Below are 144,179 nucleotides of genomic sequence, written 5' to 3'. Positions count from 1 at the left end.
TTTTGGTAAAAAATTAACATAAAATTGTAAAATAATAAGTTAAAAAGTTGTAAAAATATCTTTGCGAGTCCAAAATTTAATAAAACGTGTTGCCTGAATAGTATAAATAGTGTTATTTTTGTAAAAATAAGGATAAGCTGTGAAAATGTTTGACATAAAGTCAAAGTTTGGTAAAAAATAAACTCAAAATTAAGTTAAATAGCACACAGTAACATAAATTTACTACCTAAATCAATAATCAAAGGGTCCTAGGTTCGTTACCCCGTGATAAAAGCAAATGGTGAAAACTGTAGGCCCCGTCCCTAATAGCTCTCCCTTCTTCATAGTACAGATAAAAAAACCTGCGCTAAAGCGTCCTGTGCCTTGAAGGCAAACCTGAGCGGAATATTAATTGGCGGCGGAAACCGGTTCTACAAGCGACGCATAGCTTCAGAGATTTGACCCTTGCTGCGCATTTCCAGACATCCTTTGTTGTCTGGTTGAATCCCTCCCCTGCCCTACAGTATTGCATAGCTTTCCCCTGTTCTTGCGTACTGGTTAACCTTGAAAAAACCGGTTCTGATTGGTCAATGGGGTTCTTTGTTTGTTCTGACGTTGTGACGTCATTTGACCTTGAACGCACTTCCCCCAAATTCCTTTCTCCTCTACCTTCACAGCGGAGTCGAGATTCGGAGACAGTATTCTGTCTAGCGTGTCGTACCATCGTCTTTCATACAATAATAACATACATTATTATATACATTGTACACTAAAACCATTTATTACCGTTACATATCGCGGGTTCGAGTACCGGGACCGTCTTCTTTCGTACCATTACCACCATTCAAAGCGGTTCATAAACCATAGAAAACTTATTTTCAATATTATAAACATTAATATTATCGAATCATACATTACATACTTTGCAGTAATGAATATAAAAACATATGCATAGCGTTTAGTACCTCTAATTACCTTTTATATACATATTTTTCATAAAATAAATAAATATATATTCATAAAAAGTTATAAACATGCAAATACATAAATGTAAAGTATTCTAGGTACATGCAAATGAATTCTAAGTACGTGCAAATTAGTTCTAAGTACGTGCAAATGAATTGCGAATATTAAATAGCAACATCCACTAGCGGGGTCCTCTACTACTATCGTGAATGTCACCAATTAGCTTAGCGACTCCAAAAACTATGGATTCGGCACTAATCTAGCTCATTTGTGGCATTTTATTTTTCACCCCCTCTCACCCCTCTCATCCCCCTCCCCCCATGCCGAAAGGTGATGAACTTGTAGTTGAACCGCATTAGGAGTGTCACGAGTATGAATTCCATTCGCAACAAAGCCTGAATGTTAGACAACCCGAGAGACACTATCCTTGTGCGGATTGCATAGAGTCACGGATGTCTGTGCGGAATTTAATATCGGTGGTTCTCGATTATTTTAACATGTCACCCCTTCCCACCCCACCCATAGGGGTGCCAGGGGTGTCTTACCTCAAAATATTATTTCCAGATCGCAAGTGATACGTGTACCAAGTTTGGTTGAATTTGTTCCAGGCGTTCGAGAGTTATTGCTGAACAAACAAACACACACATTCATCCATTTTTATATATATAGAAGATTATAGTAGTTATGGGACCGCGTTTAGGCCGATAAATCAATTGATTGGAAAAGATCGATCAAAGATCAATTGATGATGTAGGTGTGTGGGCAAGCAAGGGTATTGTTTTGAGTGATGACGTCATAAAAGGGGCGTGGCTTATTTTGTGAGGTGGATTTTGATTGGTGCGTGGGCGGGGTTTTGTTTTGTGTGTAGGATTCTGATTGGTTGTTGGTGAGGAGGAAAAGTAGTGGATTCCGGTGACGGTTTCTCGGAATTGGAGTACGTGTTTCCGGTGTCTGAGGAAAGATGGCGTTGATGAGTTTGAAATTCTGGGAATCGTGATACGTGTTTCCGTTGTTTGAGGAGAGATGGCGTCTAAAACTGTACTAGGAATTGAAGTAATAAAACCGTTTGTACATACAAGTAAATGTTATTATTGTATCGAAATAAATAGATGTAATATACGTACAAAATTCTCTCCCTCCACCAATACAATACTGTACCAGTCGAGGCGTTACGGAAGAATGAAAAATCTGCAGTGATGGTCACAACACATACATATCAGTTCTGTGTAGGGTTTGGTCATTAGCGGAACAGATGCAACTTCTTTGCTGATTATGCATGCCAGAGATAACCAACCACAACTTCCGCGTTGAGTCTGCGGGCAGCGGGAAGTTTGCGGTTTGAGCCCGTTGTGTGTGGCGTCGATGATTTTGAAATTCTGAGAATTGGGAGGGGTGAATAAGATAAGAATATGCTTTTAATTAGGGAGATAGGATGGTAATTGGCGTTGATGAAATTGTGGTGGGAAGAGGGAGGAAATCCGGCGACGCTTGGTTGCTTGGTATTATCATTTTGTTGGTCGTTAATTGAAAAGGACGGGAAGGAGTGTGGCGTGTTTGTTGCGGTGGAGATATGGGGTTTCCGGTTGTTATGGAATTCGTGGAACGGTTGAGTGATATGTGTGGTGTGTTTGTCGGGCTGGAGATATGGGTTTCCGGCTGTTAATGAGTCTGGTGATTAAGGGAGAGGGTTACGAAACTTTCGGCTGAGTGCTATGTGCGGTGGTCCGGAAATGCTGAGATAAGAAATCGTGGAAGGCGTATGATAAGAATCCTTGTGGTGTTGAATAAAAGGAGATAGGAGTCTTTGTCGGATAGCATGTGATGGAGGAAGAGCAAAAGGAAAGAAAGAAGTCTGAGAATCTGGATGTAAAGAAAAACAATAGAGCAAAAAGAGTAGGTTTCTCGGGAGAGGTGACTGTGTATAGTGTGCCAGGACAGGAAGAAGATAGGAGAGGCACGTGGGCGTTGGACGCTCTGCGCGAACGAATGCGCACGGAATGTATTGATAGCGTAGGACGGAAGGAAGGTATATAAGGGGCTAGCGGATTGTGTTGTTACCAGAATCACCATCTCCATTGTAGAATCAGCAGAGTCGCTTTTCACCTGGAGCAGCAGATATTGGAACACCGTCGAAAGATCATCAGAGTTGTTGCTATCTGTCTGAAATCCGAGCAGGTATCGAAGGTGAAGTACCCTAAGGTAAGTTAAAAATGGGCGTAGTATCGTGGCTGTTAGGATTTGCGAGTGGTGTGTTCGGTATGAAGTCTTCGCAGCAGGTTGAGGCAGTACAGGGTTCCCGTCCACTACCGTCTCCTCCACTGTCACCACGACCACCGATAGTGTCTGAATCGCCTAGGGAAGGAGAAGTGAAAGAAAAACCGTATGTAAGTGCTCCGAAATACCTGACGGAACGACAATTTCGTAAGGTGTGGGAAGACAAAAATGCTGCGCAGCATCAGTATGAAGAAGTGAATTGTGGCAGCAAAGGAACTATCGGCGGCGGGGTTGAAACATCGAGGAAACGGAAACAGTTTTGACAGGAAAGCGGAGTGTAATCCTCTGTACGGCTATACAGAGCGTTTTCCCGAAAGGACAACGTGTCTCGCATACCCTGCAACGATTTCCGGATCAAAAAAGATGAAAGTCTGCAAAAGGAAAATATCTCAGAGAGCAAATTGAAAATTGTTGATATTCGACGTCCCAGTAAGATACAGGGAATCATTTTTGGTGACATATTACGATAGAAATGTGCCGGAGGAAACTTGCATGCAGATTCAGAGTCAAGGTTATCCGATCAGCATGTATTGTATTAATAATCGAAGAAGGGGTTTATGCGAGACGCATTATCAGTTCGAGAGAGCGCCTGTGTACGGTCATCTGCCGTACCGTGTCTGGAGTGGGCGTGTAGCCGGTGAGGTGGCGACACGAGGTTATCATGCAGGACCTTTTATCGTAGTGTCCGGAATTTCCCCGGTGGATTGTATGTGCATGGAATCTGAATCTGAATTAAATGCGGAACATGTAGATATAACATATCTGAATGTTCCTCCACGCTGTTCGGCAAAAAAAATACATCATGATGGTTGACGAGAGAATGATCACGGATGTGACGGGGTTGGAAATGAAAAGATATGAGAATGTGGATGAGTTGTTGAATGGGGAAATTCCATGTCTGTACCGGATCGGGTGTCACAAGAAATATATGATAGTTGAGGAGGGTGATGTTGCAACACTCATGCACGAATTCCGGAAAGCTTATACGGAATGCGTGTTGAAAATGTCCGAGGTGTTGCAATGGTTCAGATGTGGCACGAATTTGGAGGAAAAACTGAACGAGACACTAGGAATAAAAAGTCCTGAATTAGATCTGGAAGAGATGGTCGGATATTCCGACCGTCCTTCAATTCACGAGAATCTTAAACAAAAATATTTGTTTCTTTCCAGCATCGGCAAAGTGGAAGAGCAGTTCGGCAACAGAAACCCTCATCGTGAATTCCCGGATATCATAGAGGAGACCGACACGTCGGAAGCAGAAAACGATACAACTTGAAAGATGAGAAAATAAAAAATATTACCTATGGCAGTAGTGGTTTATTTTGAAATTGAGAAGATACAGCCTAGGGTGGGGGGTTGGCTCTTCCCGGTCCTCTCCTCCAGCTGGAGGTAATGGAGGCGTAACATGTCCCTCCTCCTCCTCCTCCTCCTCCTCCTCCTCGTGTTGCACTAAATGGACCTCCACCTCTTCCGGAGCAGGAGAAGGAGGACGAACATAGCCCCTGAGGACCGCAGAAGGTAGCAGTAGAAGCAGGTTGTCAGCTCAACGATTATTGCGTCGATCCATTCTGAAAAACAATATATAATAATTAAAAAAATATATTGTATTCCATGTAGATATCGGCTATAAAGAAAAAAGTGTTATTGTCGGACTATGTTAAAATATACAATGTTATGAGAAATAAATTTAAAAATAATTACCTTTGGCGATATTGATGAAAAATGTCTTGCATCCTTTGCCGATTTCGGTTACGCCGAACCGAGAATACGGCAAAGGTGTATTCGTATTGCCGATTTATTTCAGCCTGCTCCTCCAGGCACCTCCTAACCCCCTGGTGAGCTCTGCGAATTGCTCTTGTTCTTCTACTCCTATTTCATATTGAAGAAAAGCATTTCGCAGAGCCTCTCCTCGCTGCATTTTACGTTCCTGAAAATATGTGTGAATTAATATATATAACAGTGATTACAGTTTGTGTAATATATATATATATATAACTAATATATTTTCTGTCTATTTTCAGAATACTACACTTCCACTAGGGTTCAGCCTACTGTATGGTGACGTAAAAGAGGAGACGGGGACTACAACAGAAGAGAGAAGAAATTTGTGGAGCAAAGTTCACGCACGCCAAGTAGAAAAGCATGTAGTCAGCTACGTCAATTTCTGCGAAGAAAACGGGTTGGCCGAAGATTTATTGCGCCGACTAGAAGAAACGTGTAAAGATTTCGAAGTGAAGGTGGACACATTGGTGAAAATATTCAGCTTCATTATTGAAAAAAAAAGAAACGCGGCAGTGTTTGGTGATTTTGTAGAAAACATACAGAGAGTCCAATATGTACCCTCGCATTTATCGTTAAGAATCTGTTTCGAGTTAATGGAACTATTTAAAAGTGTGAGGAATGAAAGAGCAGAAAATAAGAAAACAGGAGGAACGGGGAAAGAGCTAGAGGAACGGATGGTGGAGATGTTAAAAAAGAGAAAACTGAACGAGTAAACTAACAATCACTAATACATTAACACCTGTTTGTTCAGTTTTCTGACCGGTCACGGACATTTTAGGCTTGTAACACTTGTATAACCAAGTTGTTGCAAGTCGAAAATGTCCGTGACTGTAGATATTGTGGGGTCCTGCTGGATAACCGAAACTGTTTAATTATTGTAGAAAATGAGATGTGTTCCAAAATAACCTCCCCCCCTATTTTGCCCCTCACTATGCTAAACCTTATTTACCAATGAAAAGTAAACTGTTAATATTGTAGAAAATGGAATGTATTCCAAAATAAAAATGCTATATATCGGACCCCCCCATTTCTGCCCCGCACTATGCTAAACCTTATTTACGAGGGAAAAATGAACTGCTTTTGGAACCTAATCGCCGCCACTGCGATAAACCTATACTAAAGTACCAGTATTTTAACAAAATGTAAAAAATATATATATGAAAAACATGTACTATGAGTTGAAGTAATAAAACATTTGTAAATACAAGTAAATGTTATTATTGTATCGAAATAAATAGATGTAATATACTTACAAAATTCTCGCCTTCCATTAATACACCACCGTACTTGTAAAGAGTGTATAGAAGAATGAAAACTTTCCACTGAAGGTCCCAACACATGCATATCAGACTGCAACTTCCTTGCTGATTATGTATGCCCGCGATAACCGACTTCTTTGTTCGATGGAGACTAATTAGTAGCGGCTATCGTTATCATATAACTCTTTCCGCCTGGAATGCGATAGAGAACCTATTCATAGAAACATTATTTCCTTGTTACATCCTGTCACAAATTCCCCAGCGTCAAACACTTATAACCGACTTCTTTGTTCGATGGAGACTAATTAGTAGCGGCTATCGTTATCATATAACGATTTCCGCCTGGAATGCGATAGAGGACCTATTCATAGAAACACTATTTCCTTGTTACATCCTGTCACAATTTCCCCAGCGTTAAACACTTATAACTGGAAATGGAGAACATGCCTGTGAAAGGGGATTATCTGCAGTATGTTTTACTGGGGGGGGGGGGGGTCAGACAGGACCGGAACTGGGTTTTTTTGAAACATGAGTACAGGGGCTTACAGTTTTAAAAGTGGGTATGTGTAGATTCCGAATATACAATTAGTTTTACTCTTAGGCAAACATGACCGTAACTGAGGACCCTTTGAAACATGAGGTCCGGGGCCAAACAGGGCCAGTAACTGAGGGCCTCTTGAAACTTGAGGTCTGGCGACAACAGGGCTGTAACTAAGGACCCTTTGATGCATGAGGTTTGGGACAAAGAGGATTGTGACTGAGGGTATTTTATTTCAACTTTTTTCAAACAAATTTTCAATTTTTTAAAACAACTTTTGGACTTTTGTCGATTATTTTTCGATTATTTTTCGATTATTGCGAAAATTTGAAATCGATATATCTCCGTCCCTAATTGAGCTAGAAGAATGATCGATAGCTTTTCGGACTCGGAATGAAGTTTTTTTCCGTTGAACTAGGTTTCATCGTTCTAGGTTCGGCTGTTTTCTACTTTCTTTATTTTCAATAGTAGATTCCTTCCAACGCTTTACTGATAGGTCTCGACATCCAACGCTCTACTGATATGTCTCGACATACATATTCCGAATCTACATTTTCCTTTATTTGCCTACGCTAGTTCGTATACGTAATCTCTTTGATATGAGCCAGGAAAACATGTGATGAAGACGGTTAACCATTTCCGGAAAATTACATAGGCTTCATATTATAGATAAACATCAGAAGACTGTTACAAATTTCCGGGAAGTTTACAGATTAGACGGTAGAACCGTTAGGAACGGAAATAACTGCTTCGGCATGCTTGCGTATATAAAGAAAGGAGTTTGTCTCCACAAGACAGTCTTGGTGAAATAGTCATCCTACTATCATGGACGTACAGTTATCCGCTGACGATCTGTTAGTGCTATATCGTGATGGATATTACACAACACCTAGACAGTTGCGGGAAGTGTTGGTGAACATTGCGCAGAAAATCATCGCGGGAGAAAGTATCTCCTTGGTCGAGGAGTATGACCACTTACTACGGACAGTGACAACATCCGTACCCGATCTTTCCGGAGAAGGAAGGACAGGTATTTCCGAGCAGTCCCTAGGCACGTCATCGACACCCGATCCTGCGTCACCAATCACCAAGGAGAAGCAGATAGCCGTCGCATCCGACTACGTTACATCACCAGGAACTTCTAGGAACGCTGCATCTGGATTACACCCGGAGCCTTTACCAGGACCGTCATGGAGACCGGATCCCTTACCAGCAGCAGAACAATCATCCCAGAATGTTTCTGTATCAGATGGGAAAGGTAAGAAAAGAAAACGTGCTTCAGTGTCTCGTGAACAGATAGGGAATATAACATTACATAACATTCAAGAACGTGAATATCCTAAATTCCGTTCCAAGGGACGACGTGTTGAATTCAGTTTCTCACACCCTCCAGAAAATGTCGATCCTCACACTTGGATTCGCGAAGGTGTTGAAAATCTTCTCACATACGATAAAAAAGACACCAAGGATGAAGACAAAATAGGTTTAACTTTGTCTAACATATCTGACCCAACTGTGAAAGATATTTATATCGGGTGGCATAGATGTGATCAGTTGCATAGTGATATGGTGTGGAACATTATGTACAAAATATTGCAGAGTGCGAAAACATTCACAGCTACAGATAATTTAATTTTGCGAGCAGACCATGTCAATATATCTCTTGGAGGTGGTGGGAGTAGTCGAGCATATTGTTTACCTAATTATATGTTAAGCACGCAGAAAAAAAGTATCGTCGGTGTGATAAATAGAAAAAAACCTCTGTTTAGCTGAAGCTTTGGTCATAGGGAAAGCCAATGCTGATAACGACCCGTTCTATACTCAATATAAAAAAATAGAAACCTTCTTAAACTAGTTTTCGAACTGATGCGAAAAGCAGATGTAGATCTGACAGACAATACGTGTGCCGGAAGTGGAATTCCGGAACTGAGAAAATTTCAGGAAGTTCTCCCAGAATATAAAATTATTGTATACAACAATCTTCGTGATGTTAAAGATGTTTTGTTTGAAGGACAGGTTGAAAATGCTTTAAAATTTATATACCTTCTCTATGATAATACCAGACAGCATTATGATGTGATAGTGAACCGTGTTGGAGCATTTGCGGCAAAACAAGAATGTCGTGGATGTAACAAACTCATATTTCGTAGACCTCATAACCATCTGTGTAAACAATTGTGTTCTATGTGCCGTTCAATTCCCCCGTGTGTACCTGAACAGGGGGTTCGCAGAATATGCCAGACATGTCACAGAATTTTCAAAAATGAAAACTGCTTCACGAATCATGTTTCTACACCATTCCGAAACGGTACAGTCTGTAGTGAAATACAACAGTGTCCCCGATGTTTCAGAATTATTCTAACACACAATACATATGAAAAAGTGCATAAATGTAACATGAAGTACTGTACTGTATGTAACTGTGTGAAGCCTATAAATCATTTCTGTCACATGGCTATACCGAAACCTAAACTGAATTCAAAATTTCTATATATATTTTACGATTTTGAATGTTATACAGATATTCCTTACTCTGAGAAAGAAAAAACTTTTCTGCATGTTCCGAATCTTATTGTAGTGCAGACAGCCTGTCACGCATGTTACAAAAAAGAGGATTTAACGGTTCCATGTTCCGTCTGTGGAACAAGAGAGTTTGTATTCTGGGATGATCCTGTAGACACTTTTCTATCCTATCTCGAATTGCAACATAAGTTTACCAACATAACCATCTGTGCACACAATGCACGAGGTTATGATTGCACATTTCTATTAAGGAGAATGTTGGAAAGAGAAATGAAACTTCGTGTCATCTTAGATGGAACCAAAATTATTAGTATGACATACCAAAATCTTCATTTTGTGGATAGTCTCAACTACGTTCAGACAAATCTTGCAGGATTTTCAAAACTTTTTGGTTTGCCCGTGCAGAAAGGATATTATCCGCATTTGTGGAACACCTACAAGAATAGAAATTACATAGGGCCCATGCCTCCTCCTTCTGCATACGGATATGAATATATGAAAACAGTTGAAGATCAACACCGTTTTATGTCTTGGTATGACATTGAATGCAATAAGAATATACCTTTCAACAACAAAAACCAACTTCTCCAATACTGCATCAAGGATGTTGTCTTGTTGAGACAAGGATGTTTGAAGTTAAGACAGAATTTTCTAGATATATGCAAAATAGATATTTTCAAGGATTGCATCACAATAGCATCTGCATGTTCCCTTATTTACAGAGGGAAATTTATGCCGGCTAATACTATAGGGATAATTCCTAAAGGAGGTTACCATCATGCAGATCAGATGTCCAAGTTTGCATTGAAATGGTTAACCTATGTTGAAGAACAGAATCATGTAATACTTCTTCACGGTGGACGTACTCGTGAAAAATATGTCATAGGAGGACGTTACAGAGTGGACGGTTATCACGAGGAGACGCAGACAGTGTATGAGGCGCCTGGATGCTACTGGCATGGTTGTCAACGCTGCATATCAATTAACAGGGATATGTATCCGAAAAATGACGATGAAGATGAAACCGATCAGGATAGTAGCAGTCAGAAACACAGTGACATGTTGAACACTGCAGCCTTCAGATACGAAACAACATGCCGTAAACTTGCTGCTTTACGTTCGGAAGGATACCATGTCGTCACAATGTGGGAATGCGATTTCAACAAAATATTGAAAGCAGATCCTGAACTCGATAGATATCTATCGACACATCCTATTGTTTGCTGCATTCCTTTAAATCCACGAGACGCCTTATATGGAGGAAGAGTTGAAAGTGTCAGGACTTACTACAAGATCAAAGCGAATGAGAAATTGCAGTACAATGATTTCACAAGTTTGTACCCTTATGTGAACAAATATTGTGCTTATCCTGTCGGCCATCCTACCATATTTCTAGAAAATTCTATTCCGTCCGTAAATAAGATTCTGAACATGGAGGGCCTCATCAAATGTACTATTCTGCCACCAAAAACTCTTTTACATCCTGTGTTGCCTATAAAAATGCATGGAAAACTCATGTTCGTATTGTGTAAGGAGTGTGCTATCAAATTGAAATGTGAAGGTACATGCCAGCATTCCGATGAACAACGCGCACTTTCGGGAACTTGGGTCATTGCCGAGGTACGTAAAGCATGCAGTTTAGGTTACGAAGTGTTGTCGATGTCGGAAGTGTGGAAATATGAAACATCCATGTACAACCCTGTCACACAAACTGGAGGACTTTTTGCAGGATATGTCAACACCTTCTTGAAAATAAAACAGGAAGCGAGCGGTTGGCCTTCATGGTGTCAGAACGATGAGGATAAGAAGAAGTACATAGAGGAATATTTTGATAGGGAGGGTATTCTATTGGAAGAAAACAGTATCGAAGTTAATCCTGGAAAACGTACTCTGGCTAAACTCTGCCTTAATTCTTTATGGGGCACATTCTGTCAACGGGACAATCTTTCCCAAACAACCATCATCAAGGAATCGAAAGATTTTCTCGATAAAATGACTGACCCAAATATAATGATCGGAGGAGTTGTGTTCATCAATCAGGACACTGTTTTAGTGAACTGGAAATACGTTGAAGAGGCTGTCAGTCTGAACAGGAAAGTAAATGTTCCTATTGCAGCCTTCACGACATGCCATGCTCGCCTCAAATTGTATGAACTTCTCGAAAAGTTGGGTGACAGAATATGTTATTGTGATACAGATTCCGTCATTTACATAGATAGCCCTGAAATGGAATATCACCCCCAGACAGGTGACGCATTAGGAGAACTCACCAATGAATTGACCGATTTCGGCCCCGATGAAGTTTGTGAACAGTTTGTTTCAACGGGACCGAAAAGTTACAGCATGAAAATAACTAAACCATTCTCCGAATCACGGTATATCTGTAAAGTGAAAGGGATTACATTGAATACCACCACATCGGAATTGGTTAATTTTGACACTATGTGCGACATGATAAATAATGAGAAACCTGAAGTTATAGTGGAAAATATTTTCAGAATTAGAAGAACAAAACAGTTCCAGGTTATCAGTACAAATGAAAGAAATCTGTTTCAACCAGTATTGCTGAAACGACGATTCGACCATGAACATTTATCGTTTCCTTTTGGATACTGCGCAGACTAAAATGTATGTAGTGGTCCAGAGTTCGAACCCTTCTTCGGAAGGTCAGTATATAAAATGTGTTTACAGACTGGCAGATCTTCATTTTTCTTCAGAACCTGTAAGACGTTTCTTCAGCATAAAACATGTTTCCTAAACTTTCCCATCCTTTCACCATGATGGTTTGCGGAGCATCAGGAAGTGGAAAAACTACCTTTGTGACAAACATAGTCGACTCCATTGTTCATCTCGTCGAAGGATCCGTGAAGAAAATCATATGGTGTTACGATCAGGAAAACAGTCTTCCGCAAAATCTTCGAGATGTGCAATATCATAAAGGTATCGTCGATTGGCAGTCGTGGAACGGAAAAACCCCCACTCTCATAATCCTGGACGATCTTATGATGGCTGCTCAGGGAGAAAAAGTCGCCGACCTTTTCACAAAAGGTAGCCATCACAAAAACATTTCGGTAGTGTTCATAACACAGAATCTTTTTCATCAAGGAAAAAATTGCAGGGATATTTCGTTGAACGTGAAGCATTTTGTTATTTTTAAAAATCCACGAGATATGAACCAATTTACTGTTTTTGCACGACAACTTCATCCTCACCGCATGAAGGAACTCGAAAAAGTATATATAGATGCTACGACGCAACCTTTCAGTTATTTGTATATTGATCTTTCACAGTCAACACCGGATCCTTTACGTTATCAGACAGACATTTTTAACCAGAATTACTCAACTGCATATCTTCCTCAGGAATGTTTAAAACATCGAGATGAGGAAAACGAGGAAGATACGTACCAACTCACGTTCTAACAGGAATAGGCATTCGACTTCTTTCAAGAAACATTCACCTTTCTTGCACGTGTTGAAAAATTCACCTACCAAAATCCGTAAATCATTATTGAAAAGTGCTCCGAAAAAGACAATACGTTTCATCAGCGAATGCTGCTTGAACGTTTTAAAAGGAAACGTGAAAATTAAACCAGCTGCAAAACGCCGTCTGACACCTTACAAGTCGGTCATACGCAATTTTGTGAAACCGAAAGTGAACATCGAGAAACGCAGAAAGCTTCTTGTTCAGAAAGGAGGATTTCTACCTTTACTTCTAGGCTCCTTGTTATCGGGTCTTCTCGGTACTCTCATTCCTCATTGAGAAATGACATCTTCTTACAAAAAAGTGATCGTCCTTTCACCGGAACAGTTAGCACGTATTCGTGGTTCCGAATTGTCTGTAACTCAAAAATTATCTGTTCTAGATAAGAAGACGAATGATATTCTAAAAATGAAAAATATATCAGACGATCAAAAATGGCGTCTTTACAGAAAAGAACTGGCCGAGTATTTATGGCTGAGTCGAAAATCCAAAGAACCATTACAGATTCCCATTGTTCAAGATAACGACGGTTCTTCTACTATTTCACCAGAATCGACGTATTTTCCTCAGAACCTGGCAGAGACGTTACCCCGTAATACACGTCATCAGTTACAGAATATCATCGATGAGTACCAATCTACGGCACAACATTTGATAGACGAACGTCAGGAAAAAACACTTCCGGATCCGAAAACGTTGAACTTCTCATCGTCGCCAACGGAAAGCCCTGGACCGTCTCATCGACAGAAACAGAAAAAGAAGAAGAAAGTGACCGTCCGTGTTTCCAGAAAAACTACACCTTTTCTGAGAACACCTGACGCTTACAAACTGGTTCCTCTGAGAAAAAGCCGTAGACAGAGAGATCGGTCATGGGAGTCCCTAAGTTGAAACACAATAAAATTCTCACCAAAATATATTACGATCCCCGACACCACGCTTCATTCTCATCTGTAGATCGTCTGTGGAAAGCGGTACGGGATAAAAATATATCCCGCGATACGGTGAAAAAATGGCTGATGCATCAGGAAACCTACACTCTCCACAAACCGGCGAGAAAAAGGTTCCCTCGAAATCGTTACAATGTGTGGAACATAGACATGCTTTGGGAATCTGATCTCAACAACATGGCATCGATACAAAAACATAACGACGGATACAAATATCTTCTGACAGTGATCGACGTATTTTCAAAATATGCCTTTGCATTACCGCTAAAAAATAAAACAAGCAATTCGGTAACCGAAGCTTTCAAAACTATTTTCGAACAAAACAAACGGAAACCTGTCACACTGCAGACCGACCAAGGAACGGAATTTACCAATTCTACATTTCAGAAATTTTTAAAAAATGAACATGTACAATTTTCGACAGCTACAAATTATCCTGTGAAAGCTAGTGTAGTGGAACGTTTCAACAGAACATTAAAAGAACGGATGTGGAAATATTTCACCTCAAAACAAACAAGACGTTATGTAGATATTTTACCGCAACTTCTCGAAGGTTACAATACGGCAATCCATAGTTCCATAGGAATGGCCCCTCGAGATGTCAACGAGACAAATGTTTACATTGTGTGGAAAAGACTCAACAAACCTGACAAACATGTTTCGCAACCATCTTCAGATCTGAATGTTGGTGATATCGTACGAATTTCTGTAGTCAAAGGACATTTCGAGAAAGGATACGAACAATCGTGGTCACGAGAACTTTTCAAAATCCATTCCCTTGTTCAGCGAACACCTGTACCTGTATACATATTAGACGACTTAAATGAAGAACCGGTAAAAGGTACATTTTACAAACATGAACTGCAGAAAGTTTATTCGGATCCTGAAGAAGAGTATAAAATTGATAAGATTTTGAAAAGGTAAAAATTTGGAATACCTGGTTCGTTGGCTCGGATATCCACCTAGTTTCGATTCGTGGATCAAGGCATCTTCCGTAAAACAGTTGTCGGAAAAATAATTTCCACAACATATTTATATCAAAATATAACGTTACTGCGATCCAGTGAGTCCTCTGTCTTCGGCGAGAATGGACGATAATTTCTATGTTTACCTCCTATCATCTGCATCGGAGGAATATTTTCCAAGCAACACCCTCACCCATTTCACGGTAAAACTTGCTAAACGGATCGATCTGTCTCCAGAATTGTGGGAAGTCGGATTGGCAGAACTACATTATTCAACTCTATACGACAATGTTTTGGAAACTGATTCTGGAATGTTAACTTTTCCTGTTCGGACATATGCAAGTGCTGAGGACCTGATCTCTACCATCACAGAATCTCTCACCGACGACCTGGAAATAAGGAGATCCGTTCTCGAGAAATTCTGGAATTTTTTGACGGAACCGCAATGGGGAACATTTGGATCTACAGTTTGTCCGGATAACACACTCTATATTAACGAACAACCATTTTATTTTCCTGCAACAACATATACGATAGAGGATCTGATTTATTTCCTGAAAACAGACCCTGTTAATGTAGCTGTTCCACTCATCTCAGGTTTTTCTTGAAAGAGGCCGTGTACAAACATCTATCCGTGATAGGGGTTCCGAAGCCTGAACCTGACGATGCTCCAACAAATACCGTTACACCCATAGACGAAACTGATGACTATGCTAAATTTCGATATGACATATTGAAATCTATTTATTCTACGCACGCAATGTCCAATAGCGTTGTGGATAAAAAACCCTATATATTCATTTACTCCGATCTGGTGAAACAACAATTGGTCGGGGGAGAAATGGTACGTCTGTTGCGTCTTACCCGAAAACAGTGTTCGGACACAAATACATCTTGCACACTACCCGTAGCCCATCATACATTCGACCCGATTCATTACGTTCCTCTGGATAAAGCCTCTTTCGAAACAATAGAAATTGCGTTGTACGATAGAAAAGGAAATCTCCTACCTTTGAGAACTGGGTCTGTACCCACAATCGCTGTTTTACATTTTCGTAGAAAAGCAAAGTCCTTTTAAAAAAACAGTAGACCCCTATTTCTCTCAGTCTTTGTCGAAAAGCGAATGAATCACCATGAATTCACAGACCGAATATTATAGTAACCAAATCCGTGGAGGAATTGGACCCATCTACCGTTCAACTAGAAATCAAAAAGGGAGAGGATTGGGGTCACTTTTCGCAGGACTCTTTAGAATGGTGAAACCTCTACTCTGGAGCGGTGCAAAAACGATTGGAAGAGAAGCTTTAAAAACAGGAGCTAATATTATCACCGATATTGCAACAACACAACAAACTCCGAAAACTATTGTTCGTCAACGGGTACGTGAAGCAGGTCAAAATCTTCAAAGTAAAGCACAACGGAAAATCGACTCTCTGGTAGGTTCCGGTATAACAACAAAACCTGCAACAAGAATTGATCAGTTGATGTTAAAACGTTCAGCCACCCGTATTAGAACATCTACGATCCGTAAAAAACGAGCATCTAAAAAACGAAGGAAAACATCCACGAAATCTAGGACAACACGTAAAAGAAACATCAAACAGAAAGTCGCAGGAAAAGATATTTTTGGATAATGATGGAGGATAACATGTGCATGATCTCGCAGTTCGACCTCTTCCGGAAAAAACCTATTCAGCAAAATGTGGAAAAAACGTACACAGCCACCTACAAACCTATCGCTTCCATCGATAATCAGAATATAATTCAGTTTGTCATACCGGGGGCAGGAACTGATTTTCTCGATCTTTCATCTGCCTATCTCCGTCTGCAAACGCAAATGGTTAAACAGGATGGAAGTCCCATGAGTGCTTCCGAAACAAAAAATGCCCTCACAAAAAACTGCGGGGTCGTGAATTATCTTCTCCATTCACTTTTTTCCCAATGTACAGCGACTCTCAACGGCATTGCTGTAACAACCGCCGATAACAATTACGCATATAAAGCGATCTTCGAAGCAGCTATCAATTACGGAAGCGATGCCGCAAACACTCATCTAACGAATGCCCTGTGGTATTTGGACACACCTGAACATCAAGATAAAATCACTGCCGACAACACAGGTTTCACCACCAGGAAAGAATTTTTCCAGTACGTTCCGACGACTGGAAATCCTACGGAAGTGACAGCCGTGGTCGAACTTATGGGAAAACTTCACATAGATTTCTTCCACCAGTCTAAATACCTGAACAACGGTGTTGAAGTACGTATCGATCTAGCTAGATCACGTGACGCTTTTTACATCTGGGGAGACCAGGCATCATCTACAGTCAGAATAAAAATTTTAAAGGCTGTTCTCGAAATAAATCACGTCATTCCTACTCCTACCACCAGTTTGGCCATAGACAGAGCACTCACTTACGCTCCTGCTCATTATCCGTTCACCAGAAACGTCATCAAAGCTTATTCTTACGTCGCCGGAACGCAGCAGATTTCGATCGATAATGCTTTTCAAGGTCCTTTTCCGAATGTTGTTCTTTTTGCTATGGTATCCACCGCCAGCTTTCTCGGAGACAGTAAGAAAAATCCGTTCAACTTTAGAAGTTATAACCTATCTTCTTTCCATCTTGTGAAAAATGGAGAACTCGTACCTTCCGAACCTTTACGGATCACCACAGGAGGAAACAGCGGATTGATAACACGTGCCTATCAAACTCTATTTTCCGGTACAGGCAAACACCACGCCAATTACGGACACCAGATCACACGGAAAATGTTCGAGAACGGATTCTTTTTCCTGATTTACGACATAACGCCAGACTCTTCAGGAAACGACACGCACACTAGTCTCCAGGAACAAGGTATCATCGGAGCCGAGATGCAGTTTTCTCCTCAGCTGACGGAAAATATAACATGCCTTATGTATGCTGAATTTGAATCTGCAGTAGATATACCTAAAGATAGAAGTGTTATCGTCCATCAGTGAGACAGAATTTTCTATAAATATGTGTGCCTGTGTTTCTGACTCACAGTGTTACCGAAACAGCTCCGATGTAAACATTATACTGCTTGTGATGGAAAAACCTACCAAAGTGATAACCCGTACTATTAAGCATAGTAGTGTTTCTTCGAAAGTGACAACTTCAAAACCTGTGAACATACAATCGTTTCCCGAACTACTTGACAGCAGCCCTGGAACCGTAGAAATGACCAAAGACAGACACATTATTATACATTATTGAAAACATAAGCAGCATGAACACGTCGCAGATCAGACAGATTCTATCTCGTAACTGTTCCACCAGAAACATTTTCTACGGTGTTTACCCGAGAGATCTTTTACCTCGGACGTTTTCTACCCCGGCCTTGATCATCGCAAACACTGACAAGTCCGACTCCCGGGGTACACACTGGGTGGCCTTCTATTTCGACAAAAACAATGTGGCCGAGTATTTCGATTCATACGGATTTCATTCTTTCTATCAAGAATTCGTAACTTTCCTGAATCGTCATTCCTCGGTTTGGACTTACAACAACATTCCCTTACAGGGAGTATTGGCCACAACATGCGGACATTACTGTTGCGTGTATGCTTATTACAAAGCGCGCCATGTTACAACCAAGGATTTCATTCAGGTATTTCCACCAGGCATCAGTAAAGATGGATATATCCTACACCGTTTCCGTCAGATCTTCAAATGTTTACCACATTCCACGTGGGTCAGAGGGGAACAAGGGTGTTGTTCTATCCACGCGACCCGGTGTTGTGCCATGAAAAAAGCTATATAAAATGTGTGCTGCCTTATGTTTCTCTCAGTGTCATCGAGACAGCTCCAGCTAACACATCATGGAACCCGCTGTGGATTCTACAATAGAAAAACACGACAAACTTGTGAAACGTATGACCCGTCAGGATGAGGCTTCCAAACGTAAAACTCGCAAACGTGTGCAACCTGTTAAATTCGAGACTGTCACTATCAAGAACGAGACGGGGGAATGGATGTGGCTACGGATTGTGATTTCATAAAAAGACGTAGGAAAATAGGCTTTTCCACAGATACAATTCAGTGTCCTGAACTACACGCCGTAGAGACATGTTTCGATCTCTATCTTGCGAACACATATTTTCTGAACAAAGAGAAGAGCAAATACGTAGCGATAGGATTCGAAAAGGAATCCCCTTTCAATTTAGTGTGGGAGTTTTCGCAACAGGGGAGATCACCCGTACATATCGATTATAAACAGATTAGAGAACTGTGTGCTTCGAAATCTGACTTATTAAATTACGTCGAAACAGGTCGACGATTCAATTATTTGGTTACTGGAAATATCACCGTTAGTGGTGTAAATTTTTTCGGGAAACGGTGTATTTCAATGTATCAACATCATTCACCAGATGCTTTTATTTTCACAGATTCTGAACTACATTTATTTTTGTGTAACCTTTTTAGACCGCTGCAAAAATTAATGAACGACCGTTATCATAAATTACAACCAGAAATGGAGACTTTTGTATATTGTGTCAAAAAAATATGAGTTCAGAAAAAAAAGAAGTACCCGATGTAGTGAACTATTTTTATGTATTCTGGTACAACGAATTGATGATTGAAATATATCTTCAGAACAATCTTGGACACACATTGATATTGTAAATAAGTTATGTTATGTATCTGATGCTGTAAAGTATCCATTGTAATTCTATTCCATATTGTAAATGAACCATTGTTATTTTTATGTATTGTAAATCAGTCTTTGTTATTTTATGTATTGTAATATAACCCTTCAGGTATTGTAAACCTTCTATATCATCAATGTAAATAAAACATTTGTGTTATTCTATATCCATATTATCAATTATAAATAAAACATTTGTATATTTTGAACATTTTTTATTTATTACAATAAAAAGTGTACATTTTCCAGACATTTTCAACTGCACAGGTTTTTTCACCTTTACCATGTTTTTTACATTTTAGACTTTCTGAACTGTTTTTGACACTGCTTAACTTTGGACATTCAAGTTCTTCGATATTGCATACAGTCATCTTACCCTCACCTTTTTTCCCCACTAATGTTTTCACCCATTCCATTTTCTCCGTACCTTTAACATAAACTTGCTGATTCATAAGCACTAAATACAGAAGATCTTCTAATTTCTCGTACGGTAGCCATCCATCATTCCAATCGAGACCATGTTTGTTGGTACGGAGCCAGTAATTCACTCGGCGATACTTTTCACTCAACAAGTGTAAACCATATGGAGGTTTCACTAAACAGTCAAATGCACTGTCGAAAGGAAATTTTAAAATTCCTACTTCTTTACACACAAATTCTCCTTCGACTCCTCGAAAACCTTGAATGTCCAAAAAACAGGCATCCATTTTGTTCAACAGGTGAACACTGTCAATGTATCATCAATACTGCCCCGACATACCGCACACTTGTCCAATTGAGAGGCACAGAGACCACAGGCTACAAAATGTCGACACGGAAGAATTACCACACTGCAAGAGTTTTCAAAACATATTTTACAGAGTAGCACAGAATCCACACACTGATTATCGGATGTTTTTTCAGTAGTTTCCACACTGTCGCAATATTTGCAACTTTTCGAATCACTGTGTAACGCTGCAACACTCTGTATGTAACTACAGGCTGGTATTGCCTGGTAATGTTCTAGAATCGGGCAATCTTCGGATGTCCAATCACACGCTCCGTACCCACAATGGAAACATATTACCCTATCACTGAATCCTGAATAATAAAAACCTGCAGTGACTAATTCTTCAGCAGTCTGACGTAATCCTATTGGCCACTTTCTGTAAGTCTTGTATCTCGCATTCACCGACATATAATCGGTGGTAAAAGGACCGCCTGCTAAAAGACGAGTATGGTAAGTATACACTCTCATATGTCGAACAAAGAAAACTCGTCTGATACTGTAGGTGACGGTGTTGTAGGTATCGGCGATAAATGTTCAATCTGGTTATCCTCACCATCAACAGGAAACAGTGATCTGCGAACACCGGAAGAAAACACAGGAAAACAGCAATGTCCTTCTAATTTACGTAACAAAGGACGGTCGCAGGCTGAACACCACACGGAACTTCTGTTCTCCAGCAAAACAAGCCACTCTTTCACTCTTCCCTTCAAAGCTTCATGGATCTCATCCTCATCCTTCCTGCGATGTAGTTCGCACATACACCTGTGACTTGGGAATCCTGTTTTTTCATCCACTCTTTTTTTCTCTCGTCTATCTTCTTTAGCGTCTCGCAATATTCATGGACACCATTTTCTAATTCGTCAAACAGGTAACATCCACACCAGGGAGGTTCACGTAGCCCCACATACATAAACGGAAAATAGTTCAACAGACGGTGCAGGGCTGTTCGGTCACTATCCAGCTCCCCGCAAGATCGAACAATTTCCCAGAACTCCTCGTAACTATATTCGTAAAAATTCAGCCCTCTACTAAACAATCCTGTGCCACACACGTCCATTCTAACATAACTATTTTCCAACTCTTCTATTTATACCTTCTTGTATCTACGTCACATCCTCCAACGGTCGTAAACGCTCAAAACATGTTCAAACTTGCCCCGATTAGCAAACCAGACATTTACCATCCTATCTCCCTAATTAAACGCACATCAACGCCATCACCGGAAACACGTATCACAATTCCAAGAAAAACAACCGCCATTTCCCCCCGAATTTCAAACAACGACCGGAAACACGTACTCCAATTCCGAGAAACCGTCACCGGAATCCACTACTTTTCCTCCTCACCAACAACCAATCAAAATCCTACACACAAAACAAAACCCCGCCCACGCACCAATCAAAATCAACCTCACAAAATAGGCCCCCCCTTTTTATGACGTCATCACTCAAAACAATACCCTTGCTTGCCCACACACCTACATCATCAATTGATCTTTGATCGATCTTTTCCAATCAATTGATTTATCGGTCTAAACGCGGTCCCATAACTACTATTATACTGTATTGTTTTCTGTAATTTACATGCTCTCAGTTACAGCAATCAACTACCATGTCAAGAAAAGCAACGAGAGAACGTTCGAACCAGGAACATGAGAATCATGCGGACATCCTTAAATAGGAGTGGATGGGACTGAAAATTCTTGGTCGGTGCGGGATTGGGAAGATAAATTTTTATAATCCCGACGGTCAGGACTGAAAAAAGAAATTGGGATGATACATTTTCAAAATTCCCTGACGCATGGAAAAACCTTGAATTTTACACGCTATCCCCTCCCCCTTGATCAAATTATTGTTTTTGCACTTCTTGAATAACAACTGTTAATTTCAAGAAATTTTAGACGCTTATAGTGCAGGCAATACCAAGAATTAGTCACTATTAAATATAATCCTTTGGAATTTCTCGACCGTTCGGGATTCCGAAAAGTTAAGAAACTATTTTCCGAAGATGGGATATGACCTTGACAATTTAAAACGCTGTCTTTTTTAATTACTTTTCTCTGAGCAGTGGTCTATTATGTGCATTGTGACGAAGTACAAAGAGAGAAAAGATCTATGCATCAACAAAGATGTTTATGGAAAGGAAGCGAGGCGAATCCAGTTTCTATTTAAGTAATGAACGCAAGACTAAACTTTTGAACAACACAAAAGTATTTCAAATTCAGTTGGAATTTTATGATTCGAAAATAATAATAATAAAATATAAGTTTCATTCGGACGCCCTTGGTCCTCAGGCAAACTTTTCATTTTCCCCACTCATTTTGCTGGGAGATGATGACCGCGTTTTAAGTAATGTTTTTAAATTTTTGGGAAGCACAGCCCTTTTACACAGTCTCTGAGGATATTTTTTTACTGTCTATAATGCTGTGTCTCTTTAAAACCTTGCACCCACCGACCTCCGTGGCGGAGTGTTTGGCATAGCGCTACGTCTGCAGGTGTCTCGGGTTCGAATCCCGGTATAAGTGTTCTTCGTGAGTGTCCCTACATTAATTTCAGCATTTTATCACTCATCGTCGTAATTAGCCAAAAGTGCAGAAAAGCGATGCCAAATAACAAAAATCAAGTAAAAACATTCTCGCTACTTTTAACCTTTCTCAAGGGACTACACCTCTTTCTTAAGTGTAGAGAATTTAGATAAGGGGAGTTTTCCTCATATACTGTGAAAGGTGTAATGTCACCATGTGCTGAAGCATCCAAGTATTTTTAACTCATTCATTCTGTTTCTCTCTCTCTCTTTAACTCATTTTATTTCATTATTTTGTCTTTCTCTCTCTCTTTATCTCTCTCTCTCTCTCTCTCTCTCTCTCCCTCCCTAACTCCTTTGATTTCTTTATGTTAACGTTTCTCTCGGGGTGTAAGGTGCTCCTTCCACGTAGTGCACCCAATAGACAACCTCACTTCCACGCAGTACCCCTGGACTGCAGACGAACGAGGCTCTGGCGACTTGCCCCATGGCCAGTATAATTTTGTTTGTGTTGCAGGGGCGGCACCAGAAATTTTTCATCGGGTGGGCAAAAGCTGTAAATTGATAAATTAGGGTGGGCAGGTATCAATGTAAGGCCATATATATATGTATGACATATATCGTTTGCATATGTATCCCTCCTCTCCCCTCTTACACTCCCGATTTCCCTACACTTCTTTTTCCTTTACTTTTCATCTTTTCTTTTTTACTCTTTAATGCCTTCTTATATCTCTCTGCTTGTTACCTCTTTCTCCCTTTCACTTTCTCTCGTTCCATTCTTCAACTGTTTCTCTTAAGTGGCACACACACATGTATGTGTGTTTGGTGTCTTTCCTCTTTCTTTTCTAATCTATTCTTGCATCTTGTTCCACTTCTTTGTTTCCGATGGACGCAATTATTTAAACGAAGTGTATGTGTGTGCGCACCCATACGTTCTAATCACATTCTTTCATTCATGTCAATGTACTGAAATAAATGTGAATCGGTTGCGTCACATTTTGTCCTTCAAATGCAAAAAATACAAGGCACACACTCAATTTTATATAGCTATCCGGCGACAATGATAGAAATTGTGATGATACACAATGGTGAAGAATTAAATTACCTTCTCATAATTTAAATGCATGTTCCTGATCATTTTATTTTCATCATATGAGTTTTTGACTGAAACTTTGGGGTTAATGATCACTTTTCTTGGCTTACAGGGTTATTGCAACTGACAAATGTATCTGATTGTATGTTTTCAGTAACGGCGATCGGCTGCCAAAACTTGAGGGCAAGGACAGTTTACTTTTTTGGTAAAATATGTCTTAGCATTAAGAGGCCATAGTGCGGATGCAACAAGTGGCAAAATGTGGCGTGGGGGAACTTTCACCCCTCGTTCCTCCTAATCGCCGCCACTGGATATTTGGATTAAAATTAATGTCTTATTGGGAATGTACTTGTACACACACGCGCGGGCGGAAAAAAATTCTTTCTTCATTCTGCATAAAGTATCCCAAGGCTTATGAAAGGCTATTTTGACAAAACATCGCCAAAAAGGTAATTATCAAATAACATTAAAAATCTCTTAACAATTGAAGAGATTATTTGCTATTCGTTTTCTAAAGTTAGTCTTCGTTACTCATACGGGAGAAGTAACACACGTATCGTTAGATGAACACATGCACTGAGGTAACAAATAGTTTACATTTTGTAGAACGTGATTTTGGACAAGGAATTCATCGAAATTGATCACCATACCCGGTATTTTATCTCTTTTTCACAGATGACTTGGGTTGTATGGCGCGACCTCTCCGAAAGCGCTCAAATGTCAACCTCTATCCTGCCCAGCATACCCTGGAAACTTTAATCTTGCAGGTGAGCGAATCTCTGGAGCCTGGAACCACAGTCAAAATATTAATTTGTGGGGGATTGTATTTTCAGTGTCTGCGTGTATTTGTTTTCGTCCTTCGTCACTTTCAGCTAATCACCATTGAACCTCATCGTCGCCATTAGCCAAATTAGCAGAAAAATGACTTCACATCGAACAAATCAGTCGAATCAGCAAAAACTTACTCTTTCAAAAGTGGAGTTTCATTAGTTCATACCCTTCGAAAGTTGAGGTGGTAGTTTCAATTTCACATTGTTTCATTCTTGGATCAAGGCAGATAACTCCGTGAACAATAACGTTGTTTTCCGAAAGTCTCAAATATTTGTCTCTGCCAACACACCCTCTTAATATCACACATCTTCTGTGGTGATAAAATGACACTTTTCCTGTGAGTTCTTTCTGTATATTTCTTTCTCGAATGGTATAATGTTGTCGCCTTATAATGAAGAGGTTCTGGCTTCTATTAACCCCTACCCTGTGGGAAGCACAATGCACACTGGTTCGGACTCCACTTTAAACTGTAGGTTTAGTCACGATTAGCCTATCTGAGCATAAAAGTGGATTTAAAAACAAAGAAACAAAATTTTCTAATGGATACTTCGTGACGCCTTTTTTCTTTACTTCATCTGCATGCATCTACATATTTTGTTAACCTTTTCTGCTGAACCTCTGATGCTTCTAAAGTTTAAACCATTCTCATCGTGATTGATTAGTTCTCTGACGCCCTCAAAACAAAGCTTTCCTACCAACCCCTTTCTTCTTCTAATTCTACGTAAGTTAATCACAAGAAAAATCGCATCAATACGTAACTGATAGGCTATTATTAATTCAATAATTCTGTAGCTTTTTCCAAACCCACATAACTGTTACATCAAAACTTATACACCTCGGTATTGTAGTGATTATTGTGATTACTTCTTATTAGTACAAATACGAATACAAAGATGTTGTTTGTATACGACGTAGATATTTGAAGATGACATGTATGTAAAATTGTAATGAAATAAAGAAAGAGACACTTCTGGAATTTCAATGTAGATCTTAAAAAAGTCGATATGATTTATTGTGTTGCTGGAGGAAGCAACGCTAAGATGGGGTTTTTATTTGTTTATTTAGAGATAATTTTAATCATGCGCAGGCCGGGATTTATATATGTGAAGACCCGGATCATACAACACCAAGAACCCACCCCAATCCCCTCCACAGTTTCAGTTATAACTTCTCGTTAACCTACATGAGCTGGTTAGTTATACGTATTTCTACATTTTTTCATCACATCCGAAGTACTTCCTTCTTTTCTTTATGCAGTACTTTTCCAAGCAGTTTCCCCTGGTGAAGGCCCACAGCTGCAACCCTCGAGGTCACCCTAAATCCTGATCTCATCTTGACCATAACCTGCATAATTTTGCAACTCCTAAGCCTACTAGCTGCTTCTAATCATAGAAGTATTCAATTGATGACAGTTTATTTTGTTTCAAGTTCTGTAGTAATTCTTTTTGCTTTCTAATGACGAAGTTAAGACAGCTTTTTATGGGATGATGATATGTAAACATTTCTAGTATAGATAATATTCATGAGTAAAATATACATGTAATGAATACCAGAATATGCTTATTTATTGAAAAATTCACATATCCCCAAGTGTATGTACTTGTGAATTTGATTGTCGCCGTCCCTGTTGTGTTGTCCTGTGTTTTGTCCTTATTTGTGCTGAGTGCTCGTTTACAGCCTCAGCTTTTAACGGAAGTCAGAAGATTTTTAATATTTTATGATTTTAGTTATGCAGAGTTGGGGTTGTTATGTGTAACGATAAGGGCAGGCCTCCCGCACTGGTGCAAAAATCCGAACAAGGTTAGCCAATTTCGGAATTCATTTGTTCGTGCATGAATTAACCAGCTACCAGTCGGCACCACCATCGATGCTAAATCCTAATTTTCTCATTAAAAATTTAGTTTATGTATCTATTAATCAATGATGATCACTTGTACGTGATTTTGTATTTTATTAAATGCCTTTCCCTTCTTAAACATGTATAAGAAAAATCGTATTTTTAAAGTCAATACTTCTACATGACGTAACATCGTTCCATATGATCTGTCATGGACGTACACTAACGATTTAAATAAGGATGTAAAAGAACAAAAAATAAAAACAATGGCTTATTGTGCAGCTTTTTATTGTAAAAACTGTCAGAAGAGGAATCCAGAGCTGTCTTTTTTTCGTGTTCCGTCATATCCTGAAAGGTTAGTTATTTATGAATTCTGTTCGCTCTTTATGTAAAAATAATTTCTATAAAGTTAGTTTCCGCGGAGAATAATTCCTAGCATGTCTTCGTATTCTGTATTTTCCTTCATTTAAGTAAAAGGCCATGTGTTAAAAAAAATGTCTGAAAGGGTAACGGTTCGATTTGGTAACTTAATGCTATTTATAAGTTACACAGGAGGATACGAAGCCAACGAGAATAGTAGGAATGACTTGAAGTTTGTTTGAAGTTCAGAAAAGCTAATTTGTGCATGTTATAATGCAGAAAGTTGCAAGTTATCGCGCTCCTATTCGCTTCTGCATGAAGTTTATTTCTTCTAGCATATAAAACTTTGTCAGCATGTACAGGAGATGAAAAATAGCATGTAAATATTAAAGCGATGAAACCTAAGGTTCCTATCGTTCTTTGATTTTTTTAAAATTCTCTTAGCAGGAAGACTAATTATCGTAGAATTTTAGCAATCATTGTCACACGAAATTTGAACCTTTCTTAAAGTAATTAGCACTCGTTCCATTGACAAGGGACTGTAAGAATCGTAGACTAGTGGGAATTAATGTAGAAATAAATTCGAACCTTAGTAAAATGAATTTAGGGAATTTATTTATAATGCTAAGAGAACCAAACCCGGCCTGCCTAACCTAACTACGAAAGCATACATTGAACCAAATCATAAGTAATCACTAGTTTTGGAAACGAAATGAGTGTAACTAACCTACATGTGAAATATTTTACGAACATTTACACATGTGTTACTGTAAAGAACAATCCTTTCTCACTGGTGCCACGGGAGGAAGATTTTGTGTTTCAAATCGCATTTTAATCTATGTGCTTTAATCCAACCCTACAGAATTATATTTTGTTGATGGAATCATCTAATTATACCTGTAGTTAATATTATTGCTGTAATTGCTCTTGTTGCTGGTCATGGGCTTTGATCTACTAGATGGTATGGGTGATTTTGATTTGTTGACATATTTCCTGTCCTGGTATCTTCTTCAGAAATATGTTGTGTCATAACATTTTTCTTGAAAGCACTCCCGGGAGTAGATTCCATGATCCATTCAATGACAAAAATTGCGTTGTTAGCCAGTTGTAGGTTAGGCAGTAAGCTTCAGGGACTCTTTCTAAATGATAATGTGGTAAAACTTTGCTTCATATGTTAGGAAGTTTAGTGCAATATCTATAATATTTTTTTTTTATTTGCATTGCCACACACTGTATGGTGCCATAAGAATTAGTTACGATGAGAAATAATGTGAAAATTGAGTAAAAATAAATCAATTGAATGGTGACAAGCTCATAAGATTTTCCGCACTAGTTGAAGGAGCTATCATAGAATGGACCCTTATACATTTGACACTACTTTATTCAACAGATACAGATAGTGATCTAATGCATATTCATTTTCAGTAACTTTTATTTGTGTTGACACGCTTTGGCCTTAGCTCACAAACAACTCTTGCATCATGGAATTTATCTTTTTTGAGTGACATAAAATGCAGAATGCTTTGTCTTGCATAGTTATATGTTTCTAAAATAATTTTTCATCTTTTATTTTTCTCGTAGAGCTGAGATATGGTTGGAGAAAATATGGCGAAAGGTCTTGAGGCACAAAACATACAAAAGTTACAGAGTTTGTGGAGACAATTTTTCAGAGAAAATGTTTATGAATTCTAATAGAAATAAGTTAGTGCATGATGCATACTCAGAGTAGAACCAAGTAAGTATATTGCATTTCTTATGGAATAACATTGTCATCAGTTATGTGACTCATGCATAAGAAATTGTATTTTCCCTTTTCTGCATTAAAAAAAAAATATGCTTTAGAGAAAAATTTTGCTTAAAGTACATAACACCTAACAACACAATACATTGCTTGAGGATGTTAGAAACAAATGTATTTAATGTTTCACTAAATATTCCAAGCAGGGTGGATAAAAAATATATGATTTTCAGCTAAACAGTCCTGTAAAATATTTAAACAGTTTGATTAAAGGAAATAAAATGCACACATTTTTCTGTTTGAGACTGTACATATGTGAACCTACTATGGAAATGTTTGTTGAGTGTGTTAATGATGCTTTAATAATTTCAGTAACTTTTATTCCAGTGAAAGTCTGTAGGACCTCAAAGAGATTATCATACCTTATGCAAAATATATTAATTACTAGTGATTCAATAAATATATATACCTGAATAACAATGTGTTTATTTTCCCTTACATTTGTTATTAGCAATAGAATATAATGTTTTACATTTCCACAATATGAGTACTAAATCATTAAGAGTAATGTACTTACTCTGAAACTGTTCTCTTCTTCTGGAGTATTTCAACATGTAAATTCATTCTTGGTGAAGCATAACATGTCACCATAGTGAGTGTCAGACCAAGAAACCTATCAGTATGACTATCAATGGTTTGTCTAATGGAATTTCATTAACAATATTATGATAATATTCAACACAGTGGAAATTAATTGATGTAGGGTTTTAAGGATTTCTTATAGTCTTTTACTCTATATTCCATATGTTTAATGCTAACAATATAATTTATATATGTAATTGGAAGGAAGATGCTTGAAATAGATTTTGGGACTTGTAGGCATAATGACCATATTGGGCCATTCAATGTATGTGAGGAAGAATCCTCTTATCTAATATCCTTACTTGAGTTTGAACTGTTCTTTTAGGTCTACTTTATGTACAGAAAGGCTAATTGGGTTGAGCCTACAGTTTAAAGTGGGATCCGAAACACTATTTATCTCCACCAGGTATCGAACCCATACCTGAGTTAAAAAATGAGTGTGAAGAGCCTCTTGAGAAAGGTTGAAAGTGAAATGTTATAAAGACTGCAAAGGATATACACAAAACTACGAACTTCCTCAGAGACAGTATAAGAGCCCCGCTCTTCTCAAAAAGGTAATGACATTTATTAAAGTGCTGTCATTATCTCCCAACCTGGTCAATAATTGGTAAGATCAAAAGTTTGAGGAAAGTATAATCTACACATTAGGTAGGAATAAGCCAATCACTTAACATTTAGACTTGACACATTGGATGGTCTAGCCCTTGCAGCAAATCATCATGAGTGAGACACCTATGTTCGATACGAAGCCAAGTTAAATTTACTTCTTGATGGAAGGGATGGTATGAGAAATGCACCAATGATCGACCTGATACTGTGAAGCTTGAAAGAATGATTATTTATTAATTCTTTATGTTCACTTTATTTTAGACTGACTAGAAACATGTGTGACATTATTTAGAAGCTGAAAATGAGTAGCAGGGATTTTGTCAATATGGCATCCACTATGGGTGAAACGTTGCTGTTCATTGGTTCATTTCCAAGTGACATATGTCACATGTCACTTTGGTGTGAAATCTCTCTAAATTGCAAAAAATACTGTTGGTTTCTTTGTCATCAGCTGGAAATTAGCACATTTCTTTGTTTTTTAATTAACTTTAAAATTCATGTGGAATATTTATTCTGAATGCATGGATTGTATCATCTTCAGTACTGTATTAAGTATATGAATATATAAAATACATATCTGTGCAGGATAAGATCTTTCAGTGGTGTATTTATAATTTCATTGTGTGTGTGTTTAGGAGTGGGGGGGCTGGGAGTGTGCTTATCTAGCTTGATCGTACATACTCCATGACTGCTTTGTTTTGTATTCTAAGATATTCATATTTCGAGTCCAGTTTTTTGTGTAACTATGAAATATGTAATGCCATATGATGAAATTGTAGTCAATATGTAGAGTGGTTCCAGTAAGTAACTTCGTACAAAACTCGCTTGCATGACATATTCCTACTCCCACTCTAGATTGAAAATTAGGGATGTTTGACAAATACTAAAATGAATAAGCATGCAGTGATTAGTTAATAATATATCTAACAAACAATCCACACGTTTTAAGAAATGGGTTGATATTACTCTCATGCAAACCAGAAAAGTGAAATTTCATACAACTTCGATTGATTCATTCATTTAGTGTTTTGTGTCAACTTTATTCACAGTAAGGCCAATTGGGACTGGACCTACAGTTTAAAGTGGGATCCAGAAATTATGTTGTTTGATAACTTCCCCAATGAGCTGTGTCACTCATAGCTATTATTTTATTCTATTCTCTCATGATAGATGGCACTGAACTAGTTTCTATGTTGTATTTTCCAAAATATTATTTCATCTACAGAACACTGAATATAAGTTGTGATAGAAATTAACTGTAGTGTAAAATATTTACTTTCATCTACAGCATAACATAACCCATGGTTCTACAGAATAGTTTCTCAACATATAGGGTGCGACCCACTCCTGGGTCCTGAGGGGACATTTGGTGGGTCGGGAAGTTGGGCTCGAAACTTTGTTAACTGGGTCTTAAAAACCTATTACCTTAAATTACTTAGATATATTGTTTTAACAATTTAAATTCAGGTCGTGTTGTTGTAAAAGAGCAAATATATGATTATAGACTAGGTACACAACCCTACAAAGTAATTCCGCTGGTTCCCATCTTATGGTCCCATGAAGTGTAATATCCTTCAAGGTGGGTCCCCGACTGAAAAAGGTTGAGATCCACTGCTCTACAGCCCTGGAAGGGCCTTGGCCTATCAACTGACTGCCAGTCTGCCTCCCACAACCCTACCTAGAGGTGTGGAGATCTTCAACCAGTAATGGGGTGACTTGGGGTCAGCACATCGAACCCTCAGCTGTTATAGGAGATTTCCCAGACTGGGTTACGCTACTCACTTGTAGGTCCCCAATTTTCTTAGGATGGTGGTTAAGTTTGGAAAACAAGTACTGACTATATGTATATATCTTTTATTCCAGTATTTCATACCTACAAGCCGCCAGCCGATTTGTAATGGTTTCGTTACATGAATAGCGCTAATGTTCCATCAGTAGTTTTTAATATACGTTTTATGATTTATTCTTATTTCCTGAGACAAAACCTTCGATTCCTGTCTTTTGTATCCCTGGCATTTTCAGCATCAAATCTCCCCCCTCTCAGGGTACTCCACTGATATCAATTGCAGAGAAAGTGGATGCATTTGTCTTTCGTTTTATGAGGCCATAGACAGATGAATGGAATTTTATACGTTGGTAAATCAGAAGTGTCTACATCTTGCGATTGAATATGGTAGGCCTACACAAGAGAGAAAATTACAGTGACGGCACCAGAAACAGTTGCTGATATTAAGTGTGCTGTATCCTGCAGATTGTCACCCACGTTAAACTGTGCAGCAATTGTTATGAAGAGAAAGAGACAATTTGGGAAATGTTGCAACATGGCTCGAACGCCCTTTAGAACACTTTTGGTAGCGTAATGATCCACTCGCCCCACCCTTCCATTCCTGCTTTAATTTTCTGCTAATAATTCGGACATATCTCGTAAGGTCGTAGTATTTATTTCATTTAAGTGCATATGAATGTTCTACAAGGATAAATACCATTGTTCAGTTAATGCAGGGGTCCTGAGTTCGAATCCCTGTTAGAGCTTTCTTTGTGTCATCAATTTTTCATAGCATCGTCGCGATTAGCCTAAAATTGGAAAAATGCGACGCTAAATAAACAACGACGAGGGAGGGGTAAAACGCATTGATCTACGAACAAAGTAATCGCCGTAGATAAAATCGCGATTTGGCCAAAATGTCAGAAAAGTAACGCATAATAGGGAGAATACGAAATAAAAATACTTATTACCACAGATAACGCACGGACCATTTTTCATGCACAACGGAATGATTTACGTGTTGGAATTTCAGGAACTTGAAATTATTTTCCTATGTTGTGCTTCTGGGCTACTAATTCTGTATATCTCGTAACTTAGATGTAGAAATCATTCATACATAATATGCATTAACTGAACAATGGTATTTATCCTTGTAGAACATTTTTATGCACTTAAATAAAATAATTAATTCAACCTTACGAGATATGTCCCGAATTATTAGCAGAAAACAAAAGCAGGAATGGAACTGCCAAGAGTAAGATATGATTGGCGGAGAGGTTGCTAAGACAATGCTTTACGTTTCGAAACAGCCGTAGGGTGGCTCCACATGCCCGGTTTGGTATACGCACAGATTACAAAGGAGAGATAGGAAGTAAGCGATCTTATTAATCTGTGATAAGGGGCTGGACCCCGTATAATGTGACGGGTGCAAAATAACCTTAGTGCTGACGTACCCAAAATTTTAAATTCAAATTCGAATTTCAAACGTTTCTCTCTCTCTGTCTCTCTCTCTCTCTCTCTCTCTCTCTGTCTCTGTCTCTCTCTCTCTCTAACTTCTTTATTTTGACGTTTCTCTCTCTTTCTTTCTCTCTAACTCCTTTTATTTATTTATTTTGACGTTTTCTCTCTTTCTCTCTCTCTCTCTAACTTATTTTATTTCTTTATGTTAACGTTTCTCTCCCTATCTCTCTCTAAGTTCTTTATTTTGACGTCCCTCTCTCTTTCTCTCTAACTCCTTTTATTTTTTTATTTTGACATTTCTCTCTATCTTCCTTTCTCTCTCTCTCTCTCTCTCTAACTCCTTTAATTTTTTATTTTGATATTTCTTTCTCTCTCTCTTTCTCTCTCTTTCTCTCTGTCTCAATCTCTCTCTCTCTCCTTTTATTTCTTTATTTTGTCGTTTCTCTCTCTCTTTTATTTCATTTCTTTGTCTATACCTTTCCGTGCCATTTCTTCATTTCCCTCGTTTTTCTTTCTCGCCAACCCAAGGTACAATCACCGGCAGTAAAAATGGAGCGCCTAGATCCTCAAATACTGGCTCCCCTGAAAGGCGTTACGAGTGTTGCAACAAGTTGTAATGGCAACTTCTATGACCTCCGTAGAGTTAGGCAATATACATAACGCCTTGCAGAAAAGCGAGTATCTCAGGATGTATGTGTCCCATTTGTATTGCCTGTCACTGTAGAAAACCCATAGCATCCGCCACATCTCTCTCGAAAGCAATGTTCGCCACTGCTTCTGTAAATGTTGCTCCAAATGAAATTTGCTTGGAAATTATCATAACCGCGTGGCTATTGTGCAAGACGCACACTAACCTCTCCTCATCGTGTATGGTTGTGAAAATCCTCCACTTCCTCGAGCCGCCGCCGCTGAAGAAACATTACAACCGGAGAAAAACAAAAGAAAGTCAGTTGATTTTCTCCACCTGTTGACGTAAACTCTCAGGTGAGACCGCGTCTCCTTTGCTTATATCCCGTTGCCGCATAAGCACATCCTCTTAGAGGCACCATGGTAAATTAATGACGGAAGACTTCTGTCTACCAAGAGGAGATGACTCAACATCCCGCTTCCATTTGCATCTTCCTGGTTAATGATTCACGAAGATGTGTGGTGGCATCGTTCTAGCGGCATGTTGCAAATTGCGGATTTCAAAGCCAAGCTCTTCTGACTTCCAGAACTTAAAGCATTTTCGTTCATAACTATCTCTGCTCCTGAAAGGATCGGAACCAGGACTCGGGATACGGACTTCGGAACTAGGACTCGGGATACGGAGATCGGAACCAGCACTCGGGATACGGATATCGGAACCAGGATTCGGGATACGGAGTTCGGAACCAGGACTCGGGAACGTACTAATCAAATTGAGCTACACTTTCAGAAGTGTATTGGCAATAGAGTAACAGTATAAAAGGGAGGGCAATTTTTAGGAAGCTGCAGAAAAACTTAAATTGGGCAAAATATATGTTCAACCCCTTTACTAGTTCACAAAAAGGTCTAAGCACAAGTGCTTTTCTTAAACCCAGAATTCTCGTGAGTCGTGTTAAACGATCTGTCTCCCTCCTTATGAATACCCATCGTGTTTCGAGCCAGTCCTGAAGGAATGAGTCCAATAGTGTGACGTTACAGCAGACGATGCGCTGGTACTGAGTCTAAACAAATAAACACGTGCTTTTCTTCCTATCCAATTCAATGCTATTTTCCTTCGGAAGGGGTAGATTTAATTATTGTGACAGTAGTTAACGAAACAAAATTGTGATGTGCATCGTACATCAATGTAAAGATGAGATTTCGGAGAATATGTCTATATATATCACATACCTTACAGATGAGAATGTAAGGAATAAATGGAGTAGAAAATCGAGTAAAGCGAATGCTCAAAAAGATATCTCAGCCAATGGGCACCGTCGATTCAATCGCCTGAGGCTGCTGGTTTCCCACCATTCATAGCGACAGCGTGGCCGAGTTCAGATCGGGTCGGCTTCGGTTGTTCTCGGAAGTGGAATGATTTGAAAATGCATGATATTCTTTCTTCGGTTATTCTTTACCTTATTCTCTGTAAGGTATGTGTGATATATAGTCGTATTCTCCGAAATCTCATCTCTACATTGATGTACGATACGCATCATAATTTTGTTTCATAACTGCTGTCGCAATAATTAAAGCTACTCCTTCCGAAGGAAAATAACATTGATTTGAATAGGAATAAAACACGTTTTCTCGTTGTGTAGACTCAGTTCCAGCTCGCCGTCTGCTTGTGACGTCACTACTAATGGACTCCATGGTTCCATGTGACGTCACAATGCGCACAGCTGCCATGTTTGCGGCCAATTGTATTTGTCGTTTGAAAGGAAATATCCACCGCGTAGCGTTCGTTACATCTGCACTAACTGCACGTTTGTTTTAAATCACAAATGTCTGCGATAGTATCTCCCGCCTGCCCTCTTGAATTCTGTATGCTTACAAGAACTGGTCTCAATCATGGCTGCTCGAAACCACAATGCGAAAGTTTGTGACGTAGATGAAACAAACCTATAGGAGAGATTGTCTAGTCCCTCTGGGGTTTTCCTCCAGCATTTTCTAATCAGGCAAACTTAAAGTAATATCTGTAACAGAACAAATCTCTCCCAATCTTCGTCATCGCCACGCAATCACAAAGCAAGGTATATGATTAACCAAATATATTAAATTTATCTTTTTAAATTACGAACTCAGAATTCTGAGCACATAACACTCATACGTACCATTCATTTACACACGCAAGTCTGATAATATCCTGATGTTAATACGCCAAAGTGCCTGGTAGTTCATTATTATGTGACTATTAGTAACCCATTATTTTGATTAGCCTTATTAAAATCTGTAGTATACAAAACTAAATTTGACAAAACCCCTATTATCTCATCAAGCATGAAAAGATAGCAAAATGCTATCAAACTCTTCCCATGTACCCTCCATGAGGTCCCTCAACTTCCATGCATAAGAAGAGAATACCTGTGCATGTACCCAGTGAATGAATTCACGGAGTCCTTGATCCCCCCGCCGGGGATCGAACCCGGGTCTCTTGCATGGTGGTCAGACGCCCTAGCGACTGAGCTACCGCGGCTCTATAGAGATGCCCCTATAGTTTAGGATGGTGAATATGAGACAGCTGCGGAGATGCTATCCTCCTGCATCCCACCTCACTTCGAGCACTGATACTAAATCAAACGATATTATTTATTCTAAAATTTCATGCACATACCACAGATAAAACAGCTCATATACTCGTGCCAAAAAAAAAGAATGAGGTGCTTTAAATTATCCAGGTTGTGTTATCCTAGTTTCCCTGCAAACGAGGATTTGATTCAAACTATTGTCAATTGATTGTGAAGCACTTGCGGACAATTAGAGGAGAAGGTCTAAATATGGGCGAAGGTTTAAATATGGGTTTTGGAGTTATCAGCGATACCGGGTGCTGCAGCCTGGCAGAGGCTATTGGAACTGGTTATCTGTCAAGGACAAAGGTTGCGGCGCAAATTCGCAAAAAAAAAGTGGTGGTTAGTTTCGACCTTGGACGCTGTTATAGAATTGCGACGTCCGAAAACTTCTTGCAGGTATATTTTAACTCAGCGTTTTCTGAATTCTCATCTGCTTTGTATAGGTTATGATATTAGGGGTAGATAAAACAAATGTGGACTTTTATAATGCCATGATTTTTTTGTGAAATATGTACCACAGAGAGCGAAAATAAATTGAAGAAGTAAAATAGTGTGAAGGTCTAAATATGGGCTATGACATGAGGTCTAATGTTGAGATCACATTTTCAACAAATATTTGGATGTTTTTCTTAATTTCGATTGTTCCCATTCCGCGTAATTTTCAAAACAATAGATTATTCATAAATATGAATTTTATAATGTTTTAGCAAAAAATGACTGTTTTTTATTTTAATTTCTTTTATGATATTGCCACTAGTAGCTCATATTTAGACCACAATTTTGAAATACATCATTTTACCATTTTTTTGGAAATTACTTTCTTTTTTAAAAATGAAGACCTTCTAATACTTTAGCATGCTATTACATTTAAGTATATATTTCATAGATATTCATTTTAAAGGCAGGTGCTTGATATATTAATTTTTTCTCTCCGAAAATGACAACATAAAAAGGGTGGCCCATATTTAGACCTTTTCCTCTAGTACAATGGGTAACACAAGTTCACTTATTCAGAGAAATTTTAATTGGAACATCCTTTAAAATATTTTTCTGATAGACCTACCAAATACTAATTATTTTTCGTACACCCTGGATGAACATCTGGATTTGCCAACGAACTTGTCAAATTTATAACGAGCTGTATATGTAATATGGGGGGAACAGGGAAGAAGAAGTACAGAGACAGCTTGATAGTTGGAATGAGGAAATCGGAGGAGCAGGAATGAATTTCAGTGCAGAAAAGAGCGGGGTGCTAATAACAACAAGAAACAGAGTCAGAAATGAACCAAGAATAAAGATGGACACGGAAGAGTTGAGGGTAGTGGAGAGCTTCAAATATCTAGAAAGCATAATTGAGATAAGTGGAAGAATAGATGAGGAGATAAACAGAAGAGGACAAATAAGTGGTGGATCTATCAAAGCATTCGAAGATTAACATGAACAGGGATGTACCTATGAAATGGTATATAACACATACTTGTACTATGTGCCAATAATTACGTATGGAGCAGAGACTTGGACAATGACAGAGAGAGACAAGTGAAAGATGTAAGCAGTGGAGATGAAATTTTTAAGGAGTATATTGGGGAAGACTAGAAGGGATAGAATAAGGAATGAGGAGATCCAACAAACAGTGAGGGTGGTGAAGCTTCAGGACAGGATAGATCAGGCACAGATGAGATGGTTCGGACATATGAAGAGGATGGATGCAGAAAGACTACCAGTAGAAGCTTACCATGCACAAGGAGTGGGAATAAGGTCAAAGGGGAGACCAAGATGTGGAGAGTGTTAGGAGAAGAGAACATGATTGGAATACCGTGGAAAGAGAGGAGTGGTGGAAGACCAGGAAAAAATGGAGAGGCTTGACTTCTATGCCAACCCAGCCAGAGGCAGAAAACAGCGAAGGATGATGATGATGTATCTTTCATTTAAGTAAATTTTTGTATAAGATATTTCCTTCTCTGCTATACTTTGGACCTTCCAATATTATATGTAGCATGCCTGCACTTTTCCAGTCACATTCCCATCTCTTATTATTCATTATTCCAATTCTGAGTAAATGTTGCTCAGTACATAAATATTCCAATTTCAGTCTTAATTAACACATTAACATTTCTTGTACCACCGACATGAAGATACCATGGTTCGTATAGCTTAAATTGAACAATTTATCTGTATGATTACCTAACTGGTATAAGTTCATGCCAACGCCAGTCATTCAAATCTGACTTTTTTCACTCCAGGCAGAAGAACAGTACAGTACAGTATAATGATAACTCCATAATGTATGGATGACATGCTGCTTTCTTGCATATTCATCAACATGTGAATTGCTTCTTATATTGCTCTGTGCTTTAACCCTAGTGAAATTTTTTCAAGTTGTTTGTTTTGTATTTGACTACAATTTATAACATAAAGGGATAATTTATAAAGATTTCTGTAAGAGGATTTAAGTGCCTGTGATACACTTTAGGAGTTGATCTATATTAAAAACTTTAATTTAATTTTGGATGTATATTAAAGCTTGATAAATTGCATAAGTTTCTGCACTAAATATTGAAACCATCTTGTGGAAGTTAAAATAATAATTCTACTTTCTGTTGGGGGATTGTACACTGCACATCCAACTCATGTCTTATTTTTAGATCCATCTGTGCAAATTAAATAAAAACTTTGATGTAAATTAACTTAATCATTTTGTCTGGCCACAAGAGACAACAATCATTCTAAAGTTATGTCAATAAATGTGAAGACCTAACATCTTCTACAGTTCGAAAAATTGGAAGTACAAGTTTAACACAACATTATATTGCCCTCTACATCTGTTATAAAATGTATTTCATTACATCAGAAAGTGTGTGTGAACCAAGAAATCATTTTAAAAAATCGATCCACCGTTGGTACCTCACTATTATTTATTTATTTATTTATTTATTTATTTACGACTTTGTTTACATGGCGAAGTTAAGGCATTAATGCCTTCTCTTCCACTTAACCATTAATTACAGGGATCATTTTTCTTTGCAGTAAATTGTATACAATTAAAAAATTAAAAAAGATAAATGAAAAATAAAATAATAAAAGAAAAATAAACTAGTGAAAGTAAAATGAAACTAAAAATGAAAGCAATACAGTTTGAATACGAGCAGTCAAGCCCTGGATTAACCATTAATTACGTATATTGCTCATTATTTTTACTAACACAATGAAAAAATGTAGCTTAGAAGAAATTAAAAATAAAAGCAATACAGTTTCTACATGCACACACACACACACAAACACACATTCACACACAAGTACCTACATAGAAAGCATATTTCGTGGGCTAAATGTATAACGTATTTCTTTCTGGGAATTTAATCTAGGTCCAATTGTTTAGCATGCATAATTTTAATTGTCTTTTGAATGTTACAACTGAGGAGGAGGCTTGGATTTCGGGGGGCAGTCTGTTCCAGTGTCCTGCAGAGGTAACGGTAAACGAGTTGGCGTAGAAGTTAGATCTGTGGATAGGGATGGATAACAGAGATTTTTCACGTGATCTGGTGTTGCGGGTGTGAAAGTCCGAAAGATATTGAAACCGCCCGGAAAGGTATTGTACATATGTACATATTTTCAATTTAAAAAGTAGATCTGTGGCTTGAAGTCTTTTGTGATATCTTACCTAAAGAATCAGAGAAGTGACATGAAAAATATTTGACACACCACAGTTTAAATTCATCTTTAAATTTATTTATTAATAACAGTAACTGCTTTTGGTGTTTCTGGTATCTTGAACCTTGAAGCTAGAGAAGCATATCAGGTCACACTTGACTGAAATACACTCATGATAATATAGAACCCAGAGGCGGCAGAATATTTTCCTTTTCGTTGCTCATTACTGCCTCTGAGAATAAAACAAAGTAAAGGAAAGATATTTTGAAAGATGGAAATCAATCCACTTACAAGAGAACTTGGTCTGGGTTAAATATGGCTGAATCCCCTTGGATTCTACCTGGCTAGAACCTGCCTCGATTCTTGACAACCAATTTTTATGTGAGTTTCCAACAGTAGCGTAACCTGGACCTAACTTTGAGGAAGGGACAGAATATGAACCTCTGGTTCCAGAAGGTTTTAAAAATATACCCTTAACATATACATTTTAATAATCCTGTAAATTCTGGGGGCGAGTGTTCCCCTTGTCCCTGCCAAGTTACGCCAGCCGTTTACACGTTATTCTTATCGCTCTATTTTCCTTCTTACTTCCGTGAAATCTCGCGAAACGCTTCCTGATCGCCATGTAAACACCCAAGGGCCATGCACAGAGCATTCTATCAGTGCAACTGGGCGGACGCCAAAAATAGTCTTGAGTGGCCACCAAATCAGGTGAACAGCCGCGTTCACTGCTGATTCAGAAAGCTAGCAGGTTTTGTTGTCGTTGGTCTATCACGTGTTCAAGCTGGTGAAAAAACGGGGTAAAAAGAAACCACCCAGTACTCCAATGGGGCAAGGAAATTCGACACCTGATCCGGGTAAGTACAAAAAAATGTGCATATGTTACGGGGATGGCGTGGGAATTGCTATCAGGATTTTTTCCGGAAAGCTATTTCTTGCTTGAGTTGTGCTGCTATTTCCGAACAGGAACAAAGGGAAATGTTTTGGAGCTGCACTTACAGTATCGAATTTTCTAAGGCAATGTTCAGTGGTGGATTAACTACTTTCATGATAGGCTGAGTACATTACATTTGTGTTGTTTTAGACATAATTAATGGCGAACAATTGTCATTTACCTTTACGTAGAAAGCTAATGTAGCAAAACAAATAGAAATTCGCACGCCCGAGAAACTTTTAACCTCGCAAAGCGCTTGGTGAAAAACTTGACAGCGACCAGCTTGTGTTACCAACTGTATTTGGCGGATGTGATGTCTTATTAGACCGAACGCTCTGAAACGTTTATATTCACATAGAATATGTCATACACATGTAGGGAATCACATTTTGTGTTTCTCGTGTGCTTTCAAACTTAATGGTTTATTTTAAATTATTAAAATTGTAACTTGGTTGATATGCTACAACGCTGTCGTGGACATATAATCGTGCAGTTCGCAACACTGAGGACATCAGCAAACTTCACCGATGGCACTCGACTTTCTTTCATCCCTTACCGATTGGAACACAAAGTTTCCCTCCACATAAAACAGTGTTCCATTGGCTGCTTCAAGGTCGCCTGTTCTCTTGGGACCATTGCTGGCGCTGCCAGACCGAAGCGACAAGTTTCCGAGAGACGCTTGTCGCTTCGGTCTGAAAGTTGCCTTTCGAACTAAAGCGATATGTCGCTTGAACTGGGCCGTTTTCTCAGTACCATGCATCGCGGCGCCTCGGTCTGATGTTCGGGCATGCGCGGTGAATGATTTGCATTAGACTGAAGGGGCCCATGTCAGTTGTCCCTGTAGTCTGCCTCTTTGAAGCTAACCCTCGGTGATCAATAGCTTTCGAACCGAAGCGACATACACGCTACGATTGTCGCTTACTTCGCTTCGCCTAGTACGGTGGTTGTCTCGGGGAAAAGCACTGACACGTTTGGTGGAACTGCGTGCAGAGGTAGCAACATTTTTGATGGACCATAACTCTCTATTGTCGACGGTTTTAAATGATGAAGACTGAGTGTGCAAACTGGCGTATTTAGCCGACATTTTTAGCAAAATGAACTAAATGAATCTATCATTTCAAGGAAAAACTGCCACAGTTTTTTATGCAAACGCCAAAGTGTCTTCTTTTAAGAGGAAACTTATGTATTGGTTGGAGTGCGTGGAAAAGGAAGATATCGATTGCTTCCCTCTTACAAAAGCTTCTTGAATGAAAATAACATCAAGGTTCAAGAAAAAATACAGAAAAATATTCAGGCGCATCTCGAAGCTTTCATAGACTCGTTTGAACATTAGTTTCCAACAGCTCAAGAGAAGGTGCTTGATGACTTTAAATGGGTACTGAATGTGTTCAGCGTGAACAAAAAACTACTCAGCTTAAACTCAGCGGAATACGAGGTCCTCATAGATTTGACATCTCACAGCGAACTAAAAATCGCGTTTCAAAACCAAAGTCTACCGGAGTCTTGGTTGCATTTACAAGATGAATTCAAAATCTTGCCTGAGAAAGCAAAATTAGTATTGCTGCCTTTCTCAACTACATATCCCTGTGAAGCGGAATTCTCCGCTTATACAACTACCAAAACAAAATACGGGAGCAGCTCAAAAGCTCAAAGTTTTTAAAATATAATTTCATTGCATGGACATTGCGCAATTGTTTAGATATATCTTTACTTTACATTCTGTTACTATCTAGCCCCTCTTCCTCGCTCCGTAATATTACTTCTGAACACCATTAGCTTGTAAGACATAGGGTATGGTAGGCCATAGAAATTGATTCTAATAAGGGCTCCGCAAGTCAAAAAGTTGGGGAACCACAAATCTATAGAAAACGACAAGATGTGACAGTCCAACGATTTTTTTTCCTGATGTTCTCCTTAGATCAGCCATTTCTGCAGTTCACCAAGCAAGACCTTGGCAACAGGCACAACGAAGGCACAGACTCCGAATCTAAAAATAACAAAGGTATACGCTCTTCTCTGCAGTGTTGGCAGTCCCTGTGCAGATTCTCGAAGCAGAGTATCAGCTCTTACTACGCAGTGGACAATTTCACTAGGGCTTTAAGTTGATGTGGTATAAAACCCTGCAACATAAGCATCACGATGCTTCGACTCAAGTTAATGAAAATTTTTCAATTATCACATTTCTTAGCATCAACCTTGGCAAAGGCAAATATTAAAAGCTATATTTTGCAATTATTTATTACAATTGTATTATTAAATATACAGAATTTTTTCAATTTCTTCAAATCTTTCAAACCACCGACAAATTTGGCAGAGTGCAGAGGACATCAAGAAAAACAAATTTTCTTAGTAATTTGTGGTTGTTGAGACCTTGTCTTCGAAATATATTTTTCAATGTGTGTATGCAGACATTGTCATTTTTTTGTCACATAACATACTAAAGACAGTACTCATTGGAAACGGGATGAAATCCCCGAGATCAACACTTTCGGTAAATTAATGTATTGTTGCTTATTGTATCATAATTTTGCGTTAAAGAATCGTAAAGTTTTGTTCATAGATATTCATTTCCTGATAGCGATTCTTTCCTGTCTATTTGTAGGGTATTGAATAGTTTTTGTTTATCATCAAAGAGAAAGTCTAGTGGACACCATAAATGTGGTGCAAGACTGCAACCATAGAGGATAAAAATGTTGTTTGAAGAGTTCGTAGCGTCGAAATGAGACCTCAACAAACCATTACGAAGAAAAGTCGTTAGCAGTATCCTCTACAAGCTCTGAAAGTTTATTGTTTCTTTACAGCTACATCCTGTGCATGTGTGCATATATGTTCACATAAAAATATATGTGCGTGTTACTTAGAATATTTACACATAGTTATAGTTGAAGTATGGATAATTCATACGATTTTCGTAAGTATGTTAAGAAAAACATTAGTTTGCTTACTTTTCATATAAAGTTTTTCTCGCGTCTTTTATGTACCAATGTGTCAAATTACTAGTTTGGCGCTGGTGTAATACTAGTAACAATAATAATTAGTATTACATACTTGCAGTTAGTTATTAGTGGATGTTCTTAACTGTTGATTCATATTATGTTTGAAAGTCGTGTACCTGTTAATATTCTTCTTTAAATAAAATAATTGCTGCCCAAGCTATTGGAAGCACATTCAGGATAATTACTAGGTAATGTAGCTACTACCATCAGGGGCGTTCGCAAGGAGTTTTTCTCGGGGGCATAGAGAACGATTTCACATCTTGTCCTTAAGTTATAGAAACTTATATTTCACCTTTTATTATTATTATTTTAATCATTATTAATATTATCTTACAAATCATGAAATTGAATTGAAAATGTTTTGGCATATATATATATATATATATATATATATATATATATATATATATAAATATATATATATATATATATATATATATATATATATATATATATATATATATGGGGGAGGTGGTTTAATTTTGTATCCCCAAATGAAAAACTTTATTGCGTCAGTGACAACTTATATGCATTGCTTTCATAAGTAATAAAATTTTGTAAAATATTCACATTATCCTTGTCATATCTCCTTTGAAGTACAGAAAGAGATCAAGAAGAATGTAAGTTCCGTAACACTTGATAATAAATATTGATTTATGTACAGTCAGGGACATTTATGAATTTAAACGACTCCATTAACTTTCAATGAGGTCGTCACATTCAAGAAGTGTCGATATCTATCAATGGTGTACGCAGGATATTTTTTCGGGAGGGGCTGGAATTGCAAAGGTGTACAATACATAGCTGCTTTGTAAGGGGGCGGCATAGATAATAAGATATTTCGTGCATGAACAGCTTTCCACTCTCAATAATGGCAGTCGGGAGTCATTTTAAGGGGAGCTTGTATTTATTACTATGTTTTTTCCTAATTCTTCACTGCTTTTATTTCAAATATTGATTTTTCTCAAAATTTCGGAGGGGCCTGTAGGCTCCCTCTGCGTACGCCAGTGATAACCACATAAGTACTGAGAGAGTTGATAATTAACCGAAACTTGTTCCTGCTAAACAACAATAACATTTAATATTTGTAGAGTATTCATGACTAATGTAGAAAGATCCAATAGATGGGAGTAAAATAACAGCATGTTAACAACAGTCGCTAAATGAAAATATTAGTTTAAATATTAAAAATATAGACGGGTAATATTATTCTAAAATACTGTAAGAGACAAGAGAAATATCTAAAAAATATTTTTTTGAAAAATTTCGCAAGAGAACAATAATTATGAGGAAATAATCAATGAAGAAATATTGCCAAAAGCTATTTTGTAAAATACCAATACATTGTCAACAATTTCAGTTAATTCAATATGTTTAGACAAACGTAGATACTAACAATTTCGTTTAATCTATAAAACATGTTAATATCAATAAAGATCAAAAAATGTCTCTCACAAATACTGGACATATTTTGCAAGTCTAGTTTCAATTATTTATTACAGAGATAATGTTAAATATACACACTCTTACAACAAGAGTTATTTGCTTTCTTAAACAAACTATTTTTTCTACGACACTCAAAACATTCTTTTAAGCTTCAAATTCGACATCACATTTTCCAAAACCATATCGTTGAAATTTCTAAGGACTGCTAGGACTATTTCTCTATTTGACGTAATTCTGTATTTCCTAGTTGTATCGAGAGGCGATTTAATGTCCTCCTGAACTCAATCCTCTTAGACAAACGTTTTTGTGTCTTCGTGGATTGCAATGTGTTTAGACAAGCGTTTTGTTTCCTCCTGGACTCCAATATGTTTAGACAAGCGTTTTGTGTCCTCCTGGACTCCAATATGTTTAAACAAATGTTTTGTGTCCTCCTGGACTCCAAAGTGTTTAGGCAAACGTTTTGTGTCCTCCTGGACTCCAATGTGTTTAGACAAGCGTTCTGTGTCCTCCGGGACTCCAATATGTTTAGACAAACGTTTTGTATCCTCCTGGACTCCAATATGTTTAGACAAACGTTTTGTGTCCTCCTGGACACCAATGTGTTTAGACAAGCGTTTTGTGTCCTCCTGGACACCAATATGTTTAGACAAGTGTTTTGTTTCCTCCTACACTCCAATATGTTTAGACAAGCGTTTTGTGTCCTGGACTCCAATATGTTTAGAAAAACGTTTTGTGTCCTCCTGGACTCCAATATGTTTAGACAAGAGTTTTGTGTCCTCCTGGACTCCAATATGTTTAGACAAGCGTTTTGTGTCCTCCTGGACACCAATATATTTAGACAAGCGTTTTATGTCCTCCTGGACTCCAATGCGTTTAGACAAGCGTTTTGTGTCCTCCTGGACTCCAATATGTTTAGACAAGAGTTTTGTGTCCTCCTGGACTCCAATATATTTTGACAAGCGTTTTGTGTCCTCCTGGACTCCAATGTGTTTAGACAAACGTTTTGTGTCCTCCTGGACTCCAATGTGTTTAGGCAAACGTTTGTTCCTGTCCTTCTAGACTCCAATATGCTTAGACAAGCGTTTTGTGTCCTCTTGGACTCCAATATGCTTAAGCAAACGTTTTGTGTCCTCCTGGACTCCAATGTGTTTAGACAAACGTTTTAGCGTGCTCCTGGACTCCAATATGCTTAGACAAACGTTTTGTATCCTCCTGGACTTCAATATGTTTAGACAAACGTTTTGTGTCCACCTGGACTCCAATATGCTTAGACAAACGTTTTGTGTCCTCCTGGACTCCAATATGCTTAGACAAACGTTTTGTGTCCTCTTGGACTCCAATATGCTGAGACAAACGTTTTGAGTCCTCCTGGACTCCAATATGCTTAGACGAACGTTTTGTGTCCTCCTGGACTCCAATATGCTAAGACGAACGTTTTGTGTCCTCCTAGACTCCAATATGCTTAGACAAACGTTTTGTGTCCTCCTGGACTCCAATATGCTTAGACAAACGTTTTGTGTCCTCCTGGACTCCAATATGCTTAGACGAACGTTTTGTGTCCCCCTGGACTCCAATATGCTTAGACAAACGTTTTGTGTCCTCCTGGACTCCAATATGCTTAGACAAACGTTTTGTGTCCTCCTGGACTCCAATATGCTTAGACAAACGTTTTGTGTCCCCCTGGACTCCAATATGCTTAGACAAACGTTTTGTGTCCCCCTGGACTCCAATATGCTTAGACAAACGTTTTGTGTCCCCCTGGACTCCAATATGCTTAGACGAACGTTTTGTGTCCTCCTGGACTCCAATATGCTTAGACGAACGTTTTGTGTCCTCCTGGACTCCAATATGCTTAGACGAACGTTTTGTGTCCTCCTGGACTCCAATATGCTTAGACAAACGTTTTGTGTCCTCCTGGACTCCAATATGCTTAGACAAACGTTTTGTGTCCTCCTGGACTCCAATATGCTTAGACAAACGTTTTGTGTCCCCCTGGACTCCAATATGCTTAGACAAACGTTTTGTGTCGTCTTGGACTCCAATATGCTTAGACGAACGTTTTGTGTCCTCCTCGACTCCAATATGCTTAGACGAACGTTTTGTGTCCTCCTGGACTCCAATATGCTTAGACAAACTTTTTGTGTCCTCCTGGACTCCAATATGCTTAGACAAACGTTTTGTGTCCTCCTGGACTCCAATATGCTTAGACGAACGTTTTGTATCCACCTGGACTCCAATATGCTTAGACAAACGTTTCTGTGTCCTCCTAGAATCCAATGTGCTTAGACACAGGTTTTAGCGTCCCCCTGCCTAAGTGGTCGGATAAACCTTTTCCTGTTGTTTTATTCAATCCCTCCTTTGCTGAAAGTTGTGTGACCCATGATTTTCCCCGAGTGTTCTTGTGCCTTGTTTCCAATGCTAGTCATCATCGATCGGTGGTTATATTTTCACAGTCGTTGATCCTGAGTAATATAATAATTTAAACAGTAGTTAGGTGGGCAAGCCATTAAAACCAACAATATACGATGGATTACAATATACATTTCTTGAGTTGGGTTAGTAACTCGAAAGAGATAAAGCTTTTGCTTTCGAAGAAATAATTTTTATCCTACGATATCACCCGCAAACGTACACGTACGCCCACCTTCATATCCATGCAGTATGTCCAAAATGTCCCCGTACCCCTTCTTGCATGTATCATATTGTGACTGTGTTGAAATTTCGCCGGTATTTTTTAATTTTCAATACTTACAGGGCAATTGGTAGTGAACTCACTCAACCTGTTGATTAAAAGTACCAGGACACTCATAAATTTACGTGTTTAATATTTTTGGAAAGTTTAAGTATTCAGATATGGGCAGAATCATGTGTTAATTAAAAGAGGAATAGAAATTAATAGTATATGAAAATCATAAAAAAATATTTGGACTTATAAAGAATGAGTGGACAGGCGAGTAGAGAAGGCTACATAATTTAAAACTGTACAATTTGTATTCATGTCCAGATATTATTAGAATAATTAAATCAAGAAAACTTAGGTGGGCAGGCCATGTGGCACGAATGGGAGAGGAAAGAAGGGTTTACAGGATTCTTGTTGGGAAACCTGTTGGTTAAGAGACCTGTAGGAAATCCAAGACGAAGATGGAGGGATAACGTTGAGGTGGACCAAAAAGAAATTGGTAGGGATGGAGAAGATTGGATTGACTAGGGATTTACGATATCGGAAATTTGATATCGGGATATATCGTCAAGAAACTATCGTCACAGACGATACGATACGATATTTTTTCCGTATCGTGATATCGGCGACATGTTGTCTCCACGATATATGTATATATGACACGATATATATCGCTAAAATATCGTGAAGATATATCACCAACACGATATATATCTCCAAATATCGTGACGATGTATCGCCTGCACGATATATATCGCTAAAATATCGTGAGGATATATCGCCAACACGATACATATCGCCAAATATCGTGACGATATATCGTCGAGTTGATATCGCCTGGACGATATTTTTTCAATTTCGCGATATATCATCTGGACGATATATCGCCCAAAACTAATAGGAACAGATGGAAGGCTTGTGTTTAAACCTTCAGTTTAAAAAGGCTAGTGAGTTAGTTGGATATGGGCTGAATCGGCTACAATTATTTATATTGTTGTTGTCATGGTAACACGTTGTTAATTTTGTTCGCCTACTCGAATTCATAAATACGTATGTTGCATTTACTTGGGGGTAATATGTACTATGTTCGTAATATAATCTGGAGGTATGGGAACTTACACCTTGTACATTACACACACATACACATGTATACATAAAATCTCATGGAGCCAAATGGTCCAAGCTAGAATAACAGATGACTACAGTCTGTCCCATGTATCTCTGGAGGAAGCAAACGAAATCAAGTCTCTGCGCAAGTAGTGACGCGAGACGACTCCACCAATGAAAACGTGAGAGGAACGGGGGAGGGGGGAAAGTGACTGCAGTTACCAGCCTTCCCTCCAGCCTATACAGCTTCGCTCTGCCCACTCGATTCCTCCTTTCTCTGTCGCTATGCGCAGCCTTGCTCCAGAGATAAATTGGACAGGGTATACGTGATGGTCCTCCTCGATGGCGTAATACAGTAAACCCTCGTTAACACGAATCCCAAGGGACCGAAAAATCAAGAGTTCGTGTTAAAAAAAATCGTGGTGACCGGGGACTCAAATTTCATTGTTGCAATACAGTTCTTTCTACACATTAACCATTTACAATGCGTATTATGTATGCCATCATAGAAAACAGTATTACAGTACTTCAGTAATTCACTTTTTTTAAAAGTACTCGCAGATCATTTTCTGGTGAAAAATTCCTGTATAGTGCGCTGTAGCAGACGGGAACGCAAATGCCTGGTAACTTCAAGGCCAACTGTACTCATAGCTTCCGTAAAACTAGCGGTCAAATCGGATCAAACTCGTACTGGCTACGTTTTAAAGAATAGAAAAGCACATCTGAACACACAACTGAATTTGTTGGTTAAATACGTATAAGCTCATTGTTGACGCGATTATTGTGATTGTCGAGCAATTGCACCCAAGTTTTAATCTTGACGTTACTCGTACTTGCTATGTTTTAAAGAATAGAAAAACACATTTGAACACATTGTTGATCTGATCTGTTGGTTACAATACTGTATAAGTTGATTGTTGACAAGATGATAGAGATTGTTGAGCGATTTCTTACATACCTAGCAGAGGAACGACAGAGGAACAACAGAGAAAAAATGAAAATCTTTGAAAGTTCTTGTTAAATGAGATCTAATGATGCAATGGACTAAAAAACAGTTCGTAATTCGTGGTAACCGAAATTCGCGTTAACCGATGAAACATCCCTGCCGGGACCAACATTTTGTTCATGTTAACCGAGTGTTCGTCTTAAGAGAGTTTGTGTTAACGAGGGTTTACTGTAGTAATGTCATTCCTTGTATTCAAGGGGTCCCGGGTTCGATACTCAATGAAGGTACTGTGGTTCGGATCCCATTTTAAACTGTAGATCCAATCCCGATTAGCCTATCTAAGCATGAAGTAGACTTAATGCGACAATTCAATGCACAACAGCAACCACGTCATGCGCTAACCATTCACCACCCAACGAAAGCTACTTTTCAGTCCTTTACCCTCAAAGAATTGTTACATCACTACGAGTACACTCTTTACACAACACAACACAGCATCAGTAGAGAGCTACGCTCCTCAATACTCAACTAACATTTGTTTTGGGTGAACCTCTGGTAAAATCTTCTCTGAACTGTTTGGTTGAGACAAAACATAATGTGGATGGGGACCAAACTGTCCAGAGTTCGATCCCCGACCGTACCTGCACATCACATATAAACAAACAAATTAAGATGTTATGAGAATGAGGAAAGAGGGATTAGTCTGTGAAATTACGCACACAGCAGATGAATTGCAATTGCGAGGTGTGATATTTACTTTCGGCGTTATGAAAATATTTGATTGAATTAATTTCATCATTTCACTGTTGTCTTCAGGGTGAATCAAAAGTCAGGTTACATAGCGATTTATAGTATATATGTGTGTGTGTGGATCGGTCACCGTGGTCTCGTTTAGTGGCCACCGCGGTCTCCAGACCTGACTCCAACGAATTTTGTCCTTCAGGGTCATTTAAAGGCGCTCATCTACTCAGTTAAGATTCAGAATATCAACATCTGAAGGAACGCATTGTGTAATGTGCAGACATGATTATGCCGGACGTTCTGCAAAAGTGTCTGGAGAACTGGAAACGTCGCGTGAATAAATGCAATGGTGTTCAAGGTGCACACATTGAAGATATACTATTAAATCCATATGTAACCTGACTTTTGGCTCACCCTGTATTTGAAGAGCTTATTGTGTGACCTGTCCTTGCGCATCGAGATGGGAAAGCAATGCGATGTGTTCCTCAACGTTGGCCTCCAGCGGTCATTTCGGCCGTCGTACCCGTTCACTTACCCTACAGGCCAGACCTTGCCACGACACCTGGTTTCCATGAGTTAATAGCGTTCTAGTCCATACAGGCGCTTTGCACACAGGCATGTGTTACACAGCACTAACGTCACTATTCCTATATCTAGAATGCACTTCACTGTTCACAAGGGGTGTATGGAGTGACCCTTTTCGAACACACACAAATGTCAACCTGGATTGAATTTTGCAGACTCGCGAGGCGTCTGGACTCCAAGCCCGTATAATGCTCTGTGGGGCCCTATGTATGTTTATCCTCGTCTGGATCGCTGCACTTTTTGACTCTCTCTCTGCACTGACGCGTCTAGTTGGTTCATTTGATGTCAAGTAGTGTATTGGGTTTCTGCACCGTTTGCACTACCTTCTGGAGCAGTGTAATGTGTGGTGTATGTTCACGTGGTGCGTGCTAACCAATCAAATGAACGTTTAAAGCAGCAGACAGGCATTGCATCTTCTGAACTTGAACACTGCTTATCGTCTACTTGATTGAACGTCATTTCCTTGCACCAGCCTGACACTGGGATATACAGGATACACCTGCACTGCAGATCCAGAGGGGGCACAGGGGCACGTGCCCCCCAAAAGGCTCGAACAAATTATAAAATTAATATTTTTTTTTTATTATGTGTACACTTTTGACAAGTGTACACACACCGTATATCGTTAAGAATTGCTGAGTGCCGAACATCATTTGAAGTTGGTGCCCCCTGTGCATTGTTGAAAGTTGGTGCCTCTCGAACATCGACTGTTTCTTTCATAAATCGTTTGTAAAGTTTCTCCCTGTTCTTTGTTTTGTCATGAAAGAATCAAAGGGCGTGAAAGTAAGGCCTAAAGCGCATTATCTTACCCAACACTATATGTTTAGGTTTTAGTAGTTTGAAAGTATTAGCAAACTTCCTGTCAATTACTCTTCCTTTGTCAATCCAACTACATAGCAAGGAAATGGATTTAACGCAATCATCAAACTTGGTTGAGCTTGTTTACTTATCTCCATTGGATATAAGAAAGAACAGTGCTCAAGAGTTTGATAAAGTCTTTCAGGAAAGTAAAGCACTTGCTGAGGAGCTGAATGTTGATGTAAAAATCCAAAGAATTGAACAGAATCAAAGACACAGGTCAAATATTCCCTCAAAGAATGTCATCGATTATTTCAGGTGTGTTGTGTTCATCCCTTTTCTGGATTATTTAATATCTGAATTTGATTATAGATTTCAAAGAAACCAGATTGATATCTGAAGCACTCTACAGAAAGTAATTCCGAAATTCATTGTTGAAGAAGATGACTCAGTTAAAGATATAATTGAGGCAGCTAAATTTTATGAAGATGATGTGCAGTCTATTTTAGCATTAGAAGGGGAACTCAAGTTATGACGACAATTCTGGTTATTGGAAAAATCTACCCCAGATAATCCAGCAGAGGTGTACAAATTTTCTTCCTTGTATCCCAACATTAGAAGTTTGCTTCACCTGTTGTGTGTGATTCCAGTCACAGCGGCTACAGCTGAGCGTTCGTTCTCCAATCTGCGAACAATCCAGACCTACCTTAGATCTACAATGGGTAACGAACGATTGAATGGTTTGGCTCTCCTGAACATCCATAAAGACAAATACCAAGTGAAACCAGAGGAGGTTATAGACATATTTGCAAGGAAACATTTACGAAAACTACAGCTACAGTATTTGTAGGGTGAGTTAAATGTCTTTAGTAAGTTCCAATTACTTGACGATTGAAAAGTTAAACTGGTGTCCAAATTACTAGCAGCTTTATCATGCATGTTACTGAAAGGGACTCAAGTGCTACAGTAAACTAATTATATAGCAAAAAAGAAATATGAAATGAAGTAAAACAGTAAAATACTTCTGTAACTTGTGCGTTTCTGTGTTTGCGAGGAATACGCTATTTTTAATATATTGTTCTTTTTTACAATGTAATTTTTAAATATATTTGTTCTTAATAATTTGGCCGCATGTACAGATGACTGGAATTGGTACTTAAAGAAATATTAAAGTATGAAAGACTTGTTTCACCATGGTAAACTTTAATTTAAAGTAGTACTGTAATCTTCATTAGTATTTATGTGTACACTTTTGGAAATTGGTGCCCCTTCCAAAACAACTCCATCCTGGATCCGCCCCTGACTGCACCTGGTGTTAAGAAGTGAAACGAACTAGACGATGCGTTTGAGGCAAAAGACCTTTGCTAGACTTCGATTTGAAATCCTGGCCAACTGAGGTTCGAAATTAAATATGTACTGTTGAGTTGATTGGATGGAGAATGATAATAAAGATAATAGGAATTTTAGCTATCGTGGCGACGTGATTCGAACAAGTGTTCTCGGGTTACCAGCCAGGTTAATTCGGCGTTAGCTTCCAATGTTTCGAGCACATACATTGCTCTCATCATCATGGAATGTAAAAAATGGAGACCAGTGTAGGGTTATGTATACATGATGTAAAATAATGTACTGTATGAAAGCACGGGTGCAGGCAGTAGGGATGTGCCGTGTATATAAGCATTGTAAGTAATGCTTATAAATAAAAGTGCAGCGTGACCCGCTTAGAGGGATGAAGAAATACATGCTGGCCTTTTAAAAACAGAGGAAGATATTGTTATGACTTTAATTTTGTAAGTTACAGAAGTTCTCCGAGTTCATACACCAATAGTGAATACACATGCTTGCGCATGCGCGCCAATGTGTAAAGCGGGAACAAGCGTGACACTATTCAGCAGAGCAACAGACAAGCGACGCGACGCGACAGTTAAGCCGGCTTTAGACGAAAGCATTTCCTCAAACATTTTTGCTAGCATAAATACTAATGCTTCCAAAAATCTTATAACTGGTAGTACTTTACACGAAAGCATTTTATGGAACATTTCGGTTAGCTGCTTCAATTACAATGTACAATACATACAGCACGAAAGACACGTCGAGTTACACCGTCAATGCACGATGATTACAATTGAAAAAGCTGAAATATTTTTACTTACGTGTACAGTACGTTGTAGGTATTTAATCAGCACCATTGCTCTCTACCTAAAACCATTTAATACGAAGCGATATTCCTCTCGGTTGAATAGTTATCGGCTTTTAAAAATGTGAAGTGATAAGTTGTTTACATCTCACGCGACCGCCATTACATTTCAACTCGTGACCATGAGGTCGCTTCTGATTGGTTACGCTACGAAAAATGCTACGGAGCGAGCCTATCCGTGAGAAATGCCATGAAATATGCCATGGCATCTGAAATGCCATAACATTTCTCACATTACACGGTAGCTTCTGGTCATGGCATAAATGTTAAGAAAAATGCTAAGGAAAACCCTTTCCTCTAAGAATGTGGACCGTTTCTGCAGGGCAACTGAAGATGCACATGTATGTAAAAAGGTGTCTTGATAATTATTTACACTTCAAATTATTAAGTATTTCTCGATCCCTCTCGGCGGAACACTCTGTATTATATCCTGCGCGTCTGTATTATAGCATGCACCACTCTGCCCCTCCCCTCCACGCGGGAGTACGGTGCACAGGAGTCGCGAGTCTGGGCAGGCTTTTTTGCTTGTGATTCTACTATTCAGGACAAAACTTACGGTATTAAAAGGTTGATCAGCGTGACTAGCTTGTTGTGAGCTTAGTATTCAATAATGACAACAGATGTCGTGGTAAGATGCATGTAAGCAACGCACTTGCCGCTCCGACCAGATACGGTCTCTGCTAGCCAGTGCCATAATGCATTATGTGATTCTAACCCGCCGTGTAAACAACTAGAAGAATGAACACGCTCTGAGTTTTTATTGCTGTGTTTATTATTTCATGAGGCTGACCGTAGTACTGAAAAATTGTACATATTGCATAATGCATGTCATGTCACTTATGTGACACCTCTACAGGTTTTCGTGAAATTAATTGTTTTCTAAGTTGCTAATCAGGCAATGGTCAATGATGGGGTTATTACTAGAATTACAGTTTAGAGAACGTCACGCTACTGGATGTCGTCGTATCGGGAATCTGTGGAGGAAAGCCGGACCTAACAGTAGAGAAGGGGAGAAAGCAAGCGGGCGGAGCAAAGGAATGAGCTCTGCTGTAAACGACTGGTAGCTGCACTCCATGCACTCACTTGTCCTCTCACGCTTTCATTGTTCGAGCCCTCTCGAGTCATTACTTGCCCAGAGACTTGCTTTCGTTCTCTTGCTCCAGAGTTAGCCTACCTGGAACAGAGTGTAGGGACGCCACTTCTTGCTCCGACAACCAGGAGATATTTGTTTCTCTGAAACTCGCGTGGTGGTGCTGTAATTCACTACAATACAGGGTGATTGGCGATTGGAGTCAACATATTTGTGTCAATTGACATTATACGATCTGTGTCTACATACAAGGTGTCTCATAAGTAATAGCGCAAATTTACACAGGTGAAATTACAAGATAATAGAAGCAAAAAAGTCTCAGTGAACATGGGTCTGCAAACGAGCCGTTTTCGAGATAATTGCGAATGCGTGATTACAAACCGCCACTGACTTCATTGTTTGTAAACGTCGTCCTGGTTGGTAAAATGCTAAGTGTCAATGTCAAAATGTAAGTCACTACGCAGCACAACTGACGTGCGATTACACTGTGTACTGATTGTATCCATCCTGTTTGATTACAACGCCACCTCTCGGAAATGTTCTGTTTTGTAAACAAAGAGCAAACCTCGGAACGCGCAAGGAGTAAAGCACTCGGTGTTTACAAAATGCAATCAGTGACGGCTTGTAACCACACATTCGCACACATTATTAGCATTTTACCAACTAGGACGACGTTTACAAACAATGAAGTCAGTGGCGGCTTGTAACCACCCATTCGCAGTTATCTCGAAAACGGCTCGTTTGCAGACCCATGTTCAATCAGACTTTTTTGCTTCTATTATCGTGTACTTTCACCTGTGTCAGTTTGCGCTATTAACTTTTGAGACACCCTGTATAGAACATAGAATACATATGCTTATTGTTTCGGTTGCAGTTCCTGGTGTAAACCAGAATCAATCAACAAATGTTAATGCCATTTTTTATTCAGATAAATGTCTACTCTTGTTTGTGTAAGGTAACAGGCGAAGATCCCCGTGCATATAGCACAGTGCCATGAAGGCACATTCTCGATCTCGGCCATTTTGGAGGTGATGTGATCAGTAGCACGATCCGGCCGCCTTTACTCCCCACGGTTGTCCCAAAGTACCCATTGATATGAGGCTGGGTGAGCCCCAGAGCCGCTTTATATGTGGACATTGGCGAACGTTTAAGATCGCCATATCTCTGTTCCTAATTGAGCTAGGAGGATGGTTGATTGCTCGTTGGACTCGGAATGAAGTCCTCTTTCCGATTCTACAATACAAAATGGGGGTTTCCATTTACAATTTTACAGTTGCCCCCGCCCCACCCCCACACGTATTTTTTTCGTTTTCCGATTCGATGTGTATTTCTCACGATATTTAACCGTTTCTGGACTTTTGGACCACCCGGTATGTATAAATATCGACCTGCCATTGTTTTGAAGTCTGTTTAATTAAACGTTATTAATGCATAAAACCCGATGCAAGAGCAAATAATGTACCTTTTTAATACATAAATCAACATGTTTTGCTTTGACCTCATAAATATTATTTGAAATCCCCTTATCTCTGACATCCTCTTTTGTGCAATAACTCTTCTACTTCTTGTCCTAGTCGTGCGTTTCCACGAAATATTCTAAAATTATTACCTTTTTCTTGAATTATCTTCTTTCCATACCTTCACAGTAGCGTCTGTTTACTCTGGCGAGAAAACTAGTCGCGTTGGATCTTTTGTTGATATAAATAGCAATGACGCAATAGGACTTTCGAATAAGGTCTAGCTTCTATTAAAACCTTGGTTGCAAAATCATTCTTCTCTATTGTTTAGAATGACAATTGTTATGTTCTGTTTGGAAAACTTCCATAAACTTCCTGTGTTGTATCTGTGGCGTATTTGGTGCTGTTAACATATCTGCTGAAGCAGTATGGTGGGGGGCAAGGGGGGAGGGTGCCCCTGTCAGATACTTCGCTCCCCATTCTCCCCCCAACTGACGTTAATGAAATATCAAATAATAAGATAGGTCATTTCTAATAGTATAACGATTTTCATATTTTTTAAGTGGTATATTCTGCACGATATCACTTTTCCTGCTTACAATATCAACTTGACTAACAAAAATGTATTTTGGTTTAGTATATGTATATGTGTGACTTTTGTTCAAGATTCCAGCACCGACCTGGGCGTAGGGGATTTCTCATTCATTTATCTCCTGTAATCGTCGCGATTAACCTAAGTTTTAACCAGTTTTATGAACTGGAAAGAAGTGTTAAATGTGGATGATTTTAAAACATTGCGAACATTCTGAGGACCACAAATCATCATCTGTAGTACGGAAAAATTATTCTAACAGTGAATTGTTAGTATCAACGCTAATTAGTGAAAGTAATTCAAAGGCGATTCAAGAAAACCGACAGTACATGTCAGTTGTTGTGGATGCATCGCGGTTTCTTACTCAGGGACTTGCTTTTCGAAATGATGACGAGTCTGAGGCAAGCCTTAACAGACGGAATTTCTTGGTACTCTTGAAGTTCATTTCAAAATGAGGCGATATTATTCGCAAATGTATTGAACTTGAACCTTAAAATGCAATTATACTCACAATTCGACTAAAAAAATGTACACACTTATTCTGAGCAAAATAAGCCAGGAAGTGGAAGAGGCGAATCTATTTGCATTGATGACAGATGAAACAAAATATATTGGGAGGAAGAAACAGGTGTCAATTGTCTGATATTTGTATCGCGGGCAGGAAAAGAACGCTTTTTATGATTTACCGCTCTTTGATGCAGGTTCACTCTTTGTACTTATGAAAATCAAAGAACTTATTTCCAAGATCTCCATAGATGCCTGTAATTGTGTAGCACAAACATACTTTGGAGTGGTAGAGTGAGAGGTGCACCAGGGTCAGAACATTTCTTGAATTATGAGAAAACTGTAACCTTTTTTAGATTTTTATTCCTGTTATATTATTTCTCTGAAACGCAGATTTTGCCCAAAACTCTTTAGCGTTACGAAGAGGGAACGAAAGTAGTCATCTTAATGGATTTCTTCGATATCTTAGGAAAGTATAATTGGCATTTCGCAAGGATCACACTCTAGTTGTATTCTCTGCAAAAATCCCAGTTTCCAACGCAGCTTGTGAAAGAACCTTTTCGTGTTTGATACCTTGCTGGATACCAGCTACCTCATTTGGCTGTCCTTGCTATTGAGAAGAAGCAATACCAAGTCTTGGACGTACCGAAGGTGAGGAATGTGTTCTCCAAAGCACGTAAAGCAGAATTCCCCTACAGGAGAATTGCACTTCACTAAGTGACTTTCGTTATTTCTAATACTTAAGAAAATTAATTTCGTCCAACGTCATGTTTATTTTGCAAGAAAATTAAACTCTTAGAAACATTTTTCGTAGTTTATATTATTATCTTATAACTTGAATATTTATATCAGTAGTTTCATCTCAAGAAAGACGATGAATTATAAAATTATAAAAGGGGAAACTATATTTCCCCTTACTTTTTTGTATGCCCTTCTTTGCACGTATTGTGTATTCTTATCGCTATGTATTAGACTATTTTATGACATGCTACTGCGTATTTCTATAACGGTCAAATATTGAGTGACAAGTAATTAATCTAATTGCCCGTTAGTAGGAATTAATTGCAATTGGTAATATTAATATCCGTCGCGAATACAGGTGTCTAGCGAACTGCCTTAGCCAGCACTAGCTTGCTCAACCACCGTTTTTCGCTCGAATTCGGATTTACATGCATTCTTATGGGAATAGCAAGAAAAATGCAACTTCTAAACCAATAGACCGAATTGGATGAGATTTTAACCAGCGGAAGACCACATCATGAAAGTACTGATTCCAAGATTTGAGCCTAATCAGAACAGAACTACGGGAGTTATGAATTATTAAAGATTCATCGATGAATTGAATGGTAGACGCTACCCTACTGAGTTGGCCGTGCTTTTCGTGACTGAATACAATAGCGGAAGATTTAGCCTAATCTCTGCGCGAGGGGCTGCTACCAGAGGTTAAGGACCGGAGTGAGCATTGACCAGGATAGGAGGACAACGGTCAAAGCACCAGAAACAATAAACAAGCACCTGATCATAGAGGGTAGAGCGTCACCACGTTCAAATCTGGAATAAAAGGGATGATTTGGAATAGCGAGACACAGTTTTGCCTACAATCGCCACCGGAGTGTGAGCTACGCGCGACCAAGGTGCGAGCCGCAATCAGACTCGTGGTCTGGATTTGTTTTTCCTCGAGTGAGTGTTTCAGAGCCATGGAGTAGAGCAGAATAGAACCAGGGGGTCGTCTTCCCCCTCGCCGTCTACGCATCCGTGCACATACGTGTGGTTATGTGAGAATAACGCCAGACACGTCCACCTGTGTCAATCGTCCGAAACAACGTCCTAAGTAGTGAAAGTTAATAATATTGGATATCCATGTGAAACCGCGAATGGCTCATCGCGTATGTTCGTATCATCGCCCAAGTCACGTATCTGTACTTCCGAGTGACCGCGAAGAACTGACCTATTATTGCGCAAGTTGTCGTATGGAGTCGACAGTGGGCGTTTACCGTCCTGGACGTCCCTGCGAAGTGAACGAGTGAATCCAGGATCCGATGATGCCAGATGGAGCTGCCGACTGATCCACTTTCGCCAAACAGGATAACCGCGAGGTGCAACAATGGAGTGTGGAGGCCTTCCAAAACTGTAGGACCACTTTCACCCAACCCAGGTCAGAGGGAATGCAGCGAAGGTAAGATCCAACCATGTGCGTGTGTGAGAGAGATGACGACTATCTACCGCGAATCTGCGTAAATCAAATCATTGCATAACTTAAATCAGTGCTATGGCATCCCTAAGCTGCTCGTCAAGTCAACCTTGCAGCAGGTTTTATGTATCAATCCGCGCGAGAACTGAGCTCAGAATCTTCCGTGCCAGTCTTTCCTCAACCGCCGAACTGCTTACATCGCAGACACTGAGAAAATCCACAGTATTGCCAACCGCACAACACATCAAAACCCGCATGCATGTCAAGTGGAATGTATTTTTGCTTCTCTTTGTCTCCTGAAACATAAAATTTTAAAAGTACTTTCTGCGCATAGATTATTTAATAAATGTGTCATTACTTAATATAAATGCGAAATATCTTCGAAACATGAGAGCGTGTGTGTATATTTCGAGCACGCAAAAATAAAAATGAACAAAGATAAAAGTAAACAACGATAGGCCCTCTTGAATTTAATGACAATTTTTTTTTTTTTTTTGGTTTAGAAAGAAATACATTTATGAAAAACGTGGTTGCTTCGTCCGCAATACATCCGTTCCTGTAAGACACACGCAATTCAAGTTATACCACCAAAAAAGCATCATTTGTTATTGGTGATATATACAATCAGGTGCATTGTCTGTCGCTATTACTCTGGTTTCAATTTATGAATCACTTCACTAAACCAGGATTCAAATCTTGGTCTGTCCATTTCTTGCGGATAATCACCCTTCCCTTTCTTTGCGCGGAACAGTAAATATGCACCTTCAACAAAGCTTTCATTGCAGTAGTTGTATTTACGGTGGGATAAACCCGAGAAAGTATGAACCCCCCCTCAAGCAGATTTGCTATACTTAAAACTAGCTCAACATGCATACATGAGCTTTTTGCTCAAGTGTGGAACCCCCGTATAATCCAAGATTTTTGTAAAAAGCCCTCATGGATTCCATGAGAAAGTATGACCCCCTCAGATTGATGAGGCTACACTTATAAAAGGCACTTCTGTGAGATTGTTGTCCATAAATTTGTTAAAAATATGCCCCTCTTGTGGCCACACTTAAAACTAGGCCATCCACACACATACACACACACACATACACACCCACACACACATACACACCCACACATACATACACACACAGACACACACATATTTATTTCTGGTTTAAGTTCAATTGGGCACCAGGCTCAATTTGTTTATCTAATATTAAAACAATGTAATTCTTCTAGAATTGCTCCGTGACAACAGAGCCATCTATGTGCAAATGCCTGAACTCGGTGAATACTTGGGAACAAGTCAATTTTTTTCATTATGTCAATATTTTTAACTTCTTTTGCCAGTAATAGGGAGTGGTAATAAGCAATAAACAAAGTACTTTGGAGCTGAAAATGCCTTTCTTAAGACGTCGTATATTACTAAAATATCTTTAATTTACATATTTCTCATACCGCTGTATCTTGTTCTATTAGGCCTCTTCAAGAACATTGCCTATTAGGACTCTACGAAGAACATTGCCTATTAGTGAAATAATAGGACAAGCATAGAGCGGTATGGGGATATGTGAATTGTCGGTTTCTTCAATCCAGATAAATGGATTGAATTGAAACTGGGATATTTTATATTTTCCGTGTAGAGGAATTGGCCATGGCGCAGCTCCTCTACACGGATCAATATTCGGGGGAGTTTCTCAGATTCCCGCGGAGCGGCACTTGAAGCAACAGCACTGCGAGCAGTTCATTTCGAGCCCAGCACCGGCGTGTCGATCAATATTTGGAGCAGCGATCCTTTACAAAATTGATTAGTTCCAGACAATTCCGCTCGCCTCGCTGGGGAGGCGCTGCAGTCTGGATTGCATGTACGCTCAGCAGAAAAACGGGAGGTGCGCTTAGAAGAAAGCACTTCGGCAAAAATGTTAGAGAATAGCTCATGTTTCTGAATGCACCCACCCACCCCAACACACCTACCCACCCACATCCATACATATTTACTTCCCGGTCCACTTCTATTGCATTATGTTGTGCATCAAGTGGGGGGGATAGAACCTGAACAGGCTCCACCAAAGTATAGGAGACTTGAAGCATATAATTTGGCGGAATAACCTAAGTAAGGTCATAGAGACAATATACACTGATACAATAAAAGCCAATTTTTGGCAGGGGGGCCAAAGTGGTTCCTAAATACAAAACTCAAGAACTAATTGACATAGAGCTATGCAGTTTTTTTTGTCTGCACTGAACTCAACTGATCCAGTATAGAGTTTTGATCTGAATCCCAAGAAATTGTATATAAATACCAAAGCCAAAAATATTAATACACATACACACATACACACACACAAAGCACAGTGTTGAACTCAACTGATCCAGCATAAAGTTTTGATTTGAATCCCAAGAAATTGTATATAAATACCAAAGCCAAAAATATTAAGTGTATACACACATACACACATACATACACATACAAAGTACAGTGCTGAACCCAACTGATATTTTTTATTCAGTATAAAGTTTTGATTTGAATCCCAGGAAATTGTATATAATAAACAACAACAAAAATGCCGAATCAAAAATATTGTAATCAATGCAATAAAAATATATCCAGCCCTAATTGGGCCAAGCACCAAAAGATTTGTAACCCGGGCAAATACAGAACTCCCACAATAATTTGCCCCAAATGCAATAGAAAATACAGCATGGAATATTTCACATATAAACATAAAGGTACTTGCTCTGCACAACCATCTACATCTGGTCTGAAAAGGAAGCATGAAGCACCTCTTAATGCCAGAGCAGCAAAACAGCCACGCTATGAACCCATCCGTAGCAGTTTTAATGCCCAACTTAGGGATTACCGGTTTGTATCAGAGCCAAGATGTGGCATTGAGAATTTCTTGAACAGTATAAATTCTGATCTCCAGGCAATTCTAAATGCACAAAATGGCTCTTATAAACTGTCCCTTAAATTGTTTGTACAATATAAGAAACCAAATGGCACAAAATTTAGACACCCCCACATAACAGAAACTGTACCGGTATATTCAAATGCAAATTTAGACACAATAATAAGCAATTTCATAGATCAACTGAATATCAAACACTCTGAATTTGCGGCAAAAGAGTCCGGATGGAGCCTATGCGGCTCTCCACACAAGCTCTATGTTAATATTTCTGAATTCAACCCATTACAAGGTTCTACATATCTGCCATTACCTGCAAATATCAAAAACAAAAGAGCCGTGGTTAATATAGAAAATACCGACCAGAAATGTTTTCTGTGGTGTATATTAGCTGCTTTGTTTCTAGTTTCAAGGCATCCTGAGAGAATAAGTTATTACAAACAGCATGAACATATTTTTGACGATGCAATGGAGGGTTTAGAATATCCAATGTCTGTTCAGAATATTGATAAATTTGAAAAAAGGGCCAGGCACATCAATGGCAAACAATTATCTATTAATGTTTTTATTTGTTCCACTGGCAATTGCTTGATAGATCCTCTCAGAATCAGTACAATTGATGATGAATCTGCAATTCCGATTGATCTGCTCTTAATTGAAAAGGATGGCACATATCATTATACTCTGATACATAATCTTGAAGCTTTAGTCAGAAAACAACTAGACAAATATAAAAAAATATTTAAGTTGTGCAGAAGATGTTTATCTGTATTTTATGGTCAAAAAATGGTGAAGGGGGTTCGGGAAGAGAATGCAGAAATTGCTAAAAACAAGTTAATTGAGCATCTGAAATACTGTGGCAACCATAAACCTGTTCATATGGTGATGCCCAATCCAAGTGAAAAAGCAAAATTCAAAAAGTATGAAGCCTTGTTGGAACACCCTGTATATATTGTCTGTGATTTTGAATCGAACGTCAAACTTTTTGAATTCTGCAATCCAGATCCCGAGGAATCTTCAAGTACACCATACCAGCTACATGAACCTTCCAGTTTTTGTTATGTGGTTGTACAGAATGGTGTTGTTACTAAAATAGATTCATACATGGGACCAGATGCCATCAAAATATTTGCACATAGAATAGAAAATGTGTGCCGTGACATAGCATCTAACATCTTATTAAAATCAAAGCCTATGTTGCCTTTAACAGAGGAACAGATTGAAGATTTCAACAAAGCAGAAAAATGCCCGGTATGTGATTCTGAATTTTCAGATACAAATATCAAGGTTCATCACCATTCTCATACAGATGGTCGATATAAACAGGCCCTGTGTAATAGCTGTAATATTAAGATCAAGAGACCAAGATTTGTCCCCATATTTTGCCATGGAGCATCCAATTATGATTTCCATCATCTGATCAGGTACGAGGGGTTTGACAAGCAGAATTTAAATATTTTAGCTGAAAATAATGAGAAATATATTGCCATTAGCAAAATAATTAAAGTTAATGGTGTTTCTTTTCACATAAGATTTCTTGATTCTTACAGATTTTTACCTGCTAGCCTGGCTACACTGGCCACTCAATTATCTGATGATGACTTGAAAATCACACGTGCTATGTTTCCAAATCTGGACCTGAAATTAATTAGGCGGAAGGGTGTATATCCATATGACTATGTTACAGATTTTTCTAAATTTGATGAGTGTTCCCTGCCACCGCAAGAAGAGTTTTACAGCAAAATCAGAGGATCTGGAATCACTGATGAAGATTATCACCATGCCCAATTGATGTGGAACAATTTAAAATGCAAGACATTTCGTGATTATCACATGGCATATTTGAAACTTGATGTCACCCTCTCAGCTGATATACTGCAGGCATTCAGAAAATCTTCTATGCAAAATTATAAGCTGGATCCAATGTATTTTTACAGTGCTCCGGGCCTAGCATGGGCCGCAACGTTTTTAAACACTAAAATGCAATTGGATCTGATCCACGATCAAGATATGTATCTGTTTATGGAGAAATGTATAAGAGGAGGGATGGTGCAATGTTCCCAGAGATATGCCAGAGCAAATAACAAGCATATTCCCAATTATGATCCAGCACGGCCATCAAATTATATACTGTATGTAGATGCCAACAGCCTCTATGGTCACGCCATGATGCAAAAACTGCCATATGCAGGGCTTGAATGGGTTGAAGATTTCAATATTGAGGATCTTCAGGACTTTGATGACAGTGACTATGGCCTCTTCTTAGAGGTTGATCTGACAATTCCAGATCATTTACACAACAAATTTTCTGATCTGTCCCCAATTCCTGAGGTTCAGTGCTCACCTGGCTCTAAACAGAAGAAGCTCATGATGACTCTGGAGCCGAAACAGGGATATGTCACATATTACAAAAACCTCCAGTTCCTGATGAAACATGGTGTTCAAGTGACCAAAGTTAGAAAAGTTTTGAGGTTCAGGCACTCAATATGGTTGAAACCATACATTGATACAAATACGGAGCTTCGAACATCTGCAAAGAGCCAATTTGATAAGGGCTTGTTTAAATTGATGGTGAATTCAGTGTATGGCAAAACTATTGAAAATGTCAGAAAACATACCGATGTTAAAATAATTACTGACCCCAGCCGGAGCAAAAAATTGGTTGCAAAGCCCAACTTCAATTACAGAAGAATTTATGATGAGGACATGGCACTTTTCAACATGAAGAAAACAAAGATTAAGTTTGATAAACCTATTTATGTAGGGGCTGTGATATTGGAATTGTCCAAATTACATATGTTAATATTGTATTATGACGTGCTGAAACCTTTTTATGGTGATCGTGTAAAATTATTGTACATGGACACGGATAGTTTTATTCTTGATATTCAGACAGAAGATGTTTATCAAGATATGTCACAGCCTGAATTGTTTCAATACTTTGATACCAGTGAACATACAAAGATTCAACACCACCACAACAAAAAGGTGCCTGGCAAGTTAAAAGATGAAACACTTGGTGATGTTATTGTGGAATTTGCTGGGTTAAGTGCCAAGATGTACAGTTTTAAAACATGTAGTGCTGTTGTCAAAAAGGCCAAGGGCATTGGCAGAGTAACTGTTGAAAAAGATCTCCAATTTGAAGATTATAAAAATTGCATCAAATCACAGAGTTCAATCAGAACATCAGAAAATAGAATTCAGAGTGAGAATCACTTGCTGACTTCAAATATTGTAACAAAAGTGGCTCTGGACCCGCATGATGACAAGAGATGCGTTTTGTCATGTAACATACATACTTTACCTTGGGGGCATTGTGACCTGAGAAGTGATAAACAATGCCCAATTACAGAGCATGATTTGAAATAAATAAACATGCCTATGAACTTATTTGGGTTCAAAAAACAGGCTATTATGGACCTGCCGACACCACAAGCCTCTCCTGATATGCTGTCTAAACTGAGTGGCTTGTTAATTATTCATCTGAACAGCATACTTACAGATATTGAAGATGAAACAGGCAAAACATTGTACATATTTAACAATAATTTAAATCATTACCAATTACCTGTAGGTGGGCAATTGCAATTTATTACAACCCCTGAGGGTGATGTTAAAATTTCAGTAGGGAGAAATATTTATAGAATTAAGCACTCAAACATGGTTTCTGGCACTGTATATACTGTTTCTGCTGGTGACTGCTTATATATTGAGGTCCCTGGATCCTATGACAAGCTTATACCTTTTTTTATAGAATTAAGAATCAGATACTCTATAATAAATAACCACTAAAAGAAAATGCCTAATGATATATTTGGCCATACAAGACACGAAGATCACAGTGATGAGATTTTGATGCTTGATGTCAGAGTCAAGAAATTAAGAAGTGATTTACAAGCTTTACAAACCACACTCAATGCCAGTCTTCAATTAGAAATTACAAATTTGCAATCACAATGCATGGACCCTCTTCTTAAAATTGATTCTGAACTCAAGTTGCTGCTTCAAAAATATACTGATCTGGCCACATTAGATAATTTTCAAAGTTTAGAAGAAGCTGTAGCAGCTCTTCAAGCCAAATTTAAGACCCAGTCTAACAACTCCGAGCAATTGAAGCAACAATTGGAAGAGCAGATAAATAATGTCCAGACACAGCTCCAAACAATTGTCAAAAGCATAAAATCACAAGAAGATTTTGATCTAGTGATTTCCACTCTAAAAGAACAGATTCAGTCACTCCAGATACCTAATCTGGATCCTCTGCACAATGCCATAGCCGAGGTTAAAGAAAAAATTGAGACACTTGAAAATTTTATGAACAATTTGCCATCTTCTGATGCTTTGAATGCAATAACTCGGAGTGTTGCAAATATTAAGCTGCAACTTGAAACATATGAAGATTTTGGAAAAATTCAAAGTACCATAACCCATCTTGAAGGTACAATAGCAGCAGTGCAAAGTGATTTGGCAAATGTACTAGAATCCCGATTGCCTGGGATTGTAGATACTCTTGTTAGTGTCCAGCAACAGATCACAAAGCTTGAAAACCTCAACACTGAATCTGAGCTATCTCATTTTCATCACTTGATCGATGATATCCAAACAAAGCTTGAAATTTTACAACAATCAACACCCTCTCAGGCAGATATAGCCCTGCTCCAAAATGCTATGCAAAATGTGGCTGATGCTTCTGAATTAAACAATGTAAAATTGGCACTTGAATTTTTGCAAAATACAGTATCAAATCTTCCCACATCACAGGAACTTAAAAATATTAAGAGGGCAGTGAATCGCATATTGAAATCAGAAGATATCAAGAATATCCAGACAGAGATCAAACAACTCACTCAGACAGTGGCCACTCTACCAACCAATCAACATATTAATGAACTGCATGCCCTGTTTGAGGATATCAGAAGACAGGTCCATGATCTTACTGCTCAAAATTCAAAATTGGCAATTGTTGAAAATTTGCAACAAATTGTAGCTAATATCAAGCAACAGCTAGGAACCATGGAATCCAATCAAGCAAATGCTCTGTCTGTTTTTGCCACCCAGCTTCAAGAGATTGTGCAACAATACAAGAAACTTATTGTGGACATAAAAATCAAGCCAGGCCACGATGATGTTGTTAGGACCATCAACGAGCACCTTGAATCTGTAACAAGCAGATTGCTTACAGCAGAAAAGGAAATAACAGGCATAATCGAGAATCCAAAACATACAGTAATTCTTGAATTGTACAGCATCCCCAACAAAGAATATAATTCACCATTTACACCAGGCGGCAAAATATATATGCTGTCCCCTGCACAATTTTATTACCAATTTTTTGTTGGAGGCACACTGAGACCAATCAAGATCAAATATTGGCATCAGCCACAGGCACACCACTACCCCACCTTATCAATAACAAATGCTGATAACAAAGTGAAAATCACCAGTGTAGAATTAGAGGATTTTACAGACCCCAATACATTAGAAACAGCATATGTTGAAGATGATGGCTCTCTGGAATTTAAAATACAAATAGGGGTAAAGAAGAAAAAGGTAAAGTGCTCCCCTGTGCTTAGCACAACGCCATGAAGGCGTATAGGGGGTGTGGGGGTAACGCCCCACACTTTCTTGATCCGGTCGTGAGTGGGGGTGATGTGATCAGCATCACGCCCCTGACCGCCTTTACCCCCCAGGGTTTCCCCCAGGTACCCATGTTATTCGACGCTGGGTGGGCGCCGGGGCCGCTTCCATCGTTAGAAAAGTTCAAATAGGGGACAAATTATATTTAGAAAATCCTGCAGTATCAGCTGCTGAACACCCCATAGTTGCAATATTCTTGTTTACATATTATGTCTAGACAAATTATCGTTGATGAATTACACAGACAGGCCAGACATAATTTTAAGAGACTCCCAGTAGTCACAAAGGGCATAGATGATTTATGGCAGAGCGACTTGATTGAGTTGTCAACTGGACAGTTGAAAAACTTAGACAAAATCAACAAGGGCTACAAATATCTACTCACTGTCATAGATACATTTTCAAAATTTGCATGGGCCGTGCCAATCAAATCCAAGACTGGAAAATGTGTTATAGAAGCCATCAGGACAATTATCAATCAGAGTGGAAGATCACCGCGCTATTTGCAAACAGATAATGGCAAAGAATTTTATAATTCAGTGTTTCAACAATTTATTAAAAGCCAGGCAATAAAACATTACTCGAGTTACAGTGATCTCAAGGCCTCAATTGTAGAGAGATTCAACAGAACCCTAAAAAATTTTATGTATAAACAATTTACCCTCCAAGGTAATTATAAATGGATTAATATTCTTCCAGAACTTCTACATAAATATAACAACTCGGTCCATTCCACAATAAACATGAAACCCTCCGAAGTAACTTCATCTGATGAGCAAAAATTGATCAGGACTGTTTATTATCCTAGATACCAGCCAACAACAAGAAAGGCCAAATACAAGGTGGGTGATCAAGTAAGAATAAGCAAATATAAGCACTTATTCAAAAGAGGCTTTACAAGAAACTGGAGTACAGAATTATTTACAGTGGTTCAAGTTAAACCCGGGACCCTTAACACATATATAATAAAAGATCACCGAGGAGAAATTCTCAAAGGCAGGTTCTATGAACAAGAGCTCAGCAAAACTAAACAGCCTGACACATATCTCATAGAAAAAGTCATCCGCAGGAAAGGCAACAAGTTACTTGTCAAATGGCTGGGTCATCCGGAAAACAGCTGGATCGATGCAGACAAAATAATAATATGAGCACCTGGGATGTTATAAAAAGGCTGCCAGAACCTGAACAACAGAATAAGAGAAATGGCAAATTGCTGCCTGATAATATTAGGTGTCTTATTGTCGGGCCATCTGCTTGTGGTAAAACTACACTAATGGTTGATAATTTTTTATTGGCACCCAACTGGTTAGACTGGAAAAACAGGCACTTGTATGTCTTCTCTAAGAGCTTGGAACAATTAAAATATCAGCAGCTGATGAAGCTATATGATGGACTGGATATAGCCACTTTTGAACCAGATGTTAAGCCACTTCACGAATGTCTCGATAATTCTGTTGTTGTGTTTGATGATGTTATACTGGATAATCAAAACAAGGTTAGACATTTCTTTACACAGGGCCGACACAAAAACATTGATTGCTTCTACCTGGCACAGACTTTTTCTAAAATACCGAAGCAGCTGATCCGAGACAACAGCAATTTTATATGTGTGTTTCATCAAGACCATACCAACCTCAAACACATACATGATGAATATGTAGGTGGGGACTTGAGCTACAATGATTTTTCCAAGTTTTGCAGCAGGTGCTGGAACCAGGACAGTTATGGGTTTGTCACAATTGATATGACAAGAACACCTAATACTGGAAAATACAGAAATAAAATCAACGATTTTCTAGACGTTGAAACATATATAAATAACCATGAAACGACCAGTCATTGATGATCTTAAGTTAAGAGATTATCTTGTAAAAAGATTTAAGGGATGGAAATCAGAGAACCGAGGAATCTATGAAAAACACAAACAAACAGAACAGCCTGTAATTGATGCTATTAATAATTTAGGTAAGAATATCAAAACTGTTACAGAGCAAAATCAAGATTTGATCACAGAGCTTGTACCTGTAGCTGCTAGGAACATATTAGATTATCCATTCACCCCACTTTCCAGTATTCATACACCTAGTCCTGTTGCTCCTAGAAGAATTGAAGCAACACAGGATCCTATTGAATTGGGTCTTCTTGCTCAAAAATATTTAACCACACCTAAAGACAACAAAGATGAGGTCTTTGGCTTATATGCTGACACAGAGCTTGACGGCAGCATCATTCATAGAATTGGCAATTTCAGAGTGACATTTATGGGAGATGATATAATTGTATATTCAGAATCTCGTCTCGGAGAAAAAGGTGGTTTTGTTAAGTACACCGGCACACCTGGGTTGTGGGAACTGATGACTAGGAAAAGGCCTGGCAGCTATACAGATCAAGATTATGAGGATTACAAAGAAATATTAATAAAATCAGATGCTCTATACCAGAACAATGATCCCACACAAAAAAGAGTCAAGTCTAGCAGTGGGGCAAAATACAATAATTTAATCAAGCCCATATGGTCACAGATTAAGACTGGCAGTGGAATCAAACAGTACAACACCCTGCCTAAAGAATTTGTGTGGGTTGATGATGTCAGGAAACTTGTAGATAGGTTGCTGGTGATAGCTGGGGAGGAAAATGCTGGGAACCACAATTTTTACAATGAAAAGGTTGGAATTATGGACATGATAAGCACCAAATTGTCTAATTTTATAGTGAATGACCCTAAGGGGATTGGATATCTCATAAAAATTATTAATACTCTACCACCTAAATTTTGGAATGTTTCTGAGGGTCGGGGCCTGGTTAATGACATTATAAACAACCTGCCATTTGAACTACACATTCCAGGCTATCAGTATTGTGGTCCCGGTACAAAATTGGATCATAGATTAAACAGAGGTGATCCTGGTGTTAATCCCCTAGATGCTGCTTGTAGAGACCATGACATAGCATACAATACACATTCTGATCTTGACAAGAGACATGTTGCAGACAAGAAATTAGAAGAGGCTGCATTTGGTAGATTTTTAAGCAAAGATGCTTCTTTAAGTGAAAGAATAGCAGCATTGGGAACCACCATAGCTATGAGCACCAAACAAAAACTGGGGTGGGGGTTGTGAATATGTATATAATAAACCTACAATGAAGGCCAAGGGTGTTATGTATCAAATACCTTATGCAGGTCTCAAATCTCTTAAAACTATTGACAGTCTCTTGACCAAAAAGCAGCGAAAGAAAAAAAGCTCTTGTCTTGCAAAGGGCCATGGTATGAAATTGTTGCTTAGTACCCCCCAATTAAAAAAATTACAGCAATCAAGAAAAAAATCACATGTGGGGGGTTTCATATTTACCATCCCTGCCATCTTAGCTGCTCTCGGGGCTGTTGGGAGCTTGGCCGGGGGATCAGCTGCCATAGCAAAAACAGTAATAGATGCCAAGAAAAATAGGGCAGAATTAGATGAGCAGAGGCGCCATAACCTGGCCATGGAGAAAAAAGGCAAAGGTGTTAAGAGAGCCATGAGTAAGTTTAAAAAAAACAAGAGCCGCTTACAAACCAAGATATTGAAGCTTTGATCAAGCCACTGGGCATCAAACATTTTAGAGGTGTGTACATGTCTGATTCTTTGCCAGAACAACCACTCAACAAAGAGTGTGGCATAGTTAATTTGGATAAGTACAAAAATCAGGGCACTCACTGGATCTGTTATCTTAAATATTTAAAAGATGAGGCATTTGTGTTTGATTCATTTGGAGGTGTTCCACCTGAAAATTTAATAAAATATCTAAAATCAACTAATCTTTATTACAATAATGCCCGTGTTCAAAACTTCAAAGATGTTAATTGCGGACATTTGTGTTTATCTGTTCTTAGATATATGTCTCAAATAAATAAACCATCAATTGAAAATTTTCAAAAAGCCTTGTGGTATCTGAAACATCATGGGGGTATTCCATCTCACCAGCCAAAATTCAATATTGAAACTCAAATTGCATGATGACATAGTGTATCCCAAAACAATAGCTCTCAGAGCATTTTACGGCATGTACCTGATCCCAAATATTACACACCACAACAACACAATTGTTGTAGGGGATGAAAAAATTGTCATCACTCCAGGGCAATATAATCTATCCACTTTAAATGCTCAATTACCCAGAGGTGTGGTGTTAAGTCAAAATTCTGTCACTCACAGAGTATAGATTGTATCTGCTACAGAAACAGTGGATCTGGGTACTATAGGAGAGCTGTTAGGCTTTGAGAACAACACAAAACTGGAACCGGCCATCAAACACACTGCCATGAATATACCCAAATTCTTAGCCATAGAGACTCTGAATATTCACTGTAATGTGGCCGAGGGTATGATCACCAAATCAAATGGCATAGGTACTCACAAACAAACCGGCATCATTGCAACATTCAAACCTAATTCCGAATTCATGGAGCCAATCATCTACAATCCATCCCCAACATTATATTTTCCTGTGTGCCACAACAGAATAGATTACATTGAGTTGATGGTCACTAATGAAAAAGAAGAATTAGTTGATTTTGCTGGAGCCACAACAACTGCTATCATAGAGATTAACATTTAAATAAAAATACATACAATGGAAAATATTGAGAGTTATGAGCTACAATCATTCCCCCCAAACAGGAGGACATTTGCAAATTTAAATCAACCCAACACAGAAATAGAGGTTGATCTTGATGTAGGGGACGGCTTTATACACCCCCACAGAGCAGATCTATACATCAAATTTGATGTTGTAAAGCTCGATGGAACAGATTATCCGGCAAATTCAAATATAAGATTGGTGGATAATTTTGTGCCGCATCTGTTCTCTGAAATTGAGATCAGAAAGCATGGTGTTGTTATAAACAGAATAGATTATCCCGGCATTACCTCCACAGCTTTGGCCACACTAAAATTATCCAAAACCGAGGCTTCATACTACAAAATAGGTGGATTTGAGGCTGGTGATAAAATATTATCCAAAAATCACACAGTGCTGTTCCCCATGCGCCTATTGCCAGGATTCTTCTCGGATTACAAAGAAATTATGTGGAAGGGCGGGTTAAGAATTACATTTAGAAGAGCTGCAAATGATAATAATGCTTTGATGAGGTACAGCACATTAAACTCTACAGGAGAAGCTCTGCCTAATACCTTACCTGATGAAGGCAAATGCATTATTCAAACTTTGGAGTTAAGAATCCCTGTTGTTGAATATGAGGCCAGTTATGCTCTTAAATACAAAGCAGATATAATAAAAAATCCACAGATTCCTCTGCAATTTTACACATATCAATGCGTACAGAAGCCCGCATCTGGTACATATTATGAGTTTGATGCTAGAAATTCATTCTCCAGCATACAATACGACATGCCTGATTTTGTGGTGGTACTGTTTCAGACTGGAAGACACAATAATCAGGAAAAAAATTCAAGTAAATTTGATAGCTGCAACATCAAGAACATATATCTTAAAAATGGCAGAAATGAGGTATTTCCTAGAGAAAATTATAATTTAGACATGTCCAAGGATGATTTTCTTAAATTATATGAGGCATTTACAGCATACAAAAGGGTCACTATTGGCAGTACTGACATGTATTACACACCAGATGAATTCAAGGCACGGAGACCCATGTTTGTAATCAACACTTCAAAAAGAAAACAAGTTGTGGTTAATGACAGGACAAACATTAAAATTATCTGTGAATTCCACGAGGCTTTACCTGAAGACACCATTTGTAGTGTCATTCTCATAGGAGAAAAATCATATGTTTATGACGTAAGAAATGAGAGAGTCACGGAGCAATTCTAGAAGAATTACATTGTTTTAATATTAGATAAACAAATTGAAGCTGGTGCCCAATTGAACTTAAACCAGAAATAAATATGTGTGTGTGTGTGTGTGTGTGTGTGTATGTGTGTGGGTAGCTTAGTTTTAAGTGTGGCCACAAGAGGGGCATATTTTTAACAAATTTATGGACAACAATCTCACAGAAGTGCCTTTTATAAGTGTAGCCTCATCAATCTGAGGGGGTCATACTTTCTCATGGAATCCATGAGGGCTTTTTACAAAAATCTTGGATTATACGGGGGTTCCACACTTGAGCAAAAAGCTCATGTATGCATGTTGAGCTAGTTTTAAGTATAGCAAATCTGCTTGAGGGGGGGTTCATACTTTCTCGGGTTTATCCCACCGTAAATACAACTACTCATTGCCGCCAGTGGGTGAAACAATAAGCCTCCCCCTTCCCCTCATCGTTGGTTTCTTCAGCCCTGGCGTGGTTTTGCATGCTGGTATCCTTCCATGTTTTATTCCCCCTTCCCCCACCCACCGAGTTGAAGGACGTCTCGTCCAAATAATAAACATGTTTCTTCTCACTGCGATATCTTTTAATACCGCGGAGATTCTTTTGTCGTCAAAAAACAAACAATCGTTTCCTCTTGCTAAACTCAAACAGCAAATCATTCAACACCCGTGATACAATTCGTGCGCACATTGACGGCAAATCACCTCACGCCCTGTTTTACTTTGATCTTGTTGCCGCAAGGAGGATTATGCATTCAAAACAACTTGCTTGTCTTTGAAGAAAATTTCCCTTCGGACGAAGTCCAAAATAACATTCGGGTAAAACCGCGCGCTGAACAGTAGATTCAGCCATTCTCGCCGCTCTACAATAAACATAGGGTTAAAATAGTGGGATGTGCAACACTGGTATCGCCGATTTCACGCGTTCTGCAACGCATTCAGTCTCGCTCGACTCGCTCTAAAGTTTCAGTGTCTCTTCAACGCACTACACATTGCAGTTGGCGAATCTACGGTTCCAAGTTCGTCTGCACAGTGATTGCAACCAATTAAGTCCATACCTGCTAATGGATGTACTATTTTGTCTGTATATTACAAATTAAATAACTGTTTTCTTGCAAGTATGCAGTTGTGTCGGAATAGAACCCGTCTCAGTGGAACTATGTTCTTGCGCGCACGTTTGGAACTACATATGCGAAAACCTGCTGCAAGGTTGACTTGACGAGCAGCTTAGACATCGGTATTCCGGCGGAAGTAATCAATGTTAAAGATGAGAGTTTATGTTAACAGCAAACAGTAGTTCATTGAAATATATTTATACCTTCAGAAAAGATAGAAGGGGTTCGCACAAGGAACAATTATTCACTGTATACTTAAAATCCTAAACGATAAATTGTAATAGGCAATGTAGCCAAGACATAGCAAAAGTATGGTCAAAGTAGTAATTAATCTAACCTTTGTAATTGTCATATTGTCGCCATATGCCATGGAATGAGAGTATGAATGTGAGATCGAGTGAAAGAGGGCAAGATGTACTGTCTATTTATATGTGCTTTAATATATGTGTATATTCAGAAACACCGTAGTATTAGGTAACGTCATTTCAGGTATTTAAAATCAAATCCTCCTAGGTTTATTCTTGGTAACTCCGACTGTTAGGCACTTATCCTGACCGTATTATAATTCATGTAATGTTTAATTCGCCCAGCAGGTGAGGCGAGCGATTCTTCGTTGTTGCGTTGCTAAGCTCAGCTCAGTTGAGTTAGTAGAGTTAATTAGTTAATTTATTAAATTAGCAGCGCGTAACATTTCAAGCTACTTTAAGAATCTGATTGTACTAAATTACTGCTTTTTTTTAGCAATTTGGTTGCGTATTTTTAACCGTAAGCCGTTACATGGTGTGCTGCTTACTGAATTTCATAACTATAGTTTAACAGCAAGTTCCAACGAGCATGGTGACAGCGGATAAAGTGAGTACTAGTTTCCCCGTATTTATAGTTTAAACACGTCAAATCTTTTGTGTTAAGGCCTCCCCGATGGCTAGTCGCTAGTAATCAAAGGGTCCTGGGTTCGATACCTGGTGGAGGCTCGTAGTTGTTCGGGTCCCACTTTAAACTGTAGGTCCAGTCCCGATTAGCCTTACTGTGCATAAATTGGACTTAAAACACCAACTCAATCAATCAATCTTTTGTGTTAAATAGTCCAGTAACGTCTAAAATATTCCCGCTTCTCTCCCAGCTGGCTGTAGTCTTTACCCTCGATGTGCGAAAGAACAGGTACTATAATTACCACAGTTACTATGGAATATTTTGCACAGAACACCAAGTTGCTTAAAAAACCTTAACTAGGTAACAGTATGGTATAGTGAAAACACATTTCTTCAAATATACAGGCGAAACTACTTACGGAACTGAGTTTCTGTAGACTTTTGGAAGCTCGTGGAAGTGTTTTCTCCCTTCGTTCAACTTATTCGGCCGGTAAATCATGTACTTTTCGACATTAATGTATCTCCGATGCACGATAGCTCTAGCCATCATTATCGTCGACTACGTGAATCAAATGTTCCGTGCGTTCGATTATGTAACCCCCTGTTAGTGTTGCAACCACGCGGTAGTTTTACAAGATGATTTGTGAGCGTTTTTTTCTTTCAATTTAATTTCCTGTTTGCCTAACCTAACTGAACCTAACCTAACCTTCCGTGTAGTTTGTGCGGCATTTCTCGGTTAATAAGTTTGGAAACACTGCATATCAGATGACGATAGACAACGTGAGTCAAGATTTGCCCGCCATATTGTATGTAACGAAAGCGAATTAGCAACGAACAATAAATACTTGTAATGTGAAAAAGTATTCTTTTTTCAGTGAAAAAAGCAAAATCCCACAATCAAAAACGTTCCGCTATGCATAACAGGTAAGTACAAATGTAAATAATGAGGAAATAAACGAGTGAAATGTGTTACCATACTGTTACCAAGTCATTTACTCGGAGAGTAATAATATGTATGTACCTTTTCACGAACTTTTCATGAAATGTTCTAATTATTCTACTCGCCTTACCTGTTGAATTAGCTTATCCACGTCTTCTTCACAGCTGTATCTGTTTACCTTGATGTTGATGGTTGATACACATGTGAGTCTTTCATTTAAGTCACATCGCACTGCAATAAGTATTTCTAGCCTGTTGACAGTCTTGGATGTCTACGTAATATCCTGTATTGTTCTGTTCATATTGGCAAGATCGTTCTTAAGTTATTTGTCCTGCATTGTTGGGACAGTAACATTATTAAGCTATAACAATTGTTATACTATATTTGCAAGTACAGACACACTTGACTTACATAAATTAGTGAGAATAATGTAAATATAAAGTTAGTATATTGCCCTGATTTTCCAGGAATGCATTGGAATATAGTTCTGTGACCCAGATTCCATATAAATTAAAATATCCCGGTTTCCAAAGAAAATTATCTAAATATGAAAATATCGCGTTTTCCAATACGTCTAAACACTATGACTAGTAATTTTTCTCTGTGCCTGGATGTCTAGGTCGATTATATGCTTTAACAAACGGTGCAATGACGTAGAAAGCAATCATTCTCATTATTGTCTATGCCTTTACCTATATGTACATTGGGAAAATCATACCGACCTTCTCAAAGATAACAAAAGATAAGATAAATATAACAATATTACACTTTTAACTGTGTCAATTCATGCATCGAATGTGCATTTTGATGCATTAAAAGTGCATTTCGAGTTTTGTGAAGTTGATGCCTGCGTACTGAATACAAAACTATGCTCACGATTTTTGAACTATGTCTTGAAAATACTTGTGCCATACAGTTCCACCAAAACCTCGTGAAATCAGTTGAATTTCGAAAGGGGGAATATGACTTAAGGCGATATTAATTTCCTTTGTTATTAGAAGTCGGGGATTTATAAAAATTTGGCCCCTAGGCTATTCTTTGTTTTGGGTCATTATTATTATTATTACTATTATTATTAACAGTTTGTTATCATGAAACTTCTCTTCCACTAATTGCATACTGTATATAAATAATACTTGTAAACTTTAAAACATAGACACATCTGATTAAAAATTATTCATTAAACTATCAAAACAATAAACTTTATGCTTCGTTCGCAATAAATTCGAGGGTAATGTATAAAATACCGACAGATGGAACTGAAATAAAGTAAGATAAATTATCTCTCTATACAAACAAGTAAAATAAAACAAAAAATAAGGAGCAAACTAAATAAGATATTAATAAGGAACAAAACTTATTGCAAGTTCTTATATAACTTCATACATTCCTTGAAAAATAACAATTAAAAGGAAACTTGTAATAAAGAATATTATCAAAATGCCTTTATCTAATATGTAGACCAAGAGAGTACAATTTAATTTAGTCCAATCAGTTCAAAGATTCATTTTTAATATTACTACACAGAAAGTTCATCAATTATTATTTATTGCAAAATAAATATATATTAATTTACTACCAATCTAATATATAAAAGTGGATGTATGTATGTGTGTATGTATGTTTGTTCCGGCGTAACTCTTGAATTTCTGGAGCATTGGTACGCATGTCACTTGCAACTGGAACGAAATACTTTGGGGTTAAGACACCCCAGTCACCCCTGGCTGTGGAGATTGTAAGGGGGTGACATGTAAAAATAATCGAAAACGATCAATATTAGTGTGGAATCCATAGTTTTCGGGCTCGCTAAGATGAATAGTGATACTTCCAATGCCGTTCAAGCTACAAGGCACCCCTAACACCCCTAGGGTGGGGTAGGAAAGGGTTGACATGTAAAAATAATCGAAAACGACCGATATTAGTGTGGAATCCATAGTTTTGGGGTCGCTAAGATGAATAGTAACACTCCCAATGTCGTTCAACTCCAAGACACCTCTCTCACCCCTAGGGGTTGGGGTGGGAAGGGGTGACATGTAAAACGACCGATATTAGTGTGTATTCCATAGTTTTCGGGGTCGCTAAGATGAATAGTGACACTCCCAATGCCGTTCAACTTATTTATTCTTGCTCTTGGAGGTAGAACTAAAAATGTTGTTCATAAATTGTTGTTAAATTTATATAATAGTGAATTTGTAAAAGTTATTACATTATAATTTGTATATTGTATTTATACTTTAAAATACCTGTAAATAAGATTAGTTACATTCTACGCTATAGTTAGAATTCATTAAACACCTGGGCAACGCCGGGTAATTAGCTAGTATTCTATAAAGAGTTATTCACTTTTGCAATAAAAAGTTTATTATAATTTATTATCATATACAATTTTCATTAGAAATTTTAAAAAACAGAAGAAAATCACAGTCCATGGACCTTAATCAGTTCGAAGAGACGTGTCGTTTTTGATGTGCAGTCGGATTCCAATGAGTTCATAGAGACGCTTTATCGTAGATCCACTTTCCAACGGATACAATCAGTTTAAAGACACATTGTCCCGTGGCCCACGCTCCAAGGCCCCAATCAGTTCTAAGATACTTTGTCCCGTGGTCCATGCTCCAAGGCTCCAATCAGTTCAAAGATACATTGTCCCCTGGCCCACGCTCCAAGGCTCCAATCAGTTCAAGATACATTGTCCCGTAGCCAACGATCCAGGGCTCCAATCAGTTCAAAGAAAGATTGTCCCGTGGCCAACGATCCAGGGCTCCAATCAGTTCAAAGATACATTGTCCCGTAGCCAACGATCCAGAGCTCCAATCAGTTCAAAGATACATTGTCCCGTGGTCCATGCTCCAAGGCTCCAATCAGTTCAAAGATACATTGTCCCGTAGCCAACGATCCAGGGCTCCAATCAGTTCAAAGATACATTGTCCCGTAGCCAACGATCCAGGGCTCCAATCAGTTCAAAGATACATTGTCCCGTGGTCCATGCTCTAAGGCTCCAATCAGTTCAAAGGTACATTGTTCCGTAGCCAACGATCCAGGGCTCCAATCAGTTCAAAGATACATTGTCCTGTAGCCAACGATCCAGGGCTCCAATCAGTTCAAAGATACATTGTCCCTTAGCCAACGATGCAGGGCTCCAATCAGTTCAAAGATACATTGTCCCGTGGTCCATGCTCCAAGGCTCCAATCAGTTCAAAGATACATTGTCCCGTAGCCAACGATCTAGGGCTCCAATCAGTTCAAAGATACATTGTCCCGTAGCCAACGATCCAGGTCTCCAATCAGTTCAAAGATACATTGTCCCGTGGTCCATTTTCCAAGGCTCCAATCAGTTCAAAGATACATTGTCCCGTAGCCAACGATCTAGGGCTCCAATCAGTTCAAAGATACATTGTCCCGTAGCCAACGATCCAGGGCTCCAATCAGTTCAAAGATACATTGTCCCGTGGTCCATGCTCCAAAGCTCCAATCAGTTCAATGATACATTGTGCCGTAGCCAACGATCCAGGGCTCCAATCAGTTCAAAGATACATTGTCCCGTAGCCAACTATCCAGGGCTCCAATCAGTTCAAAGATACATTGTCCCGTAGCCAACGATCCAGGGCTCCAATCAGTTCAAAGATACATTGTCCCGTAGCCAACGATCCAGGGCTCCAATCAGTTCAAAGATACATTGTCCCGTAGCCAACGATCCAGGGCTCCAATCAGTTCAAAGATACATTGTCCCGTAGCCAACGATCCAGGGCTCCAAACAGTTCAAAGATACATTGTCCCGTAGCCAACGATCCAGGGCTCCAATCAGTTCAAAGATACATTGTCCCGTAGCCAACGATCCAGGGCTCCAATCAGTTCAAAGATACATTGTCCCGTAGCCAACTATCCAGGGCTCCAATCAGTTCAAAGATACATTGTCCCGTAGCCAACGATCCAGGGCTCCAATCAGTTCAAAGATACATTGTTCCGTAGCCAACGATCCAGGGCTCCAATCAGTTCAAAGATACATTGTTCCGTAGCCAACGATCCAGGGCTCCAATCAGTTCAAAGATACATTGTCCCGTAGCCAACGATCCAGGGTTCCAATCAGTTCAAAGATACATTGTCCCGTAGCCAACGATCCAGGGCTCCAATCAGTTCAAAGATACATTGTCCCGTGGTCCATGCTCCAAGGCTCCAATCAGTTCAAAGATACATTGTCCCGTAGCCAACTATCCAGGGCTCCAATCAGTTCAAAGATACATTGTCCCGTAGCCAACGATCCAGGGCTCCAATCAGTTCAAAGATACATTGTCCCGTGGTCCATGCTCCAAGGCTCCAATCAGTTCAAAGATACATTGTCCCGTAGCCAACTATCCAGGGCTCCAATCAGTTCAAAGATACATTGTCCCGTAGCCAACGATCCAGGGCTCCAATCAGTTCAAAGATACATTGTCCCGTAGCCAACGATCGAGGGCTCCAATCAGTTCAAAGATACATTGTCCCGTAGCCAACTATCCAGGGCTCCAATCAGTTCAAAGATACATTGTCCCGTAGCCAACGATCCAGGGCTCCAATCAGTTCAAAGATACATTGTCCCGTGGTCCATGCTCCAAGGCTCCAATCAGTTCAAAGATACATTGTCCCGTGGTCTGTGCTCCAAGGCTCCAATCAGTTCAAAGACACATTGTCCCGTAGCCAACGATCCAGGGCTCCAATCAGTTCAAAGTTACATTGTCCCGTGGTCCACGCTTCTATCTGTTTAAACAAACGTTATTTGTCCTTTTAATATTGAGTTGCTAAGCCTAATGATACTACCTTCAATTGATACTGCGTAACGTATCTTTCACAATAACATCAACAATTTCATCATTCATTCTGAGTAACCCTGTACTTATTTTCGCCAGCACGAAAATTAATTGCCGCCGATCCTGGTAGGCAGGAGAGAGAGAGCTCATATTATTTCATAGTGGTTAATAGCACCACCCTGACCCAAAATGATGGCAACACGCCTGCACTAAATCTATGATAAGGAGTTAAGTCTCCAGGGCAATAGGTAAATGTCAGCCTTCGTGGAGGGTTGGTCAGCGTAAAGCGCTTCAAAGCAACAGGTCATAGGGGCATAGGCGTTGTGTGTTTTGCTTAACTCCACTGCGATGAGTGAATTTTAATATGAAATTTTCAATGGCAAGCTCTACTACCGCCGTATAGTTAGGCAACACACATACGAAATGCAAGGGACCAGGTATTACAGGATCCAGGTGTCCCATTTGTATTGGCGCTGACTGCACATTAGGTAAATATAACTTTTTAAAGGAACGTTGCCACGTGTGAGCGAAATGAGTAAGAAAAGATTTGCAGTTTCCTAATTTTATGGTTTTTGGCCTTCTTTAACGTTAACTTTACAGTGAATAGAATCCTTCCTATGAATAATGATTGGAACTATTGACAAGTCATGTCTTTGACTCCTGATACAGTCGGTGGCTAAGATAACGGTAGGCAAATTGTACGTCCCTAATTTCGTTCTTATTAAAATCATATAATTTTTACGTATGGAATTTTGTTAATATCGAAGATTGTAACCCATGGAGGTTGAAATAGACCTTACATGGATTATGTAGCTCTAATTAGATGTTGAAATACAGAGAGACACTCACTTCATATTTTCAGAGTTTATTCGTACAATGAACACGTAAACAGAAAATATTCTAAGTTGTAACCTAGCTAAGTAATTCTAAGGGTAACTCCTAGCTAAGTAATTCTAAGGGTAACTCCTAGATAATAAAGCTAAGATCATTGTAGCAAGAAAAACGTTTATTACCTTGCTCAGAGAAACTTTTAGAGTAGTCCTATGATGGGCAGCAATTTCCCTGGACAGGCAAACTGTCTCCTAAAATAGGGGAGGGGTATAGCAAATTGTCTTCCTTTCCTTTTTATTCATTTATTTATTTATTTAATAGAAGATTCCAAATACAGCGTTAGCCATTTTACATTGGAACGATTTTATAGAACATAAGGACAAAAAATAACAACATAATACAACAAAAATAATAACATAAAAATTACATGTGGTTAAGAGACTTACATACTTTTAGTTAACTTTCTTCTAAAACGGTCCAGATTTTCAAAAATGTCTATTTGGCTTCCTAGATTATTATATTCACTGGGCAGTCTATGGAACAGAGAGCGCTGGATGAGGCACAATCTCGGCTTCTGAGAAGCAAGAAGTTGAGTGCTTCTTGTTGAGGGGGCAGGCACACGAAAGTGAATTTCCTGAAGAAGGCGGTCACTTCTGATGTTGCCATTCACTATTTTATGTAGAAATATATGGTCAGCCAGTCTTATGTCTCTCTTGAGGAGTTTGGATATTTAACATTTGCAGGAGGATGGACTTTTGCAAGTGTTTTGTGGACGGAATTCGGTGTCGAACAATGGCCAGGAAGAAATTTAGGACGGAATTTAGTCTATCTGAATTTGAGGGGTATGTCATAGACCAGATCGGAGAAGAGTATTCAATTTTAGGTGACACAAAATATTTGTAAAAGGTGCTGAGGGCAGTCAAGTTGTTTTTCCGTGAAACTATAGAGAAGGCCCAGCATTGAACCCCTTGTGACTGTAGAGATGTGCTCAGAAAAGGAAAGTTTCTGGTCAAATATGACGCCCAGGTCCTTTTGTGCGGCAACTCTTTGAGCACAATTATTTCTTATGAAATATTTAGTATTAAATGTGTTTCTCTTGAAGGAGAAGGTCATCATGGTACATTTTTGAGGGTTGAGTTTTAAGTTCCATAATTCACACCACTTTATTAGAGAATCTAAATTCTTTTGCAGAAGTGTCATGTCACTGAAATTGAAGATTTTACTATATATTTTGCAACCGTCAACGAACAAGAGAAGGTTTTTGCATGAATCGGAAAGATATTCTGGAAGATCATCAAGGTACAGGATGAAGAGAAGAGGTCCGAGAACACTGCCTTGAGGTACACCAGAAGATACAACTTGATAAGAAGAAGACATTCCGGAAAGAACAACTTTTTGTTGTCTGTTTTGGAGGTAGTGCTTGAGCAGAGAGAGAAAGTTTCCATGAATATTCAAACGGTGGGATAATTTATGAAGCAGGAAATTGTGGTTTATAGAGTCAAAAGCTTTCGAAAAATCCAGTTGAGAGTTTTCAGATAAAGAGTTGATAGCGTCAGATAATAAAATGCTCAGGTTGGTTAAGCAGGAGCTGCCTGGTAAGAAGCCATGCTGTGCTGTATTTATATATGGAGAGGTAAATTTGTAGAGTCGGTCCTTTATTATCTTTTCACAGGCGATAGAAAGTGGTGAAAGAAGGGAAATAGGCCTATAAGAAGAAACAGCACACTTGTCTCCAGATTTATACAGGGTGTTTCGTAAGTTCGTTTACAACGCTTGGGAGGTGATTGAACGAATGAAAATAAGGTGGAAAGTTCATGTAACGAAATTACTTGTTGCCGAGTTATTGACGTTTGAAATCGTGGGAAAAGATTTTCCGATGTGAATAATGGCAAAACGGGTGGAGAGAAGTCGTCGGTGTTGGGCGGTCCACTAAGAAATTGGGTACGCTCTTGTCAAAAAATCACGCGGCAAAGTTGTGCAATGTCGGCGCAAGGGATTCCCCAAATGACGCGAACGAAGATGTTGACGGGAGTTGGGTGGGTGTGAATTGAACTTACATTAGCGTCAGGCCAACGATTTATTGAAGGTATCTCAGAAATATGCTTATTTGCAATGCACTATGCTTCTTCCAGTAGAGTGCATAAACTTTGAAATGGTCCCCTGTGTCTCTGGCTATGACTTTTTCGAATTGATTTGATTTGTTTTCGTTTATATTACGTCTTTTTCTGCCACTTTTGGCAAATTGCGAAGACGAGGAATGATGATAATATGGTGATATGGATGAATGGATAATATGTACGATAACATGAGCCCCACAGAGGATTATACTGATTGTGAATCCAGACCCCAGTAGTCTTCAAGATGCAGTCTAAGGTGTAGGCCTACTGCTTGGAAGTGAGGCCCTTTTCCTGTGATCATAGGTTTAACAGTATTACCTCATTAAATGATCTCAAGGATTTGTTGAAGACCTGCATCTGCCCATAGATAAAAACACATCTCAGGAAACTCATCTTGACGTGAAGACCACCCAGCCTTAGTATGGGCTACTTCAGAAGACTATCTGAGTTCTCATTGGCTACGATACAGAGTGCTTTCAGAAATATTGGTTGATCAAATGTGATGATTAGAGCCCGGATTTATATGCGAAATGCATGTTTCATGTAACATGCAAAAACTTATGGAAAATATTTTTTCTTTCCGACGAACTTGTAAAGAGTCTTTTGAGACACATTTTATAGCGCATATAAGTGCATATTTTGAGTGAATTTTGTTGGGCATGCATATTTCTTAAACTTTGCAGGATAAGGCTTATTTCGAATTTTATTGCTACATACTAGCATATTTCATAGTCTATCAAGATAAAATAGCGTTGATTTTGTCGCCCACAATCGTTGGTAAATGGACTTTCGACTGCACGGCGATAACCGAATGGCGAACATACCATTTTAATATGCAATCTACACTATAATTTTTAAAGTTTTTGTCGGGATTTTATGTACCGCTTTTTAAACAACAGCGTTCTAGCGCCTTCTGATGCTTTTACAACTGTCAACTAGCGCGAAGCCTTTCTCGCGACTTGGCAACTATGTGGAAAGGATTTCTGCTGACAGTATCAAAGGAGTTCAAGAACGTTGTGTTCTGTTAAACATTTCACCTGAAAAATCAAGTAAGGCTGTATTGTTGCGTAAATACGTACAAGAATTTGGAAGTAGTGTATTTACAGAAGATGGGTCAGTTTTGTTCTGTGTGGTGTGCGAAAAAAAGTTTCAGCAGAGAAGAAATATCAAGTTACTCAACATGTAAATACAGCAAGACACAGGGAAGCCCTTCAGAGAAGATCGCGCAGCAAACAACAACTGCTTACTATCGCATCTACTAATTCAACATCTGAATGCACAGTAAGCGATACATTCTATGTAGATCTGTGTCCTGCCTTTGTGAGTGCTAATATTCCATTGTGGAAACTGGGCAATGCCCATCTACGAGGTTTCCTTGAAAAGTGCACGGGAAAGAAGGTTCCAGATGAATCAACGCTACGTAAAAACTATGTGCCTGTTTGTTTTAATGAGGTCATGGGAGAAATTCGGGAAGCGTTGAAGCACGAGAAAATATGGGTGTTATCAATGAGACTATTGACGCGGCAGGACGTTGTGTTTGCAATGCTGTTGTTGGTGCAATGAAGGCGACTGGTAAACCCTACTTACTGAATATCGAGGTGTTTGAGAAAGTGAATCATTTCACAATTCCCAAATTCTTTAACGATTCGTTAACTTTGTTGTGGCCAGATCACATCCAGTATGACAATGTGTTACTGTTTGTTACTGACGCGGCCCCGTACATTGTCAAAGCAGCAGTTGGTTTGAAAGTGTTGTATCCTAAATTAGTCCATCTGACTTGTCTTGCACACTGTCTTCATCGCGTAGCAGAAATAATCAGATACCAATACCCGGAAGTAGACGCACTTGTATCAAATGTAAATAAAGTATTTGTGAAAGCTCCTTCGCGAGTACAGTCTCTCTCGCGAAGTGGCGAAAAATGTTCCGTTACCTACGCAACCGGTATTAACATGATGGGGCTCGTGGCTAGAAGCTGTGTCGTATTATGCAGAAAATTTCAATGAAGTGAAGGCAGTCATAGACTCACTAAAACCAGAAGATGCAGCCGCTCTTTGTGTGTCACAGAAATGTTTCTCTAGAAGTGGCATTGAGAACGAAATTAAGTACATACACAACCACTTCTCGAGTATACCTGCAATTATTACACAGTTAGAGTCCCGTAATAATCCTTTGCAGCATTCACTGTCCTTGTTGGGCGAAATATCGCAAACTTTGTCCAGTGAAACTCACGGTGTCGCCAAAATAGCGTCAGAAAAATTTCCCCAAGTATTAGACAAAAATCCCGGTTACAGAACAAACTGTGACATTGCAAATGTTCTGAATGATGAAAATGTGGACTTGGAAGAGGACCTTACACACGAGGAAGTTTGGTGTTTCTCACATGCACCAGTGACTTCTGCTGATGTAGAAAGGAACTTCTCGATCTACAAAATGTTTCTCACTAATAAACGCAGAGGGTTTACAGAAGAAAACCTAAGGAAGACGTTCATAGTTCATTGCAACAGAGGTCATTAAGGTAAGATGTTTGAAAAAGAAAATTGTATATTGTTCATGCATATCTTAGTTCATATTTTTGATATTTTTTTAAGGTAAGAGTTTGAAAAACAAAATTAATTGTATATTGTTCATGCATATCTTAGTGCATATTTTTGATATTTTTTAAAGGTAAGATGTTTGAAAAACAAAATTAATTGTATTTTGTTCATGCATATCTTAGTGCATATTTTTTATATTTTTCGTGCATATTTGCATGCATATTTTGCTGTTTGTTTGTGCATGGAAATCCGGGCTCTAGTGATGATGTTTGTGTGATTTACCTCTTTGATTGCCCACAAATACAGTGCAGTGTAGATTGAATGCATATCTGAAGTAAATAAATTGCTGGTTTCTCTGGATGATCGCCTTTTTCGTTTATTTGCCCCAGAACCTGCCACAGAAGGACTCGTGTTTTGTCGTCCATGTATGTTTGTGATTGCCCATTCATTCATCCTTATCTTCGTGATTGGTAGCGTTGTCGCCTTATAATCAAGGGGTCCCGGGTTCTATCTGGTGGAGGCACATTGCACAGAGGCTCGGATACAACTTTAAACTGTAGGTGCAGTCCCGATTAGCATTACTGTGCATAAAGTGGACTTGCAACACCAACTCAATCAATTATCTTCGTAATTAGCCAAAAGTGGCAGAAAAAAGACGTAATATAAACTAAAACGAATCAAATCAGATCGAAAAAGCCGTAGCCAGAGGCACAGGGGACCATTTCAAAGTATATGCACACTCTACTTGAAGAAGCATAGTGCATTGCAAATAAGCATATTTCTGCTTCAATAAATCGTTGGCCTGCTCAATTCAGAAGTAGACGATAATGTAAGTTCAAGCTCTAAGGTGCTGAAAATCTTTATCTACATTTGGTTCAACTCTAAATGATAACAGGACGCTGCTGCTCTGTGGCTGCAATACATTAGGATGTTCGATATTCGTCGGAATTTCATTAAAGGCGAGCGTATTGGGAGGTGGGTTTACATCTTGAATTAGTTACGCAAATGTTCTCCTTTTGCTGCATCAGGGGCAACAACAAAATTGTGCTACAAGTGCACGTCTGTATGTAGAAGAAATGATGAAACTTAATGTGTTAGCACCAGGTATCTACGAAAAATTCTGCAATGGACTGACTCTAAGGCAAAGTGGCCGGTTTGGAACTGACAGTGACGGCGATTAGGGATGGGGGGCATGGGGAGCACCCACCCCATACATATTTTTGTCCCCGCACTAAGCCTTGTCTACCAGTGGATTTGACCCAAAATCATCTGCCCGAATTTCATTTTCAATACGCTTCTCCTTAATTTCAGTCAGTAGAAAGTAAACTATCCTTGCCCCCCCCCCACCTTGCACAGTTAAGACATCTAATCGCCGCCACTGGGTGCATACATTTTTAAACAACAAATAAGTAACAAACGCCACGTGAACGAAAGAAACACTGCATAAAACAATGTGAAAAGCCCAGATGCCAGTCCAATGGATTTTTGCGCATTTGGACTGTTGAAACGACGTCTTCAACATCGCCGCCCGTGCACCCTGGATGGTCTATGGAAAGCTTGCAGGGAGGAGTGGGACAGAATTCCCATGCCTGTCCTGCGCCGGAGCTTCCTGCAATGGAAACTGCGATGCTCTGTAATTGTGTTCCATAGAAGAATATTACAAATTCCAGTTGTGTTAGACATTAATGGACCACACATAAAACATGATCGGTGGTGGCGGCGCGGTATCTCTTAAGGTGAGTACCCGTCAAACATGGTCGGATATAAAGCGAACAACCTTCTGTACAATTAGTTCATAATCAGAACACAACATCTTTTAATGATTAGTATTTATCAGTTCACCACCATTGTTGCTATTTATCGAAATAAGGCAATTGTGCTATATTTGGCAACTTTGTAAACAATAGCTCACATGAAATGGTCACTATCAATCTTTGATGAGTGCATATTATGTAGTACAAATAAACTTTTTTTTTACTCCTTCTTAAGTACAGTGTTTGTAATTTAAGTTATTACAACCACTTTTCCTATTTAAAAGTTACATAAGAATTTTGAGTTTTGATAATTAATAATTTCTCAATTGACAATTTTTTTAGTTAGTTCATATCACCAGAATTTGTATAAACACAACTCTTCTGGCAAAGGATTTAATGTCAAAAAGATAAAGAATTGAACATTTATTAAATAACAAAAAAGAATGTTAGATCCAATGAAGTTCCTGATTCATATTTTATGCATATTATTGTAAGTAGTAGTGTGCAAGAAATCTTCTTCGGTATTGTCATTCAAAGCCGTATGATCCCATTTTAATGTTGGCTTCCAGTAACTTAGCAACTTTGGCGGATATAAATGACCCCCGGTTATACAACAAATACTAAAGAAGTATGTTTTCATTATTTAAGGGCATGAGGGAGGGTTTCCGCGAGGCTCTCCCCTCCGCAGCGGCTGCAAGCACTGTTGCCAACTTAGCTCTTTTGGAGCCAGATATGGCTCTTTGGTGCACTCGTTTTGATCTGAACTGAAATTCCCGCCCCCCCCCCCCTGCCCCAGTATAGTGCCATCACTGGCTCCATCCTGCAGAGACCAACTTTTGTCATAAATGTAAATTTTGCACGTGGTATTGTTATATTGGCTGCTTCGCCCCTCTTACCAACCCAGCTACTTTTTTATAGCGCCGTGGCTGACGTGAAGATGACATAATATTGTCATCTGGGAATAATATATTTTCGATTTCATACGACCATCGGTGGATTATTGAGATGGGTGATGCCGCCAGATCTAGACGGTGAAAACTAAGAATAAATTGTCTTCACTTTAAGGTTAACGGTAATAGAAGCACTATTATTGTATTGATGTAAACATTCTAAAATTATAGACTTACCTTTTCCATCTTCGCGCTTTGGTGCATGGCGTTTCTCTAACCGTCCCTCACATCGAGAACATGTCATTTTAACTGACTTCGAATTGGACACAGCCGTCTCAAATATGGGAAATTTGCTGCAAAGGCTGAACCCTCCAATGTGTCGTGTGTGTAATGTGATATTAAATATTCGACATTCTTAATTGAATGTACCGAGTTTATTTTTTTCAGACAAACTTTTAATCTTCCCGACTGTTTATCATCCATGTTAGTAGAGGAAAGGAACGGGAAAAAATGGCTTAACCCGGAAATAATTGCGACACAAATGTTTTCTGTGCCAGATTGTGCGGAATGGTATAGTAAATAATATTAAAAATCTGCCATCCAAATGTTTGGGGAAAATCCGCCATCTTGAAAAATGGCGGCAGATATTCATCTTAAAAATTCTAAAAAATTAATATCTCGAAAACGGTGCATTGTACACAAAAAGTAAAGATGACCAAAATGAAACAACAGAAAATTTACTAAATTATGGGTTTTGTTTGATAGAGCTACCGTAAATCCGAATTGAATTAGAAAGATTCAAATATTTTTTTTAATTTTTAGAATTAGCGTAAAAGTTGGTTTCTGACGCAAAAAACAGCAAATATATAAGAAACTATGTAATTTACGTCCTAAAGTCACTGACCCAAATTCATAACTTATGATTTTCTCTAGAGATTGTTTTTTGTTTCGTGCCTTTAGAATCAGGGGTTGGGGAGATATGTAGTTTAATGCATAGTCATTTGTTTCCCAAAATTTAAGTGTTCCATTTCTTATGATATTGGTTGATTGATTGATTGGTTTGCTTTATCTTACTTCGCTTCTTGTGTCACTTTTGGCTAATTTGCGAAGATGGGAATGAGTGATGATATGATGAAATTGATATACACTCACAAACATCCATGCCCAGGCCGGGATTCGAATCAGAGAACGATTATGATATTGATGAGAATGTAATACATTGTTTTATGGAGTGTTTCTTTCGTTCACGTGGTTTGTTACTTGCATGTTGTATTTGTTGTTTAAAAATGTATGCACACAGTGGCGGTGATTAGGTGTCTTAACTGTGCAGGGGTAGGGGGAGGGCAAGGATAGTTTACTTTCTACTGACTGCAAATAAGGAGAAGTGTATTGAAAATGGACTTCGGTCAGATGATTTTGGGTCAAATCCACTGGTAGACAAGGCTTAGCATTAAGGGACCATGGTGTGGGGACAAAAAGTGTGTATGGAGGGAGCGGGGGGTGGTCCCCATGCGTCCCATCCCTAATCGCCGTCACTGTCAATACGTTGAATTAATATGATATTATGATATGCAAAATACGGTTCCAAACCGATCACTTTGTCTTAAGAGTCAGTCCATTGCAGAATTTTTCGTAGATACCTGGTGCTAACATGTTAAGTTTCATCATTTCCTCAACATACAGACGTGCACTTGTAACACAGGTGTTACCCCTGATGTAACAAAAGGAGAACATTTGGTTAACTGATTGAAGATGTAAACCCCATTTCCCAATACGCTCGCCTTTAATGAAATCCCGACGAATCCCGGCCTGGGCATGGATGTTTGTGAGTGTACATCAATTTCATCATATGATCACTCATTCCCATCTTCGCAAATAGCCAAAAGTGACACAAGAAGCGAAGTAATATAAAGCAAACCAATCAACCAATATCATAAGAAATGGAACACGTAAATTTAGGGAAATAATGACTCTGCATTAAAGTACATATCTCCTCAACCCCTGACTCTAAAGGCACGAAACAAAAACCAATCTCTATAGAAAATCATAAGTTATGAATTTGGGTCAGTGACTTTAGGACGTAAATTACATAGTTTCTTATATATTTGCTGTTTCTTGCGTCAGAAACCAACTTTTACGCTATTTCTAAAATTAAAGAAAATATTTCAATCTTCCTAATTCAATTAGGATTTATCGTAGCTCCATCAAACAAAACCCATAATTTAGCAAATTTTCTGTTCTTTCATTTTGGTCATCTTCACTTTTTGTGTAAAATGCACCGTTTTCGAGATATTATTATTCTTTTAAATTTTTAAGATGAATATTTGCCGCCATTTTCCAAGATGGCGGATTTTCCACAAACATTTGGATGGCGGATATTTAATATATTATTCACTATACCATTCCGCACAATCTGGCACAAAAAAACATTTGTGTTGCAATTATTTCCGGATGAAACCGTATATTTCCTATACTATGTGTTGGTGACAGTGTTTTAACAAATATTTTTAGTTTTTTTAGAGTTTTTGGATTATTCTTAACTTTATAATGTCTTGTGTATGTTCTGTGTAAATTCCTTTACAACCGTGAACTTTTAACCTTTCTTAAGGGGCCAGAGGAGGGGGATCCAGCTACAACTATCACATTCAACGAACAGTGTTGCCACATCTACTCTCCAGCTGCGAAAGGATAAAGGTCTCCACATTAAAGTTGCAAACAACAAATTGACACTGCGGCAACAGCATATCCGCAGTCATGTGACTGAGACTCCACGTGGAGTAGACGAGCAGAATGACAGCTGCGCCAATTGGCTGAAGGTTGAGTGTGATTGGACGAAAACAACTCGCCCGCTGTTTAACCCCACCCGCGTTCGTGGCGGCGGCTTCCTTCAGTTCTTGGACGTTAACGAAGTAAACGTGCGGACAATAACGAATTTCAATTTCTTGCAGATATTTTAACGGTTAGTCAGTCAAAAGTTTTCTGTGGAATGATGGTGATGTGCTTGTGCAGTCTTACGAAATTTATTCTTAACTTAATTTATTTACATGTCAGAGATGATGGACAATCCAATAACATTTGTATTATTTGTATTGGTATTATAAATTGGTGCCTATGACATTCTCTCCCGAGAAGATTGATTTTTCTTCATACAATTTGAAGGGTGCAAAATGGTAAGAATTTTAATGAATTCATTTAACCATTCGTAACTTTTCATGTCCTCTTGACAGTCGTTTTTTTTTACTTCGACGGGAAAGCTTTTTATGTCCCCTTTTTTTCATTTGAATGCTACTGACGCTGCGATACAGATCCTGCGTTAGCAGCGACTATCGAGTCAATTGCGCATGCGCTAACTGGACGAGTCCAGTGACAAAATAGGGGTGACGGTTGGAAGTGGAACGCATACGGGGAAGCAGGTTATAGTTCAAGTCCTACCTTTCTGTGTTTAGACATCCGAAACGAACTGCGATGACTTTACACTCCCAAGGTTTCCGCATCGTTTTTAAAAAATAGCACAATACAATATGACACACATTAACAAAGACAACCGCAACCTAACGTTATGAAATCTCTAAAGAAACTCCACGTGGACGACAAGTACGTCAGTTCCTAAAACGGACGCTATTGGCGGGAAAGGTTTGAGGGGATGATATACTGGGCTCCACGTGGACTTAATACATGGTTTGTCAGAGGGAAACTGATTTTTCGGAACTCTCTTTGAAGTAAAGTGGCGTTCGAATGGGAACTTTAAATATACGTAAAAATTGTCTGCTGCTGAAACAACATTGTAGTTTCACACATTAGTAACGTCGACGACGAAATACATTAAGAGGGGAGTCTAGTCGAAAAATCCTTCACAAACACAGCAAAGCGACAATAAACCAAACAACCGAGCACATACGCAAGAAATAGCAATCTGAAACCTACAACGTTGTTTCGCACATGTTTTTACCTACCTCTTCTTTCGGGTGTAGATTCGTCTTCTATCTTGGACGAACTATACATAGTTTGGTACATCGAATCAATTCAGGCCATCTATTGAAAACCTTCATATTCAAACATTTTTTCCTCATTGTTTACAATGGCATAACCGTCGCTGAGTTACTCATCTTGCATTGTTGGTATAGCAATATTCGGATAAGTACACGTTAAAACTATTGTTATGCTATACAAGTACAGAAAGTAGGGTTGAACCAATACCACTTTGAACCGATACCGATGCCGATATTCTTATCGATTCTCACCGATACCGATATCGATACTTGAAAATTACAATAAAATTAGTTCAGTATTAGTGTAAATATTCTTCCCCAATTACATGCACGAATTTACCAATAAATTTGCTTCAGAATATGCAAGAATTACATCAAAATATTCAAATAGATGTTATGTAAAAAAAAATCGTGCAAAATTTGTGCAAAATAAAAAGAAAGTTCTAATTTTGCTTAATTTCTAGGATAATAGACTCCGCGAAACACTCTTCATTTTTGCGGGCCCCGTGAAAGATCTATATGCCGGAAAAGTATCGGCTGGTATCGATAGATAAATTCCAATCGATACTTTCCGATACCGATACTATTTAGTAATATTTCAGCACTTCCTGTTTCGTTAATCGTTTATATATTACTTCGTTATTCTGCAGTACCTTGACAAAAGAAAGAATAGGCACTTGGGATCCCTACACTAACGGTTAAGGAACTTGTAATCATATGTATCATCCAAATCATTATAAATTTTTGGTCGGGCCTTTACCAAGAACCAATAAAGATGACAATGTTCAACCAGAATTGAAAATGTTCACCACTATTATATCTGAAAAAAGTGAAATTTTGCTACTCAGAGCATTAATTACAAATTTCTGGATAGCTATGTATATGTGTGATCTTCCTTATATGTGGGTATTTATTTTAGGTTCTAATTGAAACGCTTAGTGGAATTGTCTCATTATTAAGAGCAGAAAATGAAACACCGAATAAAATACATTTTAAAAACATGATTCTTAGTGAATCCATATAATATCATTTTCGTGATTCTTGACCTTGCCTCCCCATTCTCTCACCCACTTCTGACGTCCGTGATTTTCCTTAATTGAAATGAATAAATATAAAGTTTTATTAGGTTAAGAGTTTCAGCTTCCGTGCTTATCAATGGATTTTTAACCAAATGCCATTAAGCGGGTGTCTGCATAATTAAATAAGACACACGTATCACAGATTAAGGGCCCCTATAATCAAATTCTCTCGGCGGCCCTGTTCATTACACCATCTGGAAGTTCATATAATCGATCATCTTGCCCTCTGGTGGCGAAGATGAAACGCAGGCAATTTCTGTTCAGAAGCTTATCATCGTATTGGTATGACAGAAAGTGACTGACGTATTTTAACAACCAATGAAATCGCTTTACAGAGCACGAGTAAACCGCGTTGCCAGCAATCATACCTTAAAATTGCAAATTCTGTCGGAAATATAGACAAAATTCTGGATAATGATATAATTTTAACAGATTTTACGCAACTTTTTACCAAATATGCCTTAACTTCTGTACAATTATAACGGGAAAAACCTTATTTGACAAAAGGTACGTGAGATTGTGCTCAACAAGGGAGTTCAATAGACGCAACTGTATTTCCAGGCCCGTAGCCAGGAATTCTTATTAGAGGGGGCAAAGTCAATCCTAGGGGGGGGGGGGGCAAATTTTTAATATATTGTGTTGCATTGGCAGATATAGCAGGGTACAGACGGGCACTTGTCCCCCTCCTCCAAAAGTGATAAGTAACAGGAAAGGGATGATATCTTGAAACTCCAATGAACAAAAAAAGTTCGAGCAACATCAAATAACAATATTTCGATAATGACTTTCCGGAATACCAAAGAATACAATAACATAAATAGTGACTGTATCTACTTTATATTTACAGGTCGAAAAGGTTAATACAGTAGACGATTAATATGTACCAACAGTTTTGGGCTTCTCTGCAGAACTGATTAAGGAAGTCCATTATAAATCGTGCTTCATAAGATTTCCCTCTAGTTTCCAATTATAACACCATTAAGCCTTGTTTCCATGATTATGAAAAACTAAATATGCTGACCAAGGCAGTAATTTATTTTATTAAAAACATAAACTAAACGTAACGTTTCAACCTTCTAGCAAGGTCTTCATCAAGTACAAAAGTAACAAGATACACAAAAAGGGCATGACAGATTTTTACGCACAAAGAAATCTAACGAAAATCCAACACCACCATTGTATTGTGTTATGCAAGAAAAATCGAATTAATTAAATAATAATGATTACATTACATCTAACTTTGATGAATTGTGTAAAAATTTGTAATACATTTTTTTGTATTACAAGAGGTTAATGTACGTATCTCCGAGCAGCTTGTTGTAATATAAGCAGAAAGGGTGTAAGTTTCGAATAAGTGGAGGTTTACGGATTTCAGCTGCGTGGCGGCAGTAGCATGCATGTAATAGTCTCGAAAATTTCGCATACCATACGACATACTGTGTTCGCTGTTGTGACGTGATCACCACCTTTGTATGCACATTAGTCCCGCCATGTGGCTGAATTCGAAACTTACATCCATTCTGCTTATTACAACAAGTTGCTCGGAGATACGTACATTAACCTCTTGTGTATAAAGGTTTACTTTTCTGACATCTCAAACGGATCACCCGGTATTTTTCCAACATGTTCAATTTCATATTAGCTAATAATGGAAAACAAGCACACAAACTGTATTTTTGAAAGACAGAATATGCATGACGAACTTATTTTTTTTGTACATATGACACGTATAACTTTCATGTACAACATATATTTTACACATATGCAACATGGAGCGACGTAAAATAAGAAAATGCATATGCAACATGTTAACGCTAAATTGTGTAAGTATTAAAAGTTTCTTTAATATATATATATATATGTATATATAGGATAAAAGAAAGGAGGGCCACAAGGGCTCTCTTCTCTTCTCCCCTCCTCTTTCACTTTTTATATATATATTACTTAAATACATTACATGATCAATTCATACGCCAAATTGTCTCCCAAATGTGCGTGCTCCTTTTCCTCAAAAGAATTGTTCGTGCATTTAAGCAGCAACAATCTGAAGTATATATTTGGCCTTACTTCTCTCTCTGGTAATTTAGAATGCATTACAGGGAAGAATCATATTGGATCGAAGCGAACAGGAAAATCTTTAGATCCAAATATTTGCAAACTGAAAACAATATTGATTTAATAGGGCGCAAATAATTTCACGGGGTGCCATGGCATACTCTTTAACATTTTTTTTATCAATTATATAGTTTTGGCTCCCAGGGCTTTAGACTATAAGAATAGCATAACTTGTACTTGCGAGCGAAGCGAGCAAGAAAATTTTACGAAATGTACTTTTATTTGCATAAAATTTGAAAGCGAGTGGACAATTGCCCCTCTGTGCCCCCTGCAACTGCCCTTGGCCGTCTGGAAGAAAAATCCAAGAAAAACTTGAAAACTAATTCCGTCTTGAGTATCAATTTGTACTGCTATTCTTAGATTCTGCTAGTCATGTTTCTTTACTTCAATGTTTGCCCCCCTAGATTGGACTTCCGACCAAAACTGGGTGGGGGGATAATGCCCTCGCCCCCTGCTGTGGTTGCAGCACTGTTTGTGAGTATTTTTTCATCAATTTCACGTCATCACTCATTGTCACGATTAGCTCGAAGTGTCAGAAAGGCAACGGTAAGTAATAAAAATCGAATATCCACTCCCTCTCTCTACCACATGAATCACTATTACCAATAGGCAGACTTCGGAAACTAAAGATTAAGCAGTTCAAACTTCATAGCAACACATCCAAGAAAAACATCCAAACACATTAGGCACCTTTCATACAAGACTTCTCAAAATGTCACAACTGTTCTAGATACTAAAAATTAGGAAATCATTTCCGGAAGTCTGAATTAGGAACAGATTTTCTCCCCCTAATCCTAGTACGACATTATTCGGAATCCCACACATCTTAATAAATCATGAAATCAGTAAGTGTTTTTGTTATGTTGCTAGAGTAATAGAGGATATAATTGTAAAGATTAGTGAGAATTCCAGGTAGGAATATGTTCTGTATTTTTCACAGGGGGGGCAAAGCAGGCTCTCAGGGGGGCAGTTGCCCCCCCTGCCCCCTCTAGCTACGGGCCTGTGTATTTCTCACCTTGAGAGAAAATAATAACATTTGATAACATTAAAATTGTAATAGTTATATATTTTTTAGATGAATGAGTGAATGTATATAGTTACATAAAAATACTTTGTACTTTTTGTGTAAATTTGTCTTATGTGCTTAAAATGTATGCTGGGCGTAAACAGCCAGATGTAAAACTGTAAGTCTAATAACATTTGTTGATGATGATTTGATCATCTTCTAATAACCTTGGATTTGATAACATCTTGAAAGTTGCAAGTGTACAGAAAGCTCAGTAAACAGAAATGTATTTAACGGTAAGTAAACTTGAATTACAAGTATGATTTAATTATACTGAACAGTAATATTTTACACTAAAATTGTGTTACTGAAGCTAGCAGATTTATATTTTTGTACCTTATGCACTGTGTTCCCTAAGTATTGCCCATATTTTGTGCAGTGCAGAGTCAGCTAATATGTCACTTATACACTGCATATAAGTAGATTGTTAAGCCATTCTCCCAAGAAAAGCAGAGTCCTACGGGACGGCACTTACACCACCTCTGACCAATGAAGAATGATGATGATAACATTCTGGATGAAACAGTCTCACCATCCAAATGCTACAATCTATAGATCAAAGGGAGCCAATACTACAAAATGCCGCGTCTAATTGATTGAATGATTTGAAAATTCTGGTTGCGTCAGCACTTAGACTATTTTGCACCCGTCACATTATACGGGGCCCAGCCCCTTATCATAACTAAAATAAAATAAACGTGTCTGAGGACTAAAATATTGTTAGCTGTGTTAAAAGTTGAGGCACTCAGCATATATAAAGACAAAACTAACACACACACACACACACACCATCACACACCATCACACACACACACACACACACACACACAACGCTACAGAGGATTATACTGGCCGTAGGTCTTGACGCCAGAGCCTCGTAAGTCTGCAAAATGCAGTCCAGGGTGTACTACGTGGAAGGGTCACCCCTTACACCCCTCTATCTGTAAGAATATGAAACTAAATGTAACTTCACATACTTTCAATTCATTGAATACTCCATTTAAATATAGAATAAGTAGACCTGTCTATATGTGACTCCAGTAGCGTACGCAGGATTTCATCACGGGGGTGTTATTTCGAAAACTTCCTACAAATTCACATTACCATTGTTTTATTATACTTTAATTAATAATACTTATAATTAATTAATTAGTTTAATTACTACTAATGCAGCTGCTGTTACTACTTATATCACTACTATTATTCAGTAGTAGAGATCTACATAAATATATTTATGAAAGCAATAGAACAAAATTACATTTTTTTTGTTTCTTTTTTACGAAATAATTGTCTAGTCAACGGTTATTTGTATATGATAGGTGAGACATTTCAAGTGTGAAGAAAATCCATAAAAACAAGCAAATATATTAAATTTATTGAAATAATCAAAATATGAAACTCATTCAAGGAGACGCGGTGGTCTAGTCTGACAACCTCGTGGGAGATCCGGGTTCGATTCCCGGAATTGGTTAGAATTTATCCAGCCTTGTCTCCGCACCCAGCCTCATATCAATAGGTACCTGAGAGCAACCCTGGGGGATAAAGGCTGCCGGAGCATGGTGCTGATCACATCACCTGCAAAATGGCCGAGATCGAGAATGTGTGGGGCCCACCACACCACTACGTGTGCCTTCATGGCACGGTGCTATATGCACGGGGAAATTTACATTACCTTTACCTATGGAACTCACCCAGGATTATGATGAAGTGCGAGAATACATGTTGCTAAATTCCACTGAGTCTATGTTTTCGTTGAAAAGTAAGTTTATAGACATTCCAACACATTTATCACTTCTAGATGATTCACAAAGCACTTCTTCAACATTATTTAATGATGTGGATGCAGACTCAGCATCACTTGAGAGTTCACAAGGGGATGTGAAATCAGTACCGGGAAGAACCTTTACAATAAGGTCGGCATACTGCGACTAAGCAAGGAATTTTCACAATTCTCGCGAGAGTCACTGCGCGACTTCTTGCAAGAAAATTGCAAAATTGAACTTTGCGGCCGCTTACATTGTGTTTGGAATGTTGTGTTTTTATTCATGCTGCATGGGAATAATAATTCAAATTATTATTAGTAGTACTATTATTAAATGGTGTGACTCAGTTGTTAGCATATGCAGATGATGTAGACTTACTGAGGGATGATGTGAATACAATTAAGAATAATGCTAAAATATTTTTCAAAACTTCTAAAGAGATAGGTTTGGAAGTTAACAAAGAGAAAACTAAATATATGCTTACAGGCCGAAAACAAGTGTTAGGTAATAATCAAAATCTAATTATTGATAACAACTCGTTTGAACCCGTTTCCAAATTCAAATACTTAGGAGTAATATTAACAAATGAAAATTATATTAAAGAGCAAATAAAAAGTAGGCTTAATTCAGGAAATGCATGTTACTTCTCTCTTCATAAACTTTTGTCTTCTCGTTTAATATCTAAGAAACTAAAAGTTAAAATATACAAAACAGTAATTTTGCCTGTAGTATTATATGGATGTGAAACTTGGTCCCTTACATTGAAAGAGGAAAATAAATTGAGAGTATTTGAAAATAAGATCCTTAGGAAAATCTTTGGACCTAAAAGGGATGAGCAGACAGGTGAGTGGAGAAGGTTACATAATTTAGAAGTACATAATTTGTATTGATGTCCAGATATTATTAGAATAATTAAATCAAGAAGACTTAGGTGGGCAGGCCATGTGGCACGAATGGGAGAGGAAAGAGGAGTTTACAGGATTCTTGTTGGGAAACCTGATGGTAAGAGACCTGTAGGAAGGCCAAGACGAAGATGGAGGGACAACGTTGAGATGGACCTAAGGGGAATTGGTAGGGATGGAAAAGAGTATATAGAACTTGCTCAAGATAGGGAAAGATGGAAGGCCTGTGTTGCTGCAGCCATGAACCTTCGGGTTTAAGAAGGCTAGGGAGTTAGTTAGTTAGTTAGTATTATTATTATTATTACTGTCGCAGATCTGTGACAGTGATAAATTAGCCATTTTTATTTTTTTTCTACAGCATTTTCCATAATATTTCAAAAGCTCAAGGGAGTGTTTAAACCCTGTAACACCCCTTGCGTACGCCACTGTGTGACTCTGACATGCAATGCGCATATTGGAGTTTCTATTAAGAGGCCCGTAGCCAGGATTTTATTTCTGGGGGGCTCATCCCTTATAAGAACAGGCATCGCCAGAAATATTTGTAGAGGAGCAAATGCAATGCCTCTGATAAAACTTGATTAGTAGATAGGCCTATAATAATGATAATTATTACCACGGTTATAATTGTCATTTTACAATAATAACTGTTATAAGTTATTAAAAAGAAACCAATTTTAATGCAAATTTATTGTTATTATTATTACAATTTATTATTATTATTATTATATAAATGGAGAGAGAGTGCTACTCTATCTACCGTATCAGTGAATATCTAACACAATTGTTGTCCATTATTTTTCTTACATTTTGTACAGTTAGTGCACAGAAATTCATAGTTATTGTATATTATTATTATTATTAACTTTTACACATTCCGTTAAAAAAGGCTTTAAAAGATAAGGCCAAATTCTACTCATAAAGTTTATATTGTGTGTCCTCTCACAAAGAAAACTATACATTTGAGAGCTATGGATTCATTTTTTCTTTGGATTAAATGATAGAATATAAAAATATAACCACATACACTAAACTTGTTTCGATCTAATGTTTAATCCTGCTAAGGAAGTAAAATTAATTACCGTTATACATTATTTAAATTAGATATTTGTAGGATTTCTGGGGGCTTTAGCCCCCTTAGCCCTCCCCCTGGCTACGTGCCTGTTCTCTTATATACGTACTGCTTAATAAACTGGCCTTGCATCATAGGCAAAAGTTTTATAGTAACACGACAGATTGGTGAAAGAAGCGTTTCATCAAGAATTTCTACGCAGTAAGCATAAGTATAAAAGGCCAAAATTATCACTCGAAGGCAGGGCATCAAAATTACTGGAACTTCAATTTAAACAAACCCACCATGATAGTCCCCGTATCCTTCCAAGTGACAAAATCATCTCAACTAAGAGAACTAGGTACGAAGCTACGGTAAGATATCTGTATTTCTTATATAATTATTAATTTGAATTTAGATTGTATCAATATCAGCTGCTCTAACTGATCATATAATTTGATTTCATATGATTGACTTGATTTTCGTTATTTAGCGTCGCTTTTCTGCCTATATTGGCTAATCGCGACGACCCATACAGCTCAAATCTCCAAGGGATATCCACAAATGCCCAGATCAGATCCATGGATATATTATGGATATCAATTATACGTCCATGGGATATCCCGTCCTGGATATCCAGAGAATGAAATGTGTGCTCGAAGTGAGGAGGGATGCAGGAAGATGGTATCCCCCAGCTACCAAAATGTTTGCAAGGCATACCCCAATTGTCTCATTGTCACCATGTTAAACCATAGAAGCAGCTCCCCCCCCCCCCAGCTAACCCCAAGGCTCGACCAAAGATACCAGCAGCTAACATTTTCCACTTCAGACGCTGATGATGATATGATGAAATTAATGAAGGGACATTCACAAAGAACACCGATGCCCAGACCGGGATTCGAACCCGGCACCTCTGGAATCTTAGCGTGCTGACGTTGTACTAACCACGCCGCTACGAAGGTCGGCACTCTGACTGGTCAGTTTGCTTTGCACAACAATCTGTAGGTAATTAAATATCGATATCTCAGTGCAGATTGCGGCTCCACCATGTATTTACTTAATACATAAATCACCACATCTGCGATCTGCTGGCCAGAAGTTGAACGTTCCTGGTTTAAAGATGGTAAAAAATCAACGAGGGGAACTTTCCGGCCCCCAACTGCAGTGTTGATAAATTCTATTTCGGCTGTGAAGAGGGTTTGACACTCACACGACGCTGGTCTATTAATAGTCTTCATCCAGGGTTGGCGTCGTTGTCTTCTGCGAACAGCCGAGTCAATGTACTGTGGTCACATGGCTTCATTGGGAAACGTTTTGCTGGGTACAGGGTCAAGGAAGTTAGTAATAAGGTGTGTCTTATACAGCGTATATTGATGCACGTGTAGATTGAATTGTATCTTCTGCAAATATGCTGTATAAAGAAACAAACTGCCGGAGTACTTTTGTTGAGGCCAGTGTACAAAGTCTAATTAGTGATATTCAGGCGTCGCAACAGAAGGGGAAAGAGGTACGCTTTCGAACTCCCCCCCCCCCCCGCCCTGGAAAATGAAAATCAACAAAAAATTATTTATTTCATACATATAATTTCATTTCAGCCACAATAACATATGTTAATTATTGCATGGACATAATAACTTCAAATTGAAGCAATGTTTTTTGAGGTGACAACACCATTATGGGGAAAATGTGCCTTGTTTGCCCCCCTGGAAAAAAAATACCTTGCTGCAAAAAATTTCCGGCAAAGGTCCATGGGTGAGCGATATTGATAATAATGAAAACCTGAATAATGCAGGCTTGATTACATCAAATGCCAATAAACTTTTAGCAGGCTTCTATGAAACTATGTCAATGAAACTGAAGACTTCTATGGTGACTTGCTTGATTTTTGCTTACTTTGACCACATCAACCACATGTTTTGTCATTTGAAATGAACAAAGCTTATTTAGGTAGGCCAATGACATACATTGTTGTGTCTTACAAAAGAAGAAACAATTCTTAACAAAAATAATGACGAAAGAGAAATAACAGCCCCTGATCGAGACTATATCCAGTATATGAAAGTAAATGCGGCTTCTCATTCAGATTATCGACATGGCTTGTCTGTTGTAAACAATAACAGCCGTCTCACGTCAATACCAAACATTCTACGCTCAATATGACAACATAGTCTCACTAAGTCATAACTAGACCTCGCATTTTTAGGTTCTAAAAAGTGCCTTAAGGTTCCTAAAATAGCCTCCAAAAATCCTAAAATAGATTCAAAAAATTCTGAAATAGGTTTTAAAAATATCAAATTAGGCTCGAAAAATCCTGAAATATAGGTTCCAAAAAACTTAAATGGTACAAAATTTCTGAAAATTACTAATTAGATAGAATCGTTAAGAAAATTCACAAGAACCGTAAGAAATTTTAGTAGGTATAGACGTCTATATGGCAACCAAATGTTAATTTTCTAACCATGTTTTCATTTGTATGCATTCTTTTCAAAATTATCCACAAATTATCGTATTACTATACTTCTGATGTTAGCAAAAGTTACTTGTTGGTATGAAAAATGAATTACGTATGTAGCCTTGCTGCACAATATCAGGGAGACTACTCACCGGGAATTCTTTGAATTCCAGGAATTATGCGTGAATTATTGGTTCTGGGAATTAAGCGTGAAGAAAAGATACAAGCAGATGTCTTATTTGATCTTTTAAATACCTTTCAACTGAAATATAGGCAGTGGTGATACCAAAGGACTGAACTGACGCGCAAGTTAGTAAGACCATACGGATCAGAAGTTTGAACTTTGGACTGTGCAGGCAGTAGAGGCGATTGGGTGCCAAAACTGGGAAGTGGGGAGGGGGTGGCAAGGACAGTTTACTTTGTCTTAGTAGACAAGGCTTAGCATTAAGGATCCATGATGCGGGGTCAAAAAGTAGAGAGGAACTGTCCCATCCAATCGCCGCCAGTGTGTGCAGATATTAACAGTGGCATCAAGACATTTTGCTTAGAGCTTTGAAAAACATTATAAATTTGGAGGGAGTGGGGGTCGACAGAAAACATGTTTCAAACACGCCAGTCATTGAATTGTTTCGTTACCAAACCAAGTAAATACCTCTGAGAGGTGTAAAAATCATGTAAAACCTAAAGAAAAGGTTTAATTTAGGCACTTAAACCTAAAATAGGTTCTAACAAGCAAAAGTGGTTATTTTAGGCAGTAGCGTACGCAGGATTTCATCAAGGGGGGTGTTATCTCGAAAACTTTCTACAAATTCACATTACCATTGTTTTATTATACTTTAATTAATTAATAATAATAATAAATTAATTAATAATTCTTATAATTAATTAATTAGTTTAATTACTACTAATGCAGCTGCTATTTATGAAAGAAATAGAACAAAATTACAATTCTTTTGTTTCAAAATAATTGTCTAGTCAACGGTTATTTGTATATGATTAGTGAGACATTTTAAGTGTGAAGAAAATCCATAAAAACAAGCAAATATATTAAATTTATTGAAATAATCGAAATATGAAACTCATTCAAGGAGCCGCGCTGGTCTAGTCTGACAACTTCGTTGGATATCCGGGTTCGATTCCCGGAATTGGTTGGAATTTATCCAGCCTTGTCTCCGCACCCAGCCTATGGGTATCTGAGAGCAACCTTGGGGGATGAAGGCTGCCGGAGCATGGTGCTGATCACATCACCTGCAAAATAGTTCGAGATCAAGAATATTTGGGGCCCACCACACCACTATGTATGACTTCATGGCACGTTGCTATATACACGAGGGAATTTACATTACCTTTACCTATGGAACTCACCCAGGGTGATGATGAAGCGCGAGAATACATGTTGCTAAATTCCACTGAGTCTATGTTTTCGTTGTAAAGTAAGTTTATAGACATTCCAACACATTTATCCCTTCTAGGTGATTCACAAAAGACTTCTTCAACATTATTTAATGATGTGGATGTAGACTCAGCATCACTTGAGAGTTCACAAGGGGATGTGAAATCAGTACCGGGAAGAACGTTTGCAATAAGGACGAAGCAAGGAATTTTCACAATTCTCGCAAGAGTCACTGCGCGACTTTTTGCAAAAGAAAATTGCAAAATTGAACTTTGCGGCCGCTTAGATTGTGTTTGGAATGTTGTGTTTTTCTTCATGCTGCATGGGAATAATAATCCAAATTATTATTATTATTATTATTATTATTATTATTATTACTGTCGCAGATCTTTGACTGTGATAAATTAGCCATTTTTAATTTTTCCTACAGCATTTTCCATAATATTTCAAGAGCTCAAGGGGGGGGTTTAAACCCGGAAACCCCCCCCCTTGCGTACGCCACTGATTTTAGGCAGTATAAAACTTGGTCAGCTGTTGCATTTTTTAATGAAACGCTGACATAACTTGTTATTTCTTATTTATCTGCAAAGGAAAAAATTGCTTAAAAACCTAAAATCAGAGGTCTAGTCATAACGTAAATTTTGACAATGAAAGAGTTCTCGATGTTTTGGGTTGAAAGTAGATTTTGAAAAGTGGGCTCGAAATAAAATTAAGGGGTGAGCAAGCAGCGCTTCTCACCTTCCACCCCTTAGCCTCCCCCCTGTTAGTTTTCGCAAGGTAGCTAATACAATTTAAAGTTCGTGAAATTGATTGAAAGAAAACTGACTCTGGTTGAATTTCTGTGGCACTGCCAACCGTGATCAGTAACCCTGCTTCAGTCAACACGTTTTTCCGCAACTGAGGAACGAACACATTCTTGCATTCTGGTTCAGACGCAGAAGATTCCGAGGCCACGCTTCTTTCGTGTGAGTGGGTGGAGTGCTTTTATAGTGTTCATAGCCTTGACTTCAAGGCAAGTATCGAAGATCGTCAACTGTTTCACATGCTGTTCTTATGTTGTGAAATTTCAACGCATGCATGTCGTTTATCTCTCTATGGTTTGATAAATCTTAAGCCTAAACAGGGGCAGCTGGGTTCATCGTCAACGGGACTTTCTAAACCTGAAATGGTTACTGAATAAATTAGATGTAAGAAGTGCTAACCGCTTCAGTACACGATTCACGTTCTGGGTTCGTATACATTTTTTTAAACTTATTTTCCTGTTACTTTTGGCCAATCGCGACAATTATTGTTGACTTTTAAACACTTTCCTACGGGGGGCATCAAGGGAATGTCGCAGGCATCAAATTGTAATGCTAATAAAACCATGCGAATAGTTTTAAATTGCCCCTTACTTGTGTAATTAAATTAAATTATGCAATAATTTACATTTACAGCAAACTAAGGTGCATAAGCTTTTTACTGCATATGTATGGATGACATCATCAATGAAACTTTCTGTGGATTTCTCGTGTCCCTCAACCGTTGACACCTTCATACAAGCTTGAAGCGAGTCCTGATCACTGGCGTACGCAAAGGGGGCTGATGGGGCTACAGCCGCCAATCCAGAAATTTCGATAAAATCAAAATATTCAAATGAAAGCAGGAAAGAACTCAGGAAAAACGAAAGTGGTAACTGAAACCCTGCCTTAAAATGGCCCCCAATTACGATCTTTTGTCTGCACCCTTGAAAAAATTAGTTTCTACGTTAAATTAAATTGAATGAAAGTAGAACGGTGGCCATGTGGAACATGTTCTGTGATGGTGATTGTCTATTGTTTTGTGGTTCACATCTGTTCTCCCTCGCTATGCATGTGTTTGTTGTGGTGTTATACGGTGTGTATGGAACAGCCCGCAGAGTTCAAAACCGACCCTAATATATTTCCTAAGTGCAACACCGTTGCAGTTATCACAAAATAGCCTGCACCATTCGATTCCTCGTTGAAAGAGGGTGTAATTTGATATATCACATGACCATGTTGTCATTCGAAATAACAAAGTTTGATCCAATATTGCCACCGCCAAGATGGCGGACGACTGCAATAACGTCATAACGTTTCCCCCACCCCCCCAACATTGATACCATTTGACTTTAGATCAAACCTGTACGCAGTTTGTAAAATATTTAGCTCGATCCTGAGGAGTAGCTAGTATAGCACAGATAGATCAATCAGTCTCACATCTCTAATTATTTTCAAATCACAATATTTATTGTCTTGTTGAAGCCACAGCTTACATACAACACTTCTTTTTTCACGCGCTTCTCGTCCCTCAGTGAGATCAGCTGGAAAGACTGGAAGGGGCTACTCTAGCTGGCTTTTCCACCACCTCACCAGTTGCAGGTAGAAACGGCCGCCAGAAGGGAAAGGGAAAATTTCTGTTGCCTCCACGCCCCCCGCTGCAATGGTTGTGAAAGGTCATGGTTTATGCTACCCCGGTCTATCTGCTATAGAAACAGATAGGGGATGACAAAGCAAAATAAAAATAATGATTTTTAAATATTTTAGAGAAGAAGTAAAAAATCAGTCAGAATACACGCATATTTGAACGAAATTAGTCACTCGACGCCATAAAACAGGTAGAAATACGCAAGAGATTCGCTAAGTTTAGCGGATCGAAAGGAGAGCCCAGTTCTACTCCCCGTGCCCAGCCGTCCCGCTACTTTTCCTGTTTAGTGCAATGGTGTCAGGCGGGCCAACTCATCGCAGCAGGTCTGCGAATCCAAGGTCCTTCGACCGCTTTTCCTCCGCTCTTGAAGGTCTGGTCATAAGAGGCCTTTTTTCAGCCCTCTTGTTTACAAACACGGCAGGCTTTCAGTGACGTCATAAGTAAGCAAAAGCATAAATTTTCCCACGGTTAGTGCTAGAAAGAGCTGTGGAGGGGGGGGGGAGCAGTTCTGGATCCATTGCATTTCCTTCACAGTATTTCTCCTTTTCAATTTTTTTCTTTCTTTTGATCCTGCGGTTCAAATATCGTTTTCTGAAAATAATGTTCTTACTTTAAAAAAACCCGAAGTACTTTAATGTTGTTTTGTGTTTACTATGCTTACGAATGACAAGACTGATCAAGATTTTTGTTGTTACTTAGACACAACCTTTTCCCTAACATATCTTACTTTCCCACCAGGGATTGTCAACAACATCAGGATTACAGAAAATTTAAAAACTCGATTCGGAAATTTTACTACCCAGATTTCTGAGAGAGACGTTTAACAATTTTTCCATTTTTCGGGTAGAATTTAAGATAGTTTAGTCTGCCTTATTTTACGATCATATACAACGCAGAAGAAAATGAATTTGGCCATCTCTACTTCACACGTCTGTACGAACACTGTTATCATCATTATCAATGTAGAAATCTCCCCCTCCACGGTTGAAAGAATGACCCTAACGATTGGCAAGTCTTGCGATGACTACGTAAAAATGTCATGCTTCGCCATTTCTCTTCACCCATCTCATCACCATTCATACATAGTCGTGATTAGCCAAAAGTACAGAAAAAAGAAGTAAAATAAACCACACTCTGTCCCCTGAATCTTTGGAGCAATAGAACGAAAACAAGTCTCTGCACAATTAGTGACTCGGCTCGACCAATTAACTCATGAGAGGAGTGCATGGAGGGGAAACCGCTACTGCAGCTACCAGCCGTTTACAGCTGCGCGTACTGCTTCACTCCTCCCACTCGCTTTCTCCCCATATCTACCATTCTACGTGTCTTTGGTCCATGAATTCGTATCATTCTAGTGAATGATGGGATCGAGACCTACCACACCCACAATAAATCGATGGGTGATGTAGCTTATTCATCATTCATCCTCATAAATGATGAGAGCACTTGTCATTAAGATGACAAGTCTAAATGCTTAGCTGTGAAAGGTAAATCTGAAATAAAATCTCTAAGCAACTAGAAAAGACAATGGTCACTCATTCGGTTGTATGAACCTTCAAACCTGAATCATGCCTGTTGGTTGGATAAATACCTGTCTATCTGAAGAATGATAATGATGAATTTACAATGTCGTAGGATACGATTTATCTAAACTCTCTTTGGACTTCGTTGCTTGTTGACCAGCGACACTCTCACCTCTCCTCTCAAGTCTTCTCTCTCGACCTCCTCTCTATTTCAAATCCAAATCAAAAGTCCGTCCTCTCCCAGCCTGTCTACCCTCTAAAAACCCAGGCCATGGAGCTCTTCCTCCATGCCGAATCGTGAGTTTTCTTCCTGTTTATTGCAAACAGCTGACCACCTATTTTCCTAATCAAACTCCTGTTTCCTCAACACATCAGGAAGTTTTGCTTAACGCTTAACTGTGCAATATTGAAATACCACAGAGGGTAGATGACTGGTGTAAACAAGTGAATGCCCTGGTCAATATGAAGCTTCCAGAGAAGGTTTAAATAAAATACAATCTTATGGATTAATACGAATTCCTGAAACAGTATAAGTCGACAACATGCATCCAACCGAAAAATTATGAATGCTATGATTTTATTTTTGTTATTTAGTGTGGCTTTTCCTCCACCCTGAACTAACTGTGACGATGAGGATGATAAAATGAAATTGGTAATATTATAAAATGTCAAGATTGATGTGGTGTCTGCATTTTCTATTCTAACTAACTAACTAACTCTCTAGCCTTCTTAAACCCGAAGGTTCATGGCTGCAGCAACACAGGCCTTCCATCTTTCCCTATCTTGAGCAAGATCTATATACTCTTTTCCATCCCTACCAATTTCCCTTAGGTCTATCTGAACGTTGTCCCTCCATCTTCGTCTTGGCCTTCCTACAGGTCTCTTACCATCAGGTTTCCCAACAAGAATCCTGTAAACTCCTCTTTCCTCTCCCATTCGTGCCACATGGCCTGCCCACCTAAGTCTTCTTGATTTCATTATTCTAATAATATCTGGACATGAATACAAATTACGTAGTTCTAAATTATGTAACCTTCTCCACTCACCTGTCTCCTCATCCCTTTTAGGTCCAAATATTTTCCTAAGGATCTTATTTTCAAATACTCTCAATTTATGTTCCTCTTTCAATGTAAGGGACCAAGTTTCACATCCATATAATACTACAGGCAAAATTACTGTTTTGTATATTTTAACTTTTAGTTTCTTAGATATTAAACGAGAAGACAAAAGTTTATGAAGAGAGAAGTAACATGCATTTCCTGAATTAAGCCTACTTTTTATTTCCTCTTTAATATAATTTTCATTTGTTAATATTACTCCTAAGTATTTGAATTTGGAAACTGGTTCAAACGAGTTGTTATCAATAATTAGATTTTGATTATTACCTAACACTTGGTTTCGGCCTGTAAGCATATATTTAGTTCTCTCTTTGTTAACTTCCAAACCTATCTCTTTAGCAGTTTTGAAAAATATTTTAGCATTATTCTTAATTGTATTCACATCATCCCCCAGTAAGTCTACATCATCTGCATATGCTAACAACTGAGTCACACCATTTAATTTTAGTCCTTCTTTAGTTTCATTTACCTTCCATACAGCATATTCTAAGGCAAAATTAAAGAGCAATGGAGATAATGCATCTCCTTGTTTTAACCCATCATGAATTGTAAATTTGTCAGACATATTAATACCCACATGAATTTTACTTTCTGTTTCACTGGTGCATATTTTTATCATACTAACAAGCTTCTTAGGTATTCCAAACCCTACTAATATATTATATAATTTATCTCTTTTGACCGAATCATATTCTTTTTTGCAATCAATGAATAGCTGATGGACATTTTGATTATATTCCCACTTTTTTTCAAGTGTCTGTCTGATGTGAAAAATTTGATCTGTAGTTGATCTGTTACGTTTAAATTCACATTGATAATCACCTATAATTTCATTAGCATATGGTGTTAGTCTTGAAAAAAGAATGTTAGACAATATTTTGTATGTTGTTGAGAGTAGAGAAATTCCACGGTAATTATTGCAGTTCATTTTATCACCTTTTTTAAACACAGGAACAATTATGGATTCTTTCCACTGTTGAGGGATTTCTTCTTTATTCCATATTAAACAAATTAATTTATGAAATTTGACATATTAACGAATTTCCACCATATTTAATTAACTCAGCTGGTATTAAATCAATGCCAGGTGCTTTGTTATTCTTTAGCCTTTTAATAGCATGTTTAACTTCAGTCAAGTTAGGTTCTGGAACTAGAGGTTCTGCTGTGTGTACTTCATTTACTTCCGATTTATCTCCTACATGGACATTTAAAAGGTCATTAAAGTAGTTCTTCCATCTATTTAGAATATCGCTTGGGTCAGCTAGAAAATCACCGTCTTTATCTTTTATCAAGTTTACTTTAGGTTGCCACCCCTTTCTAAATTCATTTACACCTTTATATAAATCTCTGATATTTTTATTTTTGCTGTTTGTTTCAATTTCGTTAATTTTGCTTTAAAAGTAATCTCTTTTTTTACTTCTAAACATGCGGTTAACTTCTCGCTTTATTCTATTATAATTGTTTAGATTTCTATCATCAGAGTTATTTAACCACCTAAGTCTAGCCTGATCTCTTATTTCTATTAGATTATGACATTCAATATCAACCATGGCTTACTTTTTCTTGGTTTATGGTATCCTATACTTTATTTTGCTGCTGATTCTATTGCATTACGTATTTGCTCCCAATTCTTATTTACGTCTGTTTCATTTATATTTTCATCATCATTTAAATCCTGCAAAACATCAAATCTATTTGACAGTTTAATTTGGTAATCTTTCTTAATTCTTTCATCAGTAAACTTTCCTGTATCAAATTTTATAACTTTTAGATTTTGTTGCTTATGATTTATCACTGCGAGTCTTTCTCTTAATTTAGCAATTACTAAATAATGGTCACTGGCACAGTCAACGCCTCTATGTGTACGAACGTCAATTATACTAGTATGCCTTCTCTTATCAATGAGAATATGATCTATTTTCTATTCTACCATTCGAATTGATTAAAAGTTTTCTATCGTCACACAGAAATATAATTTTCTAATATTAAAACACTAATTTAAAGTTGTTCCTTCTACAGATGGTCATTTTAAACAAACTTTTTGCTTAATAATAACCCGTGGCTCAACAGCCTGTGAGAGCCAAGGCCTACCGACCGACTGCCGGCTTCACCCCCACTTGCGGAAGTGGGTGATCATCCAACCGGTTACGGGGTGACGTGTTGTCAGCACGACAAACCCCCAGTCCTTGTTGTAGGTTCCCATGACCGAGTTCAGCTACTTAAGACAGTATACACAGCTGGACTACCAAAAACAGTAGAAAACATTAGCAGTACAGTTCATCAACTGAAAACAGTAGGTGTTTCAAAACACCTATTGATCTACTAAAACAGTAGACAGAATTTTCAGTAGGGTAGGTAAGTAGATAGCTTAAATGTTATTTTTATTTAATGTAAAGTAACATATTGTGTATTAGTCAGCCTGTATGATACTATTAAAATCCTATGCATGGAATAAAGCATATTATACACTTAATTTGTGTGTCTTTTCCAGGTAATATGTCTGATGCAAAAACTGAAGAAAAGCTTAGTGCTCAGCCACAAGATGGCAAACAGCCGCTACCTGCACCAGATGTAAATGCAGCACAATCAACTGCTTCTCAAGCACCACCACAGTTAAAGTCTGCAGAACAAACCCAACCTCCGGATGCTTCAGTGTTTCAAATGCAAGCTCCCCTTGTTCCACAAGGAGCATCTGATGTGCAGCCGTGCAGTTTACCACCCAAAATTGAATCACCAGCTGATGCCACACCAGAAGCACCTGTGACTGATACAAAATCTACTGTGGTACCGATCCAGCAAGCACAGTTAGTTTCTACTCAGCCACCACAGACAGCACAGCAACAAGTAGCACCCAGCATGGTAACGAAAGAGGTATCTACATTTTTCTTGTATCCAATATGATGATAACAAAAAGGAAAGTTTTAATAGGTTGAAGAAAATGAGATAGAAACAGCAATATGCTATATTTCCAATCATGGTAATGACAATTGATTGATTGATTGATGTGCTTTATTTTACTTCACTTCTTGTGCCACTTTTGGCTAATTTGCAAAGATGAGAATGAGTGATGATATGATGAAACTGATGAATGGACACTAACAAACATCCATGCCCAGGCCAGGATTTGAACCTGGGACCCCTGGAGTCATAGTGCGATGTGCTAACCACTCCACCACGGTGCTTGCTATGGTAATGACAAGTTTGTTCCTTTTTTGGGGGGTTTAATTTTGTTGCATATCTTTCCATGACAAGCAATTTTTTCTCCTGGAGTAGAGTAAGATCAAGGGCTCAGATTTCATCCCCATTCGCAATGTCACCTTTCAAGTGCTGCATCCTGGTGGCAAATGTATGAAACTTTCATTAGGAAGCCCGAAGCAAGCTAGGTCTCTCACTTATCGCACAAGCTTCAACCAACCTCCTTGTCTTTTGGCTTCTCAGCAGTTTTTCGGAGCTTGACCAATTATGTTTTATTTATGCTAAGTGAACTAAACCTAACAAGAGTAACCTAACAATCAGGGTGGTTGGTTGAAGCTTGTGCAATGAGTAACACCCGCAAGGCTAGAAGTTTCAGAGTGCAAAAGTTTTGTAATTTGAATTCTTTATTTTGTTGGATTGAAAAAAGTTTTGTTATTGGGTCTGTCACATTTTTTGACATATATGTTATGTACTACCCCCCCCCCCCCCTTCAAAAGAACAACTTGCTGTGAGTAATTTATATTGTCCATTTTTAAGATTTGAATGTACCAGTCTCTGCAACACTTGAGAGACATCTTCTTTTCTTTTGTGCTGTTAGGCACCGGACTCCTCCAGCCATCTTCTAAATATTTTTATTTTCCTATCTTAAGATATTCTTTTTACTACCAATACAGTCTACCCTCTTTTAGTAACCATCTCCGACAGATATTGTTTCCATTCTATTCTAGATCTTTCTTTTCCTCTTCTGCCTTCTGTCCTTGCTTTCAGTATTTGCTTTCATTTTCTCTCATTCTAGTAACATGACCATACCAACTTAATGTCCTCTCCCTCACCTCCTATTTTGAAGCTGTTCCCTAATTTTAGTGTTTCTGACTATATGTCATCTAGTTTTATCTGCTACTCTTCTGAGGTATTTCATCTCTATTGCTATTAATATTTATGTTGGAGTCTTAAACTTTCTATCCCATAAAGCAATATTGGGATAGGCAAATGCCATATTGGAAAAGGCATGAAGCATGTGATGAAGCTTGGAACATAGTTTTTTTTTTTTGTCTCAGGAAATCCAACCATTTATTATGTGACATTGATTTTTTAACTTATTTCGAATGAGGAAACATAAACAATGGAATGCTGAAGCAATAACTGTTGCAGTGAAGGCCAAAAGAGAGAAAAATGAATATAAAATACAACAAAAACTTTTCTAATTATATTTAATCATCTCTCCCCATTGCGGAAATGCCAAAACATGCATTGGATGGCCAACAGTTTTCACAGCAGAACCAGAGAAAATGCTTGTGAACCAGTGGTGTATCCTGGATTATCATAAAGGGCATGCTGTACACACATTTTTTAAAACATATATGTTATGGAATGGGGGATAGCCTTATACGTATTCAATAGTTGACGATTTGCACATTAACATTACTAAATATTGCATAACGTATAAAGTAATGAAATATGGATAATAAGGTTCAAAACTCACCAGGTGTGAAAACTGTTGGCCATGCAATGCATGTTTGTTTGGCTTATGCAAATAACATAATAGTAGAGGCCTAAATTACAATCAGATATTCAGGAACAAAAGACCAGATTTAATTAAAATAATTTAAATGTAAATTCTGCTCTTCTGTTTTGAGTGGTAAATTTGCTTATAACATCTTCGTAAGGGCAATGCTTTAATTTTCAGAAGCAGCTCTTTTTCAATGGATAATATACCAAGCACACTTAATCTTTCTTGCGATTGGGTTGCTCTAATATAATTATTAATTCTTCTTAATGCTGAAAAAGATCGTTATACTGATACAGTTCAAGCTGGTATTGACAAAATGAGGCTAGCCAACTTTTAAGTTTCACTCATAATGTTATGAATATTGGTCGTGTTCATATATGGTATTAGTTCAGGTTTATTTTCAAACTCGGGGGAAGAATAGAGAGCAATCAACTCATTCTTTAGCTTTACAAGTCAAATAATAATAATACCGTATTTACGCATGTATAGTGCGTGTGCGTGAATAATGCACACTCTGGTTTTGGATGGGTAAAAGTGACAAAAAATTATATCTCGTATATAATGCACAGTACAATCCAGTTTCAAGAAATGGCTTTCTTAGTTGTAGGTTGTAAATGACGTCATACCCATTCAAATGCTCATTCCTTCTTTTTCAAAATATATACTTTTTCTTTCCGTGACTAATGTAACATTTATACGAGGCACATTCAGGACCTTCCAAATAGCAGTTAGCAGCACAAGATTTCTTCCATTAAGGAATTTACACACTCTACGTATGTCATATTATTTGGCCAGTAATACATTTTAATTTTTATTATCTTTTTCCTTACGTTTTCTTTCATCCAAAGTACCATAAAAATCAGAACGTTTCTTCATTTTTTGATGAACTTATTTCAACCGCATTTCACATTAGTGTCGTTATCTAGTGTGGAATACTGTTTCCATATTCAGAAACTGCAAGATTCAAGCTTTACAACGATATATAACATGATAGGGTTCCGTAAACATGAAAAATCAATGCAAGTGCACCAAAATCATGGAATGACCCTGTATGGTTTCATGTTGGGTGTCTGAATTATTCCGTGCATAATACGCACCACAGTTTTTGGGGGCAAATATTTTGGAAAAAAGTGCGTATTATACATGAGTAAATACGGTAATCCTGTATCACACCCTCTGTTTCATTTTCCGTCATTTTTTAAAAATATTTCGGGAAAATACTGCACTATGCCATGTGGAACTTTGAAAGAGGCCCAGAAATAAAAATAAACCGAACTTTAAACTAAATGTGCATTGCACTGTACCTCCAAGGGAAAAAATCAATCGCTGCCACCTCTTTGTTCAAAGAAACAACAAGCATGCTCTTCTCTGTAGCTGTCACCTCACCGCATGCAGCCAATGCGATATTCACGCATTGTGAGGGAGAAAAAGTGGAGAGGGGAGGGAAGATGCACGCGAGCAGCGCTTGCCCACGTTGAAATCTTCCTTCGCTGATGTGGTCCATCCGACAGCTTGCTCTGCGACGACATTAATGAGCATTTCTACATTCTAATTTCTTCATATAGGAGAAGTATTTATTTTACACGCTCAACTAAGCTTATATTACATTTCTTGGATCTGAAGTGAAAGAAAGTAATAATTATTTTCTTACAATTGACGCATGCATTGCATGCACCCAGAATACGCCTGTGTTGTGAACTATTGTTTGCTGATGGAAAGCAATTTATATGGATTTACTTCTGTAGATGTTTCTCATATAGGTTTTCAGCCAGTTTTCGAACACCATTTTCCTAATCTGTCCTAACATAAAATTATTGTGACTACAGGTAAAACAGCTGTAGACCAAGCAGCAATCACTGTAGTCATGTGCATGTCAGCAGCTGTGCAATATGTACAGCAAATGCTCATATTTCCACAGCTAAACTCGCAGAAGGAACTGATTGTAAGTTTCATCCTATCACATCCTTTCTCCAGATACACAAATACTGTAAAAACTTCCTTTCCTATTTCTACATATCTTTTACCAATTGTCCACAGTAATCCAATTGCATCTCATGTACCTTTTCTCTTTTTGAAACCAAACTGTTCTTCTTGTAACTCTCCATCAACCTTAGCATATAAAGCATCTATTTAATATTTGGAACATGGAGTGATGAATGAATGAATTTTAACAATAGCTTTTCTTCTCGATACCACTGAACATACATTTCTTAGAATTTTCCATGAAACAATGTCATTTTTTTGTAAAATAGATCATAATCGAAACACTCTTAACACACTGGAGTGGAAAATTGAGTTGACAGAAAGTCAACAAAATGCCCAAATGGAAGAAAAATGAACTTCACAAAAATTCCAAATTATTGGAACAGAAGAGGGTTGTGGAATACAGAATTATGAGAGGCATACTGGCCATTGTTGCATGAGGGCAAATGCTCCCTGGGCTCCACCTTCTACTAAAACAAGAACAACATGTAACACATAACAGAGGGAAATTTATCTTAGTTCTTGTTTGAATATGAAAAGCCTCGGGCACCCTTGAAAATATTTAGTGGGAAGTTACATTTTAAATACCTCATGTAAACAAGTATTAGTGGTACAAGTTCATGAATTGCCAAGTTTTATTATATGGCAATAAGAGGTAGACTGGCTGAGCAACTGAATCTTCCTACTGGTTTCATAATTATAGAGAATATACACTCTGTAAGTACACGACAAATGATGTAGAATGTTTTATTTCTGTTTATGACTATCTGCAAGCAAGTAAGTTATTTTGATATTTCAGATAAGATTCACATAGAAAGTTACCGTGTCCCTCTGAATAAACAGTACTTATTATTGCAGACTTATGATATACTAGCTGATTGCCTGGGTATTTATTTATCACAATCTTCTATTAGACAGCAAAATAATGAATTGCAACTATAGTGTAAAATTAACTTGGAGTTGAACGTCATTGGGAGTGTCACTATTCGTCTTAGTGATCCCGAAAACTATGGATTTCACACTAATATCGGTAGTTTTTGATTATGTTTACATGTCACCCCCTTCCCCCCCCTAGGGATGCCAGGGGTGTCTTATCCCCACAGTATTTCTTTCCAGATTGTAAGTGATGTGTGTTGAAATTACCGTGTTGCAGAGTCAGATGTATGAAGTATATTTGTTATCACTAGGGCCTGGGACTTTGTTTTAATATAATTTTCATTTGACATTGGATCGAATACTGGGGTGAGATCTTTATGTATCTGATGAAAATCAGCTCAAATGGATGAACTTGATAAGGTATATTTTGACATATTTTACCAATTTCGCATTTTTACAACATATTTCTTCAATTTTCTCATAATAAGACATATTTCTGTATAATTTCGTAATTGTCTGCATGTAATTGGTTATTTTATAATTTATTCTTTGTACCTTTATAGCAACGGATTATTATCGATGGCAGGATAAGGAAATTATAGATGAAGAAATTAAAAGCAGGTGCTGTTTTTTTTACCAACTAGTACAGATCAATAATTACCCCCCCCCCCATTTTTTATATCCCACCAATAATTGACAGCTATGCAAACATTATTAAGGAAAAGTGTCTCATTGTTGTGCGGGCATGGGGAAATAAACCAAGTTTCAATTGTTTTAATTTCTTTACTTTTTTTTCGCTTCTCACAACAATCAGTCAAAAGTAAAAATAACATTCGGTACATTACAGCCCCTACTCTTTCGGCAATCAAGTACGGGCGTTTCAAGATCACTTGTCACTTGAGCCAGGCACGTATCAATGTGTAGCAGTGTGAGTGAATAGAATGCCTCCTGTAAAGGAATCTATTGTGACGGGACTGAAGAACAATGTTAAACAATTTTGGAGTGATGTGTTCTCCACAGATGACAAGATTCTGTTTTGCAAGTTATGTGAAACCAGGGTAGGATATTCGAAGAGATCTTCAGTATTGCAGAATTTAGACACAACGAAACATCAAAATCTGTCTAAAAAAGTTGTGTTTGTGTACTGATGCCTAGATTTACCAGAGCTGTAGCAGGCTGCCAATTATGCTTTAGGTTTCACAAAGGTATCTGACATAATTGTAAATGAAACTTAGAATAATTGCAGCGAACCTCTTGTTATTTTCCGTATTTTCCCACTACATTCTTTGGTTAAAAGGATTCTGACTTAATTTAAAACCCAACCCCACCCTAATTGATCTTCCCTGGAAGATACTCACATCCCGTATAATGTGAAATTCGAAAGTACTCTTGTGCATATTTCTGCAGTTTTCTGACATATTTTTAATATTTCATGACATATTTTTCCATTTTTATGACATAATTGCATACATATTTTACAGTTTTATAGGACATTAAGCTCCAGACCCTAATCGTCACTTAAGACGAAACATTTTCTTTGTGCTATAACAGCATGTATTCATTATCTAACTTGTAAGATCGCCAAAAATTTGTAGAGGAAACAAGTGTCATGGCAAGGAAATTAATGTCAAGCAGATAAGAATTGAATATTTATTGAATAACAAAACATGATTTTAGATTCAGTTGACAAAATCTAAAGTTCCTGATTAATATTTTATGCATATTATCTCATAAGTAGTACGCAGTGGTGGGGGGGGCACCACTTTTGCCCCCTCACTATGCTAAACCTTATCCACAAAGGGAAATATACTATCTTTGCTCCCCAGTTTTGGCACCTCCCCCCCCCCCCAGGTTTCAGAACCCAAACGCCGCCACTGAGTAGTAGTGTGAATGAACCTTCTTTGGTACTGTCCTACAAAACCTTATAATCCCAATATCCAATAATTTTAATGGAAAGAAATAACCATTGATTTATACAAACACTAAACAAGTACATTTTCATTATTTAATTTTAGTTCTTGGTAAGTTTTTCAGGGGGGGGTCTGGACCCCCTTGGTTCCCCCCTTAAATACCTCCTTGACTCAAGGATTTTTCTTCTATCTTCCCATTCAAAATTAAGATGATGAATTAGGGAACTAATTTTTTTTAAACAAAAATGTGAGTTTGTTTACATATATATTTGTTATCTATTCACGAGAACATTTTTTTTAATTATATACCTTAGCTAGATATTTCAGGTATTAACAGGAATTTGGGCCCTTTACTCTAAATATATTGATTTTAATTATTATTATTATTATCATTATTGCCAGACATAACAAAATTGTTAGCATAATTAGCATGTACTACTAGATTCATATTCTAAAAAGGTAGGGTATATTTTGTTCTCTCCCATCATCCCTCATTCTCATCATCATGATTTACATTAATGGTTCTCAACCTACCTTCGGGACCTCGTGGCCTGGTAAATTCTCTGTTAAGGTCGTTACTCCAGTCCAAACAATTGTAGTTGTAAATATTTTTCTAACTTTCTATATTAATTAATATGTACCTTTGAAATTAAATATTAATATCGATTATGTCTAGGCTTGTTGACAATATAAAATTAGGTTAAAAATATTTGACAATGACTATAGGTCTCACCACGAAAACAGTCCAGTCAAGGTCAGAGCTTCTTCTTGCCTCCTCCACACCCCTGGCTCTTCAGGGTTGCTACACTTCTTCAAAGCTGTTCAGTCGACACTTCGCACATTGTACGTATGAAGTTGATTTCATCTGTTGAAATTGTTACTTATTGGCAACACTGTAGGTGGGTGGCGTGACCTTGACTGGACTGTTTTCGTGGCGAGAGCTCTAGATCTAATGGAATCTTCTAGTTTCCTGTGGCTAATACCATTTGATATCTGCTAATTTTCATTGGCATGTTGTGGCCTCCCCGATGGCACACTGGTAGCATCATCACCTTGTAATACCGGATACCAGATTCAATACCCAGTGGAGGAACATAGTGGTTCAGATCCCACTTTAAACTGTAGGTCCAGTCCCGATTTAGCCTTACTAGACATAAAGTTGGTGATAGGGTAGAAAAGAAACACAAAATAAGCAAATTGGAAATAGAGTTATTTGAAATATAGCATCAATGTTTTTTATCACTTCATTATGTTATTTTTTGTAAATTACATGGAAATTCGAATATATACAGAGCATTCCCTGACATTCTCTAGACTCGACGGCAAGCTGCTCGGCAACAGCGCTTGTCTTTACCGGTGAACGGGGTCCGCGACAGTCGGTAGAGTCGGCTATTAAAATTAAAGTTTTCATATTGTGTACTAACCTTGACTACAGAACGTATTGAAAATGATGTCCCTCTGCTGCAACACATTCCTGGCATCTCTGAAGGAAATTGGCATTTACACGTACAAGTTCGTCTACTGTAATTCTCCCGATTTCTCGTACAATACTCTATTTTACCTCACGGATGGTGCGGATTGTCTTTGTATACTTTATTTCCCCATTTTTCTTTCCACTTTGATTCAGAACTGTTACTCTAAACTTTATTACGAGGTTTAATATAACCGACTGTCGCGGACCCGTTCACTGGGAAAGACAAGCGCTGATGCAGGGCCGCTTGCTGTCGAGTCTTGTAGCGAATGTCAGGAAATGCTCTGTAGTTAATTAATGGTAGTATTAATGTCTTTCCTAGTTTTTCCATGCAGTTGAAATAAATTTCCTAATCACTTCCTAATATTCTGAGTAACTGAAAAATGATAATCTTTAAATACCACATGCTACCCCAATGATTCAAGTTAATATTTATTAAACACTATTAAAATATAGTATGTTAATAATTTTTTTTAAATAAAATATATGAAATATTATCAATAATAATCCCACTTAGGACAAAAAGTAAAATATGTTTATATTTTCTACATCTTAAACTGTAGGTCCTGCCCCAATGCGAAGTCCACTTTATGCACAGAGGCTAATCAAATTTTCTACATCCTTGCAATACAATAGACAGTATATTGTAGTCATGGACGTCTGAATGGTGGGGGTGGAAAATGAAAGTGAACCAAAAATTATGTATTTCATTTCAGCCACAATAATATATGTTAATTATTACATGAACATGATAAATTCAAATTGAAGCAATGTTTTTTGAGGGGACAACACTATTATGGGGGAAAATATCTGGCTTGCCCCTCCCTGGAAATATCCTGCAGATGCCCATGATTGTAGTATGTATTAGATAGGGTGACCATAATATTTTGCCCCCCAAGACGGAACATCCCAAAACCATTTTACACCCCCCAGCTTCCTGAAAAATAGGTCTAATTCATGTTGTTATTAACATATTATTATTATTATTTATTAAAGAATGGGTTACATGAATGATACATCATGAACAATAAATGAAACTCGATCTCTTGTTGCCAAAAAGTATTAAATATAATTATTATAATAATAATTATGGATTGATTGATTTGCTTTATTTTACTTCACTTCTTGTGCCACATTTGGCTAATTTGCGAAGATTAAGATGAGCGATGATATGATGAATGGACACTCACAAACATCCATGCTCAGGCAAGGATTCAAACCAATGTCCTATCCATTCCACCACGGGGGCCGGCATAATAATTATTATAATCTCAGTATGACTTACATAGTGTTGGTATGGCATACATAGCTGCTTTGCTATTGATCCCATGATGCTATGTCAACACTTTTTTTTCAGCTTGAATTTTGTCTCAAATTTAGAATTGGTTTTCCAGCTAACTCCTAGACTTTTATAAAATGGGACAAATAGTGTATTTTAATAACACCAATGAGATAACCGGGACATGCCTCTGAAATGGGACTATACCCATCAAAATGGGATGTATGGTCACCCTCCTATTCAGGTCTTTTTGCTCATCATTACAATGTTTACCTTTTAGGATTTAAAGGAGCATGTGTTTCACTGATTGGATATCTAATTTTTTTAAGAAATATATGCTCCGAAAAATGAAATAAATGAAAGTTTCATGAAATTATAATTTAGATTCGGTTAGATCTGTATATTATAATTATGCATATTATTTTTGTTTCACAGGTTGAAAGTTACAAACAACAAATATCCACTTTGCAAACAGATTGTTTGAGATACAAAACAGAGGTAAATTCTAAGGAGGAAGCAATGAAGGATATGAATGTGAAATGGGGTGAAAGAGAAAGTATTTGGAAAACCAAGGAAAAGGAACTATTAGAGAAAATTAACAGCTTAGAAAAGGTAAATCAAGAAGTCAGCAAATCAACCGAAACTGGCTGTGATGGACAGGCAAATGCAAATGCTGAGCTTAATTCAAAGATACAACACTTAGAACAGGAGCTGCAAGCAAGAACAGAAGAGAGAGAGAATTTTAAGAATAAGCTTCAAGCTGTTAAGGAAAAGTTAGCACAAGCCAAGCCACAGGAAGATGTACCAAGCCCAGCAGCAGTTTCCGTAGGTGTTGGTGAGGCTTCGGTCAAAGTTCACGACAAGAAGGAAGGTATAGAAGTGAGTCAGAGGAACGCTTGCGAAGGAACAGGTCCGAGTCATGCGAATCAGGAGAAATCAAGCGATGAATGCCAGAAAGAGAACATAGCCTTACGCAAACTCGTAGAAACTCTCAGCGAACAGCTCAAAGAGAAAATGAACATCAATTCCAACCACGAGAAGCAGAATAAGCACCTTTTAAGCCAAATAGTGTCGTTGAAGGAAGTTGTCGCCATCACAAAGGATTTGCTTAATATCAGAAACGTAGAAGCTAGCCAACTCCAGATAGAAATTGATAGCATGGAAGGTAAAATAAAAGCTGAGCGTGAAAGGCAAAACACAATGTTGTCTAAGATGGAGGAAGCAGTGAAAATCAATGGGGTTTTGAAGCAAGAATACGAAAAACAGTTACGAATGTTTGAAGAACTGAAACTTAAGTATGAAGAGAAGGTGATGCTACTGAAAGAAGAAAATCAGAAATTGCAGGATGCTTTGAAAATATCAAAATCGAATTGATGAAATAAACAGAAAACTTCTGTTATGTTTTCTTTCTTTCTTTGCACTATATTAAGAAACAATACTTTCATGCTTATATAAAAGTGGTTGCCATTAATTTACTATCTATTTATTATTATTTAAATAATATATGTTGAATGTGAATGTGCCAGTTTAGTTTAGTAAACAGCCTAAGAGTGATTAATATACATGTTGAATTTTATTATTTATAAATATGAAATGATATGTTATTCTCCTTTTCTATTAATTATTAAATTATATTTATTTTTAATTATAGCCAAACTTATGAATAACTCTGGCCAGGATAATTAAAAATGTATTTTATAGCCAAAGCAAGTGCCAAAATATTAAAATGTAGTAACTTTTAAATTGAATTTTACATGGAAGTGTAGCTTATTTTATACACAGATTATTGTATCAACATTGTTGTAAATTGCAAATTTCTACAATGTAACATATTTTAAATAAATGTTATAGTTCGGAGATGAAATTCTGATCTTATAATTTTATGGTATGTGAAAAAATGAGTACCTACAAGATTCAAGATTGTGCGACGCACCAATGACAATTGCACAAAGTACTTATGATGCTGATTCTATCGTGCAATTTCTCAATTGATTTGGCATTAAACCTTTTGGTATTCAGTTTACCTAGCTCTAAAACCAAACTGACATACAGCGTGTTCCGCTTAGAGGGATCGAGAAATAAATGCTCGCCGTTTAAAAATAGAGAAAGATATTTTTATGATTTTAATTTTACAAGATACAGAAACTCTCAGAGTTTATACACCAATAGTGAATACAATTGAGCAAGCATTTCAACAGATTGGATTGGATTGATTTGTTGTTTTAAGTCCACTTTATGCACAGTAAGGCTAATCGGGACTGGACCTACAGTTTAAAGTGGGATCCGAACCACTATGTGCCTCCACCAGGAATCGAACCCGGGACCCCTTGATTACAAGGCGACAATGCTACCACTGCGCTATCGGGGAGGCCAGCATTACAACGCATTACAAAAGCAGTTGCACCAGTCACTCTGCAGATGCTACAGAACACTTGATGGGAGCTTGAGTACCATTTAGATATCTGCATGGCAACTCAAGGCATGCACATCGAGTTGCATTGACCATTTTCCTAAACTCTAAGAGTTTCTACATAAAGATATGTGAAAAGGTATGTAAATAAACCATTATTTACACTTCAAATTATCAATTACTTCTCGATCCCTCTAAGAGGAACACAGATAGCATTTCACACTTTTCATCATGTTTCTAAATTTCACTTCCACTATATCCCAAAGATCACCATTGTCAAAAATAGTAGAAATAATAAAAAAGAACCAAAAAATCCATATCACAGTCACATGCCTACCTTCTGTCACATAAATTTTCTATTGAACTTCCTATCATAAATATCTTTTGTTAGCAGTAGGGCAGTAGAGCTAACCCAATGCAACTTTGGACCAAGACCAATACCACACTAAAACTCCTTACCAATTCCCATTTATACTTATACTTCAAACTGTAACAATTCGAAACAGTTCAGAATATTTATAAATTTTAATGTAGTATAATTTTCCTTTGAAACTATACCACATAAATCTCCCAGAGTTCTGCTTCAAAATATTCATAATTGTATGCGGGCAATTTTTCTTGTAGTGGCAACCTGTATGAGAAAGAGACAAGAAAGAAGATACATTGCTGGAATCATTTACAATCATTCAATGTAATCTCCTGCTGCTGCGTGAACACGTTTGAAAACATCTGGCAGTCATTGGTTGCCATTGATAGCTTCCCCTTCCTGCCAGTGTGCGCAGAGACCCTGTGGCTGAAATGATGCTCGGGATGTCTGGAAAGTGTTTCCCCCTCAGCGGTTCCTTCATCTTGGGAAACAAATCAAAGTTACAGGGACTCATGTCAGGAGAATAAGGTGGGTGCTCCAACACCTCCCAACCCCATTGTTGCAGTATGTTCTGCACAACTTGTGCTGCTGTGTGTTGATCTGTTGCCATGCGAGGATGCCCCCCACCATGTTCTTTCACGGCTGATTCACAACCACTTTCAAATGCCTTGGCTCATCTGCCAATGGTACGATATGGTAAAGCGTGGTCCCCACATGCCTCACGTAAGCCCTTGTGAATTTGCCATACATTCCTTCCACGTGCAACCTGAAAGTTAATGAATATTGGCTGTTCTTCATGTGTGAACATTGATTCATCAGGGCTGTATTATACACACACTTCACTTTAACGTATTCTGACTACCACACAAGAGTACTATTCAGCACCAAACACCTACACACGATCCATAGTACAAGACTAAACAAGACCCCATCGTCGATTGTCTCAGCAACAACTGACAAGCGTATGCCAACAGTGTTGCCACAACAAGAAAAATGACACTCGTACACAAGAAATCCATTTAATCACAAAATCCATTTTTTTTCACAAAAATATGTGAAAAATAAAGAAAACTTTGAATTTTGCATAATTTTCAGGATAATCAGACAAAATGTTCCATGGCATTTTTGTAGACCCTTTCAAACACTCACACTTAGCGAAGTATCAGTTGATACTAATAATTAAATTCTAACTGATACTTTCCGTTACAAGCCCTACTGGCTTTATGTTATTTTCTTGTTCCAATATATTCGTCAAAAAGTGTATTGTCTCTTCAATAAATCGTTGACCAAATTTTCCATATTGACAAACACAACCTCTATATAATCTTTTGTTGGTTCTTCTAACTGTACCACACAAGGAATATGGCTTCCCTCTTCACATGGAAGAACACAATATGGTTTGTGGTTTTTTGTAAAATGGCACATGCTCATTGTGTTCTAAATATCATACAAACACACAAGCAAAAGTTTGATGGAGAAAGAGATAAGGGATACAATCATTCGTTATTTTCTTCAGCCCCCCCCCCCCCCCATTTTAGCAGACAAAGATATACTGAACCACTCGAACATGTGTTCTCGGGTTACGAGCTAGGTTAAATCGGCATTAGCTTCCAACATTCGAGTGCATACATTGCTCTCATCTTCAGGGATTCCCTCGAAACATTGGAAGCTAATGCCAATTTAACCTGGCTTGTAACCCGAGAACACCTGTATGAATCATGTTGCCAGGAAAGCTACAATTCCTGTACTAAACAACATCAACACATACAAGATTCAAATGAAATGAATGTATATTAAAGCAATATACCTTGTACAGTCACGGACACTTCTGGGTTGTAACAGGCCCATATACTTTCAATGGAATTGCAACAACCCAGAAGTGTCTGTGACTGTACCTGCGTTTGTGGAAATGTTGCATAAACTGTAAAAGATATAAACATTTCCAGGAAAGCATTTAAAGACAAACCTTATGTTTAGGCACACACAGGAGATGTACTGCTTAGAAATGTGAAAAATATGCAGGCTTGATCAAGATTCAAACCTGGGACCTTGGCATACTGTGCCATTGTTGTACTGAGCAAGACCTGGTTTCACTTGACTTTTTGCTTCCACAGTTTTTTCCTGTGGAAATTGACTCAGTCAGTTATACCCTGAAAACATATGTTGCCAAGATCTAGTAAATTTCTTCGTACAGTACACATTCTGTGTGTGCTTAACAAAAAGTAATATACAGTTCCATGCTGGGATATACTTATCACCTCTGACATCATCAATTCTATAAAGGCAATTTCCACACAGGAAGCGAAATGTCAAGTGAAACCAAGGCTGGCTAAATAGCTAAGGTTCAAGTCCTAGTTGATTCTCTATTCTGCACTTACATCTGTACATAAATTAGTATGTAATTTTGTAGTAATTAGTTAATTGGAATTATATCTTAAAATATTTCATGCGGAAAAAAAAAAAGGAATTAAACAGTACCATATTTTGTTGAACAGATTTTTATTACAAAATTCATCTTAAGAAACCATCTTTACAACTCAAAGTTATGAACTGGACATTAATCTCATACTGACGTTGAAAATTTTGCTGTATGGCAACCTTTGACACTGTTATTTTAGGATTTATTATAGTTTTAAAATGAATAAGTTTTAATGTTAACCAAATAGCAGATGTTAAACAACTAATTTTATTAAACATATTCATCAGTTCTTTGCACAATATTACATGTGTAATTGAAAGTACATGAATTTGAGCAATTTAACAATAAAATAAATATATATCCAGTGCTAATTTTGAAACAAATAGGCTTTTAAAAAACTTCTTTTAAGTACTTTTACATGTAACATATGGATCTTTGAAAAACATGTGTACTGGTAAAACAAATATCTACATAAAACGAACTTCAATCTATTAATTCTTGAATTAACATTTTCTTCCATACAGTATTAATAAATTCTACAAATCATATTATGATAATTTAAATTTTGCAAAATGTAATCATTTATAAAATAATTCTTGTGCGTACAATACAATAAAGGCATAAAATTTCACTAAGAACATACAAAGTACTAGAATAATCTATATATATTTCTTGTCATAGATACATGAAAATGTGTTGCTATACAATTTTTCTTTAATTCCAATTATCTTTTGCATACAATAATTATTAATTAAAAATCCAAACACAGAAGTTTGATGAATATATGGAACACATAAATTCTCAGACCCATTTGTTTTGTTTTTGTATTGTGTCAATTGCAAAAGTTTAAAAAAATCTCCAGAGCTAGATAAATATTGCTCATGCCCCCATCGATTGTATTTAAAATCCCATATTTATATTATGTATATTTGAAATATCTTCAAGCCTCCAGGAATTGTGAAACCATAAACTCTGCAGTCTTTTGTGATAAAACAATCCCTTTATATAAATTATTAATCAAAAGCATTCAATTGTGATATCTGCCATCTATTGACGAATGAATGAAGTATTATTCCCTATTTGCAATGTTCTATAATTTCAACAGCTGGTTAGTCCACATTAAGCACACAGGCTAATCAAGACTAGAACTACAAACAGATTTGGATCGAAATCCATGAAATATAACTCCAAACAAGAGTCACGAGGAAATAACCACTAGACAGATAAGCAAAAGGGTTAATATCTCTTTTATCATAAATTTGAAAACAATGTTGTTCAATTAATAAGAACGGAATTATAAAAAATCATTGGGATATTACAATTGCTAAATATGGAACTCAAACTATAAATAGAAGGAAAGATGACGTGACTGGATATTACACAATGTTCTGCTACGAAAACCTCACCTATTATCTATTGCTTCTTCCCTATTTATAAACTAAGGAAGGAAATGGTACCAGCAGTTGGCACCTATAAGGAATTTATCTTTGTAATTCTATTGCAAGTGCCGGTCCCAGTGGCAAAGTGGTTAGCAACATTGCGCTACGAGGCCAGGGGTCCCGGGTTTGAATCCTGGCCTGGGAATGGATGTTTGTGAGTGTCCATTCATCAATTTTATCATATCGTCACTCATCCCCATCTTCGCAAATTAGCCAAAAGTGGCACAAGAAGCGAAGTAAAATAAATCAAATCAATCAATCAATTCTATTGCAAGTGAGTTATGAGTGATTCTTTGAAATATATATATATTAGAGGTTCCTTTCACAACCCATAATATTAAAAATTTCCAAAAATGCCTATATTTATTTTATTTCATTTCTCTCCTAAACCTTTACAAGGAGTCAGTAGTTGACATGTTTAAATTCAGAGAGTTTGTGGTTGACATATGATTTGTTCTTATGAAAAACACATTCAAATACAGTTATGTTGACTTATGACTTTTGGTGATTATCTTGTTAGCATACAATAATTTGACTAACAATAACATTTGCTTTCTAAGTTAGAATCAGGTAAATGTAAAAAAAGGTATTGCTTGCCTTCTACATCTCTCTCCATTGTTGACACGTTCCACCGATTTCTATGATTTTGTAATTTTGCCAGAAAATACTCGTTCATTAAGTAAATACAATAAATTCATCATTGTATGCACATCTACATTGAGATACGTTTATTGAGTGTTGCAAAGTTGGAGTACTTCAATAAAAACTAGCAATTTCTCTCAATTCGGTATGTGATGTACATTTTTAACTAGTAGTTGATGCTTCAATGAAGTACTAGAACTGCATTGATGTTGGAATTGTAAATATCAGTGTTGCCTTTTGAAATTAATACAAGATTTATAGTGTTGACAACAGTATTTATCAAGTTCAAGTTTATGCTAGTAGGTGTATATAGTAGTTGAAACCCAGACCATACTGTGCCTATCTCATTACAGGAATAAGATAACATACAGAAGGCATCATAAAATGACAAAAAGAGCACTATTGAACCAGAATAATAATAATAATAAAAAAGTACAAAACTTAGGGATGAACTTATGTACTTAACAAGGCCTCCTGGATGGTGCAGTGGTTGCATCATCGCCTTGTAATCAAGGGGCCCCGGGTTCGATACTGAGCGGAGGCATGTAGTGGTTCGAATCCCACTTTAAACTGTAGTTCAAGTCCCAATTAGCCTTACTGTACGTAAAGTGGACTTAAAAAACAACTCAATCAATTATGTACTTAACAAAAATCCTTAAGAAGAAATGTCAAATCAACTCAAAGTGAGGATGAAGAGCATTGTGACTACCCATCATGAAATTTTTAATATCCACTGACTGAATTTAATCACAGATGGATAATTTTTAAGTGGATGTCAGCTCTGAGGACGTAATTATTTAACATTTCTTCATGTCAACTGCTGAATGTGTTGAGAAGTAGCCTTTGCCTTAATAAAAATGTGAAGTACAAACATTTTGCAAACATATATAACATCAACACTGACTTATTAATATTACATTTGAAAGAGTAAGAATAAATATGAACAAAAGATTACTTAAAATAATGAGCTAAGAACTTATATTATTATTAATAAACTTTCACAACATTACTACCATCGACTGGTTATATGCTAATATTTTCTAAGATCAAATTTAGTTTCCTATAGCCAATTGCCTGCCAATGTTACGATTTAGATGAACATACTGATTAGTAACACTTGATTTTTAATTATATTTTTATTCGTCTTGACACTGTACACATCGTCACTTATCTGATGTAGGTATGCATGCCCTATTTGTAAATTTTGCACTCTGTTTTATCTGGCGAATGGGCCACAACTATGAAAATGCAGATTTTGCCCTCTGTGGATTTCAGAAACTTTCAACTATGATATGACAAAGCTTCAGTTCTTAGTGTATAATGTTCATTGCATGGTTTAAATTTCAATTTCAATTTTTAAAAAAAATGCAAATTAATGTTTACAGCCCTATCTCAGAGAAATGGCAATATAAGTTATAATTGCAAAAAGAAATAACGAATATTTCTCTGGAAATATGAAGAAAATAGAAAAAGGCACATGTACTCAAATTATAAATACAAAATTTGTGGAAATAAATTTCCTAGAAAAATGCCAAACATTAACATTGCAGTTTTCTCATTGAAAGTAATAATAGAGGTACATGTACATACAAAATGTTCCACTATGTGACACAGCATAATTCTAATTTACTATACAAAATTTTATGTAATAAAATATACAACTTGTTGCATTCTTCCTGTCGTCAGCAACATACCTCTTTTTAATTGCAGTAAGCATATTGCAATGAAAAGGCCACAGTTGTTAACACATTATCCAATTGCATAATAGTGTACATATTTTTGCAATATGTATGAGGGTTAGGGAAATTCACTTAATTCTTTTTTATGCATATATTACATATTTTGAATCATGAAAAGATATGAGATTAATGTCCAATTCATATTATATACCAACAAATATGGTTAACTGTCTCACTTATTTAAAGTCTATTGCACATGTTTCCCCAATATGGAGAAACAATTTGAGTAATTTACCATATGTAATATTTCTTTTTCATATGCCACAACTTTATACATTATTCATTTTCCTACGAAAACTATAAACAACATATTATTTCAAGGTCATTAAACTGACCCAATAATACTTAACTACATTTCCTTGCTCATTGATTTTTCATGTCATTATGAAATTAATTATTAAAATATAAACTCTTAGCATGCAAGCTGAAAAGAAAATATCATGTTTAGTTATTTAGTTTCTATATGCATTTTCAGTATGTGCATAGAATTGCTTTGGAGTGGCAATTGTTAAAATATTATTTCATTTTTGTATCATAATATTACATGTAAACATATTGGAGATTTATGATACAGCACAGTAAGCATAATTGTTATACTTAAATGGAAAGAGTTTCCTATTTCCATGCCACTTTTTCAAAAACATAATTTCAATGGTCTGTTGCCTGTCATGGAAAGTGGAACCTTCTTCCATCTTCATAATGGAGATTAAGCTGCTGCTGGACTTATTGAAAAACTATATCTCTTGTATATTATTACATCTCATAATTCTGGGAACCTTAGTACAACAAATTGTCTTTTATTAGTATTTAAAAAGTATAGACATATGGTACTGTGACAGTTAAATTTTGAATGTTTAATTTTTCAATTTTGTGATAGTGAAACTTTATTGGTATCAAATTTTAAAAACTACCGCAGGGATGTAGCTAGGATTTTCTTTCAGTTGGCGTCCAACTTTAAATTATGTGTGTAGGAAAATTGTAGGCAGGGGGGTGGGAAGTACTGAAATAACAACTTACAATGTATCTGTCACTACATAAAATCAATTGCGACCACTGCATTAAAATATTATTTTTGCCAGAATGTTATCGAACTTATCAGACTCACGTAGTAGAAACTTTTCAGTTTTGTGGTATTCTTCACAGAATATGTGCAAAATGTGATAACATTTGTGAGAAACACTAAAAATTAAGGTTGAGCTGATACCACTTTGAACCGGTACTGATGCCGATACTCTTACCGATTCCCACCAATACCGATACCGATACTTGAAAATTACAATAATCAAAATTAGTTTAAGATGTTGATCAATATTAGTGTATAGATAATCTTCTCCAATTATATACACGAATTTACCAATAAATTTCATTTAGAATATTCAAGAATTACATCAGAATATTAAAAATAGATGTCATGTAATCAAAATTAGTTTTTCTTTCATAATTTGTGCAAAATAAAAAGAAAGTTTGAATTTTGCATGATTTCCAAGATAATTAGACTTCGCGCGACATTTTTGCGGACACCGTGAAAGACCAATGTGCCAAAAAAGTATCAGCAGGTATCGGTAGATGAATTTCAACCGATACTTTCCAATACCAACCGATACCGATACATCGGCAGCCCTACTAAAAATTATGTAAAATGCTACATCTGCATTATTTTACCACTTGGTATGAATGACAAAATGTGTTTAGCATACCATTTCATCCACTTATACACGAATCAGGCAACGATTAAAATTTTGGTGTTATTGAGAATGTGAAAAATAAAGTCCTTAAATGTGATCATACAATACAAAATTTGAGGTTGGTTTAAATTAAATTTCCTTGCAAGCAAGAGTCAATCATCAACAGTTGATGTCTTTTTCAAATAAACCAAAAATCTGTAAATTTCATCACAATACTACCACAATCTGTTAGAGGGTAATGACCTTTTATTAATGTAACATAACATATCCAATTTTACAATGTAACATGAGTCTGAACTGGATTTATTATTCCAATGAAACTTGCATTCATAGTATATTTTAGCATACTATTATTGTATTTTTTATTGTGTAATTTTGGATTATATGTTATTTTTCTATTAAATTAAACTGCTGTATAAGACACACATGCTTTTTTCGGCAGTATAATTCAAGTACTTAAATTAATAAATATTATACAATGCACAAATGTACAGCATGCTACTGATTACTGTAAACATTTTGTGCAACAAATTTATCCACTAAGACTACAAAGTGGCAGCCATAACTGCATAGATTTTCCACTTATTCTTTGCTCTCTATATCATCTATTGCCTTGACAATAGTCATGCCATTGCTAATGCAGGAAGGACAACATAGAAGACCAAGGCAGTTTAATACAAAATTTTAATTCAAGGGAAGAAAGAAAGAAAAAGATTTGTGGGTATGTTTTTTGTCAGATAAGTCACATAATATTGGACGCAACAGCCAAAGAATTTATTTTACAATGTTAATATAATCAAATATTAGAAATTTTTGATCCAAGAAGGTACCAAATGGCCAAACCTAAATATAAAAAAATATTTATGAATCATCAAAATTAATTGAATTACACATACTGAAGTCATTATAAAGAATTGTAAATATGAATGACCAAATTTATTTTTAAGAAATGCTAAAATAACATTTTGTGTATGTGTCTTTGTAAATTCATGAAACCACTTTGAAATGATACCAATTTTATATATTATATATACACTATGTGGAAGAAAGTCATTCAACTCTGAAACAAACTCCTCATGGAAAAGAGAGTACAGACGCGTATATCTATGGCAGCAGGAGGCTTCTCAGATCATTCGCTGATAAAATGATGGACAGGAAAGAGCTCAGCATGTTTGAAAGAGGGATCATAGTAGGCTGCTCCATAGGAGGCATGAGTATACGTAGCATAGTTAATGCCCGACAAGTCCTTAAATCAACTGTAGCCTTTCTCATCAAGAAGTGGAAGGAAAGGGGACACTGCAGCAATGTGCCACGAAGTGGAAGACCAACGAAATTGGACGACCGAGACAGGAGAGTGGTGAAGTGGGAAATTCTGAAAAACAGGACCCGTCCGATGCATTCGATTGCAGAAGAGTTTCAAAGTGCGACCAATTTGACTGTTTCAACCAAGACACTTTGCAAGGAGGCCCATGCGGTCGATTATCATGGTCAAGTCGCTACCCTGTGGGTAGCAATAAATGGCAGAGACTACGCTGGTGTAAAGAGCGGAGAAACTGGACAGTGGAGCAATGGTGGAAGGTCCTATGGAGCGATGAATCATGCTACACACTGTTTCGATCAGTTGGGAGAGTGTGGGTATGGCGATTACCTGGAGAACGTCTATTACTCGAGTGTGTAGTGCCCACAGTGAAATATGGTGGTGGTGGCATCATGTTCTGAGGTTGTGTCAGCTAGTATGGCATGGGTCCATTGGTACTGGTGTATGGCCACATGACGTCTGCATCCTACCGAGATATTCTCGACAAATCCATGCTCCCCACGTTGTGGCATTTCTATGGAAACGAAGAATGTGTGTTCCAGGACGATAATGCAACTTGTCATGTTTCCAGGGCTACCATGGAGGGGTATGCAGAAAATAATGTTACCCGATTGGATTGGCCTGCTCAGAGCCCTGACCTCAACCCTATTGAACATCTATGGGATGAACTGGAGCGCCGATTGAGGTCGCGATCACCTCACCCTTCTACACTTCCAGGGTTGGTGACTGTACTGCAGGAGGAATGGCGGAATATCGCACTCAGTGTACTACACGACCTTGTGGCCAGTTTACCATGACAAGTGGCTGCTGTTATCGCTGCCAAAGGCGGACCGACCTCCTATTGATTGCAAGAAAACTGATGGTATCTGCTGACATGTGGTGTCCAACGACTTTCTTCCACACAGTGTATATTTGATATATTATATATATATATATATTGATACCAATACCGATACTCTTAGCGATTCATTACTGACACCAGTGCTTGAAAATTGTAGCAATATTGCAATATTCAAAGCAGTTCAGAATATTTATAACTTTTAATATGTACGTTTTGCATTGAAACTACATCATAGCAATATACCAGTTTTGCGTTAAAATTCATAATTTGACATGAGAAGACAATTATAATATATTACAAACTATTTCACTGCTAATAGAGAACCTATTAATTGGATCCATCCCTATATTTTAATACTGTAATAGCCATATATGGCACCGCAGCAGTCCAGTCAGTCTGGTGCCTGACTGCCATGTAGGAGACCTAGGATCGATTCCTGGGATGAGTGAATCAGGTGGGAATTTTTCAGCAATATTCCTGTATGAATTGACTATGAGGTCCCTGAGGACCACCCTGGGGAATTAAAGGCAGTCAGAAAGTGGTGCTGATCACAACAACTCCATAAATGGTTGAGGTTGTGAACGTGTGAGGCTCTATCTCCACACAACTCATATATGCCTTCAAGGCATGTTGCAGTGCATAGTAAAATTTAAAATCAGGGCTGCGCTGATAGTGATGCTGATGTATCTGTATTGGCTCATAGCAGCTTATCTTGGCATTTTGATCTTTCACAGACTCTACAAAATGCCATGCGACACTTTAGCGGAGTATAATTATCCTGAAAATTATGCAAAATTCGTAGTTTGGTTTTAGTTTGCACCAGTTTTGTGGGGAAAACTGAATTCTGTGATAACATGTAATTCCTGAATATTTTAAAGCAAAAACTTTTGGTAAATTGGTGCATATAATTACAAAATAGAGTGAAATACTTACGAACTAATATTAATCAATATTTTGACAACTTTTCACTATTACAATATTCAAGCATCAGTGAGAATCGGTGAGAGTATCGGCATCGATTTCGGTATCAGTTTAAAGTGGTTTTGGTATCAAGAAAAATGGCAAGAACAATATCAATTCCACATCTTGGATTTGACAAATTCCACAATTTTAAGTGGACCACTATCAAAAACAACCTCAAAGTTCTGATATTATCATGTTTTGTCAACACATATGTAAATAGTTGTTGAAATTTATTACATAAATAGGCATATATTAAAAAAACAAACTAAAACTCCATGGCGCAACAGCCCTTGAAGGGCCAGGGCCTGCCACCCAGATAGCACATAAGCTTGTGGCAAGCTTGCGATAGCTTCCTTTTAGCTTGTCAAAGCAAGCTTGACATGGCAAGCTGGATGTAAGCCTGATGCATGTGACAACTAGCATGATAGGATGCATTTTTTAAAAAATAAAACAATACAGACACCCAAGTAATATAACAATAGAGATACTTACTAAACATAAACAATAGTGACAAAATAAAATAAAACCGAAATACAGTGGAATGAATTCCAGTGTGAATAAATCACCAAAGCTTTTATTTCATGCTGCTTGCACTAGATAGCAGTGCGACTCAAATGTAAAACAAACATAAGTTTTAGTAACATAAATAAGTATAACTTTGATTGTAGTTACTGAAAAAATGTGTTTTATTATTCTTCAAAAGATGTGTGAATTTTGAAGTTGCAACAAAGATCAGAAAACAAAATGTGGTGAATAAAATTGAAACTCCCATGATAAATATTTTCATCCCAGACTATATAAACAGGAGCTAAGTACTTCAAACAAAAATTGATTACCAGTGTAAAGTTTGGGATTAATTAGTTCATGGAACTCTTCAGCCTAACTATTGCCTATTTTGGGGGAGCATGAAAAGTTTTATAAGCTGCAAAGAGAAACGCTGATATTACAAACATGGGTGTTTCTTCATTAAATTAGGCACACACAGGAATTAGCCCCAATTGTTTCTAGTGTTGCTGCTATGCATGTGTGTGTATACAATGTACATTACAGCCATGTTTATAGATATATATATATATAAATTTAGCTTAAAGATACATATTTTGGCTTACTTTGAGCATTGCATTCTGTAAGCTTACAGCTTGATGTAAGCATGCCTTGGCAAGCTTGCTGCAACTTCCAATTGTGGTAACTAGATTGCTTAATGCAAGCTTGTATCCAGCTAAAAGCTTGCCATGGTAAGCTTGCTGCTAGCTACTTAGCTTGTCATGGTAAGCTTGCATCATGCTTGCAGCAAGCTATCTGGGCAGCGTGGCTTTTCATTGGGTGACACGTGGTCAGCACATCGGATCCCATCGCCACTGTTTTTCTGACTTTCGTGACAGTAGCCCACTACTTCTTGAAGTAGCTTCCCAATTGTCCTCATGATGCTGGGTCAACGCTGAAATTTTGGGGGCACCCACTGGGAATCGAACCCTGGACCGTTCGCATCAAAGGTGAGAGTGCTAACCACTTGGCTACGTGGGAGGCCAAATAGGCACATATCAACCTAAAATATTGTATCCATAATGCATAACGACTAAGAGAAAAAATGAGCAAAGAAATGTTACATGAAGGAAAGCAAAAATATCCATATGCAATCCAACCTAAATCACAACAATCAACCAATTGGGTTTGATATTTGTTATGAATTCAACCCAAACCATGCATGCTTGCAAGGTATATACACTACCTTCCATTGTTGTATGAAATGTATTTATATACAAGTGAATATGCAATGAAGGAAAAAAATATAAACAATCACTTTTCCCCCATACGGGTAAATTCAGACTACTTGTAACACAACTCAAAACTATATATATATATATAGATATATATACACATATCTTTTTATTTAAAAAAATTACTTCTTGCAATACAAAGAGTTATGTAAATCATCAACATTTTTAACAAGAACAAATTTCGCTTATTTTAGAACAAACACTCTAGCTACAGTTATTTACACTACAACCCTCTCCGCACATTCATTCCACTCATAATTATACAATATGAAAGAATTTAAACTTGCATATTGAGTGCATATGTCTATCATGTACCTTATAATGGTAATTTTTATGGCTTGCCCTATGGACAGATTTTTCTCTTTTTTTATGTATTTGAGCTTTCTGAAAAGTCAAAAATATGCAACATTATTATTATTATTTTTCTGTTAACACACTGGAAAGATTTTCACAAAATAAATTTGTGCTGTTGTTTTATTTGCCTTATGCAAACATCACTTTCTGTCAACAATTACATTTGTATTATGCATTTTTTTTTTCGGTAGAAAATGTTAGGATTAATGTACACAAGTCATTTAAATATACTCTTGTCTACATTGGCACACACAATCACACACACCTGATCCAACATCTCACCAACTCTTATTGAAGGCAGATAAATTATCACAAACTTCTATTCTTGGTCATTGGTTTCAACGTTTTATCCAAATGGCAACATCCTCAGGGGTTTCACATTTTGAACACTTTGGTTTCCTGCAAAAATTACTACAGAAAAAAATAAAAATAAAAAAAAATATGCAAAACTGTTAGCAGGTCTCACACTTGCTTTAGAAATAATATTTTTTACATACATCAACTGAACACATTTCATACCACAGAGTTGTATTTTATATTTGTTAAACTAATCTAAATCAGTCAAAGCGATGCACCATTATCATTAATAACAATTACTGAACTCTAGCATCACCAGATGTAAGTTATTATTTTTACTCACTGTTCATCAAGGTCTTCTGTTTATGGCTCTTGAAAAATATATATGTGATATTTGGTCAAGTGCTGAGAAAACATATGCAAATTTTTGAGGAGAGAAGTAGATACAGCGAGTTTAATTACCACAAAAGTTAAGAGTTATAAATAGTCTCCAAAATTAATATATTTCAGGCAACTGATATAATTGAGATAAACTACTTTAGTTCTGAAAATGACATGTTACACCCCTTTTCTACCTCATGAGGAACACTGGTAACAACTCAGAAGTTATGGCTATGGTTCATTCATAATCAGCAATGCCTTTGTTGATTTTTTTACTTAAATTTCTATATACATTAATCTAAGATATATTGTCACTCTGTATCAGTGCATGGAATTTTTCTTCCAATACAGTTACCTCTGTAATCTTTCTCAAACTACAGTGACTACCAAAAGTACCAACATGAGTTTCATTAGTACTTATGTTGTATTGATGTCTCATTGCTGCAATCAATTATTATTCATAAAATTCTCTAATAAAAATAAGTACATTGCAAAAATATAGAAACTAATCACTATTTCTAATAAATACAGGGTGGTCCATATTGTATCTACCAATTTGAGTTGGCAACCCTGCCAGAAAGGACATGAGCATGTGTGACATACCTACATCCGTGGAGAATTGGGAGTCAGGCAATTATTATACCATGGAGCGCTGGCCGGTGCAGACGTGGATTGCGGCGGTGGAAGCCTTTGACCAAACAGGCACCGGGCACTGTGGCGGAAGAAAAAAGATTGCCAAGCACCCGTTCCAGAGATACCTAGAATTCTGAGGTGGGTTAGACAGTGTAGAGCCATGGGTAATGTTGTGAACCATCAGTCACCGTGAAATACATGCTATTCTACAGGACATGTTGAGACGCTCATCATGAAAGCCCATGCAAAGTTACTATAAGAACTCACCATCTTTCCGTTGTCATTTGAAGTTGGTAGATACAATATGTACCACCCTGTACATTCATAAAGCACAGTATAAGCACTGACAGTGAAAGAGATAATCTAATGCCACATATACTAGGTATGCCCAAATGAAAAGGAGACCTTTGCTGTAGCAGCATTGTATCTAATTGAAGAAGGTAAATATGTTTGCCGATAAATGGCACGGTGAATGTCCAAGTTTGCAGGTGTAGCGAACGGCTTCGCCTGCTGTTTCCTCAGTTGGCGAGAGTTGTTTTGCGCAGACATGGGCATTATGGATTCCTTCAGATCAGCGCAGAGAGCTGCTCCAGGACAATGCTAAGCTACATGTGGCCAAGAAGACCCTCGACCTGCTGAGAACATTTCAATGAGAAGTCCTCACACATCTTCCGTACAGCCCCGATATTTCCCCATGTGACTCCCATATCTTCGTTCGGCCCCTTAAAACAATCATTGAAAGGTCAACAGTTCACCTGTGACAAGGAAGTGCAGAACACCGTGGAAAACTGGATTGGTAAGAAACCCAGGAGTTCCTACACTGAAGCCATCCACTCCCTTCCTACGCACTGGGATCAGTGCATCAATTTCAATGGCAATTATGTGTAGGTATCATGTTACACATTAACTGTAATTCACATATTATGTAAAGCAAATATTCTGTAAAATAATATTCTTTAGATATAACCATAGTCTCCTTTTCATTTGGGCATACCTTATATTTAGTCTATTTAGTGACAAAATGTATATGTTGCTTTGGAATAATATTCCAAACTTGCATAGTTAATTTTGTCTATACAGCCCAAGATAAATAACTGCAAGTAAATGTAACATTCATTCTTTGGTGATATACTCAGGTCCGGAATTTTTTGCTTGGAAGCCCGAGGCTAACACTACCATGAAACTTCCCCTATATCAAATTCCAGTTGTAAATTTAGGCCAAGTTATATCAGATGGCTAATTATATTAATTGTACTGTTATAATGTTTCAAATACCTCAGCCTTCCTTCATTTTGTGACCCTTTTTCAAGCAATATATCCCAGTAAATTCTCTTTGCAGATGGAGGCTTGGGGCTGATGACTCAACCCCTCCCCACTAAATCTGGGCCTGGCTAATGAAATGTAGTAAAATGTAACATTGAAATGAACTTGTGCATGTATCATTTAGATAATTAGTGAGTAAATCAAGTTATAACAGCAACTGTGACTAAATTAAAAATGCATAGTACATAATACTGGATCATTCCTGGCAGGTAATTGGTTTATTTTTAATCTCTCAACTGAAGTACCAGGGTTCGAGGAACTGGAATATGGATGTTCCTTGTGATTGTCATTTCACCAATTTTGTCTAATCATCACTCATCCTCATTGTTACAATTAGCCAAAAGTGCTACAAATGCAATGCAAAATAGCAACATACAAAATGCAAGACACACACAAATCCTTTTTTTGCTGTCTCATGAAGACTGTACAATCCAATATTCAAGAGACACTAGAGCGAAAGTATTAAGCCCTTGCTTAGCAATAGTGACTGAAATTCTAAAATTAGGTTGTGAAGGTGAATTCTTAGTAATTCAGAGTTAATTATAATGTTGAATTTTGAATTTAAAATTTTGTGTGCATCAGCACTCAGACTACTTTGCACCTGTCACTTTATACGGGGTTCAGCCCCTTACCTGAACTAAAATGTAACTAATAACATAACTGTAACGTTGGAAGACTAAAATATTCTGACTTAGGTTAACAGAACTAAAATAAACATTACTGTAATGTCGTGTTGTAACTAAAATATTAAAATATTCTGACTTCGGTTAAAAGCTGAGGCTGTAAAGAGGCACTCAGCACACATAAGGACAAACCACAGGACAAAACACAGAATTATAATGGCCAGGGCCAGTCGCCAGAGCATCGTTCATCTGCAAAATGCAGTCCAGGGTGTACTACGTGGAAGTGAGGTTGACAATTGGGTTTACTACGTGGAAGGTCACCCCAACTACAAGGCGTATTCGGAAAGTAAGTACCGAAATGGTGTAAAAAATAAAGTAAAATAGTTTCGTACCTTTTTTTATTTGAATTGCATTCTACAGACCTTAAACTACTTTTCTACGTAGTTTCCACCATTGTTCAAGCATTTGTCATAGCGTGGCACTAGTTTTTGTATTCCATCATCATAGAATGTTCCCACCTGTGACGAAAGCCATCCATGCACTGCTGCTTCGTGGTCGTCATCCTCGTCGAAACGTTGACCAGCAAGAAACTTCTTCTTCAGATGAAGAAAGAGATGGTAGTCACTTGGTGCCAAGTCAGGGCTGTTTGCGGATGAACAAATTATTCCCAGCCGAATGACGTGATGAAATTTTGAGTTTGTTGGGCCATGTGCGGACGAGCATTGTCGTGAAGCAACACAATGCCTTCGCTAAGCATTCCGCGTCTTTTGTTTTGAACTGCACGACGCAGCCGGATTAATGTGTCACAGCAGGCATCTTTGTTGGTGGTCTGTCCTCTAGGCAAGAATTCAACCATTCTTTCATTGAGAAAACAAATCACAGACTGCACTTCACAGTCGGCGGGCCGATTGATTTTCTTGAACATTTCAAACCTTCAGAAAACTACGAAGAAAAAGCATGACCTGCTCCCACGCGTGCCTGTGGCTAACTAACGGATGAAGGACGTCGGTGATGAGAACTCACATGGTCCCGACTGCATCGCTACAGCGGCAATATTTGCAAACGGTACTTACTTCACGAATACGCCTCGTATAATGTTGACTCTCTCGCTTTCCAGTTATGCTAATGTCTTTACAGAAAATGTCCATAAACTGTATGATGCAGATTTGAAGGTGCCTCCAATTCATAACAGGCATCTATACTTGTCATTCAGTCTACCCTACAGCTGCAAAGCTGTTTCTATTGGTCATACTCAGTCGAGTGAATCCCTTCTTTGGACAGCAACTCCACTATCCCAACTACTTGAGTGAGTACTTGAGTCGGTACTCTCCAGAGTTCACCTTACCTTATTCAAGTTACTTGCATGTTTACTCGCTGAGCCTTACGTAGCCCTGGAACTCACCCTGCCTCTTAGTAGTGGTCACTCAGGCCAACTGGGTAGGCTAGGATAAAAGCAGTGGAGCACAAGATGATTATCACCTCCACGATGGCCAAGATCGACAATGTGTGGA

General features: G+C 37.8%; 2 protein-coding genes across 6 annotated transcripts in view; one reads left to right on the top strand and one right to left on the bottom strand.

Annotated features, from left to right (window-relative positions):
• The first annotated feature begins 40,607 nt into the window (after positions 1-40,607).
• LOC145978077 (uncharacterized) lies at positions 40,608-125,299 on the top strand. 5 transcript variants are annotated; one of them, XM_083110490.1, is made up of 3 exons: positions 40,608-40,759; positions 113,724-114,103; positions 123,892-125,297. In XM_083110490.1, exons 1-3 carry the CDS (start codon positions 40,729-40,731, stop codon positions 124,828-124,830), a joined length of 1,350 nt encoding a protein of 449 aa, XP_082966616.1. In that variant the 5' UTR covers positions 40,608-40,728; the 3' UTR covers positions 124,831-125,297. The 5 variants fall into 5 exon arrangements, with proteins under 5 accessions (XP_082966616.1, XP_082966617.1, XP_082966618.1 ...); XM_083110491.1 differs by lacking the exon at positions 40,608-40,759 and adding an exon at positions 98,739-98,842 and having other exon boundaries at positions 123,892-125,299; XM_083110492.1 differs by lacking the exon at positions 40,608-40,759 and adding an exon at positions 107,059-107,129 and having other exon boundaries at positions 123,892-125,299.
• Positions 125,300-139,313: 14,014 nt separating this feature from the next.
• LOC145977963 (unconventional myosin-Ia-like) overlaps positions 139,314-144,179 on the bottom strand; it is a 989,559-nt gene continuing 984,693 nt past the window's right edge. The window contains exon 26 of the mRNA XM_083110307.1: positions 139,314-139,822. The gene's annotated coding sequence lies outside the window, so the exon portion shown is untranslated. The remainder of the gene's footprint in view (positions 139,823-144,179) is intronic.

Source organism: Lepisma saccharinum, chromosome 24 (assembly GCF_977018435.1).
Source record: "Lepisma saccharinum chromosome 24, izLepSacc3.1, whole genome shotgun sequence".
Classification (NCBI taxonomy): domain Eukaryota; kingdom Metazoa; phylum Arthropoda; class Insecta; order Zygentoma; family Lepismatidae; genus Lepisma; species Lepisma saccharinum.
The sequence above is the reverse complement of the archived record's forward strand: the minus strand, read 5'-3'. Positions and strand labels throughout refer to the sequence as shown.

Coding starts and splice junctions, on each gene's coding strand:
- LOC145978077 (XM_083110490.1), top strand. CDS start 40,729: ATGGGGCAAGGAAATTCGACACCTGATCCGG. Junction 40,760..113,723: donor AAATTCGACACCTGATCCGG/GTAAGTACAAAA, acceptor TGTCTTTTCCAG/GTAATATGTCTGATGCAAAA. Junction 114,104..123,891: donor CCAGCATGGTAACGAAAGAG/GTATCTACATTT, acceptor TTTGTTTCACAG/GTTGAAAGTTACAAACAACA.